The sequence below is a fragment of the Microtus pennsylvanicus genome, chromosome 1 (genome assembly GCF_037038515.1).
Source record: "Microtus pennsylvanicus isolate mMicPen1 chromosome 1, mMicPen1.hap1, whole genome shotgun sequence".
Classification (NCBI taxonomy): domain Eukaryota; kingdom Metazoa; phylum Chordata; class Mammalia; order Rodentia; family Cricetidae; genus Microtus; species Microtus pennsylvanicus.
Window position 1 is genome coordinate 167,566,247 of NC_134579.1, and position 144,179 is coordinate 167,710,425.

Sequence of the window (144,179 nt, forward strand, 5' to 3'; positions counted from 1 at the left end):
AAGCTTAAAATCCCCTCAGCTCAAAAATTGCGGCTGTTCCATACAACATGTGACTGCCGCCATTTTGACTGAGGTCAGGTGACCTTACCACCATCTTAACTGAGAGCCAGGCCAGGTGACCAAGTTCCGCCAACTTTACTGAGACATTCCCTGTCTGGTCCCCCAGTGCTGACTTTGTTGCATGTGTGTTTTGTGTAGTGGCATGCCGTTGGTAGGGCCCCCCAAGAGCATCCACCTTGCTCAATTCCTGTTCACTCGTGTGTGTGCGTGTGTGTTTATACATGCAACTTAAAGGCACCTATGTTTACTGTTAAATGTTCATCTCATTTCAGACTACAAAAGCAATAAGTTTCATGTTTTAAATTGGTATGTACTTTTAAGTCTCTTACAACAATACTTTATGTTTAATCCAACCCTGCTTTAAAATATATTAAGCTGTTCTCTACTATTGTCAGTTCTTTTGCAAGCAGTTTTTTTCTTCTTTCTGTCTTTTTATGAGTGTAATTCTTACCTGTTAAGAGCCAGTACAGTCAAGCTCAGACCCAGCTCTCCAGGCAGATTCTACACTGTAGTTTTACCTGATAAATAGCCCTCAACGGCTCAGAGATCTGGGGAATATGGCATTTACATATTTAATTATTAAAAACTTTTCATAACAAAAAGAGACAGTTTGGCTCCTAGCAGCTACACTCTACTTCCTCCAAAGAAGACAGAAGACAACTGGGCACAGAACAATGTCCATCTGCAATTTGCTTCAACTGCCAAGCGCTGACCAGTGGGCAAAACTGTCTTTTATCTAAACTGAAGATCACCAGACAGTGGAAGGAATCATCGGAATCGACAGCCTAGCTGCTCAGGTCAAGGTAGGCTTGTCTTCCTACAGATTTCTTAGCCCACAGGCTCTTCTGAAGCTGGCAGGCCCTGTGCTAAACAGCAAAAGGCAAACATGACCTTCAGTGACCATGGATGGCCCTGAGGAGTAGCTCTACCAAGTAAGTTCTCTGTGTTTTTTTAATCAATAACTCAAGTAAAAATTTTATCCTTCTTAAAGATCTCTGATGCAGTTTTACAGTTGAGAGGTTTCGTCAGTTTAAAAGGACAACCTCACCAAACAAATTTCAACAAAATGCAAATACAAGACCTGCAAGTTATAAAGGTGTGAGGACAAATGCAAGTTATCAAACTTCTCTCTCATGCTGCCTTTCATAGCCTTAAAAATACTTTTCATTGTGCAAAAATATCTGTCACAGTCATTCTGACATAAATGTGCTACTGTTTATACAATGTATATGTCTAAAACTTCTGTTTTCACAAACCCAAAGAATTCTTGTGAGTTCCAGAGAGCCAAAGGATCCACCTTAAACAGGTCAGACACACCCCCCACTCAATTCCCTGGTCCTAAATTTTTTTCCCTAAACTTAACTTTGTCCTCTGTTCCTGCCAATACCTTAAACAGGTGTAAGAGACACCAGACATTTCCATACCACAAACACTGGACAGGAACAAACAGACCAGCCTTGTCAGGATGTGACCAGCACCCACCTTTCTCAGGCTCCCCCTACAAGACAACGCCCACAAATAAGCAGGAAGCAGTCATGAGAATCCGCCACCCCAATTCCTTTCACCTGTTGTGCCTAAACTTACACCCTTTTATTATAAAAAGTTATAACTATTTCATTAAAAAGTTATAAATATATAAATAGCTTACTATAAAAAAAAGTTATTGAAGTCGTTCTTGAATTCCAGTCTATTTGATCAGGTAGTTGTTGAGGATTTACACTTTTAATGTTTGCGAGACATGATCTGCCCTACCTGAAAGTCCCTGTTCTTGTTAAGAGGACTGAACAACACTCTACTAACAGAAGGTTTCTATAAACAGAGCACAGAAGCCTAGAGGAAAGGGTCCGTGAAGTCTACAGAGTGGTAAATTCCATTTTCAAGTTGAACTTCAGAGATGAGAATCTCATTATTTAAGTCAGGTTTGGTGGTGCAGGCCACCATCAAACTGCTCCACTACTTGGGAGTCCTAGTAAAGAATTGAAAGTCCAAAGTCTGTTTGGGAAATTTACTGTAGTTTGAAACAAGAATGGCCTCCATTCGGCTCATAGATTCAAATACTTGGTCACCAGGGAGTGGCACCACTTGAGAGGAATTAGGAGGTGTGGCCTAGTTGGAGTAGGTGTGGCTTTTTTGGAGGAAGTGTCTCATGAGAGGTAGAGGGGGTGTTGGGGTTTCCACAGCTCAAGCCAGGCCCAGTGTCTCTCTTTCTGTTCCCTGCAGGTCCACATGTAGAATGCTCTCAACTGCTTCTCCCGCAATATGTCTATCTGCGTGCCTCTGTCTTCCCGGCCATGATGATAATGAACTGAGCCTCCGAAACTGTAAGCCAGCCCCAGTGAAATGCTTTCCTTTATAAGAGTTGTGGTGATCATGGTGTCTCTTCACAGCAATGGAACGCTGACTAAGATGCTTATCGAGACCCTGCTTCAAAATAGAAAAGAGATCTTTAAAAAAAGCTGGGGATACAGCTTAGGACTTGGGCTAGCATATGGCCCTAGGTTCAACCCTCACATTGGAAAAAGTTTCATTGTTCAGAAAAACAGGAAAGGAAGCAACTTCATTATTTTATACTGTTATAAAAGCACATGTAGCTGTAAAGAATAGAAGATTATCTATAGAGCAGGAAGTCAGGAAGACCAAGACTGAGGAGCCAGCACCTAGTGTAAATCTTCTTGCTCGCCCTTTCATCCCACGGCGGAGGACAGAAGGGCAAGATAGTGCCTGTTCATCCTTGCATCACCTGAGTATTGGGAAGGGGAGGGGCATGAGTCATCGTCTTATCAGGAACCCTCTGGTTAAGGCTGAGCCATCAGGATCTAATCGCCTCCTGAAGGTCCCACCTCTCTGTACTCTTGAACTAGGGTCGATGTTTATAAGGGATAAACTTTGGGAGATACCTCTAAACCATAGCATGGGATCATGTTAGAAACAGGGTCTTCAGGAAGGCTTGGAGGTGTTTATACAGGGCCTGAAGTGAGGAGCAAGACTTCAGACTGGAGAACAGGGTTTGAGGAGGTGCAGCGTGGAGGATGGACTCAGGGAGCCACGTTTGTCGGCAGCAGGGCTAGTTAGGAGAGTATGGTCCATGAGGAAAGGACTCAGCCGGAACCAGCGTCTAGAGTGGCTCTCAAGCCAGGATTGACAGCAATGTATTTAGGGACGCTGTGAAGAGGCATATAAAGGAGGGGTCTTGGCAGATTAGTTTGGACTTTGGAAAACTGAGGTGGGGGTACTAGAAGATGGCAGGTTGAGGGGACTTCGGAAGAGAAACCAGAGATAATTCAGTCTTAATTCTGAAATAAGGAGTTTTTGTACAAAATATCACATTTATCCTTCGTGCAAAGAAACGTTCAAGAACTCCATGCATTTTTTTAAAATTTTGTTTTGCTTGAATCCAGCACTTTGCACAAGCAATGCAAATACCCCGCATACGCAGCCCCTCTGGGCACCTGTTTTGTTTTTTACTTGCTTTTTTTTTCCCAAGATTTTTTTTGTCTTTGTGGTTTAGAGGCTAAACACAGGGCCTCACATATACTGGGTGCTCTCCAACTCAGCTGTCACCCCAGCCCCAGCCCTGGCCCCAGGCATGTATTAATTCATCAATTAATCAACCAATTTATTTTAAGACAGGATTTCTCTACCTATCTCTGGCTGTCTGTCCTGGAACTCACTATGTAGACCAGACTGGCTTTTGAACTTACAGAGGTCTGTCTGTCTCTGTTTCTGAAGTCCTGGGATCAAAGGTGTGAGTCACCATGCACGGCCTTCACGCATGTGCTTTTAATCAAGTTATCCACTCCAAGGCTTCTAGGTAGTATGTTTGTGCATGTCTGAGTATATGACTTCCCAGACGTTCAGGAGCACGCCTACCAAATAATCACCGTTATAGTGTTATTTTGATTTGATGACTTATAGAGTACATCACGGAAAGAGGATGCTTTAGAAATTTCTCCATAGCCATTGAAGTATCTCAAAGTTACATTTGACTGTTTGATCTAAAATGGTCATTAAAATGGCATCAAAGCAGCCTTTATTGTGTAACATAGCTGGAAACTGCACCTACATGTAGCTCAATTGGGATCTCGTGACCACATGGTCAGCACTTCAGTGCTTTTATATTCTATTTATTGATTTAATTATTTTTAAGTCGGTGTTTTAGGCATTATTATCTGTATATGAGTGTTTCACCTATCTATTTGTACTGAAAAGTCTCTGTACCCCATCAGCCTCGCCGCCAACGCAGCAATCCAAATCAGACCAAATCAAACCGAATTAGAAAAAGACCAGATTTAATGGGCAAAACATTTCTGGGTGATTTTCTACCCCCCCCCCCAGAGGAGACAAGGAAGAGAGACCCCCAAACCACATATCTGTTTTCTAGGGGGCAGTTTAAATACCCTGTGAGAGTGGTCTTGAGCATTTCTGGGGAAGGAATCATCGTTTGATAGGCTTTCTGAGAGAGATGGGACATGGGGGTTGAGGTAGAGCGTCCACCAGAGCATTCCAGACTCTTTGTGTATGTGGATGTCAGGGACTGAGGTGGAGCGTCTACCTGAACATTCCAGACTCTTTGTGTATATAGATGTCAGGGACTGAGGTGGAGCGTCCACCAGAACATGTACACACATCAGAAGGTGTTGATCCCCTGGAATGGATGGTTGGGAGTTGGGAACTAAACTCAGGTCCTCTGGAAGAGCAACAAGTGCTTTTAACCACTGAACTATCTCTCCAGTCCTCTGTATATTCAATTTAATTCACATATTTAATGAGCATCTTTGATGGATTGGGCTAACTGGAGAAAAATTAGGAGAGTGAAAATGAATTAATATGTAGCTAAAAGTGAGACTTTTAAAGAGGAAATGCTTGAATTTATGAATGGTCACTTAAGGACATTTTTGTCAGCAAATAATAAATTTAATATTGCAGATGAAAAGTCCCACTATAAACTGGGTCTTGTGGCTCGTGCCTCTAATCCCAGCACTTGGGAGGACAAGGCAAAGGCCTTTCACAAGTTTGAGGCTACAGAATTAGTTCTAGGACAGCCTGGGTTATAATGTGAGACTTTGTCTCCCCAAAACAAATAAAACAACAACAACAGCAAAACAAAGCCAGATGTGGTGGCACATAGCTGTACCAGAAATCATGGATATTTATTTGCCTTTAGGTTATAATCCATACATATGTCTTGATTTGGTTAGCTTCTGAGCATGCCCATGAGGGATCATCTTAATTAGATTAACTGGGGTGGGAAGATCCCCTCCTCTCCAAAACAGTGGGGCAGTACCATTCCCTGGATCTGGGTCCCACATTGCATTAAGAGGACAGAGTTATCTGAGGATAAGCTTGATGAAGTAGTCTTTGCTTCCTAACTGTGGCTGCAGCTTGACCAGTCTCAAAGTCCTGCCTCTAGGACTTCATTGTTATAATCAACTGTCTACCTGTATAAACATAACTTTTAGTCTGTTTAATCAATCTTCCATTGGTCTATCTATCTATCTATCTATCATCTATCTATCTATCTATCTATCTATCTATCTATCTATCTATCTATCAATCATCTATCTATCTAATTTACTTATTTTGAGATAAGGTCTGGCTATTAATCACAGGTCTTGAACCTGTGATCTTCCTGCCCGAGTTCCTCAAGTGCTGGAATTATAGGTGTGTGCCACTACACCTATCAGAAGTACATTTTGCTCTCAATTTCCTTATTTTCAAGAATCCTGCTGTGACCTCCTGCACACTCTCGGTGTGAACTGGTGTGCCTATTCCTCAGTTTACCTTTTCTTTGATATGGGGTCTTACATAGCCCAGGGTAGTGTCAAATTTGCAAAGCAGTTCTAGATGACCTTTAAGCACTGATCTTCCTGCTTCCACCCCCAAGTGCTGGGGTTCAGAATGTGCAATACCATACCTGGCTCTTACTTTACTATGTATGATAGTCAGCTTTCTATTATAATAGCAAATACCCAAGATAATCAAGTATAAAAGGAGAAAGGTTTACTTGGCTTACAGTTTAATAAACGTCTATCCATGGCTGGATGGTCACAGGGCTTTTACGTCTGTGGCAAGGCAGTGCATTATGGTGAGTGCGTGTGGCAGAGGAACTCCACTCTCCTTAGGGCCCTGAATGAACTAGAGGAGGGAAGAGACCAGACCCTCACAGCGTCTCAGAGGGCAAGTCTCCAATTACCTAAGATCTTCCACTAGTCCTGTTCTAGCTTGCTTTCTCTTAGATGATAGACACTGTGACCAAAAGCAACTGGGGGAGGAAAGGGTTAATTTCATTTTCCAGCTTCCCTTCCTTAGGACAGAAACTTGGAGGCAGCAACTGAAGCAGAGGCCTTAGAGGGGCCCTGCTCCCTGGCTTGCTTTTGAGGGCTGGCTCAGCCTGCTTTCTTACATCATTCTGGATCCCCTGTTCAGGGGTGCCCCTATCCACAGAGGCCAGGGTCCTCCTACATCAATTGAAAAGAAAATGCTCCACAGATCTGCCCACAGGCTAATAGGATAGAAGCATTTTCTCTATTGAAATTCCCTTTCCCAGATGATCCTGGTTTGTGACAAGCTGATCGGAAAAACCGGCCCAAGGCTCCTCCTTTTAACATTCCCACCACTTCCCAACAGCATCACCAATTCTTAGCCTGAGGCTCACATGTGGTGATTTGAATAAGAAAGACACTTGCAGGCTCACTGAATCCTTGGTCTAGGGAGGATGCTGTTTGAGCGGATTAGAAGGATTAGGTGTGGCCTTGTTGGAGGAAGTGTGCCACTGGGTGAGCTTTGAGGTGTCAAAAACCCAGGCCACGCCCTGTCTCTCTTTCTGGACCTGCTGAACAGGCTACAGCTCTCAGCTACTGTTCCAGAGCCACGCCCTATGCTCCCTGTCAGGATGATAGTGGACTAAGCCTCTGAAATTGTATACAGCTTTTGTAAGAGTTGCCTTGGTCACGGCGTCTCTTCAATGCAACGGAACAGTGACTGAGACACGGAAGATGGGTTTTAAAGAGATATTCCAGATGAGAGCCAGTGCACCTTTTGACTCGGTTTCTAAAGCACTCCACATGTGGACTATAGTCCCAGATTCCTGACCAACGCCTTGTCCACTAGAATCACATGGCTAATGCAGAGCTCAGCTCAAACTCATTTTCCGCAGACATTCTTTGGTGTTTGGGACCTTATTCCATGTGTGATGCCCTGTATTTTTTATATCTGTCTATATTTTTATTTTTAAAACAATCTTATTTTACATACCAATCCCAGTTCCCCCTGTCTTCTGTCCTCCTGTCCCCCTCCCTCCACCTGCCTTCTCCCTACCCCACCCCCTGCACCCCACTTTGTTTTTCCAGCCTGTGCTTACTTACTGATTTAGGACCAAGAGAAGCACACACGTGATTGTCACAGTATACTCACCACACAAATAGGCACCTAAGTAACTAGCATATTTTGATTTTGTTTGGAGTGAGGAATATAAATATCAGAGCAATTAAGAAGCTATATTGGCATGCCGTGTTTCAGGGGGTCAGAGGAGTTAAGTGCCGGTTCTACTTCTTTGTGTGTGTGTGTGTGTGTGTGTGTGTGTGTGAGACAGCTTGTGTAGTTGAAAAGTATTGCTTTCTAGCTGCCTGTCAAAAATGTTTGTTAGCTGAGAAATTTGGACTCACAGTCTGTATTCCAAAGTGAGCATCTTCAGTGTGCCAAGTATTCAAAACAAACTGCGTTTTCAGGGAAGAGAGCGGAACTTAAGTAATTAAACAAGGCCTCTGATCCTCGAATTGCCTTTTAAGTAGGTGTGCAGTATAAGGAATCTTCTGTATTTATAATTAGCACAGAAAGAACAACAAACAGTCTAATGAGTGCCAATTATGACTCTGTTCTAGAGACTCTAAAGGCCCAGGGCGGCTGATCGATGACCCTCAGAGAGGCTGCCCAGAACTTGTAAGGTTAATAATACCCAGAGGAGGTGACAGACACAGGGTAGCTAATCTGGCCTCCACAAGCGCGCTCAGAGCGCGCGCCTGCGCGCAGTCACCGAACTTGGCGGGGCCACGGGGCGGAGCCCCTGCTCTCCGAGGTCCAATCATCTGTGGGCTCAGGGGGTATGGCCCTCCACTGGCCACGCCCCTAGTCGGCGCGGGAGGGGCGCTTTTAAGAAGCGGCCGCGCCACTCTGTCAGGTGTGTGGGGCCGCGGTGTGTCAAGTCCTCCGGCCGCCTTGTACCCGCTCGCCCCCGCTCGCCCGCCGGCGGCTCCAGCGCCCTCACCTCGGCCTCCCTCGTCCGCCCGCCCGGCTCTCGTAGCCTCCGCGAGCCACCCCGGACCTTGTGCCCTCGAGCTCTCCCGGCGCCCGCCCGACGGGGCTTCCTCCGGCCATGGTACCGTCCCAGGAGGAGCCCGTGGCCGCCGCCACACAGGGGACAAGCGAGGCACAGCCACCGGGGCCCGCGACCTCGGAGGACGCTCCGCTGCCCAGCCAGGGACCCTCGGACGGCCCCGACGTGTCTTCAGAGAAGGTGGAGGTGGAGCTGACGAGGTCAACGGGCGACGAGCCCCCCGTCCCCCCCGAGGGAGGCTGGGGCTGGGTGGTGATGCTGGCGGCCATGTGGTGCAACGGGTCGGTGTTCGGCATCCAGAACGCCTATGGGGTGCTCTTCGTGTCCATGCAGGACACCTTCGGGGGCAAGGACAGTGACAACATGGCCTTCAAGACAGGTGGGGCGTTGCGACGGGCGGAGGGGGGCACGGCGGGGGGTGGCAACACATTCCGCGGGAGCTTGGTGCGTCCTCTGGTGCTGGGAGGGTGAGAGCCGTGAGTCTGACCCGTCGCACTTGCAGCCTGCAGCCTGCAGCTTGGGGCTTCCGTGTGCCGGTCTTTGTATGGAATCCGCAAGGACCGTGCGTTTGGAAGCAAGTTGCAGAGTTGTACCAGCCCTAGGCTTCTTTCGGCAGACTGGGCGCCAAGAATCCACAGTACTTTCCTCTAAGTGTTGGAAAGCAAACGAACGTTCCAGCACCAACAACATGGGTTTTTACAGTCGTTTTTTGTGACCGCCACGCTGGAGAGATTGTTGGCTTGTTGTGCTGCAGAAGGATGTGTGTATGTGTGTGTGTGTTCGGATGGGTGCGGCGCGGCCAGGAGCGGGAGATTGGCAAGATGGAAAAGTGGATCCCAAGGTCACAGGGAGCCCCAAAAGGCAGCTCATCAAAAGTCTCAGTCTGAGTTCTAAATATAGAAAGCATAGGAGAGAGCCACGTGAGAGGAGAAGGGGTTGCGTCTCCTGATTGTTTTATTTTTTTTACCTTGTGGAAATAAAATGCAAAAGGTGCAGACTCGGCATTCTCATCAAGTGCTTTTGCCCGACTTCTTGACTGATTATGCAATACCCAAGTCTAGTATCTGATGCGTAAGATTTTTTCACTATTTTATCTCATGCTGCACGGCAGGTGCTGTCAGCTCGGTGAAATGAAGTGTCTTGGTGTGGAGCAGAATAAAGATAGACCCCATCACCCGACTTCAAGACTGAGCGATTCTCATTGCTAAATCAGGCAACCACTGTCTTTTGGGACACTTCATAAGATCAATAATTTCTGTGTTTCTCTCTGCCCAGCCTGGCCTTGAACTCGAGATCCTCTTGCCTCTGGTGGGATTACAAGAACATTCTGAAACACACTGGGCAATAACAACAACAACAACAACAACAACAGTATCTCACTATATAGTCCTGGCTGGCCTAGCACTTAGTACATAGACTGTTCTCAAACTCACAGAAATCCACTTGCCTCTGCTTCCCAAGAGATGGGATTACAGAGATGTACTACCACAGCCTCACACAATAGTTTTTTTTTTTATTATTAACCTTTAGTTTCTGCTTTCAGAGTGCATATGGCTTAGATTTTTGGTGTGCACATACAGAAAATAAATAGGATGGTAATTACAAGTTGTAAGGAAAGATGGTGTGGAAGATTTTAAAATTACTTTTTCTTTCTTCAGTGCTAGGTGGGACTCAGGGCTCTGGGCACGCTACTCAAGGGCTGTCCACTTCTCTAAATTTAACATGATTTTCATTCCTTGAATATATTGTACTTGATGCACCCTCCCCTTAATAGACATTTAGATTGCTTTCCAAACTTACAAAAATACTTTTAAGAGCTGATGCACTGAGTATTATTGTACACTCTTTCCATGTGAATAATGATGTATCATATTTAATGGGGAATTTCTCTTCCTTAAAGGGCTGTGGAAGTTGCTATGTTTGGCAGGTCAAAGAGTTAGTTACAGTATGTTAAAATGTTCTTAGTTTAATTGAATGGAGGTAGGCAACCCTTGTACATACAACAGGATAGATATGAAGATGCAATAGCAAACAAAAATTATTTTTCATAGTTTTGATACATCTGTGCCTAAGGACTTCATGTATCCTATTTCTTTTATCTTTTGACAACTCCATGAGTTGGGCTTCCTTTTCAGACATGGAAATTTGGGCTCACAAGGATTTCACCTGGGAGCAAGAAGCCTCACATTTGTCTGACTCCAAGACCCAGGTTTTAACTGCTGATCATACTGCACTGGCTAGATAACATTCTGAAAATTTAATATTTCCATGTTCACACAGTGCTTCTGGGTTAAACCTCTGAAAGACTAGGCATTTATCTCAGCTGGTAGAGTAGTACCTGCATAGCATATTTGCATAAAGTCAGGCCTGGTGGCTTATGCCTGCCTGCAGTCCCAGAACTCTGAAGGACAGGCAGGAGGAGCAGGAGTTCCAGATCATATGACCTTCAGCTTCGAAGCAAGTTGAGGCTTCCATGGTCTACAAGAGACCCTTCTTTAAAAAAAAAAAAAGATTCTTGTTTTTTTTTTTTCAACTAGTAAGCAATGGCCATTGTTTATGTCTTGCCAAATAATTTTTGAATTGTAGAGAGTTCCATAGTAAAACCTACTTTTAAAATGGCATTCATGCAAAATCCTGGTTAGACTGAACTGTACATAGCAGGGAAACTCTTCCTGGTAGTGCCAAGAAGAGATTGCCTTGGGGCCTTCTCCTTAAGAGTATCTTGTTTTGTTTTTGTCTTTTGAGAAAGGATCTCACTGTGTAACTCTGGGTGGCCTCTACCTCTGCCTTCAGAATGCCTCTCCTCTTTGAATTCTTTTTTTTTTCCAGGGGGTATATGTGTTGTTTTTTGTTTATGTTTTTTTGAGACGGTGTGTGTGTGTGTGTGTGTGTGTGTGTGTGTGTGTGTAGCCCTGGCTGTCCTGGAGTTTGCTATGTAGACTAGGCTGGCCGCAAACTCAATTCAGCCCTTGCCTCTGCCAGCTGAGTACTGGGATTAAAGGTGTGTGTCCCCATGCCTGGCTCTTAATTTTAAATAATGTATGATCTAGCCAAACTTCACACGAAAGGGCCTGTCCTCCACTCTCTCTCTCTTTTGAGACTAGATCTCATTATGTAGTCTTGGCAGGCCTAAAATCACTGTGTAGACCAGACTGGCCTTGAACTCTCAGAGGTACACCTGTGTCCCCCTTCTGTTGCTGAGATTAAAGGTATGTACCAGCATGCTCCCCTCCACGCCACCCCCCCTTTTTTGTACTGTTGTAAAACTTGCTGTTTTGAGCCAGTGACACAAGAAGAAGCAATGGCCGTTATTCTCAGAGTTTAGGCTCTGTTGAGATACAAATGAGCACACCAGGGAAAGCATTAGAATTCTCACTTGAGGCATTTGCACTGTAAAGATCCTCCATCCTGTTCTGGAAGTCTGAAACTCCATACATACGAAAGGACACAGTGGGAACTGGGAAGGACAACTGATAGCCTTTCTCTCTGGTGATTAGAGTCTCTGAAAGTGAGGCACTGGTTGGGGATGCTAGCTGAACTCCAAGTTGGGCAGTAAAATCAATACAGCATACAGCAGGCCAGCTCCTGCAGTGGTGCCCAGGTACTGATGACAAGACAACGTGGCACACATCCTGACGTGTCGGAAGTGATGCTGATAGGACAGACAGAGCCCGAGTTGTCTTTTCCATGACGGTTTTACCCGTCACTGTCTCATGGGTGGGATCAGACACTCTGGAAAAGAAAGTGGGTACCACAATTAACTGGAGCATTGTTTTCCGTTAGAATCTACACCGTTGTTTTAGCTGCTGGACCCTGAAAAACCATGGAACTGATAAGTCTAGCACTCTGTCTTCTCATGAGTGTCATGGACACTCTTTGGGATCAAGCAGGGTATTAATCTTATCTGCTGCTTTCTTCCTGGGGGAAGAAAATTTTTTAATGGTGTGTCTGGTTGCTTTTTAAAACTATCTATTAAAAACAAGTATGTTAGAATTTGTTTTTAGGTTAGGATTAATGTTAACCTTTTGAAGAAATTGCTGTTTTTGAACCAAAGGCTTGGCTTTTAATAATTCTCCCAATAAATTATTTTTTAAAATATTTATTTATTTATTTAGTATACAATGTTCTGTCTGTGTGTATGCCTGCAGGCCAGAAGAGGGCACCAGACTCCATTACAGATGGTTGTGAGCCACCATGTGGTTGCTGGGAATTGAACTCAGGACCTTTGGAAGAGCAGGCAATGCTCTTAACCTCTGAGCCATCTCTCCAGCCCTATTTTTTTTAAAGAATTTTTGTGAATGTGTGTGTGCATGTACATGTTTGTGTGCGTGTTCATGCCATGGTGTGTCTGTGGAGGTTGGAGGATGTGTGTGTGTACACATATGTGTTTGTGAGTGTGCATTCATGCTATGGTGTGTCTGTTGTGGTTGGAGGATGTATGTGTGTGTGTGTGTGCATACATGTGTGAGTGTGCATTCATGCCAAGGTGTGTTTGTGGAGGCTGGAGGACAACTTTGGGTTTTGGTTCTCACCATCCACTTTTACATGGGTTCCTGTGATCTGAGCTCAGGTTATCAGGCTTGAGCAGGAAGTGCTTTTACCCAGAAGCCATTTCCCCAGCCTCCCAAACATGCTTTTTAATGGTCTTTCTTGAAAGTGGAGGTCTGTGTTTAAGATTGGGAAACACCACACAATGTCCTTCTCTCTCGGGTTTTTAAAATGCAAGTCAACATTAAGTTATTTAAAAAGAGCTGTCAAAAAGATGTGGAAAGAGAGGCTTTGTCCACAACCTTTAATATTACACCACCTTTTCTGGACAGTATATTCTCTGGTATATTCTCTGGACAGTTACCCCACTGAGTAGGAACTGGGGAGCATTCAGACATGAAGGCATGTTGTGTCAAACCCCAAGTTTTCATATTTACCCTTACACCGATATCTACTGTAGACTCTATACTTTCCCTTTCTGACTTCGTTGAATTGAACTGGCAGTTCACTGATTAGCCAGAGAAAAGCACATTTATTTGGTTATAGTTGCACGTGATGTGGAAACCTTCACATTGCCTTCCAAAGTTAACTGTCCCATTTTAATTCTTAGGCTTGATGAAGCTTGGTCAACTGTATACAAATACCAGTGAACAGGAAGGGTCTGGTCAATCTAAGGGTTGCAGACGACAGGGAAACCTACAAGGCTTGACTGGCCAGATGGTTCTCCAGTCTTCAGTTGTAGTGTTAGGGACCAAACATGAGAGGTCCAAGAATTTCTCTACAGAGAGCTCTTACACAGAGGGAGAGAATTCAAGCTGTAATAGTTAGCCTTAGGGGAAAGCCAGAGTGGACCTGGGAGGAACTGCCTTTGAGCTCACCTTGGGCTAGTTTCTTAGGCCCCAGAACCACAATGTGGTTTTGTGTTATACCTAAATTACCGGGGATTTAGACTGCCAAAGCCTTTGAGGAAGTCAGAGTTAATCCCCGCTGCTGTGACTTGCCTTTAACCTGCTGTCTTAGCGAAGTAAGTAATAGCCGCTTTGATGAGCTGATTACAGACAGTAGAAAAGCACCCAGTTCGTGTTCCTACATCTTTTACTGTAGTAGCGGGACATGGTTCCTTCTTTCATTGGAGGTAGAAGAGTAAGCCAAGGAGCTTTACTTGTGGAATAGCTCATCTGAGCTACTAGCTCATAAGTCAGCAGAGCACAAATGTGATTCATGGAATTGGAAACGGAAGAGATGAGTATGGGACTGGGCCATTCTGGTGCTTGGGAGGGAGAGGCAGAAGGCAGGCTTAAGGTCAGCCAGGCCTAGGTAGTGAGACCCGAGACCCTACGTTAAGGGAAAAAAAATATGTATGGTATGATCATGGTTATTCCATTTCCTTTCCTTCCATTTACACTGCCGAATCAACCAAAACTGAAAGCATATCCGGCGATTTGTGGGGAGGTTTTGAGACATCCTTTGGGATGACTGTGCTTCTGTGTTCTCTCTCCAGTTCAGGAGAGGAAACCCAGGGCTGGACACATGCTAGGCAAAGGCTGAGCTCTTGGTGGGATTTGCTGTATCTTTCCTTTTGTCCTTGTTGAGCCCATGCTGCCATTCCTTGAGGCTAAGCCTATAGCCCTGTGCTTTGCTTTTCCTGCCTACCTGCGTGTTTCACAAACCTATGGCTCCAGTTACTTTCTTGGGGGCCATTATTTCTAAAATTAAGAAGAATATTTGCAATTTCTGGATGGTCCCATTTGGGTACAAAGGTACATACTCAACGAAAGTGAATTTGCCTTTTTTTTTTTTTTTTGAGACAGGGTTTTGCTGTAGCTTTAGAGCCTGTCCTGTGAAACTAGCTCTTATAGACCAGACTGGCCTTGAACTCACAGAGATCTGCCTGCCTCTGCCTCCCAAGTGCTGCATCACCTATCCGGTGTGAATTTGCCTTTTAGCCAGCCTAGGAAACCTTCCCACATCACCAGAAATATCAGAACTCTTGCAGACAGACATGTCTTTTCTGAGTTCTCATAGTATAGAGAACTTCTGGTTCCTTAAGTCAGACATGGATGGTGTGATGGTGTTCCTAAGATTATGAGGGCCTTGGCGTAACTGATGATTAATCCCCGATAGACAATATTATGGCATAATTGGAGCTGGTAGAAGGTGTTGGGTCACTAGGGATATACCCTTGAGGGTGATTGCTTGCCCTCATCCTTCCTCTATCCCCCTCTCTCTGTTTCCTGGCCTCTGTAGTGTAAACTGCTCTGCTCCTCCAGACTCTCCACCGTGGGTTAATATTTCTATAACCAGGAGCCAAAATAAATCCTCCTTTATGTTCTTTTTCTCAGGGGTTTGGTCATGGTGACACAAAAATCTACCCGACACACCCAGGATTCATTTGCCCCTCCATTTGTATTTACATCCTTCCTACTTTCTAAATCACTCCCCTTCTCCTTCATCCCTATGCCTTCGTCACTTTGGGCCTCTTGCCAGAATCACATTGTGGATTGTATAAGTTTTCCTGCTTAAATGCCATCAGTGGCACCCTTCTCTTGTAGGAAAATACCAGACTCCTGATTCCTGAGGTCTGTAAGTTATGGCCCTCTCCTGACCCTCTTACCCTTGCCAGCCTGCCTGCCCTCCTTCCTTTCTCTTGTTATCTTTGAAGAAGGATCTCCCTTTGTGGCCCTGGCTGGCTTAGAACTTACTGTGTAGAGCTGTCTTGTCTCATTTGCACAGAGACCCACCTGCCTCTGCCTCCATGCCTGACTCACCCCGAGCTGGAAGCCTTGTGCATATCCAGATTCTGTTTCTGTCCCTCATGTGTATGGCTCCTCTCCTTACTGTGGTTGTTAGGCCTTAGAGCATGCCAGTGAAATGATTGATTCTTTTTTTCTTTATGTACAAACCCTGAAACTTTATGCAATTGTGGTTACATTTTTAAGCACTTGGGATGACTTGGGCCTGCTGCATTTTAGAGACTTGAGACTAAATTCAAGTGAATTGTGACTTAAGCTTGAAGTAGAAGACAGATTTCAGGAAGCCAGTTTCAACTTATTCTAAGTTAACTAGCAATCTGTAAAAGGAATTAAATTAATTAAAAAAAATTTTTTTTTTTGAAACAAGGCCTTGTTGTATTCTTCTGCCTCTGCCTCTGGAATGGTAGATTACAAGCATGTACCACCATGCTTAGAGATTTTAAAGATGGCACCTTATTTAAGTGATAATGTGTATAGTCCTTTACCATGAAGCTAAGGCTTTCCTGTGTTACCTTATTGTAAATTTTCATTTATTTTGCCACAGGATCTTGTGGTGTTACCCAGGCTGGTGTCAAACTCCTGACCAAGTGATCCTTCTGTTTCAGTTTCTGTCATATCTGAACTCTACACATGTCACCATATCTGGCTTACTTTCTTGGAACAGACTTGTCCCGTGTCAATCTATAGATAAGGAAACTGCAGCTGGCAGAGTTTGGGTTGGGCAGCCTGACACCACTGCTCACATCTGCTAAGTTGGACTTCAGAGTATCTTTTTAACTATTCCTGAAAGTAAAACACTCTGCCCTTTTCCCTTTTCAGTACTTTCTTTTACATACTTACTTGTCTTTTTTATCAAAATCCTCAATACCTCAATAGTGTTTTCTGCTTAAATATCAGAAGCTTTGTGAAGTCATTTTTGGAAGAGAATTCCACTTTGAGTTATGATAGCTCAAAAAAAAAAACCCAAATAAAACAAACAAACAAACAAACAAACAAATCCAACAAAAAAAACCCTGACCTCATATTCAAATTAAACAAATCTCAACAAAAACAAACTAAACCCCAAACATAACTGGAAAAGTCAGCTTGCCAAAGCTCCAGGCACCTGCCTAGCCTGGTACCACCCACGCCGGGACTCTGGGTGTTTTGTTTGGCAGGGAGTCAGAGTGGGTAGCTCCAGTACACCTGAGAATCATGCAGACCTACCACACAGAAGATACGGCCTGTCAGAGCCTGCAGCGATGGAGAAAGATGCCCCAGACTGCGCTGAATGTCCACGGCCACACAGTATCTTTATTAACAGCAGAAGCAGAAGCAGAAGCCGTTCTCCCTTGATGGAGAACCAGAACTAAGGAACTGAGGCAGTGACTGCCTTATTCCCAAGTCTTTTGCATTGCACTGCTTTCTTTCTTTTTTCTTTTTTTTTAAAAAAAGACAAACACAGGCATATTTGTGAGCTGCAGATTTGAAATAATGTGTATGGACCAAAGCCGTGTTTCTACCTAGCCTCCTTATTCCTTTTAGCAAACATAAACATCTCATGCTCTTGAAAACGTCTCTGTTCACCTTCAAAGGGAGTTTGCTTTTCTCACGAGTGAGCATTTTTAGGGCTCAGAAGTCGAAGCCGTGCCTCTGCATTATTCACCAGGCAAAGCTTTGTCAGGGTTCATTTTTAGTTGTATTATGGAAGCAATTAGGATTCTCTGTTCATTTTTCTGTAATTACCAAGACTTAATATTACATATACTTTTATGCCTCTCTGGAATTTTGATATATTCTATTATAGTCTCCTGACTCGAGAATCATAAAGTGGAGTTCAACATTAATTGACAAGGCTGGGAATGTAGTTCAGTGATATCCTGTAGCATTTGCCCAGCACGTGGGAGGTCCTGGCACCTTGGATTCACCTCCAGCCCTGCAGTAGCAACAACAGTAAATTAGTAAAAACTGTCAAGGTATGCCTTAGATAGTTAAAGCTAAGCAAAAGATAATTAGCTAAATTAATGTAAAATGTCATGGAAATGAATCAAGCCTGGTGGTTTACACCATTAATCCCAGCACACAAGAGGCAGAAGCAGGCTAGTTTGAATTTGAGACTAGCCTGTCTATCTAGGAAGTTCAGGTTAGCCAGGTCTACATAGCAAATTCAGGGCTCCATCGCAAGACCCTGCCTCTTTCCCATTCTGAAAAGTTCAGGGAAATGTTCTAAGGTGACCACATTCCAGTTAGTTCTTCCCTTCCTCCCACTCCCAGGAAAATGGCTTAGTATTATTCTTCAACAGTTCAGAAAGCTGAAATTTATCTCCATTACACACACAGGTCAGATGGGAGCTTCAGTTCTGTTCTACTTATAAAAATGGAAAACCATGGGCTGGAGTGACGGCCCAGAGGCTAAGAACATTTCTCTTGCAGAGGACCAGAGCTGCTTTCTTCCATGTCTGTTCACAACCATCACTACTCCAGTCCCAGGAGATCCCCGCCCTCTTGGCCTCTGCAGACTCTGCATGCACATGGTACACAGACATACAGGCGAAACACCCATACACTTAAAATAAAAATAACAGTTGAAAGAATTAAAAACAGGAAACCATGGCAGAAGTAGTTGGGTTGAATCTATAATCCCAGCCCTCCAGGGACTGAGGCAGAAGTGAGAACACACACACACACACACACACACACACACACACACACACACACACATATATATATATATATATATATATATATATGTTCCTTTACCAGTTCCAACCTATTGCACAATGAATGATTCTCCAGAAGGAGCAGAAGTAATTCTTAAATGTTTTATTAAAGTTCCATGGATTTGTCATTTACGTAGTCCTGCAGAAAAGCTTTCCGTTAGAGCGAGTTCACCGTCATAAACAGCCAAAGGGCTGGGTGGACAACAGTAACTCTTTACACCATTTGTACAGAAATAATTAACTCTGTGAACCACTCTTCTTCATACACTCTCTGACAGATGTGAATCCTTCCAGATGCTGTCATTAGAAATCCCACATGAAGCTTAAATAAAAGGCAAAGGTAAATAAAAATAACATAGCAGATGAAAAGGCTTTTACTGTTAAAACCATTGCATGGGGCTGAGAGCAGATAGTTCAGTGGTGGAGACGGGAGCGGGAGCACACTCTACCCATGATTTCAATCCATTGCAGGAAGAGAAGAGTCCTGACTCAACTAGGCATTGATTCTCATCTATTCAGAAAACTCAGTATTCAAGAGTGATTTTTCTTTCCACCCTATATATATAATGTTTTTTAGAGACACGGTCTTAAATTTAGTCCTTGCTGTCTTAGAATTTGCTCTGTAGACCAAACTATCCTGAAACTCACGGAAATCCATCTGCCTCTGTCTTCCAAGTGCCGGGATTAAAGGAGTGGACCACCATGCCTGGCTCTTGTGTGTTTGTGTTTTTTTTTTATATTTATTGAGCTCTACATTTTTCTCTGCTCCTCTCCCTGCCTCTCCCCTCCTCCTTCAATCCTCCCCCAAGGTCCCCATGCTCCCAATTTACTCAGGAGATCTTGTCTTTTTCTTTCTACTTCCCATGTAGGTTAGATCTATGTAAGTCTCTCTTACATGTCCGCATTGTTGTCTAAGTTCTCTGGGATTGTGGTTTGTAGGCTGGTTTTCTTTGCTTTATGTTTAAAACCACCTATGAGTGAGTACATGTAATCATTGTCTTTCTGTGTCTAGGTTACCTTACTCAAAATAATGTTTTCTAGCTCCATCCATTTTCCTGCAAAATTCAAGCTGCAGTTATTTTTTCTGCTGTGTAATACTCCATTGTGTAATTGTACCACACTTTCCTTATCCATTCTTCTGTCAAGGGGCATTTAGATTGTTTCCAGGTTCTGGTTATGACAAGCAAAGCTGCTGTGAACATAGTTGAGCACATGTCCTTGTGGCACCATTAAGCATCCTTTGGATATATACCCAAAAGTGGTATTACTGGGTCTTGAGGAAGGTTGTTTCCTAATTTTCTGAGAAATCGCCACACTGACATCCAAAGGGGTTGTACTAACTTGCATTCCCACCAGCAATGCAGAGTGTTCCCTTTCCCCCACAACCTCTCCAGCATAAGTTGTCATCAGTATTTTTGATATTGGCCATTCTTACAGTTGTAAGATGGAATCTCAGAGTTCTTTTGATTTGCATTTCTCTGATGACTAAGGATGTTGAACATTTCCTTAGTGTCTTTCATCCATTTTAGATTCCTCTATTGAGAGTTCTCTGTTTAGGTCTGTACCCCATATTTTATTGGATTATTTGGAAATTTTGTGTCCAGTTTCTTGAATTCTTTGTATATTTTAGAGATCAGACTTCTGTCTGATGTGGGGTTAGTGAAGATTTCTTTTTCCCATCTTGTAGGCTGTCATTTTGTCTTGACCATGTCCTTTGCTTTACAGAAGCTTTTCAGTTTCAGGAGGTCCTATTTATTAATTGTTTCTTTTAGTGTCTGTGCTACTGTGGTTATATTTAGGAAGTGGTCTCCTGTGCCAATGCGTTCAAGTGTACTTCTTACTTTCTCTTCTATAAGGTTCAGTGTGGCTGGCTTTATGTCGAGGCCTTTGATCCATTTGGACTTGAATTTTGTGCATGGTTCTTGTGCTTTTTTAAAAAACAGAATTTCAAGTAGCCCAGCTGGCCCCAAATTCTGTGTAGCTGTGGGTAATGGAAACTGAACCCAGGTCCTCTGCAAGAACAGTAAACTAAATAACTGAGTTATCTTTCCAGCATCAGCCAGTTTTAGAAACTTTGAGTTTAGAATTTCAAAATTGTACATGATAAATTATAGATTTAATTCCCTTGTGGGTTTTTTCCCTCCCTCCCTCTCTCCCTTCCTCCCTCCTTCCCTCCATCCTTCCTCCCTCCCTTCCTTCCTCTCCCTTCCTTCCTTTCTCTTTTTCTTTCTTTTGTGTGTGATTCCCCACTTTAGTTCTGGGGTCCAAGCTCAGTGCCCATGTTTGCTAGACAAGTGCTTTGAGCTAAATTCCCAATCCCAGAATTTAGATTTAAAAAAGAAGAACAAATACATGAACAAAGAAACTGTTGATGTTTATTACATTGTTCTTTGAAGATCTGAGTGCTGATCTCAGAAGTTTGCCTATTGACAGACAGGCACTGAGAGCTATTGAGGGCTTCTCTAGAGCTTCTGAAATGCTTTGAAAAGGTGGCTGGAGGCCAGTGAGATGGCCCAGCCCAGTAAAGTTGCTTTTCACTAAAACTGACAACCTGAATTTGATCCTGGTAACCTTATGTGGTGGAAGGAGAGAATCAACTACTGCATTCCCACCTCTCTCTCTCTCTCTCTCTCTCTCTCTCTCTCTCTCTCTCTCTCTCTCTCTCTTTCTCTCTCTCTCTGTCTCTCTCTCTCTCTGTCTCTCTGTCTCTGTCTCTGTCTCTGTCTCTCTCTCTCTCTCTCTCTCTCTCTCACACTTTATAAAGATAAATTTTTAAAAAGGTGGCTTGGGTTTCAGAAGAAGGAAATGGGAGGGGCCCTAAATTGACAAAATCCATGACTGAAAAGCAACTAGGTGAGATTTTAGGGAAACAGTGGAAATGGGAGAGACATCTCTTAGAGTCGACAGAGGGAAATCTGGGAATGCTGTATGGAGCACGAGGAAGAATTAGAGGAGTGTGTCTCCTGAGATGACTGTTCAGCTAAAAGTGCTTGCAGTGCAAGGCTGATGACTCAAGTTATATCCCCAGAACCGGCATGAAGAGCTGGGTGCAGCAGCTCCTCGTGTGATCCTAGAGCTTCTTATGGCAAACGTAAATGGAGGCAGGAGAATTGCCCAGGAGCTGTGGGCCAGCTAGTCTGGAGGGGGCAGCATGGCAGAAACAAGAGAGACCATGCTGCAACAAGGTAGGAGAGAACGAACCTCTACCTCTACGTGTGTGCTCTGGCACACACATGCCTGTACTTACACACACACATGCACACACGCAAACACACAGTTGAAATTTGAATACATTGTGTGCATGTAGGAAATAAATAATCAAAGACTAAGAATATGTAAAAAACCAACCACTTAACTTACCCAACTAGAGTGTTGTGCTGGGGACTAGGCTTACTGGTCAAACACTTGCCAACATGAGTGAGGTCCTGGTATTCAATTTCTGGTACCACAAACAAAAAACTCTTTCTACCTGCTCCAAACCAGCTCAAACCTAAAACCAAACCAGCTGAGAGTTTAGAACATTGTTTGGTGGTCTCCAAAGTAAAGAGTGGCCATAGTCTGTTGAAAAGGTATAGTGGTATAAAAAAAATCAGCATGTGATTGCTTTTAGATTTAATTTTTAACTATGTGTGTGTGTGCGTGTGTGTATCTCTCTCTCTCTGTGTGTGTGTGTGTGTGTGTGTGTGTGTGTGTGCATGTGAGTGCAGGCCATGTCGAAGGTCAACAGAATGTGATTCTCTTGGAGATGGAGTTATGGGAAGTTGTGAGCCACCCAATGTGGGTGCTGGGGATTGAACTCAAGTCCTCTCCAGTAGTAGTACTTGTTGTTAACCACGGAACCATCTCTCTAGTTCCATATGTATGTGCCTTTAAAAAAATTAGCCAGGCATGGTGGTATACACCTAAAGTCCAGTACTTGGGAAGTAGAAGCAGTTTGGTGTCTGTGAGTTCAAAGCCAGCTTAATCTACATAGTTTAACCTATATAGTGAGACCCTGTTTCAGAAACATTTTTTTAGATAAATGCGAATGTTATGTGTAAAACCAAATAATTTTTTAACAGGATCCCACAATTTTATTATGTACTAGGATCCCCAGATTATGTCAGCAGGACTAGAGGAACCAGGGACTCTGGGGGAATGAGGAGGAGCTGTTGCCAGGGAAAAGCTGGCTTGAATTTTTTCTTTTAGGGTTTTGAGATAGGGTTTATTTATGTAACAACCTTGGCTGTCCTAGAACTTGCCTTGTAGACCAGGTTAGACTTGGAACTCACAGAGATCTGCCCGCCTCTGCTTCCCTTTTCTGTGCCACCATTTCTGGCACTGGCTTGCATTTTTTGCCATGTGTAATACTACTAAAGGGCGGAGGGATTTAAGGAGGTGATGTCACAGGTAACTGCAAACGAGGCTGGGCACGGTCGCTTACACATCTAAATCCTAAAACCCTGAGGCTGAGGCAGGAGGATTGTAAGTAAGAGGATCATAAATTTGCAGTGTCTCAAAACTACAGTGAAAACCTGAGATGGCTGGAAAGTAAAACTGAGGCCAACAGTAGAGCTTAGAGGTGAGCACATGCCTTCCAGGGAGCACCGCACAACAGGAACCAAGAATTCTGTTTTAGGCAGACCTGGGAGGGCTCTTGTCTTAAAAAACAAAACAAAACCAAAGCCAAAACCCAAAACCCAACAAAACACAAAACGCCCAAATAAACAAGCAACCAAACCAAAAAAAAAAAAAAATCATGCAGACACTGGAAGAAGGTGTAATTTTGTGGCACCATTGGCTAAGGATGGAGCAGTCCTAACAGAGATAATAACCTACTGCCTGGCTACATTCAAGTCAATTTTGATTTAATTTCCTGGCAGATAATGAGCAGGGAGGCAAACAGATCTAGAGTAAGAGCTCTTGGAGTTACTGGAAGATATGCCCACCACTCCTGTTATTGAACACATTGGCTGGGCACCTGGCATTGGGCGAAGTGTGTTGACTCGAGTTGTGTTGTAATCTATTGGACTTGGTTCTGAGTTGCTCTCTTGCGGCTATAGCTGAATTGAAGGTGCTGGAAGTACAGTGACCCGGGAGGAAGAACCAGTCAAAGCAAGGGGTGGATGGAAGGGAATTGGATGTTGTGCAACCAGAGCATTTGCCTTTAAAAAAAAATTAAATGTAATCTTTTTGTGTATATGTGTTGGTGTGCACACGCTACCTTGTGTATGTGGAGGTCAGAGGACAACCTGTGGGAATTGGTTCTCCCCGTCCATTGCGGGGCTTCCAGGGACTGAACTCAGGTCATTAGGTTTGACCATTACTCACAAAGCCTTCTCACCATTTACCCCCGTCTCCATTTTGCAAGTGATGATGCCCTCTTTCCCTTCAGCAATCATTTTATCTTTCAATATCATTTCTATCAGTTACTAAGTCAGTATGAAGGCAACTATTGGCATACGGCAGGATTTATGTTCCCCTGCCTCTGTGCTTGCTGGGAGGAGCTAAGATGAGCTTTTCTTCCTGGTAAATATAAAGTCTAGTGCATTTGGGAAGTGGGGAAAAGGAAGAGTAATGTAAAGCGTTTTCCTCCAAGGAGTTTGAGAGACAGAGGGGCTGTGGGCTTGTGCTTTCGCAGAGAGACAGCAAAGGTCGGCGGCTAAGATGAGCAGCTTTTAGCATTAGTTGTTATGTGAACGCTGCCGTAATTTGTTAGGTGGTAGATCTTTTTCTTTTAACATCTTTGACTGGGAAACAAATACTGAGCTATTTAAAATGCAGATTAATTTTGGAAATAAAGTTTGGTAGGAAGTAATCTTTAATCAAATTAGAATGTCCTTTTCATCTTAATCCATCATGATGGCTTTGGGTGTCTGGTGGCAACTGAGAATGGATGGTGGAAAAATGTCAAAGCAATGTAATCCCCATTATTTATGGTCACTTAAGAGGATAAATTAATCACTGGCTACTAATCTTGGGATACTTACTCCACTGACCTGGAAATATTCCTCTCCTCTCTCTCTCTCTCTTTTTTTTTTTTTGGAAAGCAAGTTAGTGAGCCGGAGGAACTGTCAGAATTTATCAGCTTTTCCCAACCTAATAGTAAGTGACCAGAAACAACCTCCCTTAGCCTTGCCTTCCTGCCTAATGGCAAGCTCACTCCTTAACTCTGGAAACTGTGGAGTGCTAGAAGTGCATTAATATGCGAGTTTGTGGGCTTAACCAGAGTTCAGACTTGCCTCTAGTTTAGGATTAACAAAGCTGCTCTCAAGAGAGAGGCTGTAAACATTACTTTTTTTTTTTTTAGAGGTAGCATCTCACTCTGTAGCTGATACTGACCTGGAACTCAGCATGTAATCCAGGTTGGGCTCTAATTCTTGGTAATCATCCTGCCTCAGCTTCCCAAATGCTGGGATTATAAACCTCTGCCGCCCTGCAGATCCATGCTTGTGTCTTTGACTGACAGAATTAGGCGTGGTGGCACACATGTGGTCCAAGTGGGACTACACACTGAGTTTCAGGCCGGCCTGGGTCATATTGAGACACTATCTCAAAGGAAGGAAGAAAGGAAGATAATATGAAATTGATTTGGCTGTAGATTAAAAGTTTTATGGCAGTAATTCTGCTTATTTGTATATTATTTTTAGGAGTCACTTTTGTTTAAACACTGTTTATTTATGATAGGGTTAGATGTGATTAAAGAAAGAATACCATTCAGTCATAAAGGAATTAAGGAGAAAGTAAGTCCTTGTCCCAGTCTTACCCTGGGGCACAGCACCTCAAAGGAAGACCACCATCCTTTAGGGTTTGACCACCATACAGGGGGTTCCTAAAAACTCTTCTTTTTAAAGCTACTTAAACAAACAAATGTACTCATTTTATTTTTGTATGAGTGTTTTACCTGCATGTGTGTTAGTGTGCCACATATGTGCTTGGTGCCCTTGAAGGTCAGAAGGCACCAGACCCCCAGGAACTGGAGTTATAGATGGTTGTTAGCCATCATATGGGTGCTGGGGAATTGAACCCAGATCCTCTGCAATGGCAAATGCTGTTACGGTCTAACACAGTGCTTGGCATGTGATAGGCATTCATCAATGCTGTTTTGGTCTTTGTGTGTGTGTATACATGTATATGCATATAGAGCCCAGACAGAGAACAACCTTGTTGTCCTTTCTCGGGAGACATCCACCTTGTGTGTGTGTTTAAAATGTACTAATTTATTTTTTTTTGAGAATTTTATTCATGCGTAGAATAATTTTGATGATGCTCAACCCCATGCCTCAGAACCCAACTTCTCTCAATCTCCCTCATCTCTTTCCCATTTTCATCTCTCTCTCTTTTAACAATAAGTCCCTGAGTCTAATTAGTGCTGCTTGTATGTCCATGAGTGTGGGCCATGCACTAGAACTTGGTCAGCCTATGAGGGGTCATACCCCAAAGGAAACTGAGTCTCGCCCCTCCAGCAGTCATCAATGGCCAGTCCTCCACAGTTAGAGCCCTTCCTGCACCCAGGCTGGGGAGTTAGTTGGCTTGATTATGTGCAGGTTTTGAATAGGCAGTCCCAGCTGCTGTGCCCAGAAGACACTGTCTTGCGGCAGCTCTCCTCACATAACCATGCTAAGTGAAAATATGAGATGGAGAGTGCCTCGTAAGATATTATATATTTCCTTAGAGTATGTAAAAAAAGGACCGAGAGGATGTAGCTCAACTGGTTTTGCCTAGCGTGGGCAAAGCTATGGATTTGATCGCTTGTACTACACAAAACTAGGTGCGGTGGCACATGCTTGTAATCCTAGTACTTGGGAGGTGGTGACAGGAGGATCGGAAGTTCAGAGTCATCCTCAGCTACATGGCAAATTTGAGGGCAGACCGAGATATAGGAGAGTCTTAAATAATATAACTAAAAATTAACACAGTTTAAAAAAACTTGGTAAGAGAGTTCTGCCATATTTCAAAGACTGTAAAAGGTCCCCGACACTAAGATGCTGTTTTATGCACACGGATCAAGGAGGAAGACTGACAGACTGACATAACACTTGCTCTCTATTGTAAGATGGACCCACATTTTAGTGATGCTGAAATATCAAAAGTATTCATTTTAGAATGGAGGTAAGTCTATTATTGGGATAAAAGCAGAGAATCATGCATAAAATGGTATTTGCCCAATTCAAAATGTGATTAGCTTGATGAAGAGAGGAGGGGGAAGAGTGGGCAGGGCTGTACAGAGGACTTTAACTATACTTTTGTAAGTGATTTAGAGCAAATATGACCAAGTAAAGATTGGACAGTCAGCCAGATGGTCAGTTGGTGAATGCTTATAGTTTTCTGTACATTGTATAATGAAAAGCATATTTAATAAGGCATGTAGAAGAAGGTGAGATGTGGTGGCACATGCCTGTAATCCTTGTAACAAACCTACACCCGGTGGGCTCCCCCTGTTTTGTGGAGAGGTAGGCGGACTGCTCTTATATCCTTGTTTATAAGTGAGAGGGGGTACTGTACATTGTTTTAGTAAGACTAACGGGGGGAGAGTTGGTTTTAAAGACATTTCTTGCTGTTAATAAAACAGTAAAAAATGTTTCTTTGTTTTTTTCTTGAAGCCAATTTTTCTGGCTATTTCTTTGTTCTTTCTCAGACAGGTGCTATCTAGAGAGGCTTAGGTTATGGGCTACCTCGCAGAAATGTATTTATTATACAAGGTGAAGAAAACCTAGAAACCTACAAGGAAGCATTTATTTATTTATTTTCAAACCCGGAGCTTTGAGCATACTCTTTAAGTCCTGTGTCAGTATTTCACCACCGAGTTCCACTCCCTACCCAAGAGACATCTTTAACACAGTTAAGTGAACAAGTTCTACAGCTTTCTCCCTCAACCTGGCTTTTTTATGTAGACCAGGCTGACCTCAAGTTGCATCTCCTGCTTCAGTTTCCACTGTGCTGAGACTATTGACATGCCCAGCACAAATCTTTCTTTTGATACCTTTGTGAAAGCATGCAGAGGTCTCAGTACTATCTTCCTATCACTGTCCGAGGGGCGCAGTGAGGAATTAAGGACCTGAAAAAGAGGTATTTGTTTATCAGTACTTAAAGGATTCTCACCTTCTACACCCATGAAAAAGGAATGTTTTGTATATTCTCATAATATCCTTCTAGCTTCACATGTATGTATCTAATAGATGTGGTTTACTTATTATTGTTATTTTATTTTGGTATATGGGTGCGCAAAATGAATACAACACTTGTGGAGACCAGAGAAGGCTGTGGGATTCACTGGAGCTGGAGTTATTGGTGCAGCTGCCAAGTGGGTACTGGGCACTGAACCCAGGTCCTTAGGATGAGCAGCAAGTTTTCTCAACAGGACCTCTCTAGCCTCTTTGTTATTGTTTTAAAAATAGATCTTACTCTGTAGCCCAGGCTAGACTGGAACTTACGTAGCCCATGCTACATGCTAGCCTTAAAGGCATATCAGTTTTCTTGCCTCAGGCTCTCAAGTGCTGAGTGTAGTCATGAACCTACAGCTTGCTTACTGGTACTTACTGTTAACTAATAGTACTTACTGTTAACTAATAGTACTTACTGTTAACTAATAGTACTTACTGTTAACTAACTAATAGTACTTACTGTTAACTAACTAATAGTACTTACTGATACTAAGATGCTTGGCAAGATCTGTTTTTAAAATATTAAATGTAGGCACATCATTAGGTCCAGTCTCTTGCCTCCTAATGAAATGTAAGAAAGAAAAGGCTAACTAACTGCCTAAAGATGTTCACAGTTCTATTACTAAAAAGTAAAACTCTTTAAATGCCTTCAAAAGCAGAGCTGGTTAAATCAATGAAGAGCTGTATGTATTGTGTTGTAACTGTGAGTGATAATAGTTGTTATGTAGCGCCATGGCAACACCAGATGGTGAGAGAACAGGCTGTATCACATGATAAAATTCCAAAAATGTGCATAAAAAGGGACTATGGGAAAAATCTTAAATAGTATATTGAGAAGAAGGATTTCCCTTCTCACTACTTTTTGGGGGGGAGCCAGCTCTTTTAAAGATGAACTAGGATTTCTCCTGTTGGAGATGGCAGTGGGTAGAGCAGAGGGGCTGGAAAGTTAAAATGAAAGCATTCCTAGGCCAGAATTGCTTTATTTAGCAATATGCACACTGACTATTTAATTTTGTCCTTTAGAAGGGAGTTGGCCTCGTACAATTGCTGGGAAGTTAGGATATTGAAGAGGATTGGTAAAAAAAAGTGGGAGGATCAAAGCCAATGTGATTGGCTTATTCTTCTGCATTACCAAATAAACCAAGCTTCTGAACTGGGTCTACGTTAGCCAATATTTGGGTATTTGCTTTGAAGCTATTTGTTTGCGGTAGTGCCATTATCATCCTGTACAGAGCCAAAGTCTGTCCCTGAGATGGTGGAATCTTAACTAGTTCTGTCATTTTTATAGAAATCGGACCCTTTGAGGACATGAAGTACCATTTCTCAAAACTTCTTGTTTTGATGTTGGGTTCCCTTGCACTCCTGCCAGGACATGCTGCCTTATCCTTACGCTGCCTCGTGCTGCTAGCTTCCCCAGGCTTTTCTTCTGCTTTCATATCACACACATGCATGTATGGTGGTCCTCCTGTCCCCCCTCACACATTTACACATGCATGTACAGGCACAGATACACGTGTGCATGAAAATAAGCACATACACACAAACATATGCTCACACATACACATGTTCACATGCACACACAAGTACACATAAAATATATGCTTATATAAAATATGTATGAAAGGCTTCATGTATCTATAAAATTTAGTATTCACATATGAGAAAAAAGGTTAGATTTGCCTTTTAGAGTCTGCTTTATTTTGCTTAATATCATAATCTCTAGTTGCATCATTTCTTCAAACAACAAACATAATTTTGTTCTTTTTTATGGCTAACCTCTATTGTGTCTATATACATATTTTCTTTATTCAATCCATTCGTCTATCGCTGGACATGTAGGTGGATTCCACAACTTGTCTCTCCTAAATAAGGATCTCTATGGTGTGTTGGGGTAGAGTCCAGTTGGGTATATACCCAGAAGTACTCCAGTTGGGTCATATGGTACCCCCGTACATTTTTAGTTTTTTGAGGAGGCATTGATTTTCACAGTTGCTGGACCAGTGCACACCCCCAGCTCTGTGTGAGCCTTTCCACCCTCATCCTCACTGGCATTTATTTTCTTTCCTTTTTATTGGCTATTTCTTTCCTTGATGAGTGCCATTCTGCCGGGGCTGAGATGGAATAGTTTAAACTCGTGTTTCCCCAGTAGCTAAGAATGTTAGACATTTTTTTTTTATTTTTTTTAATTTATTTATTTATTAAAGATTTCTGTCTCTTCCCCGCCACCGCCTCCCATTTCCCTCCCCCTCCCCCAATTATGTCTCCCCCCAGCCCGAAAAGCAATCAGGGTTCCCTGTCCTGTGGGAAGTCCAAGGAACCCCCACCTCCATCCAGGTCTAGTAAGTTGAGCATCCAAACTGCCTAGGCTCCCACAAAGCCAGTGCGTGCAGTAGGATCAGAAACCCATTGCCATTGTTCTTGAGTTGTCAGTAGTCCTCATTGTCCGCTATGTTCAGAGAGTCCGGTTTTATCCCAGGCTTTTCCAGACCCAGGCCAGCTGGCCTTGGTGAGTTCCCGAAAGAACATCCCCATTGTCTCAGTGTGTGGGTGCACCCCTCGCGGTCCTGAGTTCCATGCTCGTGCTCTCTCTCCTTCTGCTCCTGATTTGGACCTTGAGATTTCAGTCCTGTGCTCCAATTTGGGTCTCTGTCTCTGTCTCCTTTCATCGCTTGCTGAAGGTTAATATTCAGGAGGATGCCTATATGTTTTTCTTTGGGTTCTCCTTATTTAGCTTCTCTAGGATCACTAATTATAAGCTCAATGTCCTTGGTTTATGGCTAGAAACCAAATATGAGTGAGTACATCCCATGTTCCTCTTTTTGGGTCTGGCTTACCTCACTCAGGATAGTGTTTTCTATTTCCATCCATTTGTATGCAAAATTCATGAAGTCCTTGTTTTTTATTGCTGAGTAGTACTCTAATATGTATAAATTCCATACTTTCTTCATCCATTCTTCCATTGAAGGGCATCTAGGTTGTTTCCAGGTTCTGGCTATCACAAACAATGCTGCTATGAACATTGTAGAGCATATACTTTTGTTGTATGATAAGGCCTCTCTTGGGTATATTCCCAAGAGTGGTATTGCTGGGTCCAGGGGTAAGTTGATCCCGAATTTCCTGAGAAACCGCCATACTGCCTTCCAAAGTGGTTGCACAAGTTTGCATTCCCACCAGCATTGGATGAGTGTACCCCTTTCTCCACAACCTCTCCAACAAAGGCTATCATTGGTATTTTTGATTTTAGCCATTCTGACAGGTGTAAGATGGTATCTTAAAGTTGTCTTGATTTGCATTTCCCTGATCGCTAAGGAAGTTGAGCATGACCTTAAGTGTCTTTTGGCCATTTGAAGTTCTTCTGTTGAGAATTCTCTGTTCAGCTCAATGCCCCATTTTATAATTGGGTTGATTAGCCTTTTACGGTCTAGTTTCTTGAGTTCTTTATATATTTTGGAGATCAGACCTTTGTCAGTTGCGGGGTTGGTGAAGATCTTCTCCCAGTTGGTGGGTTGCCTTTGTGTCTTAGCAACAGTGTCCTTTGCTTTACAGAAGCTTCTCAGTCTCAGGAGGTCCCATTTATTCAATGAGGTCCTTAATGTCTGTGCTGCTGGGGTTATACGTAAGAAGTGGTCTCCTGTGCCCTAGACATTTTTTCACATGAGGATTGGCCATTTCTCTTTTATCTCTTGAGAACTGGCTGTTCAGTCATTTACTGTTTGGGTAGTTTGAGTTTCAGTATTTAGTTTTTTGAGTTCTTAATATAGTCTAGATGTTAATCTTTTGTCAGATGTATAGGTAGCAAAGGTTTTCTCCCATCCTGTAGGCTGTTTCTTCATGCGATTGATTCTTCTGCTTTGCAGAAGCTGTTGATTTGATGCAAGTCTTTTTTTGTCAGTTTGAACGCCGTTAGCCGTTAGCGCTCTTTTCACAAAGTCCTTCCCTACGCTTGTACCTTGAGGTGTTTTTCGTATGCTTTTCCAGTGCTCTTTAACCATTGAACCATTTCTCTAGCTCCTTGCAATTCTTTTTTTTTTAAATCCCGTTTTTAAAAACATTTTTTCTTTATTTTACATACCAACCACAGTTTCCCCCTCGTTTCTCTCCTCCCACTCCTTCCTCATTCTCCACTCCTCTTTGTCTCCATTCAGAAAGGGGCAGGCCTCCCCCTAGTCTTGAACATGGCACATTGTGTTGAGGTAGGACCCAGCTCCTCCCTCTGTATAAAGGCTGGGCAAGGTAATCAGCAAGGGGAACAGGTTTCAAAAAGTCAGCTACGTGCCAGGGACAGGTCCTGATTTCACTGTTAGGAACCTTACAAAGAAACCAAGCTACACAACTGTCACACACGTGCAGAGGGCCTAGGTCAGTCCCGTGTAGGCTCCCTAACTATTGGTCCAGAGTCCATGTGCTCCCGTGAGCTCAGGTCAACTGTCTTTGTGGGCTCTTCCAGCATGACTCCTTGCCATTCTTAATCCTTATTTGTTTGTTTACTGTGTGTGTGTCTGGGGCAGGGTAGGGGTGCAGTGGTGACAGTGGTGTATAGAGTACAGGTTTCAGGAATGGACACCTTCTATCACGTAGGTCTTGAGGTTTGAAATCTGGTTGTCAAACTTAATGGCAGGTGCCTTTATCGACTGAAGTATCTTGCTTGCCCCAACATCTTAACTCTTTTTTGTTTGTTTGTTTGTTTGCGATGGGGTCTGATTTGGCACTCACTATGCAGTCTAGGCTGGCCTTCATTTCAGAGATCCACTTGTCTCTGCTTCACGAGAGGTGGGTTAAAGTCGTGCACCATCATGCCTGACAATTATTAACTTTATATTTATTTGATCCTGGTGTGTAATAAACCCAGGGGGACAGCGGTTCCTGGACTGGTGGATTTGGATCTCAGTTCACGCATCATTTGCTCCTCCACCTTAGGAAGGACTTTTGGTGTTGGTTTCTTATTCTGTGATACTCAGGTCCCATCTGCCTGCTGTTTCCTGGCTTCTACTTCTGTTGTACACTTCCACATGGGGTGATAAGTCACATGAAGGAGGAGGAAGAAGTTAGTGTTCTGTCGACTCCTTCTACCTTCCTTTGAGGTTTGGGGTGGCAAGGATGCTTGAACCTCTTGGTCTTGTGGGGAGTGTTAGTAGGACCACCGCTGGCAGTTGTGTTTGTGTGTTTGGTGGGCAGCTGACTGGAGGGTCTCGGTCACTGGACCCACAGCCATCCAGGGAACACGGAGGTTTACAGTATGTCAAGGAAGGCAGAGATGGTCTGGTGGGCTGGAGTCTGTGGGTATTGCCTGAGCATATACTCGTAGGGCAGCTGTGGTTCTGAGGCATCCTCCAGCTCTAGTGAGAAGCTGTACTTTTCTTAGGAATATCCTTGCATTCAAAGGAATGCACAGATGAGGCAGTGGCTATAACTTAGAAGTGTCTTCTCTATCTCCTTCCAACATTCTAATCTGACTGACTGACTGAGGTTTTTTTTTTTCCTTGCTGGATGGTTTGAGCTATGCTCTGTGATCAAATTGCGATATATATTCTGTAATTTCAATGCTTGTACATATAAGTGGTCTTATAGTGGCATATAAAACTGGCTTGTACAGCACAAAGGAAGTGGTAGAATTTATGCTAATAGTTAGCATTTTTTCTATATTTGTGACCCTGCACAGTATTGGCAGCAACTGTGTCGATATTCAAACTGATTCATAAACTCCCTTAACAGTTGGGTCATGGAAAGATGCATGCAGTCTGATATATGATGAATGGATTGTGTGCACGTTTTGGCCAGATGAGTAATACCACCAGATGCTCTGCTTTTCCAGCCCATGTGCTGTGTTCCTGGTGTGTGTCGTATTTTCTCCTAGAGGTGCTTTAGTCTCAGTACGCTGTTCCCAAGTGAGCATGCAACACTAGAATTCATTTCTAACCAGAACTTAGTTCCTTTCCTATCCTTGTGAAGTTTGTCTTTTTTTCTGATTTTGGGAGTCTGTGAACTTTTTTTTTTTTGTTGTTGTTGTTTTTGTTTTGAGACAAGATCTCACTGTGTAGTTCTGGCTGTTCTGAAACTTACAGAGATCAGTTTGGGATTAAAGGTGCATGCCACTATGCCAGCCGCCCGCACCTCCCATTGAAAAAAAAAAAGCAACTCTATTGTTTATTGAGCCCTCTCCGTCTAGTTTCTTTTTCTTTCTGGTGCTGTGACAAAATGCCCTGACAAAAGCACTGCAGGGAAGGGAGTGTCTTACAGTTCAGCCTAACAGGGAAGCCACAGCCAGAGCTCCAGGGAGCTGGTCACGTGACCCCGTGGTCCCGATTATGCAGGCTGTGCTCCGTTGACTCCTCCATTGGTCCTGGAGCCAGCCCCTGCAGTGGTACCACCCACGTTCAGATGAGTCCTCCACTTGCTTAGCGCAGTTAAGCGAACTCCCAGGCATGTCCACGGGCTAATTCACTCTAGACAGGTTTGCTTTAAAATGTGATTCTAGTCCGTGTCAAGCTGACAATTAAAACTACCCATCAAAGCCCTCCCGTGTAATAGCCCTCTGCTCCTCCCTCTCACCATAGTCTTTGTGTTCTGCCCTCACATGTCTTGAGCCCTTGAATGCCTGTTTCTTAGCATTCCTTGGAACTCTCCTCAGTTGCTGTACGGGACTAAAGTTTTATGTCAACTGGACACAAGCTAAAGTCATCTGAGAGGAGGGAGCCTCAGTGAAGAAAATGCCTCCATGAGATCAGGCTGCAGATAGGACTGTAAGGCATTTTCTTAATTAGTAATTCATGTTGGAGGGCCAGCCCATTGTGGGCACTGCCACCCCTAGGCTGGTGGTCCTGGATTCTATAAGAAAGCAGACTGAGCAAGCCATGAGGAGCAAGCCAGTAAGCAGCACTCCTCCATGGCCTCTGCATCAGCTCCTGCCCCAGGTTCCTGGCCTGTTCTAGTTTCTATCCTGAGTTCCTTTGATGATGAACAGTGATATGGAAGTATAAGCCAAATAAGCCCTTTCCTTTCCAACTTGCTTTGTAGTCATGGGATTTCATTGCTGCAGAAGAAACCCTAACTAAGACAGCTGCATAGTCAAAGACTGATAAGCCTTGAGATTTTAAAGATGGAACCCAGAGCCAGGGATATAGGTCAGTGGTAAAGCACTTACCATGGCTCTAATCTCGAGAACTGCAAAAAGCAAAGATGGTGGCTAGTGAGTTGGCTCAGCAGGTGAAGGTGGCTGCTGTCAAACCTGATGACCTTGAGTTCAATTCCCCATGAACCCCATGGTGGAAGGAGAGAATGATTCTTGCAAGTTGTCCTCTGACTTTCTCACCTGTGCCCCGGCATGATCCCTCCTTCAGACAAACAAACAAAGAAACAAATACAGAAGTAAATAAGTGAACTAAGATGGAGACACTGGTGACTGTTATTCTGAAAGGAATTCCGATTGTGGCTGGGGCTGGGTCATGGGTTCTTCCAGACAAGAGAAGCTTTGGAAACAATTTGGTCTGCCCCTGAGAAGTCCTTTCTTCACAGTGGGCTGGCAAGGAAGCAATCCTGACTTTTAAAGCTGCCAAGATGTGAGATCCTCTTGATGCTGCCCTTTTACGCACACTGGCACTGGGTTCAGGTGAGGGCTCCTGTTCTTACCACGTTCAGCTCAGGCTCCCTGCTCCCCCAGAGAGAACTACGGCTTCTGTTTCAGGCAGTTCCACATGGATGCAGCTTACCCCTAGCTGCCAGTTTTCTCCCATCTCCATGAGAGGTGTGCAGCACAAGCCCTGGGTCCTGTTGTTGGTATTTACTCTCCATCTGTCCCATCTGGACAGTAAACGCCGCCCTATCTGTTCACTATAATGTCTTTACACTTGACTTGCATCATTAACTTTCATTCTAGAAACATCAGCTTGATCTTGGAGCCAAGTGTGATCTGGATCTCATTACTTCCTGTGTATGCTTTTATTCTAATGAGCTTTTTTGATATTATTCCATTCTGCCTGTCTATCATCATCCCATCGGGCTGATGGCTGCCTTGTTCAATAGGAACTTGCTTTTGGAGTTTTTTGTTTTTTTCCCCTTGTCCATTCTTCCTTATCTGTCAAGAATAATTCTTTTATGTTCAACGTGCATGGTAATCCTAAGAGCAAGGCTGTCTGTCTCCAAGCCTGGAAGAAGTCTAGTATAGTGTAAAAGAATCCTTTCCCTATCAACTTATCATTGCTTTCTGGATCAATTATTTATTTACTTGTGTAATTCACATCCACGCTAAAGTATGTGTCAGTACGCGAAAGGGTAGCTCTACACTTGCTCCCTTAAAGGGGCAGGGGCTTGCTCTGGTATCAGCTGCCTTCTTCAGGGTGTAATTTAGTTATAGGACTGACCGCAAGAAACCCTTTGGCTGAGAGTTTTGGCTTGCTGATTGCCCTGTTACTGAGCCTCTTAGCTACAGCTGTCTGATTTTGTGTCCACCCCAGTGACGTGCGGTAGTATATCTGAGTATGCTGCTGAAGGAAGGGACAGCAGACGTCTGAGGTGAGCCTCAGTGGAGGTGCTTCTTTGGGTGTTCTCCTTCACACTGACTTCTGGGAGCTCTGCTTAGTCCTTTCTAACCTAAATGCCCTCCTAAGGAAAGTGCTGATGTTTAGAAAAAGAGGAGGGTTTGTGTGATAATACATTAACCCATTTTTATCATTTTATATTTTACCACGAGTCTTGTGGTTTATCAGCAAGGTTTTGGTGTGTATCTCCTGCAGCGGCTCCATGGTGACTCCCTGACTCTGCCCACTCTCTCTCTACATCTCTGGATTTTCCACCTGGCTGTGCTCTGTCAAGCCATTGACTGAAAGCAGCTTTATCCATTAGCCAATAAAAACAACACATGTACAGAAGGACTTCCCACAACAGACAACTCTCACTTTAATTTCTCCCTTTGTCGTTCCAAGAAGCTCCCGATGGGAGGGGTAGTCCTAGAAGGAACAGGAGCCAGTATCACAGGCAGGAGTGGGGACCTGGGGGCAGGTGTTGAACTCCTGGGGTTGCTGAGTAACCATTGTAGAGCCTGAGAAAAAAGCTGGCAATCCAGGGTGATTGTGCTATTAGGGGAGGGGTTCCTGATGAATAGTGAGCTTGTAGTTGGCTAGAAGTAACTCAGGTTTGGGCGATGTGATAGGCCCTGTGTTTTCAGCCCTTACTGAGCACTGAAGAACACTTCTGCTGTGCGAAATCCTTATGATGGCGTTTGAGTAGGAATGACAGGGAACAATAACTTTTGGTGTCATCTTTAAAAATTTATTTATTTTTTGCTTTGTTGAGACAGAGTCTTGCTGTGTAGCCCTGTCTGGCCTGGACCTCTCTGTGTAGACCAATTTGGATTGAAACTACACTGCCTCGGCAGTGTAATCTTTTTGGTGCTGGGGATCAAACCACTGCTTCCTTATATCCTGAGTAATTTTCTTTTTATGATCTAGGTTTGCTGTGTAGCCCAGGCTGACCACAAGTCCTTGTTTTTTTTGCCTTCTTAACCTCTTGAGCAGTAGTATGCCTTCTCAGATAGTCTTTAGCATGATATAAAAATAAATCTCTTAAAACCATGAAAATAGAACATGTTCTTTACAGGATTTCTACAGGAAAAGCAAATGTCTATAAATTTGGCTTATCAACTATGAATTATTCCTTCATCCATTAACAGTTCATCATACAGAGTCTGTCAATTAGGAAGACTTTGCATCAGGTGCTTGTGGCTGAGTGGCACATCTTTAAACATGGCTTACCTAACCTCAGTACAGTTGGGCTGGGAGTGTAAACTAAAGTTGAGAAAATAATCAGGAAAGGTTTTTATTAAAATATCCTAAATTTTATCAATAAAATTAATTTAACTGTAAGTCTAGTTTTTGGTTTCAGTGACATTTTAATACATGAAATCTGTTATGCAATGTATTTTAACCTGAAGCTCTTTCTTCTTTTCTCCTTAACCATAGTCAACTTAATGAGCAATATTATTATACTGCAGACAACTTCTTAGTTCCTCTCTATCAGTAATAGTAATATTTGGGGATAAACCTCTTTAGAGATGGTATCTGGTTTTCATAAATGTGTATTGGTGTAGAGAGGTTATCATTTGCCTCTTAAACTTGTTATATTATGAACTAAGGTTAACTTCAGGGAAAAACTCATTCAGCTGGATTCATTCACTCCCAGGCTTTTTTCTGTGAGTGTCTCATCACAGTGTCTTTAAGATCCTTCCAACTCTAGGTTTTTCTAGACATAAGAATAAGGGGATGTAATTTATGATGCTAAATATGTATCTTTTACAACTTTCCATATTCTTGAATGTCAGTTATCATTCATCCAAAATATTTGTTAGAACTGATTCAGTTGTTTTTTCGAAAATGAAGTCTTTATCCTGCTAGTTTTTCTTTTATGATGTTAGAGCTATCATTTTCTGTATACATGAAGAAACGAAGGTTGAGAGTGACTAGATGAAATAGATCTCTAGAACAGTTAGGAGACAAACCTAGGTCTTCGGTTCCACATGGTCCTGCCTTCTACTGTATGATGCTGATCTGTCATGCTTGCCTTACACTCTTGGAGAAGATAGCATCGCACTGAGACGCATGCAGTCCTGATGACTTTACTCAGACGCAGATGGATTTTATACTGTATGCGTATGTGTTTGAGGTGTTTGTCATAAATGTCAGTAGTACAAGCACCAGTGCATTACTTTAGATTTTCACCTTCTCTGTTTCTCTGATAATTAAAGTCTTAGAATTAAGGATTTAAGAGTTTGAGGATTGTACGAGTGGTGAGTGAGGAGCAAGCAGGCTGATGTATGCTTGTAAAAGTGAGGTTGACTTTACCAACAGTAAGCAGTTTCTCTATATTCATGGGTCGTGTGTGTGTGTGTGTGTGTGTGTGTGTGTGTGTGTGTGTGTGTGTGGTGCAGGGAACAGACATGTCTAGCTTTGTGTGTGTGCTGGGGTGGTGTTCATGGTCCCTGGACTCCTCCTAGTCCTCTTCTTCTTCTTTTTCATTCTTACAAGGTCTTACTATGTTGCTCTGGCTGTTCTAAATTCACTACATTGGCTAAGCTGACCCCAAATTCACAGAGATCTGCTTGCCTCTGTCTGTCTAGTGCTGGTAATAAAGGCGTCTGCCACCATGCCTGGTGTGTATTTTTAATGGATACTGATCCATTGGTTAATTGTTCCTTCTACTTTGGCCTTACACAGTTGCAGGTGAAGGGTAAGTGGGTAGAATACATTAGCTTAGGCTGAAGTGTGTCTAGGAGTGTCAGATTAATGCCATTGCTTATAACTGTGCCAGAGATGAAGCATGAGATAATTTTGTTGATTACCACATTTCTTCTTGACCTAGTTAGATTCATGTTAGGCAGTCTGTAGCTATTTTAGGATGTTATACTACATCTACATAGCACTTTCCAATTTGTATTTACATATTTGCTTCTCATAAACCTGTTGAGTGAGATGACATATTGTTTTTGTATTACATGACGAAACCAAGCTAGGAGGTAGTGTAACGTGTGGTTAAAATACATGTTACATTTACAGGAATTATATGAATCAGACTATAAGACTAGCTCTACCAAGTTTTGTTTTTTTGTTTTTTTGAGACACAGGGTCTCATGTAACCCAGGTAAACATGCTGTGTAGTTAAGGCCCACCGTGTCCCCTTGATTCTCCTGGCTCCACCTCCTCAGTGCTGGGGGTTACAGGTGCACGTCACTCTCCCCAGCCCAGCTCCACCAGTTACTAGCAGAGTATCCTTGTAGCAGTTTTATCTAAGTTCTTTGTGCATACGTGTGCATGCGTGTGCCATGGCACATATGTGAAAAAGAAGACAACTCGTAAGAGTCAATTGTTTTCACCATCTTGGTCCTGTGAATGGAATTCTGGCTTGGTGCAAGCATCTTTACTTGTTGAGGCTTCTTGCTGGCTTATAACTTGTTTATTTTTTAATGCAGATGTACCACGTGTGTGTCTGATGCACATAGAGGCCAGAAGAATGCAACAGATTCACTGGAACTGGAGTAATGGATGGTGGAAAGCCACCATGTGATACTGGGAACCAAAGTCAGGTCTTCTGCAAGAGCAACAAGTGCTCTTTACTGCTGAGCCTTATCTGTAGCTGTACCCTACCCATTTTAAAAAGAAGAGTCTGTCATTGGAACAAGGACTTGCTTATTAGTCTAGTCTGGTTGATCAGTGGACTTCTTGGATCTGCTTGTTTCTGGTTCCCCAGTGCTGAGTTTATAAGCACCTGCCACCATGCTGAGTTCTGCCACCAGGCCCAGCTCTGCCACCATGCCTAGCTCTCATGTTTGAAGGGTTGGCGTTGTACAAACTGAGATGTCACTCTAATCCTGGGATTGTTGGGCACTTTTAACAATAGTGATAGATAAAGTGTATTTTAAATGGTGGAAACAGGGTCGATGAAATGGCTCAGCAGTTAAGAGCATTGGGTACTCTTCCTTAAAACCAGGGTTTGGTTCCCAGCACCTATGTGGTGGCTCACAGCCATTTGTAATTTTAGTTCCAGGGGATCTGACACTCTCATCTGACTTCCACAAGCACAGAGCATGTATGTCGTGCACAGACACACATGCAAGGCAAACACTCATATACATAAAAATAGTGGAAGCATGTAATGGGTACCCAATAAGAATTTGGCAGTATTAACATCTCAAGAGATCCTCACTCATTTTGTTAACAAAAATTCAGAACTCCTATGTGCTAGGCATCAGAAGCACACAGTGGTCTTGCATCTGAGCTGAGGCGTTTGAGACTGTACTCATTGGTGTTGTGTGATATGATGGCATGCACTTTACATAGTGCACATGTGTGTTCAGAAACAAGGCTGCAAGTAACATGGTAAGCACTGCCCCAAACACCTAGGATTTGTTAAGTGTTTGATTTTGGACTGACCTTTGATCACTGCACACTCAAACCCTGTTGCCCCCCGCCCCCCTACATTTAGTTGTGTCTCCCTGAGAGATTGTGAACTGCAGTTCAAGAAGCTGTGCTCTGATGGAACTGCCTTTTAGTGGCAGAAATGGTAATTGAGTTGCTAAGAATTTCGTAGAGTGGAGAAGGATGCTGTCAATCAAGACATCATTTCACAAGACGTGACATTTGGCCTGAGACCTGAGTGACTGACTAGATTAACTACATGAAGATCTGAGGGAGCGGGGAAGGCTGGTGGCCAGGACCGCGGTCACTGCCGTCTGTTGTGGAGAGGTGTGGAGACCAGATGGTGCGGGGCTTGTAGGCTATCGCAGAAAGCTGGCTTTCTTCTTCATGATCGTTTTGAACAAGGCAGTAACGTGTTCGAGTTGAACAGACACTAGGCGAGGAGCAGTGACGGAAACACATGCAGAGAAGGCATGTCTCTCTTGATATCATGTAGAACCTTCTGTGTGTCGCAGGTCAGCAATTACAGCATTCCTGCTTATCTGCGAGTGCTCTGTTCTGATCGTTGGTGATGCTTATCACGTGTTCTCAACAGTCACGTATGAAATAACTTACGGTGCTTCCTATCTGTGAGCGAATCTGTTTGTTCTAACTGCATAAAGTGGCCTTGGGTAGGGAGGTAAACAGAGAGTATCTGAGCCTTGGTTACAAACTAGGGATTAGGTAGTAGGGAGTGAAAGGAAAAAGCAAGATCCCTTAGTCCGTGAAGATGGGTCACGGTGGACACCATGGCTCCTCCTAGCTGCTCAGGGCCAGTGAGGCTGGACCACGTACATCTCTCCTTGCCCTGCTGCTGTTGCCTCTGTCTGAGACCTTCTCATTTCCCCCGAGGGTGGAAGGGGCAGTGATGTCTGTGAGTTCTCTCTGCAAGGGCTCTAGCTCCTCAGAATCACCCTGTAAGTTTAGATATTAGAATTGATCAATTTTCCTTGCAATAATATGTATGATTATTTTATTACAGTAACAAGAATTTATTGAGTGCTTACTAAGAACTAGTTCCAAGCTCTTGTACCCCATTATTCTCTTATCCGTTCCCATTTAACAGTAAAGAAAACGAGTTGCAGAGAGGTTAATGAATCTCCTGTAGGCCTGACAGTTGGTCAGTGATAGCAGCCTTCAAACCATGTTTAGCCATCCATTAGAGGCCATGTTCTTAATTGTTTCTTCACAATCATATGTTCGGTAATTTTTATTGGTTACTTAATGTTGTGATAAGGAGGAATGGTGCCCTTCTTTGTGGAGAAGGGAGCCTGTCTGATGGAGTAGCAACTGACTTATTTAGGAAATATCAGCCAGGAATGCTGGCGTGCTCCAGCCTTTAATCCTAGAACTGGGGAGGTGGGTGAGGGAAGATCAGGAGCTCAGGGTCTTCCTGGGCCACAGAGTGAGTCTGTAGACAGTCTGGGACACGTGAGGACGTGAGACTGTCCTACAGTGATGATGATGATGATGATGATGGTTGGTGAGATGATTTAGCAGGAGAAATAAAGCAAGATGAAATGAGTTGGGTCCCTAGAAGTACAGAACTGACTGGAACTTTGTCCTCTGACTTCCGCATGCCTGCCATCCCATGCTTGTTCCCACACTCGCACATATACAATAACAGTAAGTAAAATTTTTAAAATTACTCACTTTTATTTTATGTATGAGTGCTTTGCTTGCATGTATAGTAGGTGTATGGCACATGCGCTGGGTACCCACGGAGACTAGAAGAGGATACTTGATCCCCTGAGACTGGAGTTATGGATGGTTATAAACTGCCAGAGTTTCTGGGAATTGAACCTCTTGCAAGAACATTCAGTGCTCTTAACAGACCCATAATTCTAGCCCCATAAAATATTTTCAAATCAATAAATAAAAGAACTATAGAAGTAAATTCTGTAGCAGCATACTGTATGCTACATGTACTTCATAACATACATGTACTGTATGTTCTGAAGAGTTGTCTGTAGGCCATAGAATTGAAATGCATTGAAGAAGCTTGCTTATCGAGCAGGGAGCTGTACCTTTCTTTAAAATAAGTGTCTTGTCTATTGTAGTAGGGCCTTTAAGATGACAAACTGTGCATACCTCTTCAGTTTTGTTTTGTTTTTATTAAACAGTAGTAACTCTATAAATCAAGAAAACTTTTACCCTGATATTTTTAATACTAATTTCAGGTTTTCTTTTGTCTGTGTGCATATAATTTGTAAATGGTTGTGAGATAGCAGCTCATTTTCCCTTTAGCATTGTTTAAGATCACAGACTTTGGAGTTGAGCAGTCTCCAGTGAAGAGGAAAGATTGGGCCAGGCAAAGGTTACAGGCATTAATAATTGATTGGGCGATGCTTACCAGGCAGCACACGTCAGTTTCGGATCTGGCCTTGGAAGGAGCAGCTGTGTATTTGGACGTTGTTGGAAAGTTCATCTTCCCAGACAGTCTGTCAGGCTTCCAAGAAAGCCAGAGGGAAATGGAAAAATACAGTGATTGAAGGCTCCTATGCACCTAGCAAGCTGGTGGGGCTCTGAGAGAAGAGGAAGCGTGGTCCCTCATAGCGTGTTTTAATTGTGGTTAAACTTTAACAATAGGCAGTGCCACACAGTTTATCAGAATTATCAGCAGTTTGGTCTTTTCAATGGCTTTATGTTTAATAATTTATTCAGGGGGTAAGAACAAAATACTTGAAAAATGCTATTTTCGTGCTAAAGCTGTTATTCAGTATGTAAATTTAGTTTAACTATAGGTGGTCTTAAAGTTTCAAACGGATCTATTGTACACTGGCCAAAAAGTATTCAAATGCTTTCATAATATAAAACCCTCAGGATGAAATCCCATATTCAGGACTGTATGGCATTCTGCTTCTTCTCTTTGGGCTCTGGGGGTCGAACTCAGGTGGTCAGACTTGGTGGCTGGTGCCTTTATCTGATGAGCCATTTTTCCTGGTTCTAATTCCAATTTTTCTCTTGGACCTTTGGATGTGACAAGATAACTTCAGTGGAAAACAGGAAGAAAGTGGAAATCTTGTTAATTCTGTACCACACCAGTAGAAGGGGTTTTGTTGTTGTTGTTGTGTGTGTGCGTGCGTGCATGTGTGTGCATGTGTGTGTATGTGTGTGTATGTGTGGTGTTAGGGATAAAATCCATCGCCTCATGCATGCCAGGCAATGTTCTACACATCTGCAGACTTCAAAGCAATTGCAGCACTCCAAACAAATATAGTAATTGTGGATGTGGCCTCTGGAAGACAGCTGAGTCATATTCAGTGAGTCTCTCCTGCCATTTTCATTTCCTTTGTGTTTGCATATAAAAATGCTTGGGTGGGGCATGGGGTTGGCCTGTATGTTTTGGGGAGCTCCAGTTGATTGATCACTATCATATTCTTAGTACTGGATTTTTTGGGTGCATGCGTAGAGCTGCCTTGCAGTGTGAGGTATTAATCTGACCTGGGTGTTTACCCTACAGAAAGGCCCCTCACTTTTGCAGTTGCCACTTACCAGTGCCTACAGACCACTCTCTCCCTCAGACCTGGCTTCCATTTAACTACAATCACTTGCCGTTTTTTTCTCTAAACTGATCTGCTGTGATAACTGACTAGCTTTTCCCCACCATGAATATGTGTGAGTGTGCACACCTACGCTTGTACATAGCGGCCAGAGGAGGATGTCAGGTGTCCTGCTCTGTTGCTCTCCACCTTGTTTCCCTGAGACAGGGTCTCTCATGGAACCTGGGGTCCCAGTGGTTCTCCTGTCCCCGTTTCTCCTACCTCAAGGCTGGGTTTATAGATATGCATGTGGCCCTAGCTGGCTATTTGCATGGATTCGAGGGATTTGAATGCAGGTTCTCATGCCTGCACAACCACCCCAATTCCTGACTAGATAGTCAGGAATGTAAGTGACTAATAGCATTGAGAACATGTCCTAGATTATGACTGTCTTGGCATCCTGGTAGGGTTATTTATCAGTGGTGAAATCTCTCAATGCCTTGGTTTCCCTAGGCAAAAAAGGATACTGATAAAGTTATTCCAAGGATTAAAGGAATTGGTATTTGCAAAGCACCACCTGCCTTATGGTAAAGCATAATACAAGCCATATTTTTTCTAATAATAAAAGTAATACATGGTTAAATATGTATAGAATTCAAAAAAATTGTTATCAAGAATCGGAATGAATGAATGATTGGTTGCTTCTGTGAGGGTGACAGGAGTGCAGGGAGGCATGATCTTAGAAGTAAGACTGTAATTTCTGAACCTCTAACTCAGTTGTTTTGTTCATCAGGATGGTTTACTTAGAAAAAAAATCTTTTAAAATTCCTAGATCATTCCTCTGCCACATTTGATCCATTTGGTGAGCGAATCTTCAGAGGACTGGCTGTGCCTCCTCTTCCTAACTAGCTCTGTGTCCCCTTGGAGAATTATTTAATCTTTGTGATCCACTCCTGTCTTGCCAGTGAAATATAGTTACTATTCCTTGTTTAGCAGGATTGCTGCAAAGACTTAATGACATCCGCATATGCAAAGCTGGTGGCTGTTTGCCTGACCTTTTGGGGTATTTTTGGGGGGGATATCTTGTTGGTTCTCTTTAAGCTCTGACAACTTTGGAATTAGATTCATTCTTTTCCCCTTTTGGGTTGCCTGGTTGTGTGGGTAGGGAAATCCAGGAGCTTTACAGGGCTTACTTCAAATCTCTGAAAAGCCAAAAGTGAGCAAAGTGAGCATCTCTGCTGGACTTGGTCACAGGCATGTCTGCCCATAGCTACCTCAGCCCATGGGAGTTGATGCAGGAGGACTTCTCAAAAAACTAAAGAATAAACAAACAAACAGACAAATAAATAAATAAAAGCAAAGGAGAGTGAGTAGATTGATTCCACTTTCTCACTTCACACCAAGTTTAGAAGCTGCTAATGATATCTATTGGGCTCGTAAGCTATGGTATTGACATGATTTTGTCATTTTACTGTGTATGCGTAGAAAGGTATAAAACCTATGTATGTACAGGGATATATAAAAGCATATATATATATATATTTTCAAAAATGATTATGATCATCTTTATCAAGAAAACACTGTGGGGCTGGAGAGATGGTTCAGACGTTCTGGGCCTGAACTGTCTTTGACAAGAGCCACAGTGCACAAACAGTTCTGAGACAGTGCTTGGGACACAAGCAGCCCCTAATAAAAGTTTCCGAGCCCTGTGCTGGGGTACAGGGCAGTGGTTTGAGATTAACAGAAAGTTTACCTTGGAATTTGTCCTAGACCTACTTCAATTACTTGTACTCATGGAAACCCCTTTGAAAATAACCAGCCCTCTCCACCCTCCTGGAGGGGAGAGCAGTGAAGCTGTTTCAAACAAGCTCATTAATATTTGCCCTGAGCCCTGTAAGGTGTAATATTCCTTTTGAAATTTTAAGCAACACATGCTGTTATGAAGAAACAGCAAGATAAAGCTTTATGGGTTTCTGCAGTCTCTTTTCCTGCAGTTCCCTGTGCTACTAGTTTAGCCTTGCAAACAGCCTCGTTACTACAGGCGTGATGTCTTGACTTTCAAGGGTCTGGCCAGTTATTAATTAAGCTGTGATTGTGGCTAAGAGGGACCAGTTATGAGCACGAAACCTGTGCTGCCTCCCACATCCGCCCCAGCCTGAGGAAGCTGTGCTCTGACTTGCCTTAGGGAATCTGCCTGTGTCTTGTAGACTTATCTACAAAGTCAATCTGTTCCCAGGAATTTTGATCATAGCTTCCAATCTTGAGACAGATTTTTATGACCCTTAGCAGCAGAGCTCTCTATGTTAGGAGGTTTTACTGCTATGTTCATGTGTTTTTAAAGATTTGATCATGCACCTTGATTGGTTTCACTAACATTGGTGTCAGTTTTCTTTACAAAATTTTTATTTCGTGTGAGTGTGCGTGTGTGTGTGTGTGTGTGTGTGTATGAGTGCATGTGCTTATACTCATGGAATCCAGAAGGTGGGTTAGATTCCTTGAAACTGGAGGCATTTGAGAACCACCCAGTGTGGGTGCTGGATTGTAAATCTAGTCCTTTGATAGAGCACTAACTGCTCTTAACCTCTGAGCCATCTCTCCCGCCTGCTAAAGTTAATTTTTGTGATTATTGATTGTATATACCTTTAGTATAAAGGATTAGATTTCTAGATTGCTTATAATGGAAGAACGGCATTCGCCTGCCATGCTCCCCCTCTTTGGCGCTCCTATTACAAAGACAACGGCTTGTAACTCATTTATTTCTCATGCTTATCTCCTTATTTCTTATCTTTGTACTTTTAAATGATATGCCGATATGTCTACATTTTGAATTTTCAAACTTAGGCTTCTACGCATAGCCTTCAATGGAAGCTTGAGATTTCACTCTCTTCCGCTCTTTTCTCAGTCTCCAAGATGGGCTGTGTCTGTGTTTGGCTGAATCAGGTTAATGTTTACTGAATGAAGCACTCTACTAAAATTCAAGTCTTAACTACACTCAGCATTTGTGTGAATGTTTTTAAATCTTAGCTGCTAAGTTTCCTCAACTGGACAGGTGGAACGGCTTAATGCTATGGTTTGAATTTATTTCACCAAAGTTCATGTAGTAGATTCTTTGTGGTTTTGAGACATGGTCTCTCTAGTATGTAGGCTAGTTCATGTTATTCTGTTATTGGAGCATAAAAAAGCTAAGATACTTAATAGGAAGCATCTAGACTCTGTCTGGTATAGAGTTTTAAATAAATTCCTATTGTCATCACCACCATCATCTGGTACATCATTATCTCCCACTTCATCCTGTGGAGGAGACTGGTATGACCGTGGTGAGCGGGTCAGCTGCAAACCTTTCCTCCAGACCTTGCCTGGTAAGCTTATGGTATGGTTAAGAACAGAATTTGGAACCCCTAAGGATGGGCCACTGTGAAAGACAGAAGCCCAGAGGAGTTGGCTAACCTGACTCAGCTTCTTCTACCAAAGGCACCAGTAAGCAGGTCCTTTGCCCCAGAGTAGTCCCTGAGACTGTGTGGACAGTTCCTGCATTGGCTCAGATGGGAAGTCCCTGCCTGGGTCAGAGGCCAGTGACGAGGGAGGTTTCGTGTTACCAATCTCTACTTGCGCAACATCAGGAGAGTTGTTCTGTGGGCTCATATTCATGCTTCCCACAACAACAACTTATTGTGCTGCGTTTTAAAATGTGTGACATCCAAAGCTATAAATGGGAGGTATCTTTTTCAGGAAAATTATCTGTGTTACATCTCTCTGCTCCTTTACTTCCAGCAAGTAGTGGCCAAATCCAGCAACGCTTTGAGATTTTTTTTTTTTACTTGCTGACTTCTGCTCAAATTTGTTCAAAATAGAGAAATTCTCTGGACATGGTGACCACATCTGTAATTCTAGCATTTGCAGGCAGAAGAGTGGGATCAGCTCAAGTTTAAGGCCACTCTGGTCTACAGAGTGACTTTCAGGCCAGGTTACACAGTGAGACCTTGTCTCAAAACAGAAAAAGGGGCTGGAGAGATGGCTCAGTGGTTAAGACCACTGGTTGCTTTCTCTGAGGACACAGGTTCAATGCCCAGCACCCACGGGGCAGCTCACAGCTGTCTGTAACTCTAGTTCTGATGCCCTTTTCTAGTCTCTGTGGGTACCAGGCATGGACATGGCATATAGACATACACGAAGACAAAATACCTATATACATCAAATAAATAAGGAAGTAATTAAAACCAGAACACCCACCTCAAAAAAAACCAAACCAAAACAAAAAGCCAAACTTAGCCAAACAATAACAAACACTCAAAATACAGAAATTTATAAAATTCTCCATGATTTAAAAAAAACTTTAAAGGGCTAAAGAGATAGCATTGTGGTTAAGAGCATTTATTGCTTTCGCAGAGGACTTGGGTTCAGTTCCTGACACCCACTTGGTGGCTTGCAACCATCTGTAACTCCAGTTCCAGAGAATCTAACACCTTCTTCTGGCTACTGCAGGCACTTGCATGCACACGGTGCACAGGCATGCATGCAGGCAAAACATCTGCACGTATAAAAATTTTTAAAAATTAAAAAGACAAATTTCGAAACTCTGTGTGTGTGTGTGTGTGTGTGTGTGTGTGTAGCTTCAGCTATTATTCCTTAGGACTTTTTTTTTCTTTTTTGTGGCCAGTGAGCCCCAGGGAATCATTTGTGTCCACTTCTTCAGTCCTGAGATTATAAAAGCATGTGCCACCCCACCCGCCTTTTCCACATTGGTCTGGGGATCCAACACTGGTTCTTTACCAACTAAAGATCTCTTTAGCATTAAAATTATTTTATTTATGTACGTGTTTATGTTCTCTCTGTGTCCATATGTCTATCTGTCTGTCTGTCTGTGTGTCTGTGTGTCTCTGTGTCGGCCCTTTGTCTATAGTGCTCTGCTGTATTCCTCTGAGACAGTCTTTCACTGAACCTGTGGCTGGGCTGGCAGCCAGCCCCAGACAGTTGATCCTCGTGTCTCTGCCCTGTTGCCCCCTGCCCCACTTCGTGCCCCCCATTTTGCCTGTTCTACTGGGGTTACAGGTGTGCATGGCATTCCCAACTTTCTATGCACGGTGGGGATTTGAGTCAAGTCCTCATGCTTGAGCAGCGAGGGCCCTTACTCACCGAGCCTGCTCCCAGCACCTAGGAATCTTGCTCTGAGCTACAGTTTTAGAAAGAGACGTCTGCTGTATATTCAGGATACTGAGTAAGTTGCTTTCATTTTCGAGCGAATTACCATCTTTCCTTTACTCCATCCCTGGATCTGTTTGTTTTCTTTGTTCTTAGACTCCGCCTCTCACCGCCCATTGTCACTCTCCCAGACCCTTTATTGTCACCTCTGTATCTGTTTCTGTCTAGTGAATTTCAAACCTGTTGATCTCCTCTTACATCCACCATGCCCATCCTCTTGGTACCTTACTGCTTCTGAATTTGGATCATTGTCACTTATCACTTGATGTAGTCTTCTGATTTCTTCCCAGTTTTCCATATGAATAGTCTTTTCTCCGAAGCCGGAGTGAGTTTCTAAAATACCATTTGATTGGGTCCTTCCCAGGCTAACCAAGCACGACTTCGCTGTGATTCTGACCACATCCTTAGGGAACCATTGCAGGCGTTCATTTACATGTGTTGTTCCCTTTAAAAGCATGCTCCTGCCTCTTCTTCCCTCCAGTCTTTGCCAGAGAAATCCTGTTCATACTTCAAGATAGTTTGGGTGGTACCCAGAGCAAGGAGTGCTCGACTTCTCCTGTCCTCCCACATCTGCCTGCACCCCTCCCTAAGTCCCATAGCGCTGTTACCACACTGCTCACTTCCCTCTTCCTGCTTGCTTTTCTTGAATAGAGCTGCAAGAGGTCAGTTACTTAAGACCCCAGTGTCCAGCGAGTCTGGGCTCAAATGGCTCAGGCATGACCAGCACTCTGTGTATTCCCTTCCCAGTTACAACTGTCCATCGAGTTTACCGAATTCTAGATGAATGATTGGTTTTTCACCTTTGGAGTTTATTTATGTATTTAATCAGTTTTAGCCTTCTGTTTATCCTGGGCTTGGGGATCTAAATTTGCCAATCATGATATCATTTTTATTCTTAGTTTTTGTCCCTCCATAGAATAGCCCCTGTTTGTGGGTAAAGGCTGGCATTCATGATATCCCCTCCATCTTCTGAGACCTGGCCAAGTACTGGAACACATGCTAAGTCCCTCTGTACTTGCTGGGTGAATGAATGTGTGGGCTAAAAATCTGGCAAGTGGAATTTTTGTTATTTTTTTAGCTCTTTTCTTTAGCTCCATTCCATCCAACATTTTTTATTTGACAAAATTTAGAATATTTCATCATTACATATGATTTTATTTTGTAATTCACAAAGCAGAACAGGCTATATTGAAAAGTTCAAGGAAAACTTAGGTGGAATCAAGACTGCTTCATTGTATTTAAATTTCCAATGGTTGATACCTTGCTGAAAGTGTTTTCAGTTTTATGTGCAAGAATGTGTGTGTGTGTGTGTGTGTTTGTAGGGCAAGTTATTTTAGGGAAGAGGAGCATTGTACTGTGGACAAAGGAAATAGTTTAGATTCAGCCCCTCTTTGAGAAAGATAAAGACCTGAGGCAGTATGTATCCAGTACTAACTTCACTTTCAAAGAGTAAAGAGTTAGTTACTTTTTGTGTGTAAGTAAGGATGTGAAGAATAACAGAGAGAGATACATTCAAGGTGTAGTGTACCATTAAGAAACTTAGGTTTTTGGGGGGAGGGGGAGGGAAATGGGAGACGGGGAGGAGGCGGAAATTTTTTCAATAAACAAAAAAAATATGGAAAAAAAAGAAACTTAGGTTTGGAGAGACAAGTTTTCAGACCCCCCCCCCCCCGCCATTGTGTATGTGTGTGTGCACGTGCATGTGTGTGTGCATGTGTGTAGCCAGAAGCACGGATGGTAAGTGCTGGAGAAGGTGAACTCTGAGGCAGTTTAGTAGAACGTTCTTGGAGTAAGCTGGCTCTGATGTTTCTTCACAGAAAGGTGCCATAAGCAGCTTTGCTGGGTCCTAATTAGCTAGTTGAAAGAGCTACTAAGTCAATCTCCCACATTTAAGGAAAGCAACCTCTCTTTTTCAAAAAAAAAATTAATTACATTTTTATTTATTCATTAGTGTGTTAGCGCGCACATGAGACCTGGATGAGCTGTGGTGTGCGTGTGCAGGTCAGAGGACAACCTGCAGGAGTTGTGGGGGTCAGGCTTGGCAGCAGGTTCCTTTGACCCACTGAGCCTTCTCATTGGCTCAGAAGCTGTTTTTCTTGCTTTTGAGAATTTAAAAAAATATGTCTTAGCTTGTAAAAGCTTGACAAAACAGGTAACATTTGGGTGAAGGACAACTGGCCGTCTCTTCACTGTTTGGGAGGACATTTTTCAATACCTCGTGTAAAAACTCAGTTGAAAATTTTTCGTTAACCACTTTCCCACTCTTGGCCATCAGTCCCGTTGTGATGCTTTCAAAGATTAAGGCACTATATTAAAGGATTACGTGCGTGTTTGTTTGTTCTGCTTTATAGTTGTCAGCATGGGTGTGCTGACCAGAACTTACAAAGGCAGCGCGGGTGTTTATAGGGGTGATGCTCAGGGCAGGGCTTCCGTCTACATCGGTGAGCACACTTAGGCAAATCGCTGCTTTACCAAGCAGTGGCTGCTTGTGCTGGGGTTGCTGAAGACTGAGCGTAGAGCCCACGAGGTGTCTGCCACGTGGCAAGAGCTCACCTAATGCTGGTTTTTCTGCTTTCCTTACAAAGGCAGAGCTGTGTGCCCTGAGTGTGTGTTGAGTGTCACTACCGTGGCTTTCAGTCTTGATCTAGATGCCAATGGCCTCAGGGCGGTGGTTCCTGCAGTCACCACAGGACGAGGAAGTGCACGGGGTACAGGAGAGTGGTTTTTCCTTGACAGTTGAGAATTTAGTCTTAGAGTCTTCTGAAGAAATGATTGATCTTCAGGTGAAGAACAATTAGTTATTTTATGTTTTGAAGAATATTTTCAGTGCTTTATAAGGACTCAGTAAATTTTCATATTTCCTACTTATTATAAGGCCAACAGTTAGTACTTCTAAAACTAAATATCTGTAGTAATAAGACTATATATGTATTATTCTATGTTGCCTCATTCTACAGGGATTTGATGTGGTTTTCAGCATCAGAAAACACAACCTAAAACAGGGAAAAATAAGATCTGGAATGTGATGTTCAGACCAGGTGGAAGTAACCTTTATTATAGACGACCATAGCCATGCGGTTATTGTAAAACAATGGCAACAAAAACGTACTAGGAAGTGGGCAGAGGTGTACTGAAGGACTAACAGTTTGAAATGGCTGCATATAGTGACGAGCTGTGGGTAGGCCTGCTTTTCGTCCCACCCGGCTCCCACATGGTTAACTTTACACCCGAAATAACAACACATAAATTGTATTCTTTTAAACACTGCTTGGCCCGTTAGTTCTAGCTTCTTATTGGCTAATTCTCACATCTTGATTAACCCATTTCTATTAATGTGTGTAGCACCACAAGGTGGTGGCTTACCAGGAAGGATTCTTAACCTGCATCCATTTTGGAGAGAAGAGCTATAATGTCTGCCTCACTGCCTTCTTCCTCCCAGCATTCTGTTCTGTCTTTCCCGCCTACCTAATTTTCTGTCCTATCAAGGGGCCAAGGCAGTTTCTTTATTAAACAATGAAAGAAACACATAGACAGATTACCCTCCTCCATCAGCTGCAGGCTGCACTTCCATTTCTCAAGGGAAGAAACTCAGCAGCTGCTCTAATGCCTGTCAGTGCCAGCAGAGGCAGCAGCACCAAGAGCATCTCAGCAGTTCTGTGAGGGCCCAGGATCCTGGGATCTGGGTGCATAGGTTTCCTGTCTGGCCTACAGTAAGGGAACCGTACTGGAAATACATGAACAACTTAAAAAATTGTTTTGCATTTTTTTTTCAGTTTTTAAATCAGATTTACATATTTTATTTTATACAAAAGTGTCAAATATGCATGTATTTAGGTATATCACATGAGTGCTGGGTTCCCAGGAAGGTCAGAAGAGGGCATATGGGTCCCTGGAACTGAAGGTACAGAAAATTGTGAGCCACCTACCTTGTGAGTGCTGGGAATTGATGTGACCAGTATCACTTTGAAGTTCACTTCTTACAGAGTCTTGATATTATGGACAAAGCAGTATAGTTATTATCTCTACACCTTAGTCACATTTTACTTTTATAATTCCTTCCCATCTCCTGCCTCCTATCCCTCCTTCATTTTTTACTTTAACTTTCTTTTCCAGGGGAGGCGGAGGGAAATGGGAGGCAGTGGTGGGGAGGAGGCTGAAATCTTTAATAAATAAATAAATTAATTAAAAAAAAAACCTTTCTTTTTTCTCTCCACACCCCCCCCCCATCCACTTTGACAAGGCCTTGCTGTATAGGTCTGGACTGGCATCAAATTTGCTGAGACCCAGTCTGGTCCTTGAATTTACAAGCCTCTGCCTCAGCCTCCTGATTTCTGGATCACACGCATATACCACCACACCTAGTGATACTTTCCTAACTTCTGAGATGGAAAGCATATTTCTGAATTTTCACTGTTGGAATGAAAGGTTTCAACCAAGACAGGCTGAAGCCTAGACAAGTCCTGCGATGATGGAATTGGAGACACCAATATTAGTTCAAGGGTGACTTAATGTATATCCTGATGGTTACAGACACAGAAGCTTGGTATAGTGCTGCATGCCTATAATTCCAGCTGCTTGGGAAACTGGATTATGAGTTTGAGGCCAACCTAGGCTACATAGAACCCTGCCTTTAAGAAACAAACAACCGCCACCCAATTTTGTAAGTGGGGGCTTATGTCAAAGAGTGACAGAGCCAAATGAAAGAACCCCCACAGAGCTTCTGGTAGTCAATAAGCTTTGAATATGATCAAAATAGTATAATAACTGTTTGCGAGCCCTGTTGTGTCTGTAGAAGTGGATGTGGGTGAACACATTGATCTCTCATGTAGAGGAATTCCAAACAGCTTATGTAGGCAGACAGTTTGCTTCCAAGGTGAAGCTTAATTCTCATTCCTGCAGGGTGAGCTGTACTTAGTGGCTTCCTTCCAAGAGCACAGTATAAGAAGGGGAAGGAAGGCAACTTCACAGTGAGGATCCTGGAGACACCACTGAGCGAGGTGGGCAAAGGTGATAAGTCACGTTGGCTATGTGGCCTTGACATGGCCTTGATGTGATTTGATAATGTGCCAGTTTATGACCGTGCTGTTCCTTTGGGGCACTCACAGCTGCACAGCAGCCACATCCAGGGACGTCCTATCAAATTCCTGAGAAATACTCAGGGCTGCACACTGTCACGAGTCAGGGAGCCTAAGAAGGCATGTCTGTTAAATACAGTGTGGTGTCCCAGAGCAAAATCTGACATTAGATGAATCTAGAGAAATGTGAATAAAGGACACAATACCAACATCGGTTCCTTAATGTGTCAAGGAGAGGACAGACTATCTGAGCCTGGAAACAAGATGGGGGAACTGTGACAATTCAACAATGACAAAAATAGAATGATAGGATGGAACCAGTAGAAATTCCAAGATTTATGGGTTATAGAAGCATAGAGAAGAAAAATCTCACACCAAAGGGAGAGAAAACATTTTCAAGAGGACTGCAACAAAATTTCCTGGAGATGGGAAAACGGATACAGGAGGCAGTAAGTGCACCAAACAGATAGACCATGTTATAGCTACAATATCAATTAAACAAAACAAAGGCTGAAAGTGGCGAGAGAGAAATGCTAAGTTACAGCAGGCAGGCCCATCAGAGTAAGCCGGGTTATCGAACAGAACCTTTAAAGCTAGAAGGGCTTGGAGTAATATAGATCAGATTCTGAAAGGTAACAGCTGCCAGTTCCGAATACCATGCCCAGCAAAGCCGCGTGTGGTAACGGAAGGAAAAATAAAGTCTTTTCATTTTAATAGACTAAAATTAGCCTAAAGTTTCAGGAGTGACTATTCCTTGTGATAGGTGCTCAGGGGTTGGGGCGAAGCTTTAAAACAGTACTGAAAACTAGGAATCCTGGGAAGGATTCGTGTTAGAAAGAACAGTTTGTGAAGCTCCTTCAGAACTCTATGTTGTGCCTTCTTCCCCCATGCCTGGGAGAAGCACAAGGGACATGCCCTTACATTTGATGTCCCGCAGAGAGTCTCTAGAGTGAAGAGTACTTCCGTCCATGGGGGTGGGGCACAGAGGACTGAGACAGCCCTGGAAACTAGGAGGGGCTGGAGAGAGGCCTTCATGGTTAAGAGCACAGACTGCTCTTCCAGAGGACGCAAGTTTGATTCCCAGCACCCACAAGGCAGCTCACAGCTCCGGCAAGGGGAGAGCTATACAGGAGGTGGCTGGTGTGGGATTGGAAAGGATTTGTGAGTGCTTCCTACAGATCAGAGGAGGCTGAGTAGGTGAGAGGTAGCTCCTTAGCTATTCTGCCTCCAGCCCAAATAGATTGCCTGGAGGGACGGCAAGGTTCCTGTAGGCTTGTGAATGACATCCAGAAGCTGTCAGTAGTGACATGGCCAAGAGGAGCTCAGAGTAGCGTTCCGAAGAACCCACATCCTTTCCAGTCAGCATCCACTATCCTTTGGTAGTACCATTGAAGGCATAATGTCCTTGCTTTCCTTCCCCCAGCCTCCTCTCCCATACCCACCTTGGAGAGAACTAATAGCAAGGGATGGGGAGAGCTGGGAAGCAGCTGATCCCAAGTCTCTCCTGTCCATCCCTGGGTCTAGAACATATTCAGTTACTAAATGAAGACTGGAGTGTTAGCTGGAGTGACTGCACGCTTCCTGTTATTTAGCACAGACCAAAAAGGCCACTCAGATCTGCTAAAGTGCCCATCGATGGCAGAGGAAACTGTTCCCTCCACAGAGGAATGTTGAGAGAATAATCAAGAAACTGTATATGATTATACCTTGCTCTTGGTGCAATTTAATAAATGTGCAAGCCTGTAAGTTATCATGTTTGGCATAGATATAAGAACACTCATTATTTTAGCAGAATCATGACTATTACGACTATTTAATACTTATTTTTAAGTTTTTGGGTTTTTTTGTATGTATTCTTGCAGATTCAGCAGGAAGGTGTGATTTCTAATTTTCAAGATTTTTTTCTTGTAAAAGATAGTATATTTTTATTTTTTTATTTTATTTTATTTTTTTTGACACTATATTTTTAGAAAAGGTAAAACTATGTATGGTTTTTACCAAAACCCACAGTAGTCAAAGACTTTTGCAAGGGTTTTGTTTGTCGTTATGTTGTTTTTTTTATTTAGTTGTTTTTGGGGGAGCGGGCAAAGTGTGCTTTGACTTGTGAACATTGCATGTAACATATGCTCTTAGATTTCTTGGTCAAGAATGGACGGCAGTACTGTATTCTGCTGGGTTTTGGTAGTGTATTGTTTCTTTAGTCATATCGTTTGTTTCATTCATTTATTTACTTTTGAGACATCGTCTCACTGTGTAGCCTCGGTTGTCCTGTAACCATGTAGCTCAGGCGAATCTCAAACTCAGAGATCCTTCTGCTTCAGCCTTCTGAGTGCTGGCATTAAAGGTAATCACCACCATACCTAGCCCAGAAAGTCATTTCTTAAACATAGATTACTAAGATTTTTTTAAAATGGGATTGAATTATTACTGATGAGTGATTTTTTTTTTAAAAAAGACAACATCTATGTAGCTCAGGCTGGACTTGAACTCACAGTGATCTCCTACTCCAGTCACCCAGTTACAAGTGAGCCACCATGCTTAGCAAAATCCTTTTATTTTAAACCACAAATAATTAGCAGGTGGCCATGATTACCCATGTCTCACCAAAACAGCATAAAACCTAGGTTAAAAAAATCACAGTTTTTTGCTCCAGAAAAACTATGTAAAATTCAAATATGTACCATAAAAATAGCACCATATGCATGAGACTAAAACTTTAAAGCACATATATGGAATGCTGAATCAGCTTTATATGTGGCTTACAACATTAAGTCAATATTTATTTTATTTAAGGTGGTAGAACTTTCCATAAAAAAAGAACGACTCAGAGAGAGTGTATGTATGGATAATCCAATTATTGGAGTCCTAAAAATTAGCATTCATAAACTCCTTAGTAAAAGTAGCTTTGAAAAGTTGGCCCCAGATTTCCCACAGCTCCCTCTCCCGTGCTATCTGCAGACTGAGCTTTCTGTCTCTTTCTGCTTCTCTCTTGCCCTTCAGATGACACCGATGCCTTCTTTCCAGTTAGCTTTTCCTCCTCCAGAGCCTCTGCTAATGTTTGTTCTAGGTTCATCCTTAGCAGATGTTTTTCTTGGTTTAGGCTTTGGGTTGGAGGGAGCAGGTTCACTGACAGTCCGGCAGACTGTCCTGTAGTGTCCTGTTTAGTTTGGATCCCTGTCGCTCTTTGTATTCTCTGGAGATGTTCCCTTCAGCATAGTGCTGATGCTGGTGCTTCCAGAATAGTACAGTACAACGGGCTGGAGAGATGCTCTGTGGTTGAGAGCACCCGTGCTCTTGCAGGGCCCGAGTTTGGTATCAGCATACACATAGTGTTTGAAGATAGTCTTCTTTCTGATAAAGGAAGAGAATTAAAATCATGGCCAAAATCTTTTCAAGAACTCAATTGAATACAGTTGAGTATGAATCACCACTGGCCAAGTAGTTAAGCTGGTGTCCAGACTTCCTCTGGTTGTCAGTGTGAATCAGCGCCCTTCCTCAATGCGGATTACCCCCTTTCTAAATGGAATGGCGTGAGTGCGGTTTGCGACGTAACGCTCTCCCTCTTTTCCAGCATGGGTAGGCTCGCTGTCCATGGGCATGATCTTCTTCTGCTGCCCCATAGTCAGTGTCTTCACAGACATGTTCGGCTGCCGGAAAACAGCCGTCGTGGGTGCTGCCGTGGGATTCATCGGCCTCATGGCCAGTTCTTTCGTAAGGTAAGGATGTGGCTGCTTCATGCTGCTTTTGAAGAGCTGCTAAATGTCTTCCAGGCCTTTGCAAAAGAAAGTCCTCTTAAAACACAACATTCTGGAGATCAGAATGTCACTCAGCGGCACACCCGAGGCAGAACAGTGAAATATACCTGCTCTTGGCAGCCAATTTTAGATGTTAGGATGCATGTGTTCCCTGAGCCCAGAAAAATGTTTTTCCTTTTGTCTTAATCTATTTACATAAAACTCCTAAAGGAATCAAGTTATATCTATTAGTTATCTATAGCTACGGCTTCAGTTTAAAGTCGCTACCCTCTTAAATCTCAAGGATTCAGTAAGTGGTATTTTTAAGTAATAGGCTTGATAGGGAAATTGTTTTATTGATGAGAATAGGATCTAAATCATTGCCAACCCAGGTAGAGATTTCCAGTCTATGTTTTAAAAAATAATGCAAAATAAAAAGAGCATATTAAAGTATTTAAATACCTTAACAAGATGAAGTGGCTAAATATATTTTAAAACGTAAGGTCATATACCACATCTATTAGAAGAAAAGACGCAGGCCTCCTAAGGTCAAAGGACACATTACAGGGTGAAGCAGCTGTCGTCCTCAGTTCTCTGTGTGGTTAGAGGGACGCCTGTGAGCTCGCAGTGCTGGTAGCCGGATGCATTTGGAAGCCACCCTCCGGCTAGCTGCTCGTCATCATTTCCCACCTTTTTCACTTCCCTGCCTGTCCTCATGTTTCCTTGTCTGAAAGGCATGACTTAGTCATGGGTGGAGTTAAGAAGGGATTTAGCTTGCAAAATTGACCCTGTTTTTTAAGTTTTTTCATATTTAGTCAGCAGAATCCTTAGCTTTTCTCTCTTCACTTCCTATTATACACACACACACACACACACACACACATACACACACACACTCATTCATCTTCCTCAATATAAAGTAGGCAGTTAGCTTTTATACTTGTCCACTTAAAAGTTTATTCAAGTTGTTTAAAATTATATTTGTTAGTATAAAACAGATTTTCATTTTTAAAGAGCCTTTCTGATTGCTTCTAAACTTTTTATTTAAAAAGAAAAGAAGTTTGGAATTCTCCAGGCACTGGTTAGCTGAACCGGCGGCTCTGCCCCTTGCCGGGGGTGTGGAGAGCTAGCGAAAGCCCGCAGAACCTGTTATACATTCAGTGGAAATCACACACACAAACACCAAGCATTTGTTTTTACAACCTTTTTGACGAGTGAAAAGAAAATTATATTGTAGCCCAGTTTGTCCCTCCTTTTTCCATCTCTGCATCTCAGAGTCCTGGAGAAGCAGTTCTTGAGGCCACATTGACCTTACTATGTGTAATATCCTCACATGACTCAGTTTGCTTCACTTGCTGGTCAAAAGCTGTCAGAACAACATAGCATATCCTGGAGGAAGCTGCATAAGTCACCAGCATGAGGTGGCAGGTCTGATTCTCTAGCGCCCTGGGTGACAGAGTCCCACGTGCATGGCTAGATTCCTCTAACCTTCCTGCCTTACACTGCAGTTAGATGCCAGCTACCCAGCCCAGCTGTTTGTCATGAGGGCAGACATAAGGGACAGAAGTTCAGTGAGGACAGTGACAGTGACCTGGAAAGATGGGAAACCACTCTCACCAAAGTACATGAGACCTCAGCTTATGCTCAGAAGAGTGCTGTTTATGTTCATGGCTCTCTGCTTTACTGTGGAGTAGCTGGGGCACTTGATGTTTGTGATAATGATGTCATCAATACTATTTTTAATAAATATTTTGAAGGAGGCAGAGAAATGGATATAAATTTTATATTTTTTCCTTTGAAATTTTGAGAATTTAAGAACTTGCAATTATTTGGAAAACTGCTTATGTGGAAAATTTGGTACAGACTGAAGCATCGTGAACTCAGGGTTAGTTTGTCCCATATCGTGAGAGACCTAAAAACAGACAACATCTCCCCTCCAACCAAAAATAATGGAGCACAGACTGGAGAGATGGCTCTTGCAAAGGACCTGGGTTCATTTCCAGCACCCACATGGTGGCTCACTGTGGTCTATAGCTCCAGCCCCAAAGGATCCAAGGCACCCTTCAGGCCTCCATGAGCACCAGGCACACACATGGTGCACAGATGTACATGCAGGCCAAGCACCATACACATAAAACAAAGTAATATTAATAAAAATGTTTTTGAAATGAAGTATTATTTGTTCTGTGTAATTCTTGCTAGGAACAGGGATGGAAGGATTGCTCTGTGCAGACTGTGAGTAACTTGAACAAAGCAAACACTTTCCAATACTTTTCTACCAGGTTTCTGTTTAATGTGTCTATTAAATCCCAGCCCTCAGGAGACAGAGGCAAGTGGATCTCTGTGCTCAAGGCCAGCCTGGTCTACAGAGAGAGTTCCAAAACACCCTGTCTTGAAAAAAAGCAACGCCAGCATGCTTTATTTGACCAGATTTGAGTTCCTTGTGATTCCCTCAGTATGCTGATAGGAGGGCATTATTGTCCAAAATTTAATTATTAACCAGCTTTATCTACTGATAAATAGTCTTTTGAATTGGACTTTGAAAAAAAAGTAAGAAAGAAAGAAAAAGAAGACAACTTTTAACTTGTTTCGTTTCAGCCCTTACCACAATTGTCTCCAAGCACATAATCCTTCACCTTCCTAAGAGATGTACAGTTAGTTGATTAAATTAAAACTCCTTGTATTCTTTTTATTCTTTCGCGACGTAAGTAGCAAGTTACTTAAAAAGCTTGCAGACTGGAATCAGTGCTGAGCACACTTAATTCAGTCTTAATGCAATCTGAATATGATTTCTTCTTATCTTGCACAATGCTGGGAACCACGCAATCCAGGGCAAAGGTTGGCTGAGGGCTCTAGGACAGCGGGGGTGGGGGGCTGGGGTGGCGGGAGCACAACTGTGATCTCATGCAAACACTCCTGATAAGACACTGATGAGACAGCACCAGTTTTTTCTTCCGCTGTATTGCTTAGTAAGCACCTGGGAAAAGGCCATAAAAATGTGTGTACATAGTTAAATTGTGATTTGAAAGTACTATCGAACAAGATTTTATTGTCGCTTCCTAGCAGCTGTCTTTGTTTCTGAGCTGTGGAGAACATAGTTCTTACTCAGCGCTATGTATGGTTCACCTTGGCAGGCAAAGGCGAGCAGAGTCACTATCACCTTAATGGTCATTTTTTCACACATTTAGATTACGTTAAAATAACTTATTGCTATATTCCTGGTTTATTAAGCCTTTCCCATTTTTGTTTTTTACTTTAGAAAACGTGTTGGCAAGATCTGTTTTTACTAAGGGAGTTCCTTTTAAGGATTAATTTTATTTCATGTGTATGAATGTTTAAATACATATACCGTGTGCATACCCAGTACCCACAGAGGCCAGAAGAAGCCATCAGAACCCCTGGGATTGGAGCCACAGTGGTTGTGAGCTGCCTTGTGGGTGCTGGGAGCCGAGTCAGGCAAGAACAGCATATGCTCTGGACTGCTGAGCTGTGTCTCCGGCCCCTATACGAGGTGTTATTCTACTACGCACCACGCAAAAGATTAAAGCCGCTTTCTGTCTCCTCTTTATGCAGCTCCATCGAGCCTCTGTATCTTACCTATGGAATCATATTTGCCTGCGGCTGCTCCTTTGCATACCAGCCTTCATTGGTTATCTTGGGACACTACTTCAAGAAGCGCCTGGGACTAGTTAATGGCATCGTCACGGCCGGCAGCAGTGTCTTCACAATTTTGCTCCCTTTGCTTTTAGGGAACCTGACCAACAGCGTGGGCCTCTTTTACACTCTGAGAGTCCTCTGCATCTTCATGTTTGTGCTCTTCCTGGCTGGCTTTACTTACCGACCTCTTGTTCCCAGCACCAAAGAGAAAGAGAGCGAGGGCAGCAGGCTCTCCTTCTTTTCCCGGAGGAAGTTTAGTCCTCCAAAGAAATTTTTCAATTTTGCCATCTTCAAGGTGACAGCGTATGCAGTGTGGGCCGCGGGAATTCCACTTGCTCTCTTTGGATACTTTGTGCCTTATGTCCACTTGGTGAGTATGCATCTTTGGCTCTGTCTGTAGATAAATGTCTCTGGTCACCCAGGGAGATCTAGAGGAGCAAGACAGGTCAGGCTGAAGTCGGCCTCAGGCATTGTCCTGGTTGGGACCCCAGACTCTGGGATTTAAGGTCATTCCAACAAGGACAGTTTCCCCATCAGACTGCTAAACAGAGACTCTGATGATGTGCTTCAGCATTTTGAAGTCCCCAACAAAAGCAATTTTGAAAGGACAATTACTACCTTGGAAGGAGTCATATCAAGGTAAGGTATTTGATATGGGTAAGATGGCTCGGTAGTGAAAGGCACTTGCTGTCACGCCCGGCAGCCTGAGTCTGAGGGCTGGTGGGAGGAGGGAACCCACTCATGAAGGTTGCCCTCTGACCTCCACTGCGGCCAGTATGAACCCTCCCCAAAAGAAGTGTCCAAGAAAGATCTAAAAGTAGCGTGCTGATCTTACTCAGGGATAAAGCTAGTGTAACAACCTTGTTAATATTAATAATTTTCAATAGATGGATGCAGAAATTAAATGCTTAACAAAATGCCAGTGACGGACACAAAGAAACATTCTATCTGTTTGTGGGATACTTTTGGGAAAACAGGAATTCTCTTGAGAGAAGAATTGGAGAAACGATAGGGAAGTTTTAAATGAGAGAAGAGCCTTAAAGTTTTATGGGAAATTAGGATTTCAAGTGCTCAAGCAGTTTATGTTGCTTCCTTTAATGTCAAAATTCAGCCTATTTATGCTGCAATGAAAATAAGCAGCGTTGAGGGATTCGCACTTAGGAAAATGTCCTCAGAGGAGCTCTCTCTGTTTCTTCCTCCTCTTTTTCTTCTTTACTGCTTGTGGTGGAAAATAAATACAAAAATGAAATTTACTTTGGTTTTTCTTTTGTGTATGTACTAACTACAAGTGAAGACTTGGATTTTTTTTTTAAAGCTTCTCGCCTATGTAGGGATATCTACAAAGTTCTGGTAAAAGTAGCAGTGGCTGATGAAATGACTGGGTCTAGAGGGTCAGCTAATAACGACACCAGGAGTCCTTTGTAGTTCCCAGTGCACGTTCAGAAAGTAACCAAGCCAAGATGTGGTGATGAGAGCTGAGGACCATGTCTGGATACAAGAATAATTTTGATTTCTGAATTCTCCATACTGTGCTCTTGCAGCCGGGCTGGAGGTAGGAGGGAACGGGGAAGGACTAGGGATAGTCACCTGAGCCATGCGGAGTTCATAGTAGACAAAACCTGATCTGATCGTCCTTTTCGTTCTTACATTGTCTCTAAAACCAATTAGTTAGTTTTTGTTGGCTATGCGTCTGTTGAGAAAGAATCAGTTTAACAGCCTACTCCTTCTCAGTCACGAACATAATTACTGTGTATCCCCCTCCTCTCCGTTTTGAGACGTGTAGCTCAGGCTAGCCTTTGTGAATCTTCCTTCTTTGCCTCCCAAGTTACAGGGGTGTGTCACTAAGCCCAGCTTTTCTTATTTTCTTTTCTAATTCTTTTTGGTACTAAAAGATGAAAATACGCAGAGAAATGGGCAGTTTCTGGCAATAAGGTTTGCAATGTATCAGTTAACCAATTTTGCATTTCACTTCATCTGGCTCTCACCATAAAGCTGTGAAGTAAGTGAAATAAACCATGGTAACTCCTGGTCCACAGATTCACAGAAGAAAGACATTTTATGCTTAGAGAAGTAGAGAAAGTGTTGGTGCTGGGCCCTGAGCTTGAAGTGTTTTGTTAAAACTGGGGTTTTGATCAACTTGGGTGTTGAACTTTTCAGTTTGGTTTTCTTTAAACTTTAGAAGCATAATGCATGTTCTCATGGCTCTGTCCATGATTTGAAAAAGAATGTATATGTTTATTCTCAGAGTAACTTTGGAAATTTATTTTTTTTTTTTGTATTTTGATGTGTGTATAGGGGATTTCATGTAGCTTAGGGTGGCCTCAAACTTTAAATGTAGCTCAGGTTGACCTTAAACTTCTGGTCCCAATGCTTCCACCTCTCAAGTACAGGGATACAGGTCTGTGTCACCATGATTGCTTGCAGATGACTTTTTGAAAAGGGAAGAATCAGTAACCTCTCTTTTAAACCTATCCACATATAGTCCCAATATATGGACACAAGTCTCATGGATCAGATTAAGGATATGTTAATGTCTAAGGAACCAGTTTCTTTGGTTGAGAGCTGTTTCTTGGTTAGCTTCTCATCCTTCTAATATTCCCCATCACTTCCTATCTTGTCATTTCAAAGTTTCTTTGCTGGGCTCCTCCCTGCCCTACCCCATGTCCCAAGCCTTATTTTTTGGTCCTTTTTATCCATGTCCACAAGAAGTTTCTTCTAGTCTCCTGAGTTCAGACAATACACACGACTCTGGTATCTCTAGCCCAGGCCCTTTGGTGAATTTTCACCAGAGCTGTAGGTGCACTCACTCAATTAAATATCTCCATTTGCATGACTATTGGCTGTTCCAGACATAATATGAATAGCCACCCCAAACCTGCTCTGCCCCTTACTGCGCTTATCTCAGGAGATGGTCACTTTATCCTTGCAGAGAGTTAGGCCTCAAACCCCATTGTTCTTTAGCCCCACCTTGTACATCACACCCCTGATAGAGTCAGGGAGCCCTGGTGACTTGCCTTTCAGAGTGTATCTGGAATCTGGCCACTCTTCACTGTCATCAGTATCAAGGCTCTCGCCCAGGCCACCTTTGTGTAGAGGTCAAAGGACAACTTGGAAGAATTAGTTCTTTATCTGTGGCTTCCTGAGATTGCACTCAAACTGCAAGCACCTTCACTACTGAGCCATCCCGTGGCCCTGCCATTCCACTTGCTTCATCAGGGTTTTCGCCCACTCGATGCACAGATGGTTCTTACACTTTTATCGTTTTGAGCTGTCTGTTACATAGGTCCTAAAAATGTTTTAATTCCTCTGTCATGGTTGCCAAGTTAATTAAGTTTGCATAAGGCAATAAGCTGCCACTAATTCTACTTTTTATAGGTGCTGGATTATATTTGTGTGTTGACATTAGCGTGGCTGTGCTTTTCATAACAGAATGCTAATAGTGGTTTGAGATTGGATCTTGGATGTTTATTATAGGAGAATTAGCAAGTGTTTTCAATGCCCATGAGGGCAGTAGTTGCAGGATTAACATTCTGGACCACTGCATACTACAAAGTCTCTGGTTAATATGTTGTACTTCCTGCTTTCTGTGTTAACTAGAGGGAATTTATAAGAAGTTAATTCTGATGCAGTGTTTTAAATGAGGGATTTTTGATAAAAATTCCTTTTAGCTTTTTACCTCCAAGGGATAGTTTTAGTATGCCTACAATTCACTCACTTAGTTTTCCTTTTTTGATTAAAAATATACGTCATATGTAATCCTAAAAGGAATAAAAAAAAATCTAATGACCTTAAAGTGGCTTGCAAGGTTCTCCATGATCTGGCTTTGCCTGCCACTGGGGTCTCTCCTGACCTGCCTGCCAGGCTCACTGAGTTCCTGCATCTTTCACCTTCCCACTTACCTGCGTATAGGGCAGTAAAGCAGCCACAGGTGACGATGTCTCCCCTACCCAGCATCCCCAAACTTCCTCACACCCACTCTTTTCTTTTTTAAAATAGCATTTAATAGTTTCTAAACTATTTTATTTTTATTATTGTACATCTATATATTTTGCTAGATTCTATGAAGTTAGGGTCTTTCTCTGTTTTGTTTGATGATAGATCTCAAAGCAAATAGCATGGTGTCTAGCACACAGCAGGTGCTCACATATTGGTTGGCTGATGGGTTATGTTATGTATAAGTCTAAGGGGAGACACATAGTATTTAAAGCTGTACCATCTGGGTCTTTAAACTCCTTTACATACATGTCATAATGATATCCATTCAGTATTTACCAAATGAGCTCAAACTCCAAAAACCTCAGAATAATGAAGTAACTATCAGTATTGTCATTTCATGGGAGAGGAGAGGCGGCGCCTATGCTCCAGTTCTCACTTTATATGTCTGTGGTGGAACTACAAGATAACTCAGGGCATTTCTGTCTCTAAAGGAGCCGTGTCATCAGGCCCGCTGAGACTCTCACAGAGCCAGAGATGGTGTCTGTAAGAATAGATCTTGGCCACAGATCAGCATAACCTGGGCCGTGTCAGTCTGATGGCCGCGGTTTTGTAGCTCTTCTTACTGGTGTGAACTAGTCCGTCCTGAGTATGAAGACGACAGTTTAATTTCAGTTGTTGTCATCATCTCTCACTATCCCTCACTCTGAAACCCAGCAATTCAGGACCAGTTTTCTTTGAATCTAAAACACTGGTCATTCGGCTGAGTTGTTTTTAGCTAAAGTTAAAGTCACAAAATTTTTATCAAGACGATTGACTTATATGTAGAAAATCTGTAATATATCATTATTAGCTACATTACAAAATGTTTTGAGACAAGATCTTACCATGTAGCACAGGCTGGTTTAAGGTAGTTTGTTTGAGGCAAGTCTTTCTACAGAGCACTGGCTGTCCTGGAACTCACTTTGTAGACCAGGCTGGCCTCCAACTTGCCTGTCTTTGCCTCCTAAGTGCTGGAATTATTTATGTGACACCATGTCTGACTTGGTTTCAAATTCTTAATCTTCCTAGTTTTTCCTTCCAAATATGGGGGTTACAGGCATGGATCATGGACAACTAGCATTAGTCTTTTTTTTTCTTTTTTGAAGAAAAGGGTGTTAATATATGTTAATATATAAATGGACTGGTTTTGTGGCAGATAGTTCCAATAGAAACTTTGACCTGGAAGAGATTTCCCATTTATGTGCTGTAAGAGTAATGGTAGATCATTTGCCTGCTTACCAGGCAATTAAGTGGATTCCTAAGTCCACTCGTAATTGGGAATAAACAAGTTGTACTTTCAAACTAGAATCAACTTTCAGGACAAACAAGACCATACATGGGACATGAAGTTCTTTAAAAGCTACGTTTTGATTCAGATAGTGCCAAATGTTACCAGGGTGTGCTACTGGCATCGCATGACTGGGAGACTTTAGGAGCCCAGCGGTTCTGACCACTCAGCTACAGTCAGATCATGTGGTGCAGAGCTATGCAAGCAGGGGAAACAAGCAGTCTTTAATCTCCTTGTGGCTCTCCTAGAGGGAGATTCAGGGCATGAAGAATGGATTGTATCGAATGTTTTCGTAATACATACAGCAAGCACAATGGTCGCAGTAAGAGCATAGAACTGAGGAAGTGCGTCTATGAAGCTGTGCTTCTTTGGGGACATTCACTGAGTCATGCTCAGAATTGAGATTTGAACTGGGAGTCAAAGATGTGATAAAACCCATGTTTGTTCAGTGAAGCAGCCTGGAGCTGCCCTTTCCAGCCACACTATGTGACTGCTTCATTTGCCCTGCAGATTCCCGTTCTCGCAATGGTTAGCTGTCCTAGTGCTGGGACATGGTCTTTAGCTAGAGAGAAGACACTGAAAGGAACCCGTTCTTGTTCTAAAGTGACAGGAATAAGAGGACCCACATGACCTTATTCCTGACCCCTCGATCTTCTCTTCTGATGGGCAGGTCATTGAATATGAGAAAATTAGATCAATATCAAGTTACTTGTCATATCCACCACAAGCAAGCAGACTATGAACTATAATACTTTATGTTCAATTTTGTTTTTTTTTCATTTTTTTACAAAAAAATGTCAACCATAACAAAACAAAAAGTAGGCACATACAAATTTACAGTAAGATAATAGAGTAAATTTGATTAACAAGAGACTATTGTTAAAAAATTATAAAAATGTACATGGCCACAGTTTAGAGTCACATCCATTTACCTCAGGCCACTGCCTGAAGCAAAGGGCCTACAGGATTAGTGTAGAGTTAGCTGGGAATAACTGGCTGATTTCACCAGGGTTTTTGTTTTCTGTATTTGTATTTAAATATATCAGGCTTCATTTGGTAAAATGTAGCATGCTTCTGGATAATAACAGATTTCATCCCTCAAATCCTTCAGAGAGTATCAAAACTCATTCAAGTTTTACGAACCTAAATTGTGCTTATAAGGTAAGGGTCCTTTCATATTTTTATATAAACTGAAAATGAATTGTTTTGATGCAGGATGAATAGGGATAGAAATCTTAGTTTGAAGCATCTCTCCTTTGCAAGACTCTGCTTGGTGACTGGCTTTTGCCAGCTTTACCGGGGCGCTAAGGTTGCTTAGACTGAGAACATGTTTATGCCAGTTTAGCCTTATCTCCTAAGTTACAGACAGGAGTACAGGACAGAAGGGAAACGGGCCTTCCTCTGGAGTTGAGCCCTAGTGAATCGTTGACACCCAACGGAAGTTTAAAAGCTGTTAGCCCCTGGTTGTCTCTTTTCCACTGTGTCTCTTTCCCTTCTTTCCCTGTTGTATCTTTCTATCCTGCCCTCCTTGGCAGCTCACTTATAAACAGTAACTTTACATTCTCTCATAACACACTGGAGAACAGCTCAATTTGGAGGTATAAATTTGAAGCATGGACAGTTATGCAATCCAGCTATCTGCAACCACGTCAGTTGAACGCATTCTTGGCATAACATGGCAGAACAGCTGTGGCATCTAGGCTTCAGAGCACAATTTAGTTAATTCTGCAAGTCTGTTCTCAGAGCCATGCAAGGATTTGCTTTAAGCCAATGGTCTCTTTAAACAAATGTAACATTGATTGATACTGTTTTTCCACATTTCTGTTTTTACGTCCCTGTTTCTATTCACATTTGGTTTCCACCCTGTTGAAATGTGTACGCAGCATCAGAGCTTCCACTTGGCCAGAGAACCGGGTTGGTGAGATGATGTGCTCAGGGTTACCACGCTAGTGCCTGTATAGCCACAAATTAAGCCAGGTATTCTGAAGTGTGTGGAATTCAAATGAAATCTTTAAATGCTTGTCAGAAGTGCATAGCAGTGGTATAGGAGGGACAGAAATTGTCCAGGCTGTATAAGTGTATGCTGCCACCGCCGCAGCTGCTGTGTAAGGCAGGAAAAGGAACAGAGGCACAGAGAGCTAAACTACTTGCCAAAAGTCTCATAGAAGTAATGGAACCAAGTGTAGTGGGTTTTTTTTTGTTTAAACCTATGGGGAAAAATAGAACCTCTTTGTAGCCTGAGGTGTAAATGCTCATGGCGTGGAAGTGGAGCTATCAGGAGTGAAGTGTACATCCACCCTTCACTGGCCAGCACAGTCGGAGGTCCAGGTCTCAGTGCTGCTGGCAGCAGGTGCCTTGTTCCTCTCTCCTGGATATACTCAGAACTCAGGTTGCTGTGTGATAGACTTATCCAGGGAACACAAAGCTCACAGTAGCACCCTTCTATTTTAGTTGTTTGCTTTGTTGTTCATTCTTCATCTGTGTGTGTGTGTGTGTGTGTGTTTGTGTTGCATGCTCGCACCATGCATGTGCAGGCTAGAGGACAACTTTTGGAAGGTGCTTTTCTCTTTCCACGGTGGGTTCAGGGGACCACCTGTAGTCACAAGCACTTTTTACCACTGAGCCATCTTGCTGACCTAGCAGAATCCTTTTAAACTAGTAGTCTCTGCATGCCAGGACTGATTGTGTTGCAGCTTCTTTTCGTTCTTCTCCACTTCTTCCTTCCTTCCTTCCTTCCTTCCTTCCTTCCTTCCTTCCTTCCTTCCTTCCTTCCTTTCCTCCCTCCCTCCCTCCCTCCCTCCCTCCCTCCCTCCCTCCCTCCCTCCCTCTTTCCCTCCCTCCCTCCCTCCCTCTGTTTCTTACTCCCTCCCTCTCTTCTTCCTCCCTCTTCTTTCCTTTTTGTTTTGTTTTTTTAAGTCAGAGTTTTTCTATGAATTCCTGGCTGTCCTTCAACTCACTGTGTAACTGAGGCTAGCCTCCAACTCCCAGAGATCCCCTGTCTCTCTGATTACTGGGATTAAAGTTGCAGGCCACCATGCCGACTGTGCTTACACTTCCTGACTCTGCCCAGGTAGTGCCCTTTGTGAGGGTAGAATGCTAGCTGCTTCTCTCACTAGTGACAGGACTTCGAGGTGCAGAGAAGTTTCCCCTTGCCCACAGGTTGCAAGGCTCTATTCTGCACTAGGACGGTTTTCCGTTCTGCCCGTGTCTCACATGACCTGGTTTTAATTACAAGTTGGTTCAACAGATTCAAGCACTCATGCGTTGAACAAATACAGCGTGCCTGTTGTGTGACATGAGCACACGGGTGTGGGGATCCCAAGCGTGAATGGCTGCAGTGTCTCTAATGGAGGCAGCTCCAGTGTTGCTCAGAGACCTCGTGTGGGGTGTTTGTATTCAGAGGACTTGCAAAGCCTAGGACAGTATATCTGTCTTTAAAATCAGATAATAATTAAAACCTTTTATTCAACTTAATTTTTTTTCAAATATTAAAAACCTGAATGTTGAAATTTCAAAATCTTACCTACATTAGCTCTTCTCCATATATGTGAACTCTTTGGAAAATCCTCTAGTTTTGCTCAGTTTTTGTTGGTGATTATGTGGACGGCCTCTTGTCTTGTTCCTGCAGTGGTGTCTGTGCCTTCTTTGCTTTTCTAGCCTTTCTAACCTTGCATTTATTTCCCTTCAGATCTCCACATCTGCTGCACTTTGGCTTTCAGGTTAGTGCCACTTTGCCCGTTCTTTTAGTTTAACGACACAGGCAGTGTCGCCAGCTCTCTTCTGCTCTCCTTCTTGGAAAGAATAGAGTCTTTACTCCTTTGGCTGCGTGATTTATTAATGGTGAAGTTAATAAATGTTCATAAAATACTTATCAAGGGGTGGTTGTGGTGATATTTTGTTTGTGATCTAACAAATAAAGCTTGCCTGAAGATCAGAGTGCAGGACCAGCCACTAGTTAGCCATAGAGGCCAGGCAGTGGTGGCACACACCCTTAATCCCAGCACTCGGGAGGCAGAGGCAGGCATAAATCTTTATGAGTTCGAGGCCAACCTGGTCTACAAAATGAATTTTAGGACAACCAGGGCTGCTACACAGAGAAAAGCAAACAAAACAACAGAAAAGTATTTCAAAAAATAAAATAATGCACAGAAAAGAAAATTAAAAATTGGTAGGAAGGAAAGGCATGATTAGTAAATGAAGAATCTAGAAAACATATTGCTTGCAAATAGATAAAAACAGACCTGTTACCAGGCGGGTGTGCATGTTTTCCCAGCACTTGGGAGGTGGAAGCCGGAGTCGGGGGTTCAAGGCCAGGTTGGGCCACGTCAGACCCTGTCTTTAAAAAAAAATAAGTAAATGCAAGAATTAAAACCGACTGGCTACTATTGGCAAGGCGGGACAAGTTTGCCATGTGCCCCAAATTGTGGTTTGCCCTAAATCAATATTTGCAGGTGTTTCTATGGTAGTTTTTAGAACTATTGCATGAATTGCTCTGGCATGAAATTATCCCTAGGAAATAGGCCCCAACATCTAAAAGTTTTAAAATTTGTTGGGGAAAAAGGAATCTACAAGTGTTTTAAACTATCTAATCTGAACTGAAGTAGAAACACTGCGGTAGTGCAGTTTTGTTCCATCCTTGATTGTCCAGTGTATAAATGTAAGTATGGGTAAGTCTGGTGAAAACTAGATTTGTCTACAAAAGTATCCTGAGGACTTTCATAGCAAGTAGGGAAGTGGAAAAGAAGGAAGAGGTAAGGGAGAATAGATGTCCACACCTCTAGGTCAGAATCTCCCATTAGGTGCAGCAGACCCCTGCCTAACACATTCTTATACTAATTTATTTTAGGTAGATTTCAGGTTGAACTTAAATATAGGCTTGTTGCACTGCTGAAATATGAGTCCTATGACTATCTCTGTCTAGGATGACTTTACATTTTAATAATACTCTAGATTTTTTTCTTTATTTTTTTATATGCAATGCACACACTCTCAAGGTATTAAACATTTTATCTCTGTCTTAAGGAGAAAGAAGTTAGTAAGCTATAGATTAGTTCCAACTTTAGAGCATTTTAAAGATTTACAAATGATACTGGTAAGATGGCTCAGAGAGTTAAGGTGCTTGCCACACCAACCTGATGACCATATCTAAAGGTGGACAGTTAGAAGTACTGCTTCAGAGTGGTACTGTGACCCCACGTGTGTGCTGTAGTCTGTACACCTCCCCACACATAATGCAACACAACAATAATGAATACATTTCTTGTCATATGTATGTATATATGACAAGAGACATATAGTCTTATTCAAGTGAAGTACTATCCCCTGGGCCTTGCACCTTTCCTCTCCTGCATCCCCAGCGTGACTATAGACCCGCAAGTGGGCTAAGATGCCTGTGCTCCTCTTGGCCCAAGCATACAACTGAGCAATTTAAAGTGTTGCCATTGCCAGATGGTGGTGGTACATGCCTTTATCCCATCATTTGGGAGGAGAGACGGATGAATCTCTGTAAGCTCCAGGCCAGCCTGGTCTACAAAGCAAGTTACAGGACACTAAGAGACTCACTTTGTATACCAGAACTCAGTTTGTAATTTGTTCCTTTGTTACACAGAGAAACCCTGTCTTGAAAGCAAACAAACAAAAAATTGAATAAAAAAATGTTGCCTTATAGCCATATGTGTTGGCACACGCCCCCAATTCCCGTACTCAAAAAGTCAAGATGGGGGTCATGGGTTCAAGGTCACATAGTAAAACTGTGTCTTTAAAATAAAACCTCACAACCTCCAGATAACTGAATGCTGCTATACATTAATGGTTGAACTGGTATTCATTGTAACGTCTTCAGTATAAATCTAGGGCTCCAACTATGTAATTATTTTCTGTTTGTGTGAGCACATGGTTGTCTTTTCACAAGCCCAGGCTTTGTCCCTGCAAGTTTTCCTCAGGAAAATTGTTAACTTCCTGTTGATGTCCTAAGCATAGTTGTGTTTCTCAGTGTCTCCTTTCTCCCCTCTTCAGCCCAGGCCTTCCCTAAACCTGGGGTTAGAATTGCTCCTGACTAGGAATCCCAGGACCTGGTCCCACCCTCCTCTCCCAGAGCCACTGTGTAAGCCATTCACCGTGTTCATCTTCACAGCAATGCCGTGATGCACCCAGGCCGCATGGCAGACCCGCTACTGCCCTTTCTCCTATGAGTTAATTGCCTTTACATTTTTTTTCATGCTATTATTGAGACAAGGTCTCTTGTATCTCAACCTGGTCTGGAACTGGGTAGCAAAAGATGCCCTCCAGTTCCCAACCTTTCTGTCTCTACCTCCTAAACTGAGATTATAGGTGCTGGGAATGGAACCCAGGGCCTCAAGCAGGCTAGTTACCCTCCCAGGCCCTAATCAGGGTTAAAAGAATGAAAGAGCGAACCTCTGACGTCAGAGAAAAGTTTAAAAGGTAATGTTTAGTGATATTCTACAGCATACATGAAGCTTGATGGCATCATGCTCAGAGAAACCAGCCGGACACAAAGGACAAAGGCTATTCCTCTAGACGTCCCTAGAGAGTCAAATCATAAATAGGAGACATAGCACTAATTTCTAGAGCAGCGCAGGGGGAGACAGGAAGGTGAGGAGAGCTAACGTTCCAGTTGGGAAAACAAAATATTCCTCAAAAGCAGTTAATGATGTCACATGCCTGTAGTCTCAGTACCTGGGATGCTGAGGCAGGAGGATTGCAAAGTTAAAGCCAGCCTTGGATACATAGTGAGACCCAAAACAAGCCAAGCCAAACCATACAAACCAATGAAACAAATTAAAAACCAGTTCACCCAATGAGAACTAATTTCCAATTTATTTTTCCCAGCCAAGAAAGCCTTAACTAAGTAATATTTTAATAAGCTAACAGTATTTATAAATCTTGTACTGTTCAAGGAGAAATAGAACTAATCTGGAGGATTTATATGATAAACTTGCTTATTGATGTCATTGCCAGGATCATCAAATAAGTAAAGATACTGCTGCCCTAAATCCCAGGAACTTGGGCAACGAGTTCTGCTTTTATCCTTTCCAATTTTAAGGTGCAGCCTGTCTTCACTTCTAAAATCTAACCGTCTGACCAGCTTTTGTTGTGTTTGTTCGCTTTGTACTATTTTTCCAAATTTGTGTGATTCCACTATTGATTAAAGGTCCCATAACCCATACTGATTGATTTGTTAAGTCAGTAAGAGATTTTATCACCAGGTAATACAAGAATAGATTGAAAGAGCATACTCCTCTCCTCTCCCCTCTCCATGTGAAGTGTGGAAACATGTGACGCCCCAAGAGCCTGGGACACCACCAGATCCCTGTCTGCAGTCTTTGCAACTGTTCTGTCTTCTTGGAGCACTCCTTACAGCCTGGCTGGGCCTGCTGCCATCTTGATAGTCACCATAGAGGCAGGCCACTTCTTTCACAGATTAGCGGCATCTTAATTCACAGCCTATTGTGTTCTTGTACACTAGGTAGGAACACGGAATCCAAGGGAGTGAATCTGATGTGCTGAGAATGGGCACCGAGAAAGAAACTTCAGAATCAAAATCAGAGCTGGGTGGGATCAATGACCCTCTCTGGATCGGTGTATTAAACACCTTTCAGTGTTCACAGAGAGCTGGAAACTGTGTAGTGTCTTCCTCTGAGACTAGGGCTTGCTGCACAGCCCAGGGTTGCTGCTGCACAGCCCAGGGTAACCTGGCTCTCCACATCCCACTGCCTCTCCTCTGAGCACAGGGCTACAGTGTCTGTGACCACATTCAGCAAGAGTTCTTTTTGTTTGTTTTTGGTAACTTTCAAAATGCATGGCATAAATATTAACAGAATATCAATTGACAGAGAACAATTTCAGATTATTCAAAAATCCTAGTCTATTTTCTATTTTAAGATGAAAATCTTTAAAATTCTAAACTTCAGGAAGTCTTCAATCCAAGGGTATTCATCATTTCCCTGCAGTGCTAGAGATGGAACCATTTGGATTTCAAATGCTGAACAAGTAGTCCCTACTGAGCTATATCCTCAAAATTAAAGACTACTTAACATCTAAGTCCAAATTGGTTTCAGTTAGGAATTCAACCAGAATTTTACTAAATCTTGATCTTATCTAAGCGATGCTGTCAAAGAAGTGTACACAGTATTATGTATAATGTGTACAGTAATATATACATATGCAAATGTGTTAGATATATTATATAATTTTTATTATTTATATATATTTTAACACACAGAAAATTATTTTTTTAAAGACTACCAGGGGAAAATAGCAAATGCTTTAAAAAAATTTTTTCGTTAGAAAAGGTTTTCAAAATTAGATTTAAAAGCACCCCCCCCCTTTTTTTTACCCACTGGTGGCTGGCTATTAAGTAATATTTATTCCAGAAAGGTCCCCCCCACCCCCACCCAGTTGTTTTCCGGTCTTAATGGTGCTGTATCATTATCAATATCATGGAAACCCGTCTTAATGAAATGGAAAGAGCGGTTGTTTAAGAAAACAAACAGAATCAGCAGTGATGCCAGCTAGAGTCCAGTAGGCCAAAGGTCAGCTTCCATCCCAGCCAGCTGCTGAGGAGGCAGTAGGTACTCTGAATCTGAAAACCCCTCCTGGGCAACCTAGAGACGGTGGACCTTACACGTGCAGCAAGCATGGACGCCTCTCCCTCTCAGCACCTCTGCATGTTAATCTCAAAGTATAGCTGCTCTGATGTGACAGACCCAACGTGACATTTCGTGACTTATCAGCTCCATTCTGTCCATCACGTTTCAGTTCCGTGTTTTGGCATAAAAGGCTTAATTTTAGCAACACAGACTTGTGCAGTTAGCCGAGGGCTACCTTTGCAGCCACGTCACTTAGTGCTCTTGCCAAACTTCCTTTAAATTTACTTTTAAATTTCCTTTTTAAAAAGAGCGAAACCAGAGATAGAGAAAACAAGTTTGCCAAAGGAAGCCCTAAACTTACCCATCCAGATTCTGATAATCCAGCTCTAAAACAAAGGGTAGCAGGAGGTTTTGCTTTGTGACTGATTCTGAGATTAACCATTGACAACTCCAGCAGGCTACTACTGCCTCTCAAAGGTGCACTTTGTTTGGTTTTGTCTTTTAAAGGGGCCAGGCTCTTTCTTTGGCTTTGCCTGTTAAAGAAGTAGTGCAGGCTATAAGCATAGAACTTGGGAGGCAGAAGAATTCCAGTGTAAAGATAGCTTGGACCATATAGACAGTTAAACCTTGCCTCCCCTTCCTGCCAAATATAGTTAAGAAGAAAATAAACTGAATGGTCTTCTAAAGTTACGGGATACCTTTCTCACATTTTGGATGGAGATAGACACACATATGTTATTGTTTTTAAGTTTAAATTTTTTGTCTATTTGGTAGATTCTCTTATTTTACGGTGTGCATGTTTTCTTACATGCATGCTAAGCACAACTTGTTGTACTTATACAACCTTGTGCCTGAGTGGTCAGAAGAGGGTGTCAGATGCCCTGAAACTGGAGTTATTGATAGTCGTGAGCCTCCATGTGGGTGCTGGGGACTGAACCACATGAGTTAACAAGAGTTAAGGGAGCTCTTAACTGCTGAGCTATCTCTTCAGTCCCTCACTCTGGGTTTTTAATACAAGGACTATATCCATGACTGGCCTGAAATTCACTAAGTAGACAGAGCTGGCCATGAAGAGGTGGAAGTTCTCCTGCCTCTGTCCCTCCTGAGTGCTGAGATGCAGGCCTGAGCCTCCATGTCCTGCAGGGTGAATATATTTTCAGAAATTATTCTCAACCACATGCAAACAAGAACCAGTGCTACTCTTTGGTGTGGATCCAGTGAGGAGAAATAGGATCCCTATTAGGGAATAGGGAGTCAAAGTCAGTTTGAATTCCAGAGTCATTATAAGCCAAGTTTTAATGCCGTGGAAACCACAGATACGGGTCCTCTCCCTTGCAAGTAATTTATTCTAGAAATTAAGAGAATGTACATGCTTACAGATTCTTTCCAGTTTGATGGTGTATATCTCAAAGAGCAAGGGCAGATAGATGACCAAGGGAATCACAATTGCCACAGACAAGACAGAATGTGACAGGTGATCAAAATCTCTTTATTAATTCCGGAGAGCACATTGAGGAGCAACAACTGTAAATGATAAAAACTGGAGAATTTGTTTTTGTTTTAATTGTCTTTCTGTGTATGCAAAGATAATTTTTTTCACTCTCGCAGCCTGCAGTGCGGCACTGGAGCTTTCTCGTCGTGTTTCTTTACCTCCCACTTTGTGGTGATCCAGTCAGTTGTTCAAGTCTGCTGTCCAAATTGTTTTCTCTGTTTGGAAGGTCTCCAGTCATTCTTGTCTTTATTCTTCAGCAAAATATAGTCTAAATTATATACGCTATTTTATCATCTTCTTTCTGTGACATGTCGTATAGTCATTATATGGAAGATTATAGGCAAAAGGCACTTGAGCCCTTAAAAGTGTGTGTGTGTGTGTGTGTGTGTGTGTGTTTGCTAGTGGTCTCGTTTCATAGCTAAGTAGTGCAGATGAGGAAGCTGTTTGGACCCTTTTGGCCCATGACATTTGTGTTTGCAGGTGTGCACAGCTACTGTATTTCACCGTAGCGCCGCTGGGTTGTCCAATGGTTATCCATTTAGTTCATTCATGACTAAATGTTTTCTGTGTCAGGTGCCCTGTCTCCGTGTCTTGTACTGTGACTCCCCTGCAGGAGAGGTGTGGGGAAGGGTGCCAGAGCAGAGGCTACTCTAGTGAGAGGAGTGATTTTCACAGACTGCTGCTCTTGACCTCTTCAGAGAAGATGGGATCTATTTTGCCTTCAGTTGTCTGAGTAGAAGAATGTCATCTATTCTAGGAAAAGTCCACCATTTAGTTGAAGGTGGTTAGGGGAAGGGGAAACTGAAGTACTTGGTCCTGTTGACTCATGGATGTAGAATGAGCTCATTGTCTAGGATGTGAGTTCTCGGTTATCTTTGGATATCAAACAGTAAGTTTCACACACCGTGAAAACAGCCTCTGTGGTCAGCCAAAGCTGTTGTTGCTTGAATGATGGAACAATGTTTATGAGCATGCGATGTTTAAGATGTTTCCAGATTAAACTTGAGATCTCTCTCAATAAAGATATGCTTCTTCCCTAAAAATCTCTATGCATTCTGATGAAGTCTAAAGCTAAAGCCCAGTGTGGAGTCCAGGAGATTGATGGCTCAGCAGGTAAAGGCACTTGCCACCAAGCCTGATGACCTGAATTCCATCCCCAGAACCCACATGGTGGTAGGAGAGAACTTAGTTTTGAAAGTTGTCCTCTGACCTCCACACATACGCTGTGGTATGTGTGCACCCTTATACACATTCACGCAATATTTTTTTTTTTAATGTTTTAAGCCAAGTTTGGCCAAGATAGCAGGACTGGAAGTTTGAAGTGTCAATCTGTGCCACATAGTGTGACCCTTTAAAAGAATACTTGTTGGTGTTACAAATCAAGTCTGTTCTATCTCAGAACTTATACCTCTCCTTCCCAATAAAGTTAATTTTAAACAGCTGAGCTAAAAATAATATTCCCCTGGATAAATACTAGGCTCCAGTATAAGCTTCTGCTTGATTAATAAATGAGGAGCTTGGTTAAATATGAAAGTATCTGACCCGGTGTCTAGTCTCTGCCCGCATGAGTATTAGAGACAGAAGTTTGCCCCATGCTGTGCTTTGTGTGAAGCAGCACATCCTGGTACCCAGAGAGGAGAGATGGCCTAACTCCATAAGCCACACAGCCGTCATCCGAGGCTCAGGCCAAGCCTGCTTGGTACTGCTTCCTCCATGAGGAAGGACCCTGAGACCCGGCATCCACAGAGTGGGCTCACCTGTCCTACACACTTCCTCAGCTAATACTTTCAAAATAATGCTTTTATTTTGAAGTTTTGTTAGAGCATGTATAGAGGAAATTTTAGAAGCTGATATTTTTGCTTTATTTAAGTGGCAGTGACACAAATTTGATGTAGCAGTGTCCTTTATTATTAAAGAGCTAAGTTTCCAATTAGGTATACTTTTAATTTCACCAATTTATTTAAAAATGACTAGTGTATATTCATTGTACCAAATATGAATGTATTTTGTATACATCTGGTGTTCTGTGCACTTCTAGCATATTCAGACTTGCATTACCTAGCCTCTTTCAAAAAAAAACACTCAAATATTTCCCTTATTATTTCTTATAAACATTACAAAATAGATGGGGGAAGGTAAAAACCTCAAGGAATGATAGAAGTATATCAGGTTAGTATTCTTAGTTTCCTCAGAAGAATAACGGATGGATTCAGTCTTACAGCTAAAGTGTGTCTCTATGAAAGCAATGACAGCTGTCCGTGTAGCCAGGCACAGCACGTGCCTAGCAGACTGAGGCCCCGGCTTCCCTCCTCCGCGAGGATGGGTGCTTTCTAATGCACCCAACTCTAGCACATCTGTCTTGCATTGGCCCTCTTCCTCCAGAACGAGCTTCTTTCTCTGCTAGTTCCTGGTGCCTTCAGCAGCGCCTGCTGTGTGCTTGCCGCCACCAGTGAACTCTTTAAGAAATACAATCCAAGCCACTTTGTGCTTTAAACTAGAAAAGTTTTTTTTGCCTGTTGTAGTAAAAGAAAAAGCAACAAAGGAATGAAATCAGTACTTGGCTATATGGCTGAAGTATTGTTTCAACAGACAATCAATACTAGGCTACTTTGCATGCCTTCCTCTCCCTGATGTCTTCTGGTTCTCTGCATGTTTGTTCTCATAGCATATCTCAGCTTAGACTTGGCATATTTTAGTGCTCAGTTGCTCAATGCAGTGGAGGGGAGGGAACATACTAGCATACACAGTCCACCTTTGAACACAGCTTCCCTGCTGAACTGGATGGGATTAAGACTGAGATCAAAGCTGGTCTGATGCAGTTTGCAGCCACGTTCTGTCTGGCTTGGGTAGCGTTGGATCACACAGTCTTCTAAATTTACGTTAGGTGCCAACATTTCTACACAAGCCCCAGGTTTTATATAAAAGGCCTGGGAGGAAGCATCAAGAACATGGGGAGTAACAGTCCTCTGGAATGTGTGCCTTTTCTCTACACACATCTGCTTCGCTTTTTACAGCCTCAGCAGACTAGAATTCTGTACTTGAGAGCCAAGGATCAGTAGTTAATAAACATACAAAAATAGATTAGTGACAGATTATAGAGAGCTTTAAATACCAGACAGAGTATAAAATGCAGTAACAAGCAACTTTTGAAGACAGGATTGGTGAGATTAAAGTCCTATTTAGGAAGATTATTCTGAAGCAGCGTGAAAAGAGAAGTTATAAAAAAAATCACCTTTTTTAAGTAAAAAATTTTAGCTATTTATTGTTATATGTATGAGTGTTTTGCTTCCATGTATGCCTGTGCACTATATGCATGCCTACTGAGGCCAGAAGAGGCTGTCAATCACCTGGGACTGGAGTTAGACACAGCTCTAAACTGCCATGTTGCTGCTGGAAATCAAACCCAAGTCCTCTAGAAAAGCAGGCAGTGCTCTTAACTGCTGAGCCATCTCTCCAGCCCCAATTACTGATTTTTATTGAAAAGAGATGAGGTAGTGTAAAAATAGACAACTGGGTTTTAAAAATGGAAAGCAGAAAAAGCAAGTTAAATGGAAGTATCTTAAGGAGGGATCTGCCATCTAAAAAAGACCCCCACTGCCATATTAGTTACTTGGACTGCTGAGCTTGGTGGGAAAATTGCTTGCAGTCTCCTAGAACTCCACTGCATGCTAGGGTGGTTATGGGAAAGTCAAACTCTGCTTGCGGCCTGTCTGTGGTCCAGAGTCACTGGAGACACTGTTTCCACTAGGCTTTACGTGGAGGCAAAGACCCTTTATTCCCCCACCCCCATCTTCTCTTCAGCATAGCCAGTATTCAAAAGATCCTTTGTAAAAAAGGATGGCCGACATTAATATTTGATCATTAACTGTATACCAGTCATTCCTCTAAGGCGGTGCTCGAACCTAGGACCTCACTCAAGCTTGACCGGGGCTTAAGTACACCCTAACTCTTAAATTCTCTATGTAGACATTTTTCTTAATCCTTATAACCACCCTTGAGAGAGATGCTGCCACTGTTTCCATTTTATAGACAAACTGAGATCCTAAAAAAATAATTCAGCCACAGGGATTGATAGGTTAGAATCAGTACTTGGATCTGGAGGGCTAAGAGATTTGACCACTATAAACCGTTTGCTTATCTATACCTGTTGGCATGCCACACAGGAACCTTACACTTTCATCCAGGAAGCTCTGGTAGAACTTATTTCAAGGGCATCAGTTTTGTTCTGGTCCCCTGGAAGGAATAGGACCCCAAAGATGTCCTTTAGTTCCCTTCTAGGGGACAGGTAGTGTTCCAGGCCTCTGCTCTTCTTTGATGATTGGCTTATTGTTAGTGTGTGCTGATCTGTTTACTGAAGAGTAAGTATAGGAATAACTCATTTTTAAACAAAGCTTTCAGTTTTCTGAGTCCAGGTACACTGCATGATCCAGGTTGCCCTGAGCTGTACTCTGTAGCCCAGGCTGGCCTTACATTCCCAATCTTGCCCTAGTGTTTGAGGACTGGGTTTACAGACGTGTGCCACCACCCTCAAAACTCATTCCTTCCATGCAAGCTAAATCACGGTAGATTTTCTTTATATGGTCTTGAAAATCATCACAGGAGATGCTTTAAAATCTTTTAATTTTGATCTTGAAGGGAGGTTGGAGTAACTGTAGAGAAAAACCACACCTGACGTTTAATGGTGCATATCTCAGACAGTGTGAGGTTTCCCTACCTTATTCAGCATGGTTTCTTTCCTTGACTTGCAGATGAACCATGTAAAGGAAAGATTCCAGGATGAGAAGAACAAGGAGGTGCTTTTCATGTGCATTGGCATCACTTCTGGAGTTGGACGCCTTCTCTTTGGCCGCATTGCAGACTATGTGCCCGGACTGAAGAAGGTTTACCTGCAGGTACTCTACACTCTCCTTCCCTATAGATGGAGGCTTACTGACAGGTCCTCTACCCTCTCCTTCCCTATAGATGGAGGGTTACTGACAGGTCCTCTACACTCTCCTTCCCTATAGATGGAGGCTTACCTGCAGGTCCTCTACACTCTCCTTCCCTATAGATGGAGGCTTACCTGCAGGTTCTCTACACTCTCCTTCCCTATAGATGGAGGCTTACCTGCAGGTTCTCTACACTCTCCTTCCCTATAGATGGAGGCTTACCTGCAGGTCCTCTACACTCTCCTTCCCTATAGATGGAGGCTTACTGACAGGTTCTCTACACTCTCCTTCCCTATAGATGGAGGGTTACTGACAGGTCCTCTACACTCTCCTTCCCTATAGATGGAGGCTTACTGATAGGTTCTCTACACTCTCCTTCCCTATAGATGGAGGCTTACCTGCAGGTCCTCTACACTCTCCTTCCCTATAGATGGAGGCTTACCTGCAGGTCCTCTACACTCTCCTTCCCTATAGATGGAGGCTTACCTGCAGGTCCTCTACACTCTCCTTCCCTATAGATGGAGGCTTACTGACAGGTTCTCTACACTCTCCTTCCCTATAGATGGAGGGTTACTGACAGGTTCTCTACACTCTCCTTCCCTATAGATGGAGGCTTACTGACAGGTTCTCTACACTCTCCTTCCCTATAGATGGAGGGTTACTGACAGGTCCTCTACACTCTCCTTCCCTATAGACGGAGTCTTACCTGCAGGTCCTCTACACTCTCCTTCCCTATAGATGGAGGCTTACTGACAGGTTCTCTACACTCTCCTTCCCTATAGATGGAGGCTTACTGACAGGTTCTCTACACTCTCCTTCCCTATAGATGGAGGCTTACTGACAGGTTCTCTACACTCTCCTTCCCTATAGATGGAGGCTTACCTGCAGGTTCTCTATACTCTCCTTCCCTATAGATGGAGGCTTACCTGCAGGTTCTCTACACTCTCCTTCCCTATAGATGGAGGGTTACTGACAGGTTCTCTACACTCTCCTTCCCTATAGATGGAGGCTTACTGGCAGGTTCTCTACACTCTCCTTCCCTATAGATGGAGGCTTACTGACAGGTCCTCTACACTCTCCTTCCCTATAGATGGAGGCTTACTGACAGGTCCTCTACACTCTCCTTCCCTATAGATGGAGGCTTACTGACAGGTCCGCTACACTCTCCTTCCCTATAGATGGAGGCTTACTGACAGGTTCTCTACACTCTCCTTCCCTATAGATGGAGGCTTACTGACAGGTTCTCTACACTCTCCTTCCCTATAGATGGAGGCTTACTGACAGGTTCTCTACACTCTCCTTCCCTATAGATGGAGGCTTACTGACAGGTCCTCTACACTCTCCTTCCCTATAGATGGAGGCTTACTGACAGGTCCTCTACACTCTCCTTCCCTATAGATGGAGGGTTACTGACAGGTTCTCTACACTCTCCTTCCCTATAGATGGAGGCTTACTGACAGGTCCTCTACACTCTCCTTCCCTATAGATGGAGGCTTACCTGCAGGTTCTCTACACTCTCCTTCCCTATAGATGGAGGCTTACCTGCAGGTTCTCTACACTCTCCTTCCCTATAGATGGAGGCTTACTGGCAGGTCCTCTACCCTCTCCATCCCCTATAGATGGAGGCTCATAAAAGAGGTGAAATTTGGGAACAGGAAACTATGTGGAACAAGTTTATTACAGATAAAGGAACTTCTATTTAGTTGGCTATAAGAAATGGTTTACTGAACACTTTGATGAGCTAGATGATGAACTGGGTTCCACATGCACCATCTCCAGTCCTGGGCCCAGCCCTTCAAGGAAGGTATAGTTCTTTACCTCTTCTTACAGATGGGAACACTTAAGAAGAGGAACTGTGGGGTCCAGGCCTGTTATACAGCTAGAAGTAAGGGGAAACAGTAACTGGTGCTTCTTATCCTCCCACCAGTGCTGGGAGTAAAATGAGACCCTTGTTAATGTTTATGTACTCCTTTATAAAATGTAGAGCTAAGCTAGACATAGGGGTCCACTCCTTTAATCCCAACACTTGGAAGGCAGAGGCAGGCAGATATCTGAGTTCAATGCTAGCCTGGTCTACATAGTGAATTCCAGGACAGTCAGGGCTACATAGAGAAACCCTGTCTCAAAAAAAAGTAGGGTCTTCAAAATAGCTCCCTGCATAAGGCTGTGTGCCTCAAAAGCCTGAGTTTGATGCCCAAAATAGTAGAAGGAAAGAATGGTACTCTAAGTTGTCTTTTGACCTCCACATGTGTTCTGCAGCATGTATCCCCTTCACCACACACACACACACACACACACACACACACACACACACACACACGAGATTACCACTGGGCATGGTAGCCCACATCTGTAATCCAATACTTATGATGTAGGCTTGTCACAAGCATGAGGCCAGCTTGGGCTTCAGAGCAAGACCCTGTCTCAAGTTCAACAATGAAAGTATTTATTTATTATGTGATAATCATTCCACCTTTTATAATACCTCATTGTAGATCTATTTATCTAGCTTTTAGCTGACTAGTTAGTTTTGATTTCTAATGTCAAGGTGCCCTCTTCTGGATATTGGTTGTATTGACGACTTTCAGTTTTCATTTTGTAAAAACAATTCTGAGTACTTCTGCGTTCTTAGGTATTAGTCCAGGTAGAGTGACACAAACAGAACAGAGAGGGTTCCTGAGTTCCTAGAGCAGGGTTATAGCTGGGAAAATCTGGGAGTGTTTGGACAAAGGAGACTGACACGGAAGAAGCTGGAAAGCTGGGAGGGGCCAGTTATCCAGGACTTCAGAGCCTAGAGGCTTTTCTTTGTTGGAGAATGGTTATCAATTTAAGGTCACTATAGATTGTGTGTGTGTGTTTTACAGGGAAGGACATGAAAGTGTGGGAGAGGACACCTGCTGTTTTGTGGCTTACCTTGTGTTTTGGTTCTGTCCAGATTGTTGGGTGTGGTGGTAGCTTGTTATTTTTGAGACAGGGTCTTTGCTAAGTCTTCAGTTTACTACGCAGCTCAAGGTATTCTCAAACTCACTGTAGTCCTCCTGCCTCAGACTTTCTAGTACTTGGATTATAGATGTGTACCACCATGGTGCTGTCTAAGTTTGTTCATCCAGATGGAGAGGTGTTTGTGATATCCAGTGGCACCTGCTAAGTGTCAGAAGGGGTGACTGCTTCAACGAAGGCAGTCAAGAGTCAAGAACACACATTTGTGTGTCCTGTGGCTGTTAGGAGCCACTAACCACACTCCATCCAAGGATGGGGTTTTAAGTCTGTGAAGGTTCTTCCTTCCTTAATTTAGGGTCGGTGGCTGATTGGCCCACAATTGTTGTGTAAACATGTCCTGATCTGCCTTGAACTTCTTGAGCCAGTCCATCAGCTGAGGCCCTTCTGGGGAGGAAGGGGATAAAGGGGCCTCCAGGTCTTTGTCTGATGTCAGAATTTTGTCTCAGGTCTGGAGGCTGAGGAAGACCAACCATCTTGGAAGTTCACCACCTTTATTACCTAGATCCAGTCCCTCTTCCATGTATCTGTCTACCATGGAATTTATCTAACTTCTAGTCCCTCGTATGGACATCATATCCATATGTAGAAATGTGTCCACATGCATGTGGACGCATGCCCTGGGACTGTTGAGTGGTCATTCTGAAGCACAGTATAAGCTGAGGGCCTGAGGGATTGAAGAAAGCCTGTCATGCTTTACTGTGGACATTTCTCTAAAATACGAATTGCTAGGGGAATATGTTCATGGGTTACATATGTAATTAGAATGATGTCCATACCCTCTTCATGTGTAAACGTCTTCTGTTGTAAAGACTGAACTGGTCAGTGCTACTTTGCTTTGCTGTTCATTTCATTGACTACTAGCATTTTACATGAAGATATGGACTTTACCGACTACTTTAAGGTAGTAGCCAAATACTTAATATCCCCAGCCTAAATGAGGGCTCAGAAGCACCACAGTCTCATGTAGACTGCACTGCTGTGAATGTGCCCAGTTCTGAGGAGAAAGCCAATCTCTCCCTCTCCTGTGAAGCACTACAGGCCCTGCATGCTTCAGAAGAATCCAGCCCTCAAGTCCCGTGGGCTCGTCATTCCATTCATTTAGTGCAAGTTGCCCAGGACTTGAAGCTGAGAAAGTTATGTTATTATGTTAACTAGGTATATTAGCGGTAACATTGGAATTCAACCGTGCCCAGTTATGTTTCTGCCTCCAAAAATTCCTTATGCTTATTCAGGTGTACCCTGGCTTTCCTCTTGAGTCCAATGTCTTGAGTAGGAAGGGCCTATGTTGTTGCCGCAGAACTGCTGTGCTTAGGAAAAAAAAGAAAAAGATTATGTAATGGAACATTATCTTTCAAACTGGGTTCTGGAATTGACAGATCAATATTTGATCTGTATATCTGGTATTTATCTGGAAGTGATGAGGAAGCAGTGGTCCTCATGTGTGGCCCAGGTATCCCAGTTTATAAGGGACAGTGTTTATTCCTCACAGCAGTGATGTTCTGACCAGCCGGGGTAAAACATACTGGAAAACGGCCTTGTTTCCCATCATTGCAGCTATGCTGGATGCAAAACACAGCTCTCACCTCAAAGAAAGTAAGAGTTTATTCTGGAGCCAAGTGTGAGTGACCATGGCTCCAGAACATAGATTAGGTTACTCCAAATACTGTGCTCTAAAGTGGTGACCATTTGGCGAGGTTTATATAGTGACAGAGTCTTGAATCGAGGTACTCTTCAAATGCATTGGTAGAAACATTAGGTAAGTGTGTTAAAGCGAAGTGAGGAAGTAGGAGGCTTAGGCACTGTGATGGAACTCAGCCGTTTGGTTGGCAGTACTGGCACACTGAAGAGCACTTTCCCAATGGCCACAAGGATGTTAGCTCACACACAAAGTGGGCAGGAAATGGCTACTGATGGGCTAAAGATGGCCCAAGATAATTTGATTCTGGACTCTTCAACATCGTTGAAGTTCTAATAAGTCAGTGGGCCATGAAGGTTCTGTGGGGACAACTTCTTCCCAAGAATCTTCCTTCAATACAAATAAGGTAAAAGAAACTAATTATTTTTCTGAAATGCGTAAAGAATAAGCTGTCTGTGTGAATGAACTTAAGGGTTCAACCCTCAAAGGAAAATAAAAAACTTTCTAATTAAATGATTTTTTTTCATTTTGTATGTATGGGTGTTTTCCCTGCATGTTTATCTGTGTGCCACATATGTGCCTGGTGCTGCAGAACCCAGAGACAGTGTCAGATCCCCTGCAGCTGGAGTCACAGGCTGTTGTTAGCGGCCGTGTGTGTACAGAACCCAGGTCTTCTGGAAGAGCGGTCAGTGCTCTTAACCAGTGCTCTGACTGTCTCTCTAGTTCCAAGTTAATATGTCTTAAGGTAGGCATATCAGTTCATGTCTGTCATCCTGTACTCAAAATGTTGGGGCAGGGGGATTTTGAGTTTGAGGATATATTGCTATACTATATCTTAAAAGAGCAACAACAATAATAAATCTTTTCAAATAACTGAGAAAGAAAGAACATAAATTATTATAGTTTAAACTGAAAAGGGCCTTGTGGTTAGGAAAAGATTGAGACATGCCCTAGGTGTACAGAAATACTTTAACAAACAAGCAGACAAACAAAATTAAAGTGCCTGGATCTTATTCTATTAAATTAATTGTTCCATGAAAACATTTGTTATTAAGCAAAATCGAGTTTGTGCCTGATACTGAATGAAGCTATCAAGTGCCAAGTACTCACTAGCTGTCAGTGTGGTGAGTTTAACCCCCAGAGCTGGCTTTCTTGACAGAAATTTGTATTGAACAAAATAGGAGGAGAGACAAGTTACGTGTGTATGTGTGTCCTTTCTTTATAATTATGGTGAGGGGGCTGGAAATCTGGTCTGTGATTTTATCAGTGAAGGGCACCAAATTTAAACCAGGCATGATAATTCTCACCTATAACCCCTAGCACTCAGGAGATGAAAGCAGTAGGATTGTGAGTTCAAGACCAGCCTGGGGTTTATGGCATGATCTGTTTCAGCCAAGCCAAGCACAAGAAAGCAAGATTTAATTAGGTAGTTTAGATTTCCTGGAGTTTGTTTGATTGTGAATGTTTCTGAGACTGTTCATGTTTATCTCCTCTCATAGTTACCAACAGAACAAAAATATATCTATCTGTAACTATGGTTAGTAGGTTTTGTCTCTCCCGGCGCTTTACCTCGTCTTCCCCCTTCTTAGGAGAGACTAGAGATTTTATTTAGCTCACTGTTCTGGGGGATGGGAAGTCTGTGATGTTGGCTGGCTTCTGGTGTCATTTCTCAGTACTTCTTAATATAGCAGAGGCATCACATGGTGACAACGCCTGGTTAACTTTTTGACTAAAAATAACTCCTTAACTCTTTGCCTACTTGTTACCTTTTAGATGTTTTATTTCCACATTTTGTTTCTATTTAGGCCTTTTTGTCTCAAGAATAAGCATGTCTTTTGCTTGTTCAGGATCGTAGAGGGCTAGAGCCTGGTTGTGTTGGTTAGTTTTTATGTCAACTTGATATAAACTAGAGTCATTTAGGGAAAAGAACTCTCAGCTGAGAAAATGCCTCTGTAATTTCTTGATTAATTTCTGATTAATGATTGGCATGGGAGGGCCCAGCCCACTGTATATACCAGTGGGCTTGCAGAGGAGAGCCAGTCAGTAAGCAGCATTCAGCTGCCCTCAGCTTTGGTTCCTGACTCCAGGTTCATGCTTGAGTTCCCACTTGGCTTCTCTTAGTATAGGAAACATGGTCTTCATTTTATAACAACAAATTCAAGAGAGTTCTAGTGAAAATAAAGCCATTTTATAATACAACATTCTGCAGCAAAGGACACCATAGCTGTACAAGACAGTGTCTTAAGCTCCCTGACCTTGAGAAATCCCTGTTCTCTTTTTATGTCAGCTGATACCCACAACCTCACATTCTTCTAGCATAGCCTCTTGCCCAAATTCCCCATTCTATTGATTCAGGGCACAAAGCCTTAGCTAGTGAATCTTCTGGGGCTTAGCCACATAGTAGACTGCCCACAACTTGCCAGCTCTGAGTGTTCTCAGGCAAGCAGGTAGTACCTCGGGGTGAGAAGCCCAGTGCCTCCTGTTCTTCTGTAACTCTTTGATGAGCTTTAAATGCACCTCATACTGAAGCTGGACCAAAACGATTTGTTTCTCACGTTGGTGTTACCTGGAGTGTAAGCCATTGAACCCTTTCCTCCCCTAGTTGCTTTGGTCATGGAGTTTATCCCAGCAGCAGAAGCAAACTAGAGCAGTTGTATCCATAAGCATGTCTGTGTGGGGCCTAGGGAATTCAGAAGAGAGGAGACTCTTATCTCTGCTGTCCACTCTGAGCTGCTGCCTGTATGGACCACAAGTTCTGGGCTGGCTCTGTCTATGGGCCTCGAATGTGTTCCCCGGCACCATTGTCTGCATGTAAAACGGGGATAGCTTTGTACTCACAGAGCTCTAAGCTCGGCAGTGGAGCAGCCCAGGTTAAAGTGGTTAGAGCAGTGTCTGGAGCTTGGTAAACTATACTGTACACAGAAACTTTCTTCTGCTTGTTCATTCAGGGTTTTCTGGGTCTGACAGCAACTTTGAGGAACTGTTCCTCTCCTTTCACCGTAGGGTCCTGGGCCTGGAACTCAGGTTCTCAGCTTTGGCAGCAAGAACCTGTACTTGCTGAGCTGTCTCTCTGATTCTTTGTTTTAGTTTTGAGACAGGCTCTCAATATATATTAGACTGGCCTTAAACTGTTGGTTCTCCTGCCTCCATTTGTTACATTCTGAATAAAACCATCACACCCAGCCAGTTATCCAGCTTTAATTATTTCTTGAGAGGTTACTATGTGTTCTCTCCCCACTGTTTGTACCCACTATATTTTACACTTATGACTATGGCATCCTCTAAAATATTTCACTTGTACTTTTTATTTAAATGTTCTTCTCTCCAGAACCTAAGAGGAAGAATCACGCCTTATTCAGTGTGTAAATCTCTGTGTAGCGTAATACTTATTAAATGGCAGGCAAAATCGGGGGTTTGGTTGAATTAACTACCCTAACCTTAAGATGTTTGGTGACTCAAAATAAATATTCTGAACTTTAATGCTTCAGTGCTCAGACATGATCTATAATATTTATTTAGAAAGTGTAATGACGCCATGGGTTAAAAAGTAATTGAGTACTCGATGAGTAAATGCGGGCTGCCAGTATTGACCTTACTAAACCTCATAATATCTAGTCCAAAGATGTAAAGCATATATAGATTCTGTCTAAAGAATGTGTAGGCTGGGAAGGAAGGCTGCTGTATAAAATGGTTACATTCTTGTTCCCTGACAAAATAGTAAGAAAATACAAGAGGCTCTCGGAAAAGTTGATTCTTGTAAAAACTGACGGTCCTATAGCACCCGCACAACAGGGCCGGTTACGCGAGCCAGGAACTAACTGGCCTGGAGACTTAAAATCACACACACACACACACACACACACACACACACACACACACACAAAGAAGACAGAGACAGAGACACAAGGAAACGGGTCATCCTTGATACAAGACTGCCAAGTTTATTGTGCTGAGGGAAAGGTTATATAGGGCTCTGGCCATGCCCCAGCTCTCGGGGTTTTTCAGCTGCAGACCCACCAGCTGCCATCAAGGTCTGGTGCTCAGAGCTGCTGCAGGCAAAGGTAAACAAGTTGTTTTGCTTAGATCACTCCAGCAGGCTAAGGGTCTGAGGCAAGAAAGTCAAGGCGCCAGTGATCCATAGCTCCCAACAGATTCTGTCTGATCAAGAGGAAGGAGAGGGTCTGTTTCCTCAAAGCAGTGTTGACATGAAGTCTTCTGTCCTAGGTGCTCTCCTTTTTCTTCATTGGCCTGATGTCCATGATGATTCCGCTGTGCAGCGTCTTTGGGGCCCTCATTGCTGTCTGCCTGGTCATGGGCCTCTTCGATGGATGTTTCATTTCTATCATGGCTCCCATTGCCTTTGAACTAGTTGGTCCTCAGGATGCTTCCCAAGCCATTGGATTTCTTCTTGGATTCATGTCTATACCCATGACTGTGGGTCCTCCAGTTGCAGGTAAATCAAACAATTCTATAGTAATTTTGCTAATTCATAGCGTTTTCTACTTTGGGTCCTAAACCTCTTTGTGAAATATATTTAACATATTAGTAGTTACTGTGCGTTTTCTCTCTCTCATTTTCAATAAGACTATATGTTGATAGTAGGTTTAAAATGTTTATTGGGGGGCACTCTGCAGGCATGTGTGTGTGCGTATATATTAAGTCTAGTTAGGGCTTTGTACATGCTAAACAAGCACTTACCTCTGAGCTACATTCCCCACAAAATATTACTTGTTGGGAAGTGAGTTCTGGACATTGAACTTGGACATGGAATGTACTAAATATATTCTTTTATTGAGCTATGCATTTAGCCTCAATTTTTCCAGTTCTGTTAGTTTATGTTAGACAAATGGAAACACAAAAATGAAGATTCTGATAGATTTCTAAGCATATAGTACTTTTACTTAAGAAGCATACCCCCTGAGAAATGGTTGAAGAAAAGTTAATGTAGTGGGAAGAACATGGTTGTCCATGAATATGAAAACAATGTGGCTGGGCATGGTGGTACACACCTGTAATCTCAAGTTCAAGACCAGCCTGGTCTACATAGTGAGTCCCAGGAGTACTGGGGTTATATAATGAGACTTGACTCCAGTCAGTTAATAATCAAAATGTAAACAAAACCAATAATATATCATCCATGCAATGGATAGGGATAAGTATTATTCAGCCATAAAAGTAATAAGATAGGGACACTGATACATGCTAGGGACACTGATACATACTAGGAACACTGATACATGCTAGAGACACTGATACATGCTAGGGACACTGATACATGCTAGGAACACTGATACATGCTAGGGACACTGATACATATTAGGAACACTGATACGTACTAGGGACACTGATACATGATAGTGATTCTGAAACATGCTAGGGACACTCTATTGTTCACATTTAAATGGCTACCTTTATGTTAGGTGAATTCTACGTTTAGAAGCCTTATAAGTGATGGTGTGATGTTTTACTTGGGTACCAGTTTTCAATACAATTAGGGTAAAATTTCCATTATATACTGTCACCTGTGTTTGATATAGTGGCTCAGTGAAAATTCAGCTTAATTCATTCTTACATCTGGAACCACATTGCTGGTCCAGAATCAAGGAAGCAAGAGTTACTATGGAACAGATGCAATAGAGTTTTAAGTTCTAATGGTGGCAATCCCTATAGGAGCCTCCAAGCCTTCCTCTTTTCTCAGGTAGTACACTGTTCACTTAGCTTTGCTTGGGAGGTTTCAGATATACAGGCAAGCACCAGCATTTCAGTGGGAATAATGTTGCTTTAGTAGGACCAGTAGTTTATTAGTTCAGAGACCAAGAGTGGGGCGGGTAGCAGGAGATTTCTGAAGTAGGAAGAATATTGCGTGAGCAGCTAGACAGAATTACCACTCCCATTTCCTCAGTGGTTCAGGGGTCATCATAGTATCGCAGTAAAATCCTGTTTATTAGTATTCACTGGATGAAATGTGAGACGTTTGGATTCTGAAGACAGGAATATTGCATATTTAAAGAGGCTGTGTATTTTATGTTTAGATCCATATAACTGTATATGTTCATTTATTTGTATGTATGTAGGTGTGCCACTGGATATATCCTTAGCTGTCCATTAAATGAAGTTAGACATATGTCCCTGGATATTTTACATAACTTGACATTCCACAGTAAAAGTTCAAACACTGAAAAAATTTAGAACTTGTAGTCCCGGATTTTTTTTTAAAGAAAGTTTAGAAGTAAAATAATATTTTTCCAGAAGCAGAGCCCAAGAATTTATCAAGTGCCAGACACCACTTTTGGGCTTTCTGTTTATTTTGAGGCAGGGTCTTTCTATGTTCACTAGAACTTTCTCTGTAGTCTAGGATGGTTTTAAACTCAGAGGTCCATATGCCTCTCCCTTCCAAGTGCTGGGGTTAAAATCATGTGTTGCCAGGCCTGGCCAGATACATATTTTTATACTTTCTTCCCAAGGATGGGCAAGCCTTATTATCTTTCTCAAATATATTTAAAAATCTCTCTTTTGGACTAGAGAGATGGGTCAGTAGTTAAGAGCCCTGACTGCTTTTCCAAAGGACCTTTTCTCAGAACCCACATGGCGGGCAACTGTCTCTAACTCCAGAGTCTTCCTTGCATGCCAGGCAGGCATTTGGAGCCAAACGTTTGGCAAAAACCCATATACATTTTTTTTTCTCTGAAACAGGGTTTTCTGTGTAATCCTGACTGTCCTAGAACTCACTCCATAGAGCAGGCTGGCTTCAGACTCAGAGATCTGCCTGCCTTTCTCTGCCTTCTGAGTGCTGGGATTAAAGGTGTATGCCACTGCTGCCCAGCATGCGTGTATGCACATGCGCATCCGCGCGCGCGCGCACACACACACACACACACACACAATTTATGAGTCTCTTTTTTTATCCCAACTCTTGGATTTATAACTTTTCATCTTATTGTATTAGAGTTTAAGTTAGCTTCATGTTAAAATCAAATAAGATCAAACTGAGGTGTAGATGTTTTAGAACCTTTGATCTGGTTGTTCCGCCCACCTTCAGCCGAAACAAGGGCCATTACACCAAGTATTTGCATATCCTTGGTGGCCTCTGAGGGGCTTTGGGAATGCCAAATCTTAGCTTCAAAATCTTTCCACAGGTGATATTTTGGTATGACCTGTATTCTGTAGTAAAATTTTAGGTAGATATTTTTTTCCTTCCTCATATCAGGAAAAGGTTTTCATTCCAAGCCTGTTGACTGACCTGGGAGCCAAACCTGTTCTCTCCTAGTGACAGCTGCTGTCTCCGTTTCCAGGGTTACTTCATGACAAGCTGGGCTCCTATAATGTGGCCTTTTATCTTGCTGGAATCCCTCCCTTTGTTGGAGGCATTGTGCTCTGTTTAATCCCGTGGATCCACAGTAAGAAGCAGAGAGAGATGAGCAGAAGCCCTGGAGGGGAGAAGATGGAGAAGATGCTGGAGAACCAGAACTCTCTGCTGTCCAGCTCCTCCAAGATCTTCAAAAAACAATCAGACTCTGTTATTTAATGCCAGACATACCTCCACCTGACTGGATTTGCTTTTGAAGTTTCCCTTTTATATGAATTGCAAATTTCCTATTTTTTTAATCATCCTTGGAATAGCACAAATGGGAAATGGAGCCTTTATCTCCACGGGAGCCATTTTCTCTCCCCAAACAGCTTTGGTACTCCCAGGAACTGGGAAGAGACTGTTACAGCATCGTATCTGGAAGCTGAACTCGAGAACTCAAAGCTGTCTTAGTGGCAGGCAGCAGTGAAGCCATGGATGCTGTGCAGCCGGCCCAGACACGCACAGTGGACTTCGAGCTACGTGAAAGGGTAGCAGTTTGATTCATACCGGAAGTATTTTGTTGGTTGCTTCATTTGGTGTTTTTAGTTCCAGTGTTTTAGTCTCTTCTGCATTTTGTAACTTTTTGCAAAGTTCAAGCCTGGATCCTAGATAATAACCTAAACCTCAAGTCTGTTGAATGACCTAAGCTATGAAAGTGGGTGATTCAGGATGTCTGAGATGATGGGGCCTCTCATAGGCAGCCCTCGGGCGTTTCTTCTGCTCACCTTTGTTCCCTTTGGTCTGTAGTGTGTTTTACTCCAGTAGCCAGAAACACACCAAATTTCTGATTTTGTGTAGACAATAAAGTAAATAGAATGTATAAAAGCTTTCCTGGTAATTTTAACAGGGTTTTTCTGACTTCTGGATTCACTGGTACTGTATTGTGAGTGTTTTAATGAGCATGTTATCAGTTGGTGTAATGGCCACCGATCGGAGGTAGGACAGACTGTTTTACACATTAGAAAAATATCTGCTAGAAATCATTGCTTAAATCGACTTATGGAATTATGGTTCTAAAAGGTTAAATATACTTATGAAAAGAAATAATTCCTAAAGTTTCAAAATAATTTTTAGCAAAAATGTGCATTTGTGTGTACAGTCGTGCGCCAGTGACAGGGATACTGAGAAGCCTGATGGCCGGTGCTTTCCTTGTCTCCACGTCAGAGTTGATGTGCACAGGCTGAGGAGATGCCATGGTAACCAGCCGACAGGATTTGTTAGCACAGTATTATGTATGACTAAACAATCAGTGTGGTATTTATCGGCCATGTGCTCCGTATTAATCCCCACCATCCCCTATTTATGTCTAGACTGTAGAAACCAAGGTATTAGCTTTGAGGACCTAAAATTAAAACCAAAGTCAGGCCATGGCCCATTACTCATTTATAAAAACAGGAATACATTCCCATGTCTTTGAAATTATATTTTAGACCTTTAAAGATAAAAATGCAAAGTGTATTTAAATCATTAGCCTAGATGAATATTAAATCGTAGTTGAATGTAGCTTGCTTGTTCACGTGAAACGTATTATCTTTCCCTAAGCACTTCCAGGATCCTTCCAAGGTGATCTGGAAGGTGAGAAATAACCTTACTATCTCACTACCTGGCTCCCTCCCTTCTGCCATTTCCTCTCTCTCTCTAGCTGGGGGTGGGACTACCTGGAGAGAGCGCAGACTTTGTGCTTGGTGCGGGAGGTAGAAGGCAGAGGAAGTGAGGCTGCCACCGGAAACCTGGGAGACTTTTCCTCTTCATAGCAGGCTTTCTCACCTGCCACCGTGGAAGTAACAGCCTACATGCTAAGTGTACAATTTCTTTTAAGGGGGTTTGAATAACTGTAATTTATTTATTATTTATTTATCATGACATGGAGTGTAAGTAGATCAGATTGGCCTTCAACTCTCTCCTGTTGCTTCAGACTTGTGTAGGAATCGCTGGGGTGTGCTGCCATGTGTGGTAGTAATTTTGATTTTGAAGGTATGAGCTTACAAGGCTATATACATGCAGCTGTTTTCTTTTTAAGGCAAGGTCTCACTAAGGAGCCTAAGCTAGCCTGGAGCTCACTATGTAGCCCGGACTGGCTCAAACTCACAGAGCTCCTTTAGGTTTTTGGAAGCAGTCTTGATATGTGGTCCAGGAGATCTGGAACTTGAGGCCCTCCTGCTTCAGCTTTCTAAATGGAGGAATCACAGGTGTGTGCTCCCGTGCCCAGCTTCAGCTTACTACTGCACCCGTTGTTTTTCTGTTTTAAATTGAAGGGTCTTTGGCAATTTTTTTGCAAAAGGTTCCTTTCAGGAGGTATGTATGTATGTATGTTCACACACACACACACACACACACACACACACACACACACACACACACTGGTTTTTTTCCAGACAAAGGTTTCTTTGTGTAGCCTTTGCTGTCCTGGAACTCCCTCCGTAGAGCAGGCTGGCCTGAATCTCCTAGAGATCTGCCTGTCTCTGCCTCCCAAGTGCTGGGATTACAGGCATGCTGGGATTACACTCCCTGGCTCAGGAGGAAAATATCTTAACCTTATTGTCCTTTCTTTCTTGTTTTAGAGAAGGTTTTACCATGTAACCCTGGCTGGCCTAGAGCTCAGAGAGATCATCTGCCTCTGGCTCCCCTGCTGGGTTTAATGCTGTGTACTATAACTCCTGGCTTCTGTCTCCTTGAGTGATGAGTTCAGGCACATGGGGTTAACACATGGGAGAGAGGTGCTTTTCCAAGTAGCACAGGGAACATGACATGAATTTGTCTTGCTGGAGGTTTACAAATACTTTCACCAAGTCTAACAGTAGCATAGGTGTACAAGCCAGAAGTTCCCAACCTAATTTCTGTTTCTCAATAAATCTAACTATAGGTATCTCTCAGTTTCAGCGAGTTCTGGAGGGAGAATGCCTTGTAGTCATGAATCAGCTTGTACGTAATAGGGACTCTCAGCAAAAATAATGTTGAGAAGCCATGTTAGAGCTGGGAAGCCACCAGGAGCCTGGGAATGGCAATTGTTCTAAAGTACGTAATGTTTTCAGCATATAACTAACTACAGACAACTTGTTAAATTACTTTTAAAGATTTATTTTATATATGTATGTGTTTGTACAGGTAGTCACAGAGGCCAGAATGGGGCATCCTATCCCTTGGAGCTAGAGTTCAGGTGTTGTGAGTAGCTGGGATCTGAACTCCAGTCCTCTGGTAGAGTAGTGAATGCTCCTCCCCCCTCCAAAAAAAAAAAAAACAAAAGAGACAGGTCTCCCTATGTAGCCCTGGCTGGCCTAGAAATCTGTGTAGACTAGGCTGGCTTCTAGCTCAATACCTGTTTGCCTCTGCCTCCCTTGTGCTGGGATTTAAGGCACCTGCCACCAAGCCTAGCTGCTGTGAGCACTCAACTTCCGAGCTATAACTCAAGTCCCCTGTTGAGTGTTTTATATGTGTGTGAAGGCATAAGCCTTCCTGAGACCTTCCCTGCTGGGTGAAGGAGACTTTCATAATACAGTCTGCACTGTAATACTGTGGTCCTAGGATGTGTTACTGTGTTATATTTTACCCCCTCACAATGCACAGAAGGACTGCAGCTGGTGCCTCTACTAAAAATTAGATCAAGGTTGCTATTAAACTTCATATTTCTTTCAAAATTTTTTATTAAAAAGATTTACTTTTTGTATATGGATGTTTTGCCTACATGTATGTGTGTGCTTTCAGAGGCCAGGAGAGTGCCTCATGTCCTCCCAGAACTGGAGTTACAGGAGGTTGTGAGCCACCCTGTGGGTGCTGGGTACAGAACTCAAGTCCTTTTCAAGAGCACCAAGTGCTCTTAACTGTTGAGCAACCTCTCCAGACCCTATATATAATATATATTATATATATATTAAAAAACTGTAAGACAATGGAAAATGTGTTCAACCAACAAAACCATACATGTATTTTATACATACATTTGAGGAATTTTACATATGAAGCTATTACTGAGTTCAAATACATGGCAGGATCCGGTTTTTGTTAACACTCAATGATTTAAGTTTTATTTACAAGAAATTGACCACCAAATTAAGCCTTTGTAATGAACATGGCCTCCTAAGAGAATAACTTTAAAGAAAAGCCTCTCGTTAGTGTTTCTAGCACAGAGTGAGTGTGTAAAACACTCATGGATTGGGGATATCTCACTGTGGTAGGGCACTTGCCCTGCGTGCCCAAAGCCCCAGACTCATGACAAGAAGTCAAAAGGAAAAGAAAAAAAAAGGCATATGTATCTTATAATTAGATTTGATTAAGGAGATATTTTGAACATTTAAGCTATTTAATTTTTTCAACCTAAAGTCAATTTTTTTGAGTCATTGGTCTTAAAATTTGAATATTGAGTTACTTACTGAGTATTTTTGTAATCGGAAAAAATTCTCATTAAAAGTATCCTTGTTTGGGGACTGGAGAGATGGCTCAGCAACTAAGAACACTTGACTGCTCTTCAAAAGGACCTGGGTTCATTTCTTGGGACCCACATGGCAGCTCACAACTGTCTGTAACTCCAGTTCCAGGGGATCTGACACCCTCACACAGGTATACATATAGGCAAAATACCAATATACTTTAAATAAAAATAAATAATTTAAAGAAAGAAAAAATGATAGTTCACTTTTTTAAAAGTATTTACTTATTTATTATTTACACAATGTTCTCTCTGTATATTTGTCTGCATGTCAGTAGAGGGCACCAGATATCATTACAGATGGTTGTAAGTCACTATGTGGTTGCTGGGAATTGAACTCAGGACCTCTGGAAGAGCAGCCAGTTCTCTTAACCTCTGAGCCATCTCTCCAGTCCCTGACAGACTAAAACTGCACCTGGGCCAGTGTCCACAAACCTCAGTTCCATGCTTGTGATCAACAGTGTTGGGCTCCTGCTTGGTGCTCCTAGCACCATGCTTATGACAATGTCAGACTCATCAAAAAATTTCACCAAGAAGTACATGGAGGCCCCAGTCCACGAGCTTCTGTAAGCGGGATTCAGACAACCGAAGGTCATGGGCGTTAGTGAAGCCCTGCTTTCTTTCACAGACTTCGCCTCAACTGTTTCATAAGAATGAGAAAACCTCACTGCCAATGTTGTCTTTTTAGCTAGAAAGACAATGTGTTCCCAGCTGGGTCTGTTGGGTTCGCTGTTAATTATCGTGAGCTATGTGTGCAAGGAGGGCCTTACTGACCCTATTCCAGAGTTCCTCCCACAGCAGCTTCTGATGTAGCGATTAATTAGGGGAGCCAAAGACCCGACAGTTAAAAAGGTACCGTGTCACGCGAAATAGCGCTGCATTCTATCCGCTTCTCCCGTCAGGTTGTTTCAGCTTGAAAGTAAGAGCTACAATAGACTGAACTTCGCAGTATTGAGAAAAAGACTGTCTGTTTTAAGTATCCCTTGGCATCTTCTTACTATTTCTACTTATTTTATCTTAATGTTTATCTGAAAAATTTAATTATTTTATATATTTTGAAAGTTAAAACTCTCTTAGCAAAACTAAATATTCCAGACGTACCTAGCGCTCCATGTGAGCATGCCTCTCCCATCCTCTCTCCTCTCTCCGCTCTCCTTTCACTCTCAACCACCCCCTCCAGTCTCCCCTCCTCTCCTACGTGGGGTGCCATCCTTCCCATAGATGTGTAAATATAGCTAACTGTGTGAAAGTGCCATGCTTGGACTGACCAGCATGGATATTTTCCTAGTTTTGAGAAATTCTGCTTCTTTTAAAGTAATATACTTTATAATTGCTTTTTAAAAAAAATGTGATTTATATATTTCATATACAGACAACCAAAACCTTTTTAATGAAGAGTGCTTTGTAATTTGGAGAACACAGTCATTTTACTATGGGGAAATGTGATTCTCTCAGTAAATGCAATAAAAGTTTTAGCAAATTCCTGTAAGACCTTGTGATTGTATTTATGGAATTCCCGGGGCAGGGGACTTAACTGAGGTGAACAGTCCGTGTTTTATGCTGTATGTTTTCCTAGTGTGTTTGAATATTGCCATTTCCCAGGGAAGGGAAGGCCTCGACATGTTCTAAAAGCTAAAAGCCCTAAGCATAGAGGCTATGCCCAGGGTTTTGCCCGTGCTAAGCAATGCTCCGTCCCTGGCTGCACCCAGCCCCAGCACTTATTTCAGCGCGTAGTATGTGGCTCTGCGGATCAATTCTTCACCTGTGAATCAGGCTTCTAGAACTCCAAACCTCCCTGGTTCTCCTGGCTCCAGGCCACTCCTTTCCTGTGTCTTAGTCATCTTCTGAGGATTGGGATTGCGCCAGGACCTAACTTTTGACACACAGATCCCTTGGAGGTTGGGTGCTCATGGGTCCCAGCTCTCAATCTCCTGCCTCAGCTTCCCAAGTACTGGAATTATAAGCATGTGCCCTCCTGCCCAGTCAGACTCCTCCATACTCTCCTAGCCTCAGTTTCTAACTGTGTGCTGACATAGCCTCTCTTCCTTGACGCCCCTAGTCTTGTGTTTCCCACCTCAATGTCTCAGTAACAGGGCTTAATCAGTTCATGCCAAACTGAGCTTGTTTCTTTCAGTTCATGGAGACTTTTTTTTTTCTTTTAAACACTGCTTGGCCCATTTCTATCTAGCCTCTTCTAGGCTAATTCTCGCACCTGGACTAGCCCATTTCTAATTATCTGTGTAGCCCACGAGCTGGCTTACCAGGAATGATCTTAACCTGCGTCTGTCTGGAGTGAGAGAATCATGGCGACTCACTGACTCAGCTTCTTTCTCCCAGCATTCTGTTCTGTTTACTTCATGGAGACTTTATAGTTGCATGGACTAAAGCATCACCTGCCCAGCCATGTTCCTCTCATATCCACTAACAAACACCAGCAGGTCCTGTTGGCACCGTCCCTAACATATCCAGAATTTCTCCCCTCCCCACACAGAGATAAGTCATAATTTATGTGTTTGTCTGCCCTGTAGTTTTTCTGCTGTCTGGCAGCCGGAAAACTATGATAACCAGGGAATGTTCTACCATTGAACTGCTTGAATTAGGAAATATTTTTAAGCAAGAAATAAGAGTGTGTCACAGCCTGGCGAGTGACACAGGGGTCAGGAAGAATCGGTGCGGGTGCTGTGGACACAGGAAAACAGTAGCTATGCTACTGAGACAAAGGCTGTGTCATGAGAGGTGACGTGAGGGAAACCAGACACTAATGGACCGGCTTATGAAAGCCATTAAAGGGCGTTTGGTCCATCACAGCTGAGATCATCACAAATATTACGGCTGGGGACATAGAGGAAAGACAGTTTTTTTTTTCTATCAAAAGTGGCTAGCCTGTCAAGGACCAATATTTCATAAATACCTCCCACCTTACAGGATTTTCATGTAAAGGAGATCAAATGTTTTACTCTCTTGAACTTGGCAAGACTCTTGTTTCTCAAGGGTCTGTGCTGCACTCTGGAACTCAGTCATAGCAGCCAATCTCTTCCCATTTTTCTTCAGAGCTCTTTCCAAATTAACCAATCAGGAGCAGACTGTGAGGGTGAACCTCAGCCAATGAGAAAGGGCCAGGCTCCTTAAGGGAGTCTTTTAGACAGAGACCATCTTGGCTGTGTGTACTGCTTGCTTGCCTGGTGTGGGCCATGATACCCCCTTTTTTTACAAAAATAATTGTCTTGCCATTGTTTTGTTTACTTTCTTTGTGCAAATTCCTCAGTGAATGGGGTGTGGAAGAAGCAACATTCAATGCTCAGTTTACTGCCAGACAAGACGGCTTACAGGGTGGGGAAGAAAGAAGTTGGCTCAGCAGAGATCCTGGACTGGCGTTAATCCCACTTGTCAAGAATAAGATCATTACCACAATTTTTGAGCCAAATTTGAAGCAACTTTTAATTAAATACAAAAGATCAGGATGATGGACTCTGACCCGTTCCTGGGTTCCCAGAAAATGACAATCAGTCACATTTTGCAGAGGCTTGAAAAGACAAACCCATCAGGCTACATATTTCCCAACTGGTCCAATCAGGGGCAAGCATATATCCTGACATCTTTCCTGCCCACATACTTCCCGCCTACCTGTGATAAGCCCATCTGGTGCAGTTGGGGGCAAATGAACTTGTTTAAGGGAGCAAACACATATGGCTTGTTATCTGCCATAAACAACAGCCTCCAGCACATCTGTCCTTGGGCAAGGGGCTTGCAGGTTAGAGGTATTTTGCTTTATGTTTTACTCTCAGGCATTGAAGGAGTACCTCCAAGTGTTCAAATGCAAGAACATACCTTGCTGACAGCCAAACTTGTAAGAGTCACCCTGTTGGGTATTGGTTTAAACACACAAAAGGGTCATGGAAGGAAGCTAAGAGTTGGCACTGTCTGGTGGGGCTATGTAGTGATAAGGAGCGGCGGGCCACTTCTTGCCACCCGGCTAGCTTTACCCAAAATAATTACACGGAAACTGTATTCTTTTAAACACTGCCTGGCCCATTATCTCTAGCCTCTTACTGGCTAACTCTCACATCTTGATTAACCCATTTCTAATAATCTGTGTAGCACCACAAGGTGGTGGCTTACCAGGAAAGATTCAGCATGTCTGACCTAGTAGCTGGCTCCATGGTGTCTGACCAACTATGCTTTCTTTCTCCCAGCATTCTGTTCTGTCTACTCCACCTATCTAAATCCTGCCCTATCAAAAAGCCAAGGCAGTTTCTTTATTAACCAATGAGAGTAACACATAGACAGATGACCCTCCTCCATCAGGGCTAGAGTTCCTACAGCGAGCCCAGTTGCAATGGGGAACCATAGCAGTTGTGAAGATGCTGGTGCCAGGGGACAGTCAGCAGAAACACCAGCCACCATGAAATGGAGGCAGCTGGGACCAAGATGGGTGGGCCAGAGAGGTGACCCAAGCTCTCTGGGAAATCTCAGAGGAATTGTGAATGAATCCCAGATGTTGAAAGTTGAATGGTTTGCACTGTTGGAACTTGTTTTTGTCCTGTGCAGGTTGTGGTTGTGCCCTGTATCTTCCCTCTTGAAATAAAAAAGGTTCTTTAGATAATTTAGGAGCACAGCTGAGATATTTTAAACTTCTTTAAAGGGAAATTTTGGAGTTTTACAAAAATTTAAATAAAAAACCTAGAAACAGTTTTTAAAAATATTTAAACTTACAAGGCCATGTGACATTTTAAATTTATAAGTTATTTTATTACGATATCTTTATTAATATGTAATCTTTTCGGGGGTGTTGAGTCAGGGTTTCTCTTTAACTTTGGAGCCCTGGAACTCACTCAGTCTGGCCTCGAACTCATAGAGATCCGCCTGTCTCTGCCTCTCAAGTGCTAGGATTAAAGGATGTACCACCACCCATCTTTAATATGTAATCTTGATAAATACAAAATAAAAGGCTAAAATTAGGGCCACAGCTATGAGTATTAAACACTTAACCCTAGAAACTGGGATATTCCTACCTTGTGATGCAGCATGATAGTAGACCTACTTCTTACATAAGGTCTATTCGGGCTAACAGAGACTGGTTTAAGAATGAACGTCTAACCTCCTCGTCTTTACTAACTTTGTTAAGTTTTAACTATTTTGATAAACTGAGTCAGACAAGAAACATATAGTGTAATGCACTGGAAGGACCAGGAAAGTAAAGTTACCATTCTCCCTATGGACTGAAGTCATGATTTAAGGTTTTATTTTAATACTGAAAGAGCTCCAACTCAGAAACTGTTATTTTTTTTTTAAGGCTCAAATGGAGATACAGCTGTAAAATCCTAATCTTGGAAGTGTTACTAGCTTACTATAAACTGTTAAAGATAGTTAAGTTTTAATGTAGCAGGGAGGGACTTGGTCTTGCCCCAACTTAATGTGTCTGATTTTGATGACTCTCCATGGGACGTTAGAATGAACAGTTCTTGCTGTTTCTTAGGTAAACATTACAGTGAATGGTTGCTTCTCGAAGTACTTTGAGGAGTCATAGTGGAAAATGGTATAAAAAAAAATTCTTTGGGGAAAACAGTGATGTTTCCCATGATTTGTAGAATTGCTTTCTGAAGGTGCATTGCGGCCTTTGGCACACTTGAGGCTCTTAGATTATTATGTATTGCAAATGGTAGGCAATAAAGAACTGAAGTCATGAGGACATATAGCAAGACATATAGATAAGTAGGACCTAGGTTTGAGGAACTACTTACCCAAAAACCTTGTGAAATTATCAATAAATATGCCTTTGTATGGCTGTTGGGGTTCAGTTCATCAGAGGCTGGACCTTCCTGTTGGGACCTTTTGGAGTCCTGGCCTCCGGCTGCTCTCCCCCCACTAGTGACCTTTCCTTGCCCTTTTGATTTGAGCTTCTGAGAGCTGTGTCAAAGCTGTTTGCCAACCCTGCTTCCTGAGCACGCATTGCCCTGGCCTTGACTGAGGATCAGGTGATGAGGTCTTCACCTGTTAGCCCACCTGGCTGGGTTAGGTATAAAACCTCTGTGGTGCTGTTCAATAAAGAGCTTCTACCAGCAGCTTGAGAGGTGTGTGCGTGTTCAATCCTGATGTCCTTCGCTCGGTTTCGGTTCTAGGCCATGTAGGTGCAGCAAGAGGAGATCCCACCGAGATGGAGAACTAGGGAATGCTGAGAGGTCACCCTCGGGAATGGTGAGGGTGGATTGAAGAATGGTATGTGTATTTTCATCCTCAGAGACGCTCTGAGGGATGCCCTCCAAAACAGGAGACAGGAGGGTGAATTGAAAGGCTTCATGAAGGCATAAGTCACAAACAATGCCACGCCAGTTTGGAATTATGATTAATAGGGTGGTATTTATTTAAAGGGGGAAAAAAACTTACAGATCACCATCCCAGACAACAGCCCTCTGCGCAACCAGGAAGGGAGTCTAGTCACTGGCGGAGCAGGAAGTGAAGAGAGAGAGGAGAGGGAAGTGGCCGCTTTTTTTAAAGGGAGAGAGACCACGCCCCAATGGGCTGGTATCTCAGCGGCTATTGGCTGGAGGAGTGGAAGGCCCTCCTGCAACAGCTTCAAAAACGAAAAGGGTAAAAACAGTACAAAAAGAATGAAAAAAATGACAGAGTATAGCCCCAGAGATGAAGGAAAAGAGTAAATTTAAAAGACATATTAAAAGGAGGACCCCCAAGAATGCAGCACCTCAACTCAGCAGGAAGCAGACAGACAGATTGACCACGCCCAAATTCCCTAAAAGATTGTCAAGGAGAAGAAAACAAGGATAAAAAGGGGGTGAGATGTTGGGAGCTGTGAACCTCCCAGATCCTGAATTTCTGGTAAACAACTTGTAATGCTTGCAGCTGCTCTGAACACGAGACCCTCAGGAGTTCCTGATGGCAGGGGAGTGGTTTTTGGTGGGTTTGGCTGGGTGTGACTATCAGTTAAGGATCTCTATATAAACTGCCCCTGGACACAATAAAGGGGGCATTCTTGTTTCAAGGATGACCCCTGTCTCTGTCTGTGTGTCTGTGTGTTTCAATCTCCAGCCCCTTGCCCGGTTCACAAACTGTATGGTAGTGCATAGAACACAGATAGGCATGGTAGGCTACTGGTGTCAGAGGTCCTTCTGTTTATGTGTTGCTTTCATTGGTTAATCAATAAAGAAACTGCTTGGCCTGATAGGGCAGAACTTAGGTAGGCAGAGAAGACAGAACTGAATTCTGGGAGGAAGGAAGCAGAGTCAGGGAGAGACACCATGAAGCCGCCAGAGACAGACGGTGCTGACTCTTTCTCAGTAAGCCACTGCCAAGTAGTGATACAGATGAATAGAAATGGATTAAATCAAGATGTGAGAGTTAGCCAATAAGAGGCTAGAGATAATGAGCCAAGCAGTAATTTAATGAATACAGTTTCTGCGTGACTATTTCTGGTGTAAGCTAGCTGGGCGGCTGGGACAAAGGGCCCTGCTCTCCTTGTAACAACACTACACCTTCCTGCTGTCACATAGACCTCAAAATTTCATTTTGAAATGACCTCCTTCTTCCACCAACCCACACAACACAAACACCCCAACAGTCTGAATGGGGGTCAAGGGATCTGGGGGGAGGGTGACAAAGACAGGAAGAAGACAAGAGGGGACTGGGGAGAGTAAACACAACACGCTACACTGCGCTATACACGGTGGAATTGTCAGAGAACAAATTCAGTCACTTTTAAACAGCAGGTTAAGGAAGCTAGAGATATTTAATTTTGAGGTAAAACCACTACTGTGTCAAGAAGTAAGCTCACCACTAGGACAGTTCATGGAGTTTCCCTAGAGTCCGCATTAACTTCGGTGAGGGAGGGAACGGAGTGAGACAGAGAGAGCTGACAGTCTGGGAAAGGAGATGGGGAGAAATGGAGTCACCAAAGGAGGACCCCAACATTGAAGGGCAGGTCCAGTGGAAATGACGAGAGGAAAACAGGACACATCACTCTGGGAGGGGTGCAGCCCCAGCTCTCACCAGCCCCAGGAAGGCGGCATACAGGACCGCGGTGGAGAACCAGCGTAGCATGCTCCTGGCCCGGCCACTCCTCCGGGAGGTCGGCCGGGGGACTTGCTCTCTGCCAGGGTCTCTGCCTGGTGGAGCCAATCTTGGGTCCGGCGCTCACGGTCTTCAGGTCCAGTTCCAGCTTGGCGGCTGCGGAGAAAAGGGCAAGAAAGGGGAAGGCTGGATTTTAAGATTTTGAAGTCAAGCCTTTGCCAGAGATGATGTTTCGAGTGTTGGTGTTAAGCCTGTGGAAGTGAAGTTGTGCGGCAGTGGCGTGGATACTGAATCTTAGACCAAAGCCATTGACTGGAGCAGGGGCTGGGTGTCCAGGAATGATCTGGGAGGTCCACGGACAGCTGTGACAGGCACAGACAAAGGTGGTAGAGACTCCAGCTCCTGAGAGAAAGGGGGCGGGGGAGGCTTTGGAGTATGAGGGTGAACTCCTATCTTTGGAAGGACTGAAAAAGACAGCTGACTCTGAAAAAGAATTTTTAAAACCCAGAATTTTAACTTTTTATGTTTATCTATAAGAGACTGAGAACTTTCAATACTAATTGGCACTATGAGTTATAATTCTCAAGTTAGGTTTTATGAATATGTTAGAATTATTCTGCTTTTCCAAAAAAATTGTTTTATCCTGTTTAGGACCATTAACAGTTTGTTGTAATTTTTCTTTTCCTGATTTCTCCAATGGTCTGTGTGGCCAGCATAATCTGGTATGTAAATATCTATTGGATTAAATGGCATCACAGATAACGAAAATTTCCCCTTTTTAGTGTCACAAACCATAAATAATGCCTTGTTCTGTAGTTAGAATTCAGCCAATAATCAGCAACCCTTGACAGAAGTCAGCAACTGGGTAATCAACAGGAATAGGGTTTTGTTTTTGTTTTCAACAACAACAACAACAACAACAACAAAACCCTTCCCATCTGGTTCTTGACCAACGGTCTTCTGAATGTTCGCAGTTGAAGTCATCAGAGAGGGAGAGAGCAAGGAGCTTTTCGGGTGGTAGAACACAGATAGTTGATAAACACACCGCATTGCTGGCTTGAGTACAGCAAATGGAACAAAGCTGACGCCCGGTAACGGCACAGCCTCGCAGCCGACATGACTTTACTCAGCAGTCATGGCAATCAGTGTCAGGCTCCAGTCATTTGCGAGAATTTGAGCTGATGTACGTTTGAAACCCCAATTTTGAACCAATATGTGCGCCTTGAGCTATTTGGCTGCTATTTGACGAGGCCAGTGACTGCTGACTGATCTTGGTTTTCTCGATGGCTGGATCCTCTCCTGACACCTAGCTATGCTGACAGCAGGGTGTGGCGAGGATCCCTATGGCTCCAGGAGCCTGTTCCAGAGCAAGTGATTGTAGCCTGAAAGCTGACCGGGAGGGCTCAAGAGTGGACAGAAAGGCAGGGATGCGGTCATGTAAGGACGACCTCCGCTCCCGCACACACCGGTTCCCTAAAGCTTAGCAGCACGCACTGTTTAGGGGCTGTTGCCAGGCTGCAGCTCAAACTCGCGGAGAGTTCGGTTTCCTAGGCAACCGCCATGACTTCCTGGACGACTCTCCCCATTGGTTGGCCAAAGCCTGACTCTGTCACGGGAACCTCGGCTATTTTGCAAGACGGAGAGTGAAGGTTCTGGGCGGCCAGCTGGGGCCAGGGTCGAAGTCCAGCCGCCGCAGGAGGTCCTGAGTCGGGACGGTCCCCGGGGGAAGGTGGAGTCTGGAGGAGCCCAGCGCAGAGCCCGGGAGGGTCCGCCCGCAGCAGGAGCTCTCCGCAGCCGCCAAGCTGGAACTAAACGTGAAGACCCGGAGAGCCGGGCCTGCGGCTGGTGCCCAGCGGCTCCACCAGGCGGAGACCCTGGCAGAGAGCAAGCCGGCCGCTGCGACCTCCTGGAGGAGTGGCCGCGCCAGGAGCGTGCTGCGCTGGCCTGGGTCTGAAAAAGCGTGGGATAAAACCGGACTCGCTGAACATAGCGGACAATGAGAACTACTGAGAACTCAAGAACAATCGCAGTGGGTTTTTGATCCTACTGCACGTACTGGCTTTGTGGGAGCCTAGGCAGTTTGTATGCTCACCTTACTAGACCTGGATGGAGGTGGGTGGTCCTTGGACTTCCCACAGGGCAGGGAACCCTGATTGCTCTTCGGGCTGATGAGGGAGGGGGACTTGATGCGGGAGGGAGAGGGAAATGGGAGGCGGTGGCGGGGAGGAGGCAGAAATCTTTAATAAATAAATAAAAATAAATAAAGTGAAAGAGACCATGCCCAAGTGGGCTGATATCTTAAAGGCTATTGGCTGAAGGAGCAGAAGGAGCTCCTGTAGCACCTCCCCTTTTGTTTAAGTAAGAGATTTCTAAACCCAATACAAAACTATATACACTAGGAACAGATATCAAGTATAAGATTACAATTACAATCAGCATAAAAAATATTAAGCAAGGAACATATGCTAAATGTTTTAATAAACATTCCATCCTAAGGAGTCTAAGTCTCCTTACCTCTTCCTGTCTGGTTGACCCACCTATACTTTCTGCATGGCCAATCAGCATTTATTTAAAACATGATTGACAGAATACAGACAATTCTCACGCACCACTTCTCCCCCCCCCCCCCACTTTTTTTTTAAATAAAGGAAAATATCCATAGTTCATTTTTTTCCGGAATGTGGGCATAATATTCCAGGCTACTTCTGGCTGGTTGGGGGTGCTGATAATCTTATGGGGACCTAAAGAAAATTTAGAGTTATGATCAAGTCCTGACTGGAGTATCCTGTGAGGCTTGTTCATCTCAGGCAGCATCTTGAATCTGTTTTGGATGTAGAACTCAGACATCTGGGCCATCTGTTTCTACCAGAGATTTCTCAGTTGGTCTTCCTTGATCAAACCTGATTTTTCTTAACTCAGAATGAATCCACATTCTCTCATTTTTTGTAGAAACAAAAGCAAAATCTCTTCTCCAAGGTAGCATACCTTTTGACTTCAATTTTGAAGTCAAGGTATTTTTAAAATACCTATCTTGGATTAATTTAGCAGCATTTATAAACAAGTATCTTTTAGCAGCTGTTGTTCCTTCCTCAGCATTCAAACAATTTAAAGAGAGCAACATACAGTATCAAGATTCTCTGTGTATTTTTTATCTATACGTGGCTTTATTTTAACCTCTATTTTTTTTTATTTGTAACTTTTGGGCTTTTCTGTATTCTGACACACAGCAGACTGCCACAGTGGCTGTAACTTGTCTTGACTGGAGATACTCCCTTAATGATTGAACAGCATTTGTGGGGGCAGGGATGGAACCTCTGATATCCTTCTTCACAAACGTGAAATTGTTTAGGCACCTCCAGCAGCTCCTATACCCCAAATCCATCTCAAGCAGTGGGAGCTATAGAAGGTTCTCAGCAATGGAACGTAGCTCCCCAGAATGAAACAACCGCACTACCAAGTGGGCTAAGAGTGGACCACAGGCTCAGCAGTCAGGGAATCCCTCTCAGGAAACAGATTACCTCCTTGCTGCTCTCTAATGGTGGTGACCCCGAGCTCCCCATTTTCTCCATTGGTCTGGAGACAGTAGCCATATGAGCTTAGACAACTAATGAATATGAAAGCCTGAAAGCCTTCGGAGGGCAGGCTGGGCATTCACCATGCTGGATGGTTGCAGACCATGCTATCTGTTCCCATGGATACATCCCTTGGCCTTTCCTTCCCCTGGGAAGTCTCCTTAATGTGTGCAGGTGCCTGTCTGGAGGAACCATGATATCATCATGGGGGTGCTAGGTTGAAACCTGGACCTGCGTCTTCACCTGAGCTGCATCCTAGCCCATCAGGCACCTTTTAATAAAGCCACACTTTGTGCAGCAGTAAAAGCAAAGGAAAGGAGTCAGGCAGAACAATTTGTCCACCATCATACTCACACCCCAAGGAGGAAGGCTATAACTCTGAATTTGTTCCACTAATTTATGTGAAATATTAATGTCCTCACTCATCTTTCAGAGTGGCTTTTGACTCCTCTGAGCATCTGATTGGTTGTAAGATTCACCTTCCCCCAGTTTTAAGCGTTCGTTGCAAATGCCATATAACCAGCACCCCGAGACTGCACAGAGCAAACACCCAGGACCCTGTTAGAAGCTTCTTCACCTGCAACTAACTTCTCTTACTGTTTCAGGGCCAGCACTAACTTTGCATATTGACTGCTCTGGCCTCTGGTTATCAGGAGGTTTGGGAGATTCCAAGGAATCCTATGAAAAAGGCAGCAAGCACTTAACCACTAAATCTTCCAGTCCCTAGGATACACCCTTGAAATGAGTATTCAGAAGGGCTCTGTCTGTGCGCTCCAGTGGGAAGGATCCAGTGTCCATCAATGGTGACACTCAGGACCGAGCCATCCAGCTGACCCAAGAGTGTGCCCTAATGCCGCTGCGCAGTGAGACAAACACAGTTGTTGCTGAGAGTTCTCTGTGGATGCTCCATAAGGAGAGCATCCTTTTTTTTAGAGACAGGGCTTCACATAGCCCAGGCTGTCCTCACGGTCACTCTGTAGTCAACAATGACATTCCATTTCTGATCCTCCTACCTCCACCTCCCAATACTAAGATTCTAGACCTGGATCATCACACCCAGTTTATGAAAATTAAATTTTCTATATCATAACCATATATAGCTCCAGCCTTTCTGTATGGGAAAAGCTTGTACCAGGAAGTAATCTCTGTGGGCGTCAAGTGAACGAATCCATCCACAAGGGTTTAAAACATGACGCTTCTCCTGAATATTAACCTTCAGCAGGCGATGAAAGGAGACAGAGACAGAGACTCACATTGGAGCACCGGACAGAAATCTCAAGGTCCAAATCAGGAGCAGAAGGAGACGAAGCACGAGCAAGGAACTCAGGACCGCAAGGGGTGCACCCACACACTGAGACAATGGGGATGTTCTACTGGGAACTCACCAAGGCCAGCTGGCCTGGGTCTGGAAAAGCCTGGGATAAAACGGGACTCTCTGAACATAGCGGACAATGAGGACTACTGAGAACTCAAGAACAATGGCAATGGGTTTCCATCACCTTAAACACCAGTTTTCTTTTCCACTTAGGTGCCTAAAATTGTTCATTACCTAGATTATGTAGGAAATTAGACTTGGATTGCTCTTGTGGAGCTCGTTCAAACCGCACAGCTTAACAATCTCTCCACTGGCGGCTACTTAGCATGAAAATCCGCCAGGTCATTTCCTGGGTACTTATTTCTTCTTGTGCTCGCTGCTTGCTGGGTTAAACATCACCTTGATGTTTATGAGCCACTGGTTTCTTCATTAGAAGTCGAGAATTCCTCCCCAGCCCAATGGAGCGACCTTAAAGCTACAGAATCCTGTACTTGACAGAGTCTCTGCCCTTGATGCCAAACTGATGGTGGCTTGGTAAAGACCCCTCCCCCTAAACGGTTAACTGTAGGTGACAAGACTTCAAGTGGACAAAGACCTGTGAGAGTTGCAATAGTGATGCACTTGGCGAGAAAAGTCGTCTCTGTTCATGACCTGCAGCTTTTATGAGGTGGATCTTGTGTTGCCGTGTTGACCAAAACTCATGCTCTGTTTGATCCTCCTGCCGTCCCCCTGACAGCCAGGACTTACAGGCAGGGCCGCTCGGCCTGACTCCTGCATATAACACTTACAGATAATAATTAGGATAATATTAGGATTATTATTGATGATGTTCTACTAGAATTTGTAATTTTTATGAATGTTATATAATTACTGAGACACATTAGTAGTAACAAACATTACAAAATAACTGAAAATTATAGCATTAGTTACATTTTAGCAATGTTTCCCATGTAATATAACAAATAAACTCAATCAATTTAATTTCCTTACTTTTAAAAAGAGAATTATCCCCAGCACTCGGGAGGCAGAGGCAGGCGGATCTCTGTGAGTTCGAGACCAGCCTGGTCTACAAGAGCTAGTTCCAGGACAGGCTCCAAAACCACAGAGAAACCCTGTCTCGAAAAACAAAAAAAAACAAAAAAAAACAAAAAAAAAAAAAAGAGAATTATCTTTTTGAGAAGTTTCAAGTTTCTATTGGGGAAACCTGCAAATTAATTAATTCATGGTCAAGGAAAGTATTTGGAGACTAGAGAGAATGACCCGCAGTTAAGACTGCTGCTTGCTTTTCCATAAGACCTGGATTTGATTTTCGGTATCTATATGGCATTTCATATGGGATACATGTTCCATGTCATAGTTACATGCTTGTAACTCCAGTTCCAGGGGATCAATCATCCTCTCCTGACCTCTCAGAACACCAGACATGCATATACTACACAGACATACAGGCAGGCAAAACACCCATGTAGTTAAATTTTAACAGAAAAAAAAATATTTAATCTGATTTGATTTGGGGAACTTCAGCAAAATTTCAAAGGTTTAAAATACTTATTCAAGATCAGTTCACAGGGTAAGGACAGTCCTTCCTCAACCAAAGCGACGTTAGCACTTCAAAGGCAAATGCGAATGCTTTCCCTGTTGCCTTTACTTAGATCTCTTGCAGAATACTCAAAACTGAAAAGCTAACGTGTGGAGCACAGGAAAAGCGGGGATCCCTGCTTCCTAGGCCAACCATTTCCACTTTAAAGTACAGTCCTCCACAATCTCTTCTTAAGCCCCAGTGCTGACGGGGAAGGAGGCTGTAGTGTATACAGTTAATGTACCGCTATTTAAAAGACCAAAAGGGCCAGCCAGCATGTAAGAACACCTTATTTACTGTTTTAACAGCAACATAAAATTGTAGCTTTGCAGTGAACTTTAGATACTGATGCTCAATTTTTAGAAAATTTTCTGATCTCCGTAACTATGGTCACACGTCCACAACCTTCTTATCTGTTGTTCAGTTCACTTCAGTTCAGTGTTCTTATCTGTTCAGTCTTCGCCCTACTTCCTCGTCTTATTTTTTTTTTAACTGATCATAAACTTCAGCACAAAAAGTACCTTATTTTTCCCTTGAAAGAAGTATCTGCATGTTCTGCGGTTACCCTTACTAAGACACATCTTGTCTTTCTTGTATGTGTCTTATTTTTAGAGGTTTTTGTTGCATGCATTATTTGAAATTTAATTTTTAACTTCTTTTTAGTTGTATCTCTGGGTGCACACCAGTGGGTATGTGCACCAGTGGGTATGTGCACCAGTGGGTATGCTCACCAGTGGGTATGTGCACACGAGTGCAGGTGCCTGAGGAAGCCTGAGGGATAAGATTCCTCCTGAGCTGGTGTTTTAGGCCTTTGTGAGCTGCCCACTCTGGGTGCTGGGAGACAAACCTGGGTCCTTTGCAAGGGCAGTAAATTCTCTTAACCTTTGTACTATCTGTCCAGCCCCCTCATGAATTAATCAGAATTTTTAATTTTGCTCTCCGGCGCCGTCGACCTCTTATTTTGAGACAAGGTCTCTGCCCTGGCTTTGACAGGGCAGCGAGCCCCAGGCAGCTCTCTGTCTCTGCTTTCCCCAGCCCTGGGATTCCCGTGGCATCACACCCAGCGGTTTAAAATGTGAACTCTGGAGAGCTAACTCAGGCCTTATGCTGTGTGGACACACTCTGCCCACTGAGTCCCGTTGTTTTAGACCTTAAGCAGTGTCTCACTGGGTTACTTAGGCTAACCCTGAGCTCAGGCTAGCCCAGGCAGATCCTGAATTCTCTACTCTCGTGTTTCAACTTTCCAAGATGCAAGGCGTGTACACCTGTGTCACAAGGCCTGGGTGAGGAACTACCTTGCTAAATTTAATTTTTAACATCTGTATCAAGCGCATTTGAAACTGCAAAACTGACTGTTGATAGTCTCAGCCTGGGACTGGACCCCTCTTCTTCCCGGAAAGTAACAACTGCGTCCACCAGCGGTCCTTGTGACTTGGTAGTGACTTCCCACAAAGGCACCATGGTTCGGTCCAGGCCTTAAAGGCACCAAAATATGTTCATCTTCAAAAAACAAGTTAGATGAAATTGTTCAGACCAAAAAAAAAACTGAGGCAAAACTTCATGGCGGAGCATGTCGGCGCTGCAAAGAAGTCCCTGAAAACGTGTAAAGGACAGGAAACACAAGCCACTGTCACAGCCTAAGGAGGGGGTTACATGTTTACAACAGGCAGTGAGGGACTCTTACGAATGTGTGGACCAGGTGCCCGTGAGCTTGAAGCTTGTGCAAAATGTGGACAGAAAGAAGCTGCTGTCATTCTGTTTAATAAAGAACCAGGAACTTCAGCAGTGACTGAAACTCAGGGCTCCATCCATATCAGACGCCACAAGGGAAGGAAGACGGTGGGGAGGATTTAGATGCTGACCCTGACTCGGCTGATGAAGATGGACTCGCTCGGGCGGCTGACGGCTCAGAGTCTGCTGCAGAGGGCTCAGCAAACACCGACATCAGAATGAGGGAGTCAGAAAGGCTGTCAAAGTAGGCAGAACTGACTCGTGAGCAGTAGAAATTATTTATAGCATTTGAATAACAAACAAGCTTGCATATACAGAATATGTGTGCAAACACTTACGGTGGCGTGCTGTATAATCTACGGAAATTGTTTAGAGAAACCTATTACCTAATGTCAAGTCATTCAGTGAGAACCGGTGATTGTGTCAGACTATTTCCTGGGAAACTGAGATGAGGAGGGCACAGCAAGCGCATTGCCATTGCCTGACCTCAGGTGTGCGACTCCCTGAGCATAAGGCCCCTTACATCTTACTAAGAAAACCTTTTGATTTTATACACACACACACACAAAAATCAAGTACAAAATCGTGTATAGTAATTTCCCTCAAAAAATATTTGTAGGTGGCATATTCTGTACCACAAGCCAGTTCCCCAGTTACCACCCAGAGACTTATTACCAATTATATATGCTCAGCTGACAGCTCAGGCTGATTACTAACTAGCTCTTGTACCTTAAATCAACACGTATTTCTTATCTGTGTTCAACCATGTGGCTTGGTATCCCTCAGTATGACATGCTCATCTAGCTTCTCTTCAAGTCTCCTGGACTCCGCCCTCCTTTGTCTCAGCATCCTCTTTGCCTGAAAATGTTGAATAGCTTTGGTCATTCAGCTTTTTATTGAAACAATCCAAGTGACATATTCATAGTGCACAAAAAACTATTCCACAACAAATATTTTATTGTATTTTAGAGACAGGGATTTTTTTGTGTGTGTGTATTTCCAGCTGTCCTGGAACTCACTCTGTAGACCAGGCTGGCCTCAGGCTGAGAGATCCTCCTGCCTCTGTCTCCTGAGTGCTGGGATTAAAGGTGTGCACCACCACCTGGTATAATATTTTGATATACTTCATCCCATTGTTTTTTATCTTTTGCTAGTTTGGAAATATATACTCAGAAAAATGTGTGGACTATATAATTAATAACTAGAAAGGGAAATCCAGCATTCATATCAAGTGTATACATGGTCTGTATCATGAGGTTCTTTCTCATAAGCTTATCCTCCCCACAATTCCATGGTTCTGAATCCTCACTCTGTGGCCTGTGTTTCCACTTACAGACAGTGCAGGTTAGCTTTGTGTGATTATTGAAATCTGTGTTTTTGTGTTTAAAACCCCAAAGCTACAGAAAAGCAGGTAGGTTGAACAATGAACTTTCTCACATTCTGTACATAGATAGCCAGTTTCAGTGTTCTATTATGTTTTCTTGGTGTCCTTATCTCCATGTATGTGTATACATGTACAAATGTGTGTATAGATTTCCTGAACCATTAAAATGAATGTGAAACCCTGGTTTTGGAAAAAAGAAAAATATGCAAATCATTTCACAACTAAGTCATACGGAATACAGCTTAAGAGAAAGAACTGAGAAAATGAAGAATTCTGTAATTTTTATATTGGAAATGGAGGTCCATATTCGTAAGCTCAGTGCCTGGAGGGCAGGAGGACCAGGAGTTCGAGGCCGTTCTTGGCTACACTCAGAGTTTGAGGCCAGCCTGAGCTGCAGAAAACACTATCTCAAATTAGTATATAATGTTTTAAAAATTGAAGGCTGCACCTGGATAAAACCGAGACGACCACGTTGCTCTTGCAACAATTGTATTGCCATTGCAGATCTTCCTGAACTGAAGTCTTAAAGTAACCACTGTCTCTCATCGCCCACTCCTTTTACGGGAGAACAATCTGTTACCACTCTTTTCAGACATTGTTTTAATTATTGTAAATGCAAAGCTTCTGTCTTTTGAAACTTTAGGGAATGAGTGTTGCTATACTGGGACCCACATTTCAAGATCTGGCAGCGAACGTGAACAGAAATATCAGCGGCCTGTCTCTCATTTTTGTGGGCCGGGCCTCTGGGTTCTTGTGTGGCACCATGATTGGTGGGGTTCTCTTTGACCACACGAACCAGTTCTTTCTTTTGGGTGAGTAAACACCAACCTCCGCTGTTCTCTGCCTGTCCTGACTTTATACCCTGGCTCTTCGTGTGACAGGCACCGCCTGCAGAGTGCTGACAACAGAAGCAGCCAGTGCCAGGGCGTCTTCCCTGGCAGCTGGGCTTCTAGACTCCCTGCCCTTACCTGGGCAGCTGGAAGGAGTCTGGAAACCTGATTGGCCCTGGGGAGCGAGCGCTGGCCCCCTGAACAGGGCTGACCTTTACTGCAATGTTGGCTCTGCTCCAGGCTCACACACTGGCTGACCATGAAGCTCTGCTTTTCTGGGGGTAGGACAGGGTTTTGGGGACACAGGGGTCAGAATGGGTTCCTGGAACCTGGCCAGGCTCTGTGAATCCAGGATTGAACAAGAAAGGGCGGGAGGTTGTGGGTGAAATGACGTAGACTATGTTGTGTCCTAGTCACCCAGTGTCCCTGAGGAACCTAGACTGTCCCTTCCATACCTGAAAAGACGGCAAAGCTCTCAGCATAATGTTCCCAACAAATTGGCACAATTAATGGGGATTTAGATGATGTTGTAAGACACAAAGCAAGGGGAAAAAGTTACTTCTAGTGAATAAATGGCTCTTTTTCTATTTCCTCTCTATTCCCCTAAGTTATGAATTTAGGGTCATAAGCAGGAACTGTTTTACTGAAAACATTGTTAGTCCACCTCTGAAAGTTCTCCAAGTTTCTTTTTCACTTTTCCTGGTTTTTCAAAACAGCTTTTTGTTTTTTCTTCCTCTTTTTTTTTTTTTTTTTTTTTTTTTTTTTTTTTTTTTTTGGTTTTTCGAGACAGGGTTTCTCTGTGGCTTTGGAGCCTGTCCTGGAACTAGCTCTGTAGACCAGGCTGGTCTCGAACTCACAGAGATCCACCTGCCTCTGCCTCCTGAGTGCTGGGATTAAAGGCATGCGCCACCATCGCCCGGCTTGTTTTTTGTTTGTTGGTTTTGTGTGTGTGTGACAGTCCTGGCTGTCCTGGAACTGGCCTTGCAGACTAGATTGGCCTCGAACTCACAGAGATCCACCTGCCTCTGCCTCCCGAGTGCTGGGATTAAAGGCATAGGCCACCATCGCTTGATTGGGTGGTGGGAGCTCTTAAGTTTCCGATTGTATGGTAGTAAGTAAATATTTTGGGCCTGTCTCTTTTGCTATAAAAGTTGGCTTTGCTGTATAACTTATGATTACCAATGGTACTATAAATCTGTTTTGGCCATACATTACAAAAGCCTTATAAAATTTACATTATTTTACATGAACACTGTAGAAACTGCTACACTCAGTGGTAATTTAATCTTATTTTTCTATTTTTATAGGTTTGATTATCCTGAGGAATACAGTTTTATATTTTATTTTCATTATTTAATATTAATGTTTATTTTTGCAGTGGGGATCAAACACAGGACTCATGCATGCTAGACAAGCATGCATTCCACCACTGACCCGTGTTTCCAGCTCCTACAGCTGAATTTCTTGCCTTTCTTCCCAGGAGTGGCAATGGTGGCAACGGCAGTGGGCCTTTATCTCATCAGTCTTACTGATGGTCACCATGTCTGTCGTTGGGGCTTCCGTTGGCGTTGTGGATACAGGTGTGTGAAGTGTCACCTCTCGGGTGGGAACTCCACTAGGAAAGTACAGCAGATGATATCAACTGTCCCTGGCATACTTTTGAAATGACACAGTACTGACTTGGTCATGGGGTCATTCAGAGGGAACACCCTTGTAGCAGCTGCACTTGGGGCTGGTCTGGCATTGGTTATGAACAGATATCTATACGATTGGACTAAATGTCTTCGTTCTCTGAGAGACTGATTTGCAGGAGCTACCCTGGGAACGGCCATCTGTGGTTGCAGTGTGGCTGAATCGGGTTTGAGTCTGGGGGTTAAAATTTATCTTTGCAAATAAAGTAGGAGGAGCTGGTGGTTTAGATCCAGCCCAGGGTCATCCCTTGGCTGAGAAAGCAGAGAGGCAGACTTACAGTTAAGCAGACCTGACTTACCAAGCTAAGAGAAACTGTGCTGCTTGCTTTCTTTCCTGTTATTTTCTCCCAGAAGTTCTAAATCTCCAGAGGTACAGCTTTTCTATTTGTTAATATCTATTTGTAAACCTACGAAATACCACACACGATGTGTACTTTTCTTCAGTTCCTACTCTCAATGTTCTTTTTTCCCCCCATTTCATTGAAATATTTATTTTTCTCACATAATATATCCTGATTACATTTTCCCCTCTCTCTACTCCTCCCAGCCTCCCAGTTCCTCCCTGCCACCTCTCTCATCTAACCCACTCCCTTTCTGTCTCCCATTAGAAAAGAGCAGGCTCCTAAGAGATAATAATAAAACAGAACATAACATATTATAAATATGTTAAAAGAAAAACCTACACACCAAAACTTGACAAAACAGACAAACATAGGGAATAGAGCCCAAGAGCAGGCACAAGTAGCAGATCCATTTGTTCCCACACTCAAGGATCCCATAAAAACACTAAATGGAAGTCATAATATATATGAGAAGGACTTGGTGCAGACTTATTAGCCCTTGTGACATAGCCCCTGCAAGACTGCACCCCTTGTGATAGCACCCAGGTATCTCCCACTCCACTCACACGAAGCATGACAGGACTCCGTAGTTAAGGCCAAAGTATATCCACCAGGGAACAGAGGTCAGTGAACCTCTATGACCTGGATCCTGAACAACAGTCTTTAGAAACAACACCATAAGTGGCTCCCTCTGACTGTTGGAAGAGCCCACACCAGTGTTTACACATCAAAGCATCAGCGCCCTCCGACCTAGACTGACAGCTCTCAGGACTTATAGCAACCCTGGCTAAGAATGTTTCTCCTGAGAAGCAGAGGATATCTTGGTAGCAACAGCCTAGCTCATGGATCAAGACTGATCTGTGTCTGCAAAACCTGGTTCTCTTTCCCCATCACCGACTGTCTTGGGCCCATCCCTTTCCCTACAGGAAGACTCAGCACCATGGAGGCTATACCAAGGCTAACGCCTTGCAACAAATCAGAAAGCTCCAGCTGCTGGGTTCAAGGCTAATCAGTGCCTTCACATCAGGAAACACTGCCACTAATGGCCAAAATTGTTTCCGTGTTTCTGCGCCATCACGGTGAATCCCAGAGAGAGAGGAAAGCTCTCTTTGATACGCAGGACATCACTGCTCTGTGCCTCCTACACTCGCTGGGAATATGGCCCCAACTTCCCAGCAAATACAGGGCACCATTCTGAGTGACATCTGCGAGAGGTTGACCTTGAGAACACAGGGCCACGCACGGATCATCTATGGGATCACTAAGTCCATAAGTTGTCTTTCCACTAACTGATCTTATTCACCACGACTTCAGGCTAATGGATCACAAAATATGCTTTCCACTGAACCGTGTTCATGAGCTACAAAAACTTAGGAGCAAACAGATTTAACTGAGTTCTGCTCAAATGCCCTTAGATGGCCATGTTTTCCAGTCCCTAGAGACCAAGATTGGTCTATGGGGAATTTCTCCATTCAATGCAGCTTTCATGTTCATTCAGAACTTGCTCTTTCCTGTCTTCTGAGCAGCTTTTTATAAGGTTTCCTTACTCTCCACAATCATACCAAAGTGGGCAGTATCCAATGGGATTCCTGGACTGGATTCTCCTGGGCAGCAGGTGGTGCTGTTGCGTTACTTGAAGCTAAGATTTCAGTTTGGGGAAAAGTGTGCTGCAGTAGATCAGATCTGCTCTTGGGATACCAGATGTATACCAGATGCATGGAAAAGGGGGGCTTTAATCAGCATCATCACTGTATTCTTAAAGTCAGAAGTTTATGTACATCCTCTGAACCAATTACTGCATACTGTATAAGTGTTGGGGAGGGATGAGAGATGCGCTAGTCTTCTCTGGAATCTTGAACTTCTATTTGGGCAGATATCAACAGAGTCGTGTGTGTGTGTGTGTGTGTGTGTGTGTGTGTGTGTGTGTGTGTGTAGCACCCAGAAAGGCGGTGAGAACTTTCATGTCCATCAGCTAGTGGAACAAAATTTGCTTGTAGATCTTCTTGCCCGTGTTGTGGGCTCATGTGTGTTGCTGAGTAACAGAACGCTGTAGCTGACTCTGCCTGGATTTCACTGCTCTGGTAGAAGCTGACCAGTGGCACACACCTGCAGCCCCAGCACCCAGAAGGCAGAAGTGGGTGACTCTTTATGAGTTTGAGGCAAGCCTGGTCTACATAGCAAGTTCCATTTCAGCCAGGGCTGTATAGTGAGACCCCATAAGGGGAAAAAAAAGCAATAAAAAGGATGGCTGAGGAGCTGGGTGTGGTTCGGGTGCAAGAGCACGCGTGTTGAATGGATAAGATCCTGGGTTCAGTTTACAGCACTAATGATGATGATGGTGATGGTGATGATAGCACTAAACAGATCTATAAAACAGCTGATAGTGCTGTTGCTGAATGAATGCTTGGGGAAACTTCTCAGAGGAAGGAAAGGCATAATGTTTGTGGGAGCAGCTAAGGTGGTTTGCTGACGTCCGGAATGGTGGGGGCAAGCCTGGCTGTTCCAGACTTTTTGGTCACGATAGTTAAGTGTGTCTCTAGGTTCCCATGATGTGTTAACAGGTGGCTCACTACAAGAAGCCAGTCAGTGACTTTCACAGCCTGCTGTGGTCCTTAGTCACCATGACAACCCAAACAAGAATTCTGACCAATAGCAGGGAATAAAAGGTTTTGAACTCTATTTGACAATGTTCAGTTTGGTTCACAGAGACAGCCATAAGAAGTTTCGTGGTATTAGTTTCTTGACAGCATCGTGTAATCTCCCCCTGTGTCAAACCCACTCAAGAGATACAAACAGGGACAGGCATGGAGGTGTACACCTATAATTCTAGTGCCCAGGAGGCTGAGGCGGAGAATGCAGAATTTGAAACCAGCCTGGGCTATATAGCAAGACTCTGCCCCGCCCCCACCCCAGGGGGGGGGCTAAGTGTTCCTCTCAGCCAGCCTTTGTGGTTTCAGCAGTAAACAAGAACAAAGAAAGCAGAACCATGCAATGAATGGAGATTCCGTTTAGATCAATCAATTACGGTGGAGACAGAAAAACTTTTCGGGGTTTAAGATTTCAGTCAGTTTTGAGAGACTGTCAAAGAGGGAAAAAAATAGCACCCTTTTGGGGGAACCCAACCCCACAGCTCCCTCAGATCACAATTACCAAGTAACAGGGAATTTCCCACAGTTCGCCCAGGGATTGGCTGAACCACTTCCAATGTGGTGTTTTACTCTAAGAAAACATTTAAAGTACTGCAGAGCTGATTTTAATAGAATCGTGGGCAGAGTGAGACTCATTCTGGTTCACTACTAAAACATCTGTGTGGCCAAGAGAAGCCGCTTTCCTCTTGGACCGGTTTCCTATTTGCAAAACCAAGTGGAAGGCCACCCAGAATGGAAGCGCTAGAAACGCCAGTTTATTGTGTAGTAAGTTACAGTTAGAGCGCAGTGGCTGCAGACCCACGCAACGCCAGGAAAGTTCGCTGCAGTTAGAAAACAGCACAATCAGTTTCGAACTGGACAGAAACCCTCAGTGATTCAATTAGCGCCCAGGAGATAGCTGATGGGCCGGAAGTGCCCAGTCACAGAACGTGCAGGGAGCGAAGGTGAGAGTCCAGCTGGGAAGGGCAGGTCGCCTGCAGGAGGTTCGTGCCCCAGCCTGGGAGGGGTGCAGCGTCAGCTCTCACCAGCCCCAGGAAGGCGGCATAAAGGACCGCGGTGGAGACCCAGCGCAGCACGTTCCTGGTCCGGCCACTCCTCCGGGAGGTCGGCGCCTTCTGTCCATTCTGCGCAGGGGCCTCGGCCTGGAGGAGCCGCTGAGCGGCAGCCGCGGTCTCGAACCCACGGAATTCCACTTCCAACTCCAGCTTGGCCACTCCAGGCTACTGGTATTGCCTCTGCCGCCAAGCTTTTCGGCAGATCCCTGAGGGGCTCTGAGCTCCAGTCCTTCTGGGCCCGGAGATTCCGCCCAGTGTCACCTTCCTCTGGAGACCTTTCAGAATCAGGCCAAGGAAAGCTGGACTTGGTACAATACTGTGTTGCAAGAGGAAGACAGTCAAGATCTTTCTTGCATAAGCCTGCGCGATCACGTGATGAAAAAGTGGCTCCAGCCAGCGAGGGCGGAGTTTCCAGTTAGAAGCAAACGTGGTTACCCTGGAGACCGCGGGTCGCTCTCCCAGGGGCGTCTCACCTGTCAGAACATTAGCTGATTGACGGGTGCCGCAAGGAGGCGAAATTTGGAAGTGCAGCTTCGGAGCGGAAGAGGGGTAAAATGAGGCAGACAGGCCTTTCATTCCACCAACTGGGACTTTAAGGCAAGAGGTCGAATAGTTGGAAGCCTACATGGATTACATAGCAAGACCCTGTCTCAAAACTCAAGCAAAAAGTTGTGAATATTGGAGGTGTCTGTGCTTCTCCAAGCCCAATGGCGCGTTCTACTGAGGGACTGGAGTCATAGAGCAACCCAACCCCCTGCCCTGCCCTAGGATTCTCCAGCAGGTCCAGGGGAAAAAAAAATGACTCAAAGCCCAGCATATGCACAGTGAACCAAGTTAATGGTTAGTGTAGATAGTAACCAGTGGTCATTACAGGAGAGCAACGTGCGCTTCCTTCTCTCACTGCGGCTAAGAGAGCAGAGGCCAATACAGTCCAGTATGAACTGGAATGCACCTGATATGTCTGCAATTGAGGGCCCCAGAAAAAATAAGAGTACTACCAGCAAATTCTGCTTGGGAACAATGACTCCAGTGACAATACTAGTGACAATGTAAGATCCGAGAGAACTGTATAGCCAGAAACAGTTACAATGTTAAGTCAAGATTGCCGAGTCCCCCCACAACCACCAAGGAGACTGAGTCCTGTATATAAAATCAAAAAGCTTTTATTCAAGTTTGAACTCTGACTCTCTGAGTGTCCAACACATTTACATGATCAGAGAACCTTAAGCTCAGTTTGGGATGGGATTTTATCATAGCAGAGGTTGGGGTGAGGGAGTGCTCAGGTTCAGGACCCCAGATTGGCTGACATTTGTCTAGGGGTGTCTTCATGAAAGGGGATAGGAGTGTGCTGGGCTAAGGAACTTCAGGGGATCCTATCTACAATGGTTGGAACCTTAGGAATTTCCTTTGGAATGTTAGGTACTTTCCCTTTTGATGGCTGGTTCCTAGGTGGTGCCTGGGTTTTTTCAATTCGTGGTCTTTCCTGGAACTGGGTATTTTACCTTAGGGTAATCTGAAACTCAGGCCTCTACTGAGCTTGTCATGGCTGGGCCCCACAGTGTCGTTATATGTATCTGTCTTTGAATTGCTGACATTATTTTGGCAAATTAAAGATTATGGTTTAATCTTGAATCAATCTTATTTTCATCAGAAGTTGAAAATCTTCACTACTTTTTTTTATTTACAAATTTCTCCAAATCAAATGAAAAAAATCTTTTTCTAGCTATTAATTTAATGTAGAAACCTCCAAGATGAGTCCTTGGAGTATCTCCACAGGATGTATCTTTTTATAAAAATAGAGATGTTAAACTTATATCTCTTAGTTTATTTGATGCATTAAAGTGTATGGGAAGTACAATAAAATAATAAATGCAAGATGTATACAAGTGATACATTCAAGTACGTGAGAACTGTGATGACAATAAGAAATTCAAAATTAATCAGTTGTGTACAGATGGGCACGTTACTAACATGTGTTTCAGAAATTGTGCGAAATTCTTAGAAATCTAGTGGGCATAAGGATAACACGAGCAGTCACAATTCAAAGTGTTACTTTGTTATTCTGAAGCAGGGCTCACGTGTCCCAGGGCTGCATTGATCTCCATACACAGCTGAGGATAATCTTGAGGCTCTGATTCCATTGCCCTCTACCTCCGGAGTACAGATGTGCTTATAGGCATTTGTGCGAGGGATGAACCTCAGGCCTTCCTGTGTGCCCGCAAGTACCCCACCACCTGTTACCTTTATGTGTTATATGCAAGAGCCAGGCCTAGCAACCCTCCTCATAGTCCTCGCTAATCAAGAGGCTGGGGTAAGAAAATTAGCTGAGCCCAGGAGTTCTGGTCAGCAAAGACAGCCTAACAAGAGCATCTCATAAAGTTTGTATGCAACAGACACAACCTGTCTTGGTCCTGTTGACTTATCCATACATTCTTGAGAAGGGGAGTGTGGATTAAGAAAAAAGAATAGACGAGAGACTGAAGATAGAGTCAGGAGGGCATTCCAGTGAATACTGAAACTGCCTCAAATTTACCTGGGTAAGACCAAACATCCTGTTGTTTGACCTTGTAGGAGCAATAATAGGCTAGAACTCTCTGATTTTATGTCAAGATGGAGTGGAGCCACTTCTATGGACCTTTACAGTTTCTCCCTTTTAATTTAATTATTTATACCTGGCCTCCTGCCACAGGACAGATGACTGTGTCTGTCTTAGGTTGTTCTTTTAAACCTTCTACCTTTAATCCCAGCACTCGGGAGGCAGAGGCAGGCGGATCTCTGTTCGAGACCAGCCTGGTCTACAAGAGCTAGTTCCAGAACAGGCTCCAAAACCACAGCGAAACCCTGTCTCGAAAAACAAAACAAAACAAAAAAAAAATTTCTAGCCTTACCTGTCATTGATACATTCCATCATGCATGTCCTGTCTTAAGTTGACTGTAGGCAAAAAGACCTTACTTGTCTTTGACTAAAAGCATCTGTTATAAAGGGTTAAGGGAGAGTGTACCGCTGAATCAACTTTTCAATGAAAGTTCTCAAATAACTTGATAAGGCCAAGCAAAACATATACTCACTCCTATGGCTGCAATATTTCCTAATAAAGGGAGAAAAGGATAACAAAGATAAAATGGCCTTTTAAAATTGGCCCAGGATGTCTCTAGCAGTTTTAACTGCATCAAAAGCCAATCCTGTTTTTTTAAATCACACCATATCGAAAGATTCTTTAGCATCATGTCAAACTCCTCTCAAAATGAGCTCTGACTTTTCCCCATCTATTAACACTTAAATAGTATAGCAAAGTTGCAAGCATTAATAGGTTAATACTATCCAGTATGATTACACACAATTGGCTCTATTACAATTTTCATAATTTTGATTCAATCAAAGGACAATAAAATGTTTTTGCAGTGGCCGAGGTATGAGTAACTCCACAGTCTTGAACCTTTTCTCTTTCCCTCCCTTCAAGTCCAATGCATTGCAGCTTCTAACTTTCAAAGGCAAGCTTTTGCCCTTTTCCTCCTCATTCATGATTTCTATATAAATTGAAATCCTGTTTTCTACCAAAAATGTCCCATAAAATCTAGCAGTATAACCTTTACAGCTAAATGCTGTCTGTGTCACCACATCTAACCCAACATTCCCAAAATGTGCAGTCCATCCGCAATAACCGAACATGTCATTTTCTTTGGCCTCCTCAAAGCCCTTTCCATTCCTTTTACATTTTTCCTATAATTATCTTCAACAAAAGCTAACTAGTATGAAAAATAACTAACATGCTTAGTTCCACAAATGGAGAATATCATTGCAAGGCACAGCACTTAACATCTATCTCAAATGTTTATACAATTTTTTCCATGGTCTTAAACTTGACAATCACAGCGTCAATCTTGGACGTGATGCAGCCTAGGGAGTGCTCCATGCCGTCCACCCATCTCACCAGTACCTGGAACTCTTCATAGAAAATCCTGCTGGAGATGCTGCCCTTCCTCTGGGAGCTATTGCCCACTGTTGCCATCGTCCTCCTTCTCAGAGTCATCCAGGCTTCTTGGGGAACTTCTGCTCAGGGGATGCTGTAGGAGCACATTCTGCTCCTTCAGCCAAAAGCATGTAAGATACTAGCCCACTTGGGTGTGGTCTCTTATATTGTAAATGCAGCTGTAAAGCTTGCGCTCCCTCTCTTGCTTCCAGCTGCTAGACTCTGTTCCTGTTTGCATAGAGGACTGTTGTCTAGGATAGTGATCTGTAAGTTTCCCTAAATAAATATCCCTTTATTATTCCTAATTCCAAATGGGTGTGGGATTATTTTGTGACTTCTGTCTTCAGTGGGATGTGGTAAAGAGCTATGTTCTGAGTCTAGATCCTCCCTTTCTTCTGCACAGGGTGGTAGTAGGGGCTCCGGTTGCCACTACTCTGGTACACTGGGGAATACTTAATATTGGTACGTTCATGGCATTTTCTTTTGCTCTTCTGTTCTCCTTGATCCTGCACTGCAGCGTCTCAATGTAATGTTGGGTAGCCATGTAGATGAACCAGTACTGTACCTCTGTCTGGACCATCCCTGGCCTCTGGTTCTGCACCATCTGAATTGTTTTAGGAAAATTGATGTCACAGTCCCACTGGGACTAGGGGCCATGTGTGTCTGTCTGTCAGCATGACTGGTGTACCAAGGGGGAAGGCTCATGCTGTGCTCTGAAGGTCACCCCCCCCAAAGCAGGTCAGTCAATTTGCCTTTGTCCCTCTCCATATAAGCTTTGCAACAAATAGTCTTAGAGCTTTAAACAGAGTTTTTAGACCTCACTAAACCAAGTTATGTAACATCTGTGATCTTGACAAGTTGCTGCCCATAAAATAACTAGATAGACATTATCCATAATTTGGGCATATGAAAAATATTTACACTGTAGCCAACAACAAGGCAAATAAGTAGAAAGAGTATTTGTTTTGTTTTGTTTTTTGGGTGTTTCGAGACAGGGTTTCTCTGTGTTTTTAGAGCCTGTCCTGGAACTAGTTCTTGTAGACCAGGCTGGTCTCGAACTCACAGAGATCCTCCTGCCTCTGCCTCCTGAGTGCTGGGATTAAAGGCGTGCGCCACCACCACCCTGCTAGAAAGAGTATTTGTAAATGTACATTATATTTACAATGGTATTCCCGATTATAGGGACAAAATGAACATACAACCCACACATAAAAATCAACAAGAATATGATGTGAGAGTCCCCTCTGTGTGGTGTGATTACCATTAACTAATAAAGAAACTGCCTTGGTCTGTTGATAGGGCAGAACTTAGTTAGGTAGGCGGTGAAGACAGAACTTGCGGCGGACTTCTTGACCGGTGACGGAAGAACGACCACCACACCAGGATTCCACTCAGATCACGCTTTACTGGAGTGCCCTTGATTGATGGGGGGCAAGGAACGAGGGGGCAGGAAAACGAGGGACAGGGAGCAAAGGGGCAGGGAGCACAGGGGAGAGGCAGCAGGAAGCGAAGGGAAGAGAGAGCAGGAAGCGAAGGGGAGCAGGAAGCGAAGGGGAGAGAGAGCAGGAAGCAAAGGGGAGAGAGAGCAGGAAGCGAAGGGAAGAGAGAGCAGGAAGCGAAGGGGAGCACTTAGGCAGCCGCTTAAATAGGGAATTGGCACACGGGTCGCCCTGTGATTGGCTGCCACCAACAGCTGACACCAGACCGCATCGGGATAGGCCCAAGAATCCACATCCACCGCGCATGCGGGAAGCGGGGACACGCAGCTCTCAGTGAATAGCCAAATATGGAGTTGTTTGTAACAAACAAGACAGGGTGTCGGCGCCATCTTGTAATGGCGATCCTGTCCGGCTCACTACAGTTCCCCCTTATTGTTTGTAAGCAATGAGCGCAGGACTAACGTCATCCAATCTGACCCCCACCTCATGATGTGTTGGTCGATCGAGGATGGAAGATATTTTCCATGGACACACCTTCCCCTGTGCAATGGGTATTCGAGAAACCCCGGGGGTGCAAAGGCTGTGTCGCAGGAACCTACAACCACACACCTTCCCAAGTGCAATGGATCGACAGATCCCATGGGGTGCAAAGGCTGTGCAGGAGGAGCCTACATCCGCACACCTACCCAAGTGCAATGGATCAACAGATCTCATGGGGTGCCAAGGCTGTGCAGGATGGAAGCCCTAAGCGTCTCTTAGTGCTGACAACCATATCTGGGGGAAGGAGCCACACTCCAGAGTAGCTAATGCCTGAGAGATTACAACCTTATCCCAATATAGCCTTATCCCTATTGGTCTGGGCTCAAAGGCAGCAAACCAACCACAGGCACAACACACAGCCACCCAGGCAGCTTGCCAAAAACATGCCCACACAACTGAAAGCACAGGGACCCTTTCTCTGTAATGTTACATGCTTCTCCTAAAAGGTAAAAATCTGGGGAGAACTGTGGCATCATGCCGAACAGGCATCGCCTTTGGGAAGGCTGACAGGATTCCCCTTCAGTGCTCCACCTTCCACTGGAACCACGTCATCAGGGATGTCTGCAGGAACTTTCTCCAGAGACTCAGCCCCATCCTTAGGAACTTCCTTGATCATGCGTGTCAGCCGGCTCGGAACCCAAAGCGGAGCCTCTTGGCCCTGTGGAAAAACACATACAGCTCCCCTGGATCTTGCCAACACAAGATCCGGTCCATACCATTTGTTATCCAATACATCTTTCCACATCACATATTCCTTTTGTTCCATAGGGCCTGCTGCATGCTTTTCAGCTGCTGCAGTACCCGACTCATTCAGGTTTAAAAAGTTAAGTGTGAAGAGAGCAAGGGAGATTCTTTCCCTGGGGGAAGCGGATTCAGCTATTCCCCCTTTTTGTTTATGTAGAATTTCTTTAATATTTCTGTTGGCTCTCTCCACAATACCTTGTCCTTGTGGATTGTATGGAAGACCCGTAATGTGGGTCACTTGGAGCTGTGCACAAAAGGCACGAAATCCATGGGAGGTATATGCCGGGCCATTGTCTGTCTTCAGGCGTAGGGGTTTTCCCCAGGCGGCCCAGGCCTCCAGGCAATGTGTTTTTACATGAGTTACCTTTTCTCCCGCTAGGGGCGTGGCATGAATAATGCCCGAAAAGGTATCCACTGATACATGTAAATATTTTAATTTGCCAAAATCAGGCAGATGGGTAACATCCATTTGCCACAACGCGTTAGGTTGCAGCCCTCTAGGGTTGACCCCAACATTAGGGGGGTATAAAAAGGTCACACATGAAGAACAGGCTTTAACTATTTCTCTGGCTATCTGTCTGGAAATATGAAATTTTTTTCTAAGGGTATTGGCAGGCACATGCCAAAGCTTATGAAAATCTCGTGCTAATTCTACAGGGTCCGAGACGACCAAAGCCATGGACCGGGTAATGCAGTCAGCCAAATCATTGGCCTCAGACATGGGTCCTGGAAGCAAAGTATGAGCCCGAATATGTCCAATGAAAAAGGGATTATCTCTTTGTAAAATGCATGCTTGAATTTGACACAAAATATTGGAAACTGTACTTGAATTTCTAACAAAGGCAGCCACCTCCAATGAGGCAACAGCATTCACCACATATTTAGAATCTGAAAATAAATTGAAGGGTTCTGAAAATCTTTTAAAAACTTCCAGCACGGTCATACATTCCGTGACTTGTGGGGAATCAGGTCGAAAATCAAGCAAAATGGGATCCCTACCTTGAATTACTATGGCACCTCTGCCAGTTTTGGAGCCATCAGTAAAAACAGTCAAGGCCATATTAATGGGCTTTTTAAAGGTAACCTTAGGAAAATACACTAAGTTCCTTTCCACAAAATTTAATAGGGGATGTCTTGGATAATGATTATCAATAAGGTTAGGAAAAGCGCAAACCAAAACAGCCCATTCATTTACTGTAGCTGCCAATGTCTCCACCTGTCCCTTGGTATAGGGAATAATCAATTTATCTGGCATAGTTGCAAAAGATGTTAAACAATGTTTTATCCCCAATACCGCTTGAGAAGCAACCAACTCGGGATAATATTGAATGACTTTGGTACCTGAAGAATTACCATGGATCCACCACAAGGGACCATCTTGCCATAGCACCCCAGTAGGGTAATGTGCAGTTTTTAAGATGCATAAGAATATGGGCAAATCAGGATCGACTCGGCACAATTGTGCCTTAGTCATTGCTTTCTCCACCTGTTTTAAAGCCTTTTCAGCCAAGGGGGTCAAAGTTCTGTTCGAATTAACATTTGGATCACCTTCCAAAATAGAAAACAAGGGCAACAACTTTGCCCGGGGGATGTTTAAATACCCCCTAATCCAATTAATATCCCCCAATAATTGTTGAAAATCATTAAGTGTCCTCAAATGATGGGTGCGAATGGAAATCTTTTGAGGGGTCACCGTCAAAGGGGATATAACTGCCCCCAGAAATTTTATAGCAGTAGTCTGTTGGATCTTATCTGGTGCCAAGACCAGGCCCCAACGGCGTAGGGCTGAGGCTGTTTCCTGGAATGCGGCTAGGAGCATTTCCTGCGAAGAGGCAGTCAACAGGACATCATCCATGTAATGAATTATTCTCATTTTTGGGAATTGTTGTCTAATGGGTAGGAGGGCCTGAGCTACATACAGCTGGCATATTGTCGCGCTATTGGCCATCCCCTGTGGGAGCATTTTCCATTGATAACGAGTATCGGGTTGTTCATGGTTAACGGATGGCAAAGTGAATGCGAATCGCTCCCTATCATCTGGATGCAAAGGAATGGAAAAAAAGCAATCCTTGATGTCCAAGGCCATGACCGGCCAGTTACGTGGCAAGGCAGAGAGTAAGGGCAGTCCCCTCTGGACTGCACCCATAACTTGCATCTGAGCATTAACTGCACGCAAGTCATGTAATAATCTCCATTTTCCTGAGCTCTTTTTAATAACAAAGATAGGGGTGTTCCATGGTGAGACAGAAGGCTCCACATGCCCGAGCCTTAATTGTTCTAAAACCAGGTTATTTGCAGCTTCCAATTTTTCTTGAGAAAGGGGCCACTGGGGAACCCATACCGGCTTATCAGACTCCCAGGGTATGGGCACAAGATTGTTATTGGAAGCCGATTCTTCAGTGGCCCCTAGGAAAAACCCAGGCCCCTTCGATCCTGTTTTTTTATAGACTCTATAGGCCTGTGACAACCCTGAAGATTTTTTCCTAGGCCCTTAGACGGAACAAAACCTTGTCTTTTCATCATACTTTTACTAGCCTCTGAATAATCATTAGTTAGCTTAAGTTTCAATTGATGTTGAATGTCACGGCCCCACAAATTAATGGGGACTTCAACCACGAAGGGTTGAACCGTGCCTTGTTGGTCCTCCATTTTCCAGACCAGCTCTTTGGCACTCATGTATGGGGTGCGTGCGTAGCCCAGCCCTTGTAAGGATTGAGATGACTGTTGCAATGGCCAGCGCTTAGGCCAGGCTTGCAGCTGGATGATACTCCGGTCTGCCCCAGTATCCACCAATCCGGAGAATATCTTTCCCTCTATCATTAAATCCAGCAAGGGCCTCTGATCTAGTTCCATAGATAGACAGGCAAGGTCTACTCCAGTGGAGCCCAACCCCTTGTCATTTCTTTCCTTAAGATGTGCAGGAAAGGTCTCATGCTTAGATGGTAGTATAAGCAGTTGGGCAATCCTGTCTCCTGGCGCAATAGAAATCACGCCACAGGAAGAATGACACAGGATCTTAATCACTCCAGTATAATCGGAATCAATGACTCCTGGAAAGACAATCAAGCCTTTCATAGTGGATGAGGATCGTCCCAAGACAATCCCCACTGTTCCTTTTTCTAATGGGCCATACATGTCAGATTCAACCACCTGAATTCCCATCTCCTGGGTTAACACCAGTCCGGTGGAGGCACGGAGGTCCAACCCTGCTGAGCCTGAGGTTGCTCGGCGGATACAGTCGGGTTGGGACTGATGGTCTGCTGTAGTGCCCCATAAATTTTCGGGCCCTGGGGACGGGGGCCCCCCAACCCGTTTTTTGACTCCTGGCCACCGAGCTGTATAATGGGCTGCCCATTGATGTCCTTAAAGGACCGGCATTCACTGGCCCAATGCTTTCCGTTCTTACATCTTGGGCAAAGGCCAGGTTGTCTCACCTTAGGAGTCTGAGCCGGAGAAGACAGCCCTTTCAGTAATGGGCATTGTCTCCTAAAATGCCCTTGTTGTCCACATTTGAAACATCCTCCTCCTTTTCTTGTCTTTGCGGCCTGAGTAGCAGATAAAACAGCGGCCGCTAGGCCTGCATTGGTAAGGGGCCCTCCAACCTCTTGGCAGGCTTTTAGCCAGGCCTCAATTCCCTTCTCTTTAACAGGAGTAATGGCCCCCTGACATTCCTTAGTACTCTGTTCAAAAACAATCTGCTGTACCAACGGCATCACCTGATCCACATCCCCAACAATCTTTCCAGCCATATCAAGCATCCTAGCCACAAAATCAGAGAAGGGTTCATTTGGCCCCTGAATAATCTTTGTTAGGTGGCCTTTGACTTCTCCTTTATTATTCAAAGACTTCCATGCCCTATAGCAGATATCATTAATCTGTTGGTATACCTCCTGAGGATATCCTAGCTGGTTGGCAGCCCATTGCCCTTGCCCCAAAAGCATATCCGCTGTCCATTGGGGATTATTATTCTGGGCATTCACTCTAGCTTGGACATGAGCTTTATCCGTAACAATGGATTTAAAATCCAAAAATTGTCCCATACTTAGGCAAGCCTTAGCAGTCTCAAACCAATCTGTAGGAGTCATGGCCATGGTGGCGATTCTACGCAGCAAGGCTATGGTATAATTAGCTGTAACTCCATAGGTTCGAACTGCTTCCACTAAATCCTTTAACTGTTTATAAGATACAGGCTCATAATGTCTCTCATTAGTCTGCGGGTCTTCAAAAACTGGAAATGCAGATGCTAGACGTGCCCATGTATCTCTTTTAATAAAATGGCATCCCCCTCTCCCTTGTGAATAGGATGGAGGCACAGGGGGTGGGCGTGGTTCCCCTGGCGCCAATGGGCCCACACCTACCCCCGCTGACTCATTATGTGCAGGGGGCCGCCTCCACCCATATCCTTCCTCCTCATAGCCATCGGAGGTTTCCTCCAGATCCTCCTCCTCCTGAGGGTCTAACTCCTCCTCAGACCGATCCAGGCCCGCAAATTCCTCGAGCGCTGGATAGAGGGGACCTCCCCTCTTCTCATTAGCCTCTCTTTTAGAGAGGATTGTATCAGGATCCTTTTCTTTTACTTTTTTTCTTTCAGGCCTTTCCAAGTTTCCTCCCTTTGAATCTGAAAAACCGTTCTTGTGTTTAATTCGGGCCTTTCGCCCCTCTCTCGGAACGTCCACGTTGTTTCCCGCTCTGAGGTTGCGGCCGGATTTACGGCAGTGAAACCAGAGAAAGCAGGCTAGTACTAACACCACAAACGCCACGAACACGAGACCAAACATCCAAGAACCCACTCCCGCAAACAGCATACTTGGGGAGACTGAAATCAGCATACTGGGAGAAACTTACCGACGTCGCCACTCCGCGTGTTGAGTTCAGAATCCTCTTCGGCCCTTCGCCTGGCGACCGAAGTTCCCGGGTTTTCGGCACCAGTTGCGGCGGACTTCTTGACCGGTGACGGAAGAACGACCACCACACCAGGATTCCACTCAGATCACGCTTTACTGGAGTGCCCTTGATTGATGGGGGGCAAGGAACGAGGGGGCAGGAAAACGAGGGACAGGGAGCAAAGGGGCAGGGAGCACAGGGGAGAGGCAGCAGGAAGCGAAGGGAAGAGAGAGCAGGAAGCGAAGGGGAGCAGGAAGCGAAGGGGAGAGAGAGCAGGAAGCAAAGGGGAGAGAGAGCAGGAAGCGAAGGGAAGAGAGAGCAGGAAGCGAAGGGGAGCACTTAGGCAGCCGCTTAAATAGGGAATTGGCACACGGGTCGCCCTGTGATTGGCTGCCACCAACAGCTGACACCAGACCGCATCGGGATAGGCCCAAGAATCCACATCCACCGCGCATGCGGGAAGCGGGGACACGCAGCTCTCAGTGAATAGCCAAATATGGAGTTGTTTGTAACAAACAAGACAGGGTGTCGGCGCCATCTTGTAATGGCGATCCTGTCCGGCTCACTATAAGAACTGAATGCTGGGAGAAGGAAGACAGAGGAGAGATGCCATGGAGCCACTGGAGACAGACATGCTGAAACTTTGCTGGTAGGCCATGACCTCGTGATGATGCACAGATTAGCGGAAATGGGTTAAATTAAGATGTAAGAGTTAGCCAATAAGAAGCTAGAGCTAATGGGCCAAGCAGTGATTTAATTAATACATTTTCTGTGTGATTATTTTGGGTCTAAGCTAGTCGGGTGGCCGGGATGAACAACTGGGCCCTCCTCCAACAAGAATGCAAGAGCCTCTGTTCTATGTTTACAGTTTTTCTCCTGAGTCACCACACCTGTGCTTTACTTTTTATCCAAGTGCTCACTTTTCACTTGTGGTGTGCATCCCTTCCTCCCATGTTCTCCAGCCCCAACATCCGGCACCATTTGTCTCGGTTCAGCTGATGTGTCTGTACACTCTTGAGAAGGGAAATGTGGATTAAGGAAAAAATAGACGAGAGAGCCAGGAGGGCATTTCAGTGAACACCGAATCTTCCTCATCTATTTTTCATAGCCCTTGTATACCCCAAGTGAGTAGGGAGGGCTAAGGACACTTTATTTATTTATTTTTATTTTCGAGACAGGGTTTCTCCGTAGCTTTTGGTTCCTGTCCTGGAACTAGCTCTTCTAGACCAGGCTGGCCTCAAACTCACAGAGATCTACCTGCCTCTGCCTCCCGAGTGCTGGGATTAAAGGCGTGCGCCACCACCGCCCAGCAAAAGGACTTTTTTTTAAATCAAGGACTAAACAAGAGTGATTATTCAAAATATCTCAAAGGAGCAATAATAGGCTCTCTGACCTTACATCAAGATAGAGTGGAGCCACTACTGTAGACCTCCACAGCAACCAACTTTTGTTGCCAAAATGCATTACTATTATACAGAACTCTCAAACGGTCTTCAGCCAGGGCCATCTTGAGTCATTTGTAGTTACTGTTTAGTATAAAGGGACTGTAGTGGAAAGGGCTATCAAGTTCTGTTGGCCTGGGTAGGAATTCTCGACTTCTAATGATGAAACCAGTGGCTCATAAACACCAAGCTGATGTTTAACCCAGGGCCAAGCACAAGAAGAATTAGTCAAGTACTCAGGAAATGACTTAACATATTTTCATGCTAAGTTAGTCTGTGGTGAAGTTCCATTTCTTTAGGCTTATACATTTATATTCCTATATTCCTGGACCTTCACCTACTGCTGTTGTGGTTCTCCCTTCCAGCTCCTTGCAGGAAAGCACAGGGAAATGCTGTCATCTTTGGATAAGCTCTAACTAGAGCTATTGCCAAAGCCCTTCCAGGTTGTTTTAGAACTGCAGAGCAGAAAGTGCTTCTTGGTATTCTGGACTTCACCACTACTTGGGAAACACTCACTGGAAATGACCTGGCTGGTTACTAATATGACCAAATACATGCCAGTAAAAGTGTATTGTGTGTCCAGGGATTGTACGCACAAGTCCTAGGGACTACTGTGGGTAAAAACAATACTTGAGTGGTGCCACGTTACGTCAAAATTAATGCCATTAAGTGAGGTGTTGTATGGATGCAGCTTGCTATGTAGGAAGCTTCACGCAAGACCTTAGAGGTGACTGAACTTAATTGATATATGCTTGGTGTCCACTAGGGGGCAATCATTTCCACCTCAAGAGCCCTACTGAAATTGTAGTCTCCTTGCTGGTGTAGATCTTACTGTTAGGCATGGCACACTTCTGCTTTCAGAATTGCTTTTCTGGAAGTTCCTATTGTAATGGTCTGCTCAGTCCCTTTAAGAGACAAGCCATGCCCACTCCCTCCCCCATCTGCTGAGGCAAGCTGATCTTCAGCTTCCAGCCTGAGGCAGCTTCTGTCTCTTCCTTCTCCCCACTTCTTCCCCCTCTCTGCCTCTCTCTCTGCTCTTCCCCCTTCTCCCCTTCCCTTCCATAACCCACTAAATAAATACCCAACCTCACTCTGCTTGGTGTGCCTATCCATGTCTCTGTCTCTCACCTGCTGCCACATGACTCTCTGCCTGGGACGAGCCACCTTTGGAGACCTGTGGCATGGTCTTGTGGCATGCTCATCTGTCTGTCTTTCCTCATGGGACTGGCTGCCCCATTGAGGTATCTCACCCACCACGTGGCTCCCTGCCTGGGACTCTGGCCCACTGCAGCCACTCAGGGACCTGCAGCATTTCACTTTTACCATAACAATGGTGCCATGATTCAGCCAGGCTCTCCACATTCCCTCTGGCCTGTGGGTGGGCTGGTTGAGAATGCATGGAACCCTGGGCTTGGGAACCAGGTTTTTTTTTTTTTTTCAACAGTTCTCCATTCTGCCTGAGTGTGACTTCTACCCACACCACTGGCTTCAAATGATGAGTTTTCCCATTCTGGTCAGCTTAACTGTTTCTCTGAACCTGAGGAATTGATTATTTAGCTCACAGAAATCTTTAATGTTCTTAGAAATGTGGGGACAGCTCCCCAACCATGGCCTTAACAGCTACGATTGAGCCCTTCACTGACATTCATCTCTGGATTGCTTCCCTTAGCTAAAATCGCAGGAAGACTGACCCTGAATCATCCAAACTGCTCTGTCCCTTTAAGAGAAAAGCCACGCCCACTCCCCCCAACTGATGCAAGCTGAACTTCAGCTCCAAGTCTAAGTGCCTCCCTTTTCAGTGTCTCTCTCCCTTCTCCTCCCTTCTCCCCTTCTCCCTCCCTGTTTCTCTTTCTCTCTGCCTCTCTCTCGGCTCTTCCCCCTCTTCCTTTTCCTTTCATAACCCACTAAACAAATATTCAACTTCACTCTGCATGGTGTGCCTATCTGTCTCAGTCTCTCACATGCCATATGGCTTCCTGCCTGAGACCTGGGTGCCTTTGTGTCCTGCCATGGTCTTGGGACCCACTGCCCACTGCCTGCTGCAGCTCAGGGTCATGTGGCATGGTCTCATGGCCCACTGCCCATTGCCACCACTCTGGCACCTGCAGCATGGCTCACCATGGTTTTGTGGCCTGCCGCTCATTGCCACCACTTGGGGACCTGCAGTGTTTCTGCCGCTGTGCCCCTTGGGGGAACTGCAGCATTTTATTTAAACCATTACATCTATACCTTCCACAATCAAAGCAGTCAATACTCAAAAGGAGCGCCCACCTTTGAAGAGAGCTTCTAATAGTGTTTCTGGGAATTATTTGTGGCGGTGAGGTGCTAGTTGTATAGGATTTAAAGCTACCTGTAACTTGGGGAAAATCTGGATCTGGTAACCGGTCAGACCTCCCATGGGTTCTGAAATGTGGAAGGTGAGAGCAGTTATATCCACAAATACTTTCTGTACGAGAGTCACGTTAGATTTCCTCTTCAGGGGCTAGAGACTACCCCATGAATTAGAACATACACTTCTCTTCCCCAGGACCCCGGTTCTATTCCCAGAACTCAGGTCGGGATCTCTCAACTGCCTGTAACTGTCTGACTTCAGAAACTTCTCAGGGGAGAGGAACACACTGTGTGCTCATGGGAATAGCAAGCGGTTAGTCTGCAAGCATCAGGGATGGTGGAGGACAAGGCTGGCTACCACAAAGCTTTCAAATACTGTCATTAGTGGCGCTCCAGGTTCCTGTGGCTTATGCTGCCAGGCTAACTATAAAAGTAGCTAACTCTTTAAATCAGACAGTTCTCCATCAACGTAGGGTCTTAACTGCCGTCATGCCATGGAGTCTAGACAAAGGCTATGGAGAGATTCCCTCTAACACCTTCGCTCTTATTATGGGGGTTTGGATTGTTTGATTTTGATCTGGTTGGTCCCAGTGGAAACCTGTTAAGGAGTGTGCCCTAGTTTCTTAGTTAATTTAATATGTATAAGTTAGTTAATAAGAAGCCTGAGCTAATAGACCAAAGAGTATGTGATTAATATTAAGCCTCAGAGTGGTTATTTCATAAGCGGCTGCAGGAGCTAGTAAGCAGGACCAGGTGGGTAGAGAAAAATCAGTCTAGAAGGACCAGCGGAATAGAGAATAATATTTGTAGCTATACCTGTCCACCTGTTAACTATCCTAACACCCTCCCTTACCTGTCGGGATCCTGTGAGTAATGGGTGTTTCTATGTGCTCAGCCTTCGAACTGCAGTTAAAAGCATGAAGAAGGCATAGAGAGTTACCTGATTAATCGGTTATTGTCCATTACGAATTAGATAACTGGACCAAACTGACCATGACTATGGTCACAGAAAGTGCTGCTGGTACCCAAGACCTCATCCCATTTCAAACCAAGCTGCTAACCCACAAGGAAAGTGGGATTGTTAAATCAGCCTACAGTTGTCCTTGTGTGTAGGAGTCTGAACCTCAGTACTCCAACACCTGAAGCCCAACTGAAAGAATATTCTTAGACAAGCAGGTGACAGCCAAGTGCTGAGTCCTTTACAGCTGCACATGGCCCCAAATGCCCAAAGTCGGGTGAGTTGTCCACAATCGTGTTATTTCCATACACTCTCTGGGTCTCTAGACAGTGTCTGCCCATATTCCAGAGTGGAGTTTCTCAGCCTTCACTGGCTCTGTCCAGTTCCTGAATTACTTCTTTGTGCAAAGAAACTTAAAATCAACATGGGTGACCTTTGCTTTTCAATAGGAGCAGTAACAGAAAGGTTAGCAGCTGGCTGTCGGAGGGAATCCTTGGCCCTTTAAGAAAATGTTTCTATTTCACCTACATTTAGAGAATCGCCGATTCTCACTGCACCAAGTCTGCTCCAAGGCAAGGTGTGCCCCTTCCCCAGGCAGAAGCCGCCCAAGACTCAGGGTCAGGCGAGAACAGGTGCTCAGCAAGCAGTGAGTTCAAGGGTCAGAGCAGTGGCTCTCACCAGAGCGCTCCCTGATTCTAGAAAGATTTACAGAAGACCTGGCCCAGGGAGGGGATGCCCCTGCATCCACAGTGACTACTTCTCTGATCTTCCACCCCCGCCATCAAAGCCCAGTTCTGATTCCATCTCTGAGGCGCGCAGTTAGCAGACATTACTCCGCGGAACACTCACTTTCAACTCTCTGAGGCCACAATTCCCCGGGACAAAGAGAGGTCATCAGCGGAGAAGGCGCTTCTCCCTGTGCACTTTGAGAAAAACTCAAGAATCCGAAGGCTCAATTTACATAGGATTATGGTAGAGAGTGAGGCAGTTCTGGCTTCAGCACCTATCCAACTCCGCGACCTGACAAAAGTCTCCTCCCCTGTGGGGCCTAGTTTTCAGCTGCGAAATTAAATTGTTAGCGCGATGCGGTCAGGGCACAGGGAAGAACTCTCAGGAAGAAAGGCTCCTTGCTGTGTAATGATCTGGGGTGGGAGGGCCATTGGCACACACCAGCAAAACCCCCTCCCCCCCACATACACACACCTTGTACAGAAAACAAGTAAGATTTGCTGCAGAAGGACAATCTGTAATGATTTCAGCTACAATAAGGCTGATACTTCCGGATTCTAGGGCCACGCATGTGCGTACAAGTCCTCGGGCAGAAGTGCCTAATGGCCCCTGGGGATGTTAAAAGGCCCCGCGTGACCCACGTGCAGCATGGATTACATCATCCACGTACTATTCGCCTAAGTCCTTGAGCCCTGTCATCTGCATGAAGTAGCCACGTCAACCCCTGTGCGCACGTGCTAGGCAGCTTGTAAAAGCTGGACGCACCATCTTGTTCTCTCTCTCTCTTTCTCTCTCTCTCTCCACACTGACTTCCCACCCTCTCTAATAAACTCCTAAATTGGTTTGTTGCATGTTCTGTCTTTCCTTCTCACTCGCACCAGGTAATTTTACAATCAATTTCACATTTGATTATAACTGTGCCTATTTTCCTGATGATTGAGTCCTGTCACTGGTACTTATAAAGGGGGAAATGTAGGGCACAGGGTAGTTTGATACAGACCTTCCAAGTCAGGCTTTACAGAAACCAACCAGAAAGTAGGCCTGAGTCTCAGTTTACCCTAAGGCAACACCTGACTCCAAAAAATACCACAAACTTGGACCACCCAGGCAGAAATGAACCAATCAGCATCCAAGGAAAATGCCCAACATTCCAACCATTGCAGATAGGATCATCTGATGTTGTTTAGCCCGGCACACACCCACCCCCTTTTCATCAGGGTACCCCCAGACAAATGTTGGCCAGTCAGGGGCCCTAACCCTTAGAAATCGCTCACCCCAAACTCTGCTATTATAAAAACCCCACTGGGGCTCCTTGAGTGTGCCAATGTGCTGACCATAAGGAGAGTCCGAGTTCAAACTTAAATAAAAATAAAGGCTCTTTGCTTTTACATCCAGGATTTGGTCTCCTTGTTGGTTTTTGGGGGACTCCACGATCAGGGCATGATAGTCATCTGAGCGAGGAGGAAATACCTTTACTTACTCACTGAGCCATTTGTGAAGCCCAAGTAGCTGTTACACTTAATAAGACACCATTTCCCTCTGCTAAGATGGAAGAATTCAGTATAAAATGGGATGCACCAATGCATTATTGAAAGAAGTACCAAAGAAATTTCAAGCAGTATTGTGACCACCATGTCAGGGATAATGTTCTAGATCCCCGTGGCATTGTGACCACCATGTCAGGGATGATGCTCCAGATCCCCATGGCATTGTGACCACCATGTCAGGGATGATGTTCTAGATCCCTGTGGCATTGTGACCACCATGTCAGGGATAATGTTCTAGATCCCCCTGGCATTGTGACCACCATGTCAGGGATGATGCTCCAGATCCCCATGGCATTGTGACCACCATGTCAGGGATAATGTTCGAGGGGAGAGACGTGGCTTGTTATCTTCCACACAGTCTCCAGCATTTCGGGAAGTATCTGTTCTTGGGCAAGGGGCTTGCAGATGCATTTTGTTTCATGGATCTCTTGGGCACAGTAATTAACACCTACAACACAGCTTTGGTTGTCACAGTTGTCAGGGTGCCAGGGCCCAGTCTCACCCCAGCAGTTCTGGTAACAGCACTGCCAGGTAATGAACAAGGCATCTTTGGAGGACCTTGAAAAATAAGGATAATAGTGAAGTCCTGGCTGGAGTAGTCTGTGAAACTAGAGAATTTCAGCCAGCAGCCTTGAAGCTATTCTAGATGCCAAACTCTGAAAAAACTACAACAGAGACATTCTGAGAAGCTTGATAAGTTGGGCCACTTGTTTTTAATTGGTGTGTGGTCCCTTTGCTCTGGAAACACAGAAACTTTTTAGAGTATATATATAATATGTATATTCTGTGCTAACCCAAGTATGGAATGTGTAGCATGCACAATTCAGTTAAAGATGGTATTTTTTGTTTTATGTTTGAGCAGGTAAAACATGTATCACTTGTCTTCTATTTTTTTAGGTTTATTTCTTTATGTCTGTAGCCTGGATTTTCTGTGGGTCTCCCCCAATCAAATCTATAACCTTGAATAAATCTATAGCTCTTTATTTTTTGTGGAAATAAAAATATAATGTCTTTTCTAATGCAACATATTTTTGATTTTCAATTTGAAGTTAAGACATTTTAAAAATATATAGGTTAGTATTTTTTTTTGTTTTTTTGAAGACAGGGATTCTCTGTGTTGCTTTGGAGCTTGTCCTGGAACTAGCTCTTGTAGACCAGGATGGCCTCAAACTCACAGAGATCCACCTGCCTCTGCCTCCTGAGTACGAGGATTAAAGTTGTGTGCCACCACTGCCCAGGTAATTTAGTAATTTTTAAAATTCAGTGTCTCTCAGCAGATATTGTTTGCTCATTAGCAACCAAAAAATTTGAATACTGTAACATGAGGGCCTACTTGTTGGGGTTTCTGTCCTGCCTAGTTCCCACAGTCTTTAGGTCCCAAAGAAAATCACACCGAGAGTCTACATTAGATATGAACTGATTGGCCCATTAGCTCAGGCTTCTTGTTAACTCTTATAATTTATATGAACCCATTATTCTTATCTATATTAGCCACATGGCTCAGGACCTTTTTCAGCAGGGCAGGTCACATCCTGCTTCTTTGGTGTCTGGGTAGGACTGCAGAGGAATGGGCTTCCTCCTTCCCAGAATTCTCCTGTTCTCCTTGACTCGCCTCTACTTCCTGTCTGGTGTCTAGCCTATACTTCCTGCCTGGCTACTGACCAATCAGCATTTATTTAAAACATAATTGATAGAATACAGAATTGTCCTGCACCAAAATACAACACAATAATATGCAGGATTCAGATTCCCTGTGTATTTCCCATCTCCACATGGCTTATTTTTTATTACTTTCCTCTTTCTTTAAAGACTTTATTATTTTTAAACTATTTTTGATGACTGTTTTGTTTTAAGTCTATGCAGATTGTTAAACACACTGTAACCTGTTTAGAGTTTTCCATCTGAATCTGTCTGTACTGGGCATCTGCAGCGTACTCTGTCTGCCACTGCACAGCTCATCTTAGCACATGGCACTCGTGGCTGGACTGTAAATAATGACCAATAGCCCTATCTCTGTATGTCACCAAGCCTACCTGAGAGACAGTGGTCACCAGGAAGCCATGTTTTTGACTCTATGTTCTGAACTTTTTAAAAAAAGTTTTCTTAGGGTTTATGTGAAAATTTTGGCCAGATGTTGGGCTCCATGTAATGCAAGTCTTTCAGGGAGATTTCTTATTAATTATGAAAGCTTGGCATATAATTTAGGTTTGTTTCTAACTAGTTCTTATAACTTAAATTCTATTAATTTATATCCTGCCATGTGGCTCATGGCTTGCTACCTATTCCCTTGCATGTCCTGGTTCTTCTGTATCTCATGGTGTCTGGGCTTTCTTCTTCCCTGCATTCTCTCTGCCCCCAAATCCTGCCTAGCTACTGACTGTTTAGCTTTTTATTAAACCAATCCCAATGACATATCTTCACCTAGTGAAAAGGAATATTCTGCAACAGGTCAGCTTTCACACCTACCGACAACCCTCCTAACACAGATCCCACCTTAGTCCTGTCTACATCCAGGAAGACTACAGCTGACAGAGGACATAACAACTCACTCAAGAGTGGTCAGTGGATCCCTGACTATAGCTGGATAGTGAATCCCTAGCTGTAAGAGGATAATGAAACAATAGCTCATGGACCAAATCTGGACTGGGGCTGGAATGTAGTGCTTGAGTGTCCAGAATAACCAAAGTCTAGATTCTCTATCTTGGACTGAAACAATATCTAACCCAATAGCTCAGGTCTCAGCTACACACACTAACCTGTTATATGATAAATAAAGCTTGTCGAGAGATCAAAGGATGGAGCTAGCCACTAGTTAACCATAGAGGCCAGAGAGTGGTGGCTCACATCTTTGATCTCAGCACTTGGAATCTCATGCCTTGATCCCATCACTTGAGTGGCACACACCTCTAATCTCAGCACTAGGGATGTGGAGGCAGAAATATAAAGCAGGTGGAGACAGGAGCTCCCCAGTTCAGTCTGAGGATTCATAGAGGTAAGAAGTCTTTGGTGACTGGTTCTTCTTCTGTGATTCTTTCAGCTTTCACCCTCGATATCTGACTATAAGTTTTTATTGTTAAGACTAATTAGGATCATGCTTCACTACCCCAAGTCCTGCAGATAATTCCAGTGTTGTGAGGAACTGGAAAGGGGCATAGATGTTAGTT

The 144,179-nt window shown here is 43.7% G+C and overlaps 1 protein-coding gene and 1 pseudogene across 1 annotated transcript; both read left to right on the top strand.

Moving 5' to 3' along the window:
* Positions 1 to 8,210: 8,210 nt before the first annotated feature.
* Positions 8,211 to 99,742, top strand: Slc16a10 (solute carrier family 16 member 10). Its single transcript, XM_075945140.1, has 6 exons — positions 8,211 to 8,771; positions 57,744 to 57,888; positions 61,480 to 61,933; positions 81,676 to 81,819; positions 90,716 to 90,944; positions 93,784 to 99,742. The coding sequence occupies exons 1-6, from the start codon at positions 8,432 to 8,434 to the stop codon at positions 94,014 to 94,016; spliced, it is 1,545 nt and encodes a 514-aa protein (XP_075801255.1). The 5' UTR covers positions 8,211 to 8,431; the 3' UTR covers positions 94,017 to 99,742.
* Positions 99,743 to 113,998: 14,256 nt separating this feature from the next.
* Positions 113,999 to 114,729, top strand: LOC142860333 (uncharacterized protein C9orf85 homolog pseudogene; annotated as a pseudogene).
* Positions 114,730 to 144,179: the final 29,450 nt, after the last annotated feature.

Bases quoted from the DNA above. Each gene is read 5' to 3' on its own strand.
- Slc16a10 (XM_075945140.1), top strand. From the start codon at position 8,432: ATGGTACCGTCCCAGGAGGAGCCCGTGGCCGCCGCCACACAGGGGACA. The intron at 57,889-61,479 runs GTAAGGATGTGG...CTCTTTATGCAG, and splicing joins ATGGCCAGTTCTTTCGTAAG to CTCCATCGAGCCTCTGTATC. The intron at 81,820-90,715 runs GTACTCTACACT...CTTCTGTCCTAG, and splicing joins TGAAGAAGGTTTACCTGCAG to GTGCTCTCCTTTTTCTTCAT.